The sequence below is a fragment of the Nuphar pumila genome, chromosome 12 (genome assembly GCF_984573655.1).
Source record: "Nuphar pumila chromosome 12, dmNupPumi1.hap1.1, whole genome shotgun sequence".
NCBI classification, from domain to species: domain Eukaryota; kingdom Viridiplantae; phylum Streptophyta; class Magnoliopsida; order Nymphaeales; family Nymphaeaceae; genus Nuphar; species Nuphar pumila.
In genome coordinates, this window is record NC_143260.1 from 105,241,776 (window position 1) to 105,385,954 (window position 144,179).

The 144,179-nt window shown below is 37.5% G+C and overlaps 9 protein-coding genes and 1 pseudogene across 9 annotated transcripts in view; 4 read left to right on the plus strand and 6 right to left on the minus strand.

Moving 5' to 3' along the window:
- Positions 1-33,805: 33,805 nt before the first annotated feature.
- LOC149821455 (fructokinase-like 1, chloroplastic) lies at positions 33,806-35,870 on the plus strand. Its single transcript, XM_089982261.1, has one exon. It carries the CDS (start codon positions 33,854-33,856, stop codon positions 34,970-34,972), a length of 1,119 nt encoding a protein of 372 aa, XP_089838387.1. The 5' UTR covers positions 33,806-33,853; the 3' UTR covers positions 34,973-35,870.
- LOC149821456 (fructokinase-like 1, chloroplastic) lies at positions 35,077-35,745 on the plus strand (annotated as a pseudogene).
- Positions 35,871-36,455: 585 nt separating the features above from the next.
- Positions 36,456-42,195, minus strand: LOC149821457 (O-fucosyltransferase 28-like). Its single transcript, XM_089983083.1, has 8 exons — positions 41,791-42,195; positions 39,410-39,482; positions 39,235-39,305; positions 39,060-39,148; positions 38,487-38,619; positions 38,180-38,412; positions 37,622-38,098; positions 36,456-37,498 (listed from the first exon to the last, which is right to left on the minus strand). The coding sequence occupies exons 1-8, from the start codon at positions 42,178-42,180 to the stop codon at positions 37,309-37,311; spliced, it is 1,656 nt and encodes a 551-aa protein (XP_089839209.1). The 5' UTR covers positions 42,181-42,195; the 3' UTR covers positions 36,456-37,308.
- Positions 42,196-50,498: 8,303 nt separating this feature from the next.
- On the minus strand, positions 50,499-51,723 carry LOC149821458 (large ribosomal subunit protein eL33w-like). Its single transcript, XM_089982899.1, has 5 exons — positions 51,608-51,723; positions 51,454-51,489; positions 51,086-51,314; positions 50,893-50,935; positions 50,499-50,702 (listed from the first exon to the last, which is right to left on the minus strand). The coding sequence occupies exons 1-4, from the start codon at positions 51,637-51,639 to the stop codon at positions 50,894-50,896; spliced, it is 339 nt and encodes a 112-aa protein (XP_089839025.1). The 5' UTR covers positions 51,640-51,723; the 3' UTR covers positions 50,499-50,702; position 50,893.
- A 4,766-nt stretch (positions 51,724-56,489) lies between these two features.
- Positions 56,490-93,787, minus strand: LOC149821459 (mitochondrial uncoupling protein 1-like). The gene is made up of 9 exons (XM_089982528.1): positions 93,611-93,787; positions 92,324-92,542; positions 75,014-75,092; positions 65,944-66,077; positions 65,770-65,868; positions 65,573-65,677; positions 63,075-63,149; positions 57,065-57,151; positions 56,490-56,910 (listed from the first exon to the last, which is right to left on the minus strand). The coding sequence occupies exons 1-9, from the start codon at positions 93,689-93,691 to the stop codon at positions 56,875-56,877; spliced, it is 915 nt and encodes a 304-aa protein (XP_089838654.1). The 5' UTR covers positions 93,692-93,787; the 3' UTR covers positions 56,490-56,874.
- On the plus strand, positions 84,639-85,575 carry LOC149821460 (uncharacterized). Its single transcript, XM_089983005.1, has 3 exons — positions 84,639-84,680; positions 84,766-85,090; positions 85,182-85,575. Exons 2-3 carry the CDS (start codon positions 84,805-84,807, stop codon positions 85,349-85,351), a joined length of 456 nt encoding a protein of 151 aa, XP_089839131.1. The 5' UTR covers positions 84,639-84,680; positions 84,766-84,804; the 3' UTR covers positions 85,352-85,575.
- Positions 93,788-101,665: 7,878 nt separating the features above from the next.
- On the plus strand, positions 101,666-103,772 carry LOC149821461 (DNA sliding clamp PCNA-like). Its single transcript, XM_089983156.1, has 4 exons — positions 101,666-101,984; positions 102,089-102,241; positions 102,340-102,437; positions 103,232-103,772. Exons 1-4 carry the CDS (start codon positions 101,666-101,668, stop codon positions 103,448-103,450), a joined length of 789 nt encoding a protein of 262 aa, XP_089839282.1. The 3' UTR covers positions 103,451-103,772.
- Positions 103,773-105,980: 2,208 nt separating this feature from the next.
- On the minus strand, positions 105,981-107,464 carry LOC149821462 (pentatricopeptide repeat-containing protein At2g39620-like). Its single transcript, XM_089981955.1, has 5 exons — positions 107,129-107,464; positions 106,987-107,069; positions 106,397-106,882; positions 106,251-106,333; positions 105,981-106,117 (listed from the first exon to the last, which is right to left on the minus strand). Exons 1-5 carry the CDS (start codon positions 107,462-107,464, stop codon positions 105,981-105,983), a joined length of 1,125 nt encoding a protein of 374 aa, XP_089838081.1.
- A 25,411-nt stretch (positions 107,465-132,875) lies between these two features.
- On the minus strand, positions 132,876-137,496 carry LOC149821463 (ataxin-3 homolog). The gene is made up of 2 exons (XM_089982220.1): positions 137,105-137,496; positions 132,876-134,324 (listed from the first exon to the last, which is right to left on the minus strand). Exons 1-2 carry the CDS (start codon positions 137,357-137,359, stop codon positions 133,170-133,172), a joined length of 1,410 nt encoding a protein of 469 aa, XP_089838346.1. The 5' UTR covers positions 137,360-137,496; the 3' UTR covers positions 132,876-133,169.
- A 2,993-nt stretch (positions 137,497-140,489) lies between these two features.
- The window catches only part of LOC149821464 (Cysteine proteinases superfamily protein), a 7,802-nt gene continuing 4,112 nt past the window's right edge, over positions 140,490-144,179 (minus strand). Inside the window, exons 7-8 of the mRNA XM_089983839.1 lie at positions 142,027-142,080; positions 140,490-140,925 (exon numbers count right to left, since the gene is read on the minus strand). Of these exons, the coding sequence (XP_089839965.1) occupies positions 140,782-140,925; positions 142,027-142,080 (198 nt within the window). The 3' untranslated portion in view covers positions 140,490-140,781. The remainder of the gene's footprint in view (positions 140,926-142,026; positions 142,081-144,179) is intronic.

A 144,179-nucleotide genomic window follows, 5' to 3' on the forward strand; every position in this document is an offset into this window, starting at 1 on the left:
TAATGCATTACTTGCAAAATATTTATGCCTATGACAATATGACCATTGCACATGAAATGTTTATGTTATGCTCATGCTTATGCTTATGCTTATGCTTATGCTTACGCCAAATGCAACATGTCGAAAATACATATGAAATGTTTGTGCTTATGCCAAATACAATGTGACATGAAATATTTATGTTTATGCTAAATGCAATACATCAAATTTGCATATGAAATGTCTATGGCTGTACGAAAATGCAATAAAGTGCATATGACATGAAGGTTATACTTGCTTTGAAAAAATTTGCATAAGCTTACATAAATAGCATATGATGCATAAAAACATGTGATAATGATGTTCTTGGTTTCTGACATGAATTATTCATGTAATATGTCACCTCATGAATTGGCCATGAAGCCACATGTGAATGAAGTGCATAGCACGTTGTAGAGATACTTCTATAAGCATTTGAAAGTTATGTTTCGTTATAGTATGATATGAAATATTAAGGTATGAGCTAAAATTATTGGACTTGTATGTGGATATTATTTGAGATATGAACTAACTGTTGAAATACATTGTTGGATAATGCTCTTGTGAGCTTGGGTGGGTTGTGACCCCACAATTGTGAGAGAAAGTCTCACTTCATCTGTATACATCCACACATTAAAGATCCTTGTTATTGCCTTCACCATCGAGGTGCTCATATGGGCTAAAGGCGCCAAAGTACGTAAATTGGGTTGGACAAAAATTTTATGTCATGACATGTATACTTCCCTAAGAGGAGTATGAAGGTTGTTGAGCCTATTTGCCTCGTGAAATGAAGGCTTAAAGTACTAACTACCCTAATAAAGATTATACCGCCCCTGTAACCCATTCACATTATGGTCCACCTTAGAGAGGGTGAAACAATATAACCCTGAGTGATGATGTCACATGTAGGTTTGAGCTACATGTCATACCAACTTGAATTAAGGAGCAAAGAAGTCCTTAGACCTCCAGTCACTCGAAGTTAGGGAGGTCGAGGTTATCAAAAAGTGGTATACCTCAACTACTGCAGTAGTAGGGGATTGCAATCCAGTTTGCCTTTTTATAGAAAATCTCTCGGTTATGGACCACTCACTTGGGTGTGTTTATCCAGACTGTAGGTACTACGATAAAAATACAATTGGAATAATGAACACCATAATATACTCTATCTGGCACGGTGACAATTACCTCAGTGTACACGAAGGTGTAATAATAAAGAAACAAAAGTTACTAACATTGCTAATTGAATAACTTGGTTATTTCTTCTTCATGTTATCCATTATGCTTGTTAACTTGAGATTTCATATTATGGTGTGTTGAATTATCTGCATTTATATGACTGTTAGAAAGCATGTTATGATATCCATGATAGATGCTTGATATTGATCATTCTGCATATTATGTGAATTTGTTTACGGCTTGCAATAATTTTGACCCTATTTCATGGGGCACAAGTGATGATTGAGGAAGCGGTGCGAAAGCATGATGTGGTGGCGAGGTTGAGAACACTCATTTTCTAATAGTCTTGACGATTCTAGGATACCTCTTGGGTGTCTCATTTCAATTGAGATATTTTAATTTTATTTTTAAACTTGTATTTAAATATTTAAAGGCTTGTCAAACATCGACAATCACATTGTAATTATCACCAGTTTTAAGTTCATTACTTTATTCTATGTTAAATTATTGTGATTTACTTATGATGATCTCAGTAGATTATCTTGCATTTAGATGTCTTGGAAAGATCAATGCAATATTATGCTAGGGACATTGCAAGACCTAGCTCAAGCTGTTGAACATTTAAACCAGGTCATCCAAACGGTCTCGTACAACATACAAATGCTTCTACAGGAGGCACAATCCTATAGAAGGTGCCATATGGACCACGCAGGACAAATCTGTCTACATGAATTAAGTGATTGTATCTATTGTGGTATAAGGAGACATATAATAGATGAATGTCAACTGAAGACTGAACATAAAAGGTGGCAAGGTAATGCAAGAATGCAGAAGGATGTACTATCCCAAGTTAGTCTAGTATCAATACCTCTAGTTGTAGAGGATCCAAATCCCAAAGTTTGGAAAGCGGGACCGAACTCACCCATTTAAACACTGGCATCCCCTGATTACTCCCTAGCAGCATTCACTACTCTCCCTGGATCTCCACAATACATACCAGCATTGCCACCACACTCTCCAATGCCTAAGCGAAGGCATACCATGAACAGGCTGGACTACCGCAGACACTACACCAGCTGCCCGTAGGATGTAGAGACATCCAGTTTTTGTAGGAGTTAGAAACTTCTAAGCTTTGTGATGAAATAGGCTCAAAGTTTTGCCAGCATTGCTAGGTATTTTCTGACTTTTTGTGAACCTATCAAGGCATAGTAATACATATAACATATTTTGCTTATTACTAGTGTGAGTAATTGTCTGTTTATAAGAACAACTTTAGCAAATGTGCAACACCAAGATCAAACCCACTTAACTCCTAAAATTGCTTTCTTGAATGATCATTAGATGGCATGGCAAGGAAGGTACAACACCATTGTGGACACCCTCAACAACCTAGCAGGGGTTGTACGACAACAAGTAGTACATTATCGCAAGGGCACTTGTGCCACTTGCGATTGGCGGAGCTTTGTGCAAGAGGTTCATGGATATGAATCCTCCCTCTTTCACTGGAAAGTCCGACCCCGAAGCGACAAAAAACTGGATTCGAGAGATCGAAAGGATCTTTAGAGTTCTCCAAGTTCTTGAGGATAGCAAAGTGGACTTTGAAACTTACCCACTCAAATAAAATGAGGAAAGATGGTGGGCTACAACCTTAAAAGCCAAATTCCTCAATAGACCAGTGCTATGGGAACAATTTGTCAAAGTATTAGATGCAGCTTACTTCTTGATGCACGAGAAAAGCAGAAAAATGTAAGAATTCTTAGATCTACATCAAGGAGGAGCAACACTAGAGGACTATATCACTAGATTTCAGAGTTTAGAGTGATACAACCCTAATGTTTACACCACAGGGGTGGAGCATGCAATGAAGTTTGCACATGGGCTTAAACCAGTCCTGAGAACTAAGCTTTGGATCAAAGACATTGGATGAGGCCATCAAGGTAGCTAGTTTCCTAGATAACGATTGGACAAAATCTCAGAAAGCTACTCTTCTAGATAACGATATGGTATTTGTGAAAGTGTCTCTTACTAAGAGCGTGTTCAGATTCAGGAAGAAGGGTAAGTTAAGTCTAAGCATCGTTGAACCGTTTAAAATTCTCAAACGGATCGACAAAGCAACATATCATGTGGAGTTACTGATCACACATAATTTTTATGCATAATTTCATATATTTTCATGCATGATCATGTGCGATAAATGTTTAAAAATTCTTGTTTGTGATGGTTTTACGTTTTTATCAAAATTGGAATTTGAGCAAATTTGAGCTTTTTTGGAGTAATTTATGAAAAATAATTAAGTTTTTAGAAATTACTTTTTGAAAAATAGGTCTTTTGAAGATATGGAAAATTCATCAGACACTTTTTAAAATAATCTCTAAAAACCTAATTAGCAATTTTAAAAAGGAAGTTTTGAGAAAGAAGGGGCATTTTTCTCTCTTGGAATATGTGCCCCCTTCTCTCTCCTCTCTACCTCTTCTATTTTCCTTTTATCTTCTCAAGCCGGTATTCTTCCCCGTTCTTCTTTGCTTATCACCCTCGTCATCGCTGGTTCTTCGTATCCCTATCATCAGCGAGATTGGAGCTTTGTTTGATCATAATGGAAAAAGCCACTTCTTCTTCTCAACCCTTCCGTCGGAGGTAAGCCGAAAGGTAAATCTCTTCTCCCCCATCTTCGTAATATTTAGGATCATTGTATACATAATATTTTATTTTATGCATTTGCAAAGAATCTAGGATAGTTTGTTTGTTTTTATGTTTGTTTCTACATTTAGGTCAAATATATATTGAAGTCGTGCATCATTTATTTAGTTTCTTGAAACTAGATTTTGTTTTAGTTAATTTTTTAATACGCGTCCTATAGATTGTTTGTTGATACTTGTTTTTTCTTTTTTTTTTTGTAGTTGTCATTTCTTTTGTTTTGTGTGCGTTGTTTTGTCTGAGGACAGCACAATCGCTGATCGATTCTGCATGACAAACACACTCGACATGTCATTACTGGCAGTCGGGATTGGATCGCTCTTGAAAGACATCGTTTTGGCTTGGTCGAGTCCGATCAGACCATAATAGCTCTAACATTAGCAGATCGATTAGGTGTATTTGTGCTGGCAGGTTCACATCGAGGTATTTGAGCTGAACAGGTCCGCAAAGCTCAGCTCACGTATCGATTCTTGAGAACCGAACTGCAATAAATTTTTCTTGGGTCGGGGTTCTACGGTCCGGGGTTGAATTTGATCACCATGATTGTACGTTGCATATAGAAGATCATGCTTCAACGTGATCTGGAGTTGCAGTTGATTACATAAGATACAGGTTCAGCAAACCACACGATTCACGTGGACTGACATGAATGAGCTATTCAGATGAAAAAGTTTTTTTAGAACCAGTGTGCCCAGTAGCCTTGATTTGTTATGTGTTAATTAGTTTAGAAGGTTGTAGTTTAAATATTTTTTTTATTGCCATGTATAATTAGTTTGTTAAAGATTGAGTTAACATGTTCGGCAGTGCAGTTTGTTTGATTTTTTTTTAATAAGCTGTTAGCATAGTTCTCATTTTTAGTATAGTTAAATGTTATATCGTAATGATTAAAATTGTTTCACGTTTAGTTATCTCCAACTGGTAGCATAAATTAAAACTTTTGTTATCTGGTTTCATTTCATGAATTAGGTAGATTGACTTATGTTAGTAGTTGGTTAAGATATCATTGCATAGTTAATGATTTAGAGTAGTTTTGAATTTGGTTTGCAATTAGTTAGTGGAATCATAGTTTGTTCCAATTAGCATACAGTGACTTTGTTTACTTGTAATTAATTTTTTTAACTTTTGCTTTGTCATCATTTGAGTAATTTAGCCTTAGTTTAGTAGCTTCGTTTAATTGAATTTCAAAGTTAATTAGTTAGCCCAAATTTATATATCTTCATACCGTTCATTTAGTTAGGCATAAATTCATGTGTTTTTTAACATTTGTCTTAGTTTGTTGAAAAGTAATTAAAACCAAGTAGTGATTAGTTATGATTCAACATCCTATATAAAGTAGTTAGTTTGTTTTGTTATTTTGTCTTCTAGTGATTTAGTTGCAACATGTTAGATTAATTGGTTAAATTCTTGTTTTGCTGAATTTTAATTCAATTAACCGTGAGTTTTTATCTAGTTCTTCATGGTTTTTGTTTTGTTTTGTGTTTTGTGTTTTGTTTTTGCAGAAAGCATTTAGACGTGCGAAGAGCCCTCTGAGGTCCCAAAAAGGTCGCCTCAAAAGCCCCTTTAGGCCACTCAAATTCCCTCAAGGAGCCCTTCAAGAAATAGAAAAGAGATTGCTGAAGAAAAAGAAGAGAGATCATAACCACTGAAGGACAACGAAGGGACATAAAACTCAAGCATAGAAGAACATTTTTTCTCTTTATTTTAGATTAGGATTTTTATGTTTTTTTATTAATTTGGGTATGTAATAAAATCATTAATTAATTTTTTTGTAAGCCCTTCGCAGAGGGCAACACTCTTTTATTTACTTAGTTAATTAATTAATTTTCATTTTCAAGGTAACAAGGTTAGTTCTGTGTGGGGTATAAAAGTACTTATCTCGTTCCCTAAGTTTGACCCGAACTTTACCACTAGTGTAAACCGATTTTTATTATTTGATGCATGGTTTGCACAAACGTTTTTATTGAAAAAATATTTTTAAAGGCTTTATTGAAAAAGTTGCATCAAATTTTTGGTGTCGTTGCTGGGAAACCACAAATTAAGAACTGAGTACCCAAATTGTTGCTTATTTCATGATATTTAGGGTTGTTAGTTTTTTTTTCTGCAACTTACTTAGAATTGTTAGTTTCCTTTTCTGTTAATTATTTAGGATTGCTAGTCTGCTTTATATATTTAGGATTTTAGAACCACGTTGCATGCAAGCCTTAGATACCAACTTACTTTTCTTGCACGACCCACCTATTAGGATACCCATAGGAGGTGACTACACACAATTGGTACCATGCACATAGTTTGCTTTTGCAAATATATTTGTGGTTGCAAGTGTGTGGTTGTTTATTTCATAATGTTTTTCCTGCTTTCGTGGTGTAGTTTGATCACGTTAGTACGCTAGGTAATTTGAAAACCGACCTTTTAGGATGTTTGCTACACTGGTATACTCGGAGGTGTATTCAAGGGCGACGCTCGTTTGACCCCAAGCTTGCTGAAACGTTAGAGGATCCTGAGTCCCTTTGCAGAAGAGCCCATCGATCCGACCCCATGGATGAGGATCAACAATTGACTTGTCCCTCTTAGGGTCTACTTCATTCTCAATGCTTACACTCTCGCTTTCTGCATCATGAGACCTGTTGTACGAGCAAACCAATTCAAAGTCAAGGCTAGTGTCATTCGAATTTTATCATCCTTTTATGGCCTTAGCAACAAAGACCCCTACCGTCATATCAATGAGTTTCTCGAGATCTGATCTATGGTGCAGATCAACAATTTTGGAGATGACGTATTGAGGTAGATGTTGTTCTCGTTCTCCCTCAAGAACAAAGCCAATCACTGACTAAATGCCTTAGATACAGTTTAAATTACCACTTGGAAACACATGCAGCGAGAATTTCTCAAAAAATACTTTTTAATTGGTAAGAAAAACCAATATCAAAAAGTCATCACCAACTTTTCACAGATTGAAGGGGAATAGTTTCATGAGACTAGGGAGAGGATGAAAGATTTTCTCCGAAAGTGTCCCCACCACTATGTGCCCCATTGGCAATTGGTGTAGTACTTTTACGATGGCCTGATCGAGGAGGACATGCAGATAGTTGATTCTTCGTATGGAGACATGTTCTTGCTCAAGAGTGAGGATGAGGCATGGGCCCTGTTCGAAATATTGAGTAAAAATGCTATACACCATGCCCTGTCCTCGAGACTTGATAGGACCACATTTGTTCCTAGTGGTCCTCAAAAGGGAGGGATTTATGAAGTTGGGTCTGAGCATGAATTGCAAATCAAAGTGAATCAGTTGACCAAGAAAGTTGATCAATTACTGGCCAACCCAGCTTCATTGAATCACGTAGGAAAAGTGTGTGAGCTATGCGCTAGCTCTACACACTATATTTCAGGATGTTTGGTAGTGTCACTCTATCCTGAATTCGTTCAAGAGCAACTGAATGTTGCCTAAAGTTTCGTCAGACCGATGCATGATCCGTATACACCCACCTATAGCTGAGGATGACGAAACCACCCCAACTTTGCATGGAGCAATTCACAAGCCCTATCTTATCTACTTTTTCAGACGCAAGCCAGACCGAGTAACCTCCCACAAGGTTACCCTTGCCGCGGTCTACATTCTCACAGGCCCATCCACAGCTTAGCTTGCCTTCTCCCCAAGAGCCCACATCAAGTCAATCTTTTTAGGAGAAGTTTCTCTAGGCCTTCTCTGATATCAAGGCCAATCTCAGTTCTCATACGCAGTGGATAGCCAAGCTAGAGACCCAGATGGGATAGTTGGTTGAGGCCTTGAGCAGGCTAAGCGAGTGAAGCCTTCCTAGTTAGCTTGTTGTCAAACCAAGGGGTAAAGAACCCATGCACCATGGCCTGCATCTCACAGAGTTTCATCAAGAGCAGACCAACTCTGTTATGACCCTTTAAGTGGGAAAGAACTCTACCCTACTTAGGAGAAGACTGAAAAACTCAGTGACAAACCTAATAACCAGTCGATCTCTCCTACCAGGCCCAAGAAAAGTGGGCAGGGCCCACGGCCTATGCCTTTTCCTTTGTATATTTCTAAGCACTTGATGCCATCCTACAAGTGCTCGACTATGCAAAGTTTCTTAAGGAACTTTTCACCCAAAAAAGAAAAGCAAGGTTGTTACCTAAGAAGATCTTCTTGACTGAACAGGTGAGCTTAGTGCTTCAACACCAAGCCCCACCTAAACTGAAGGATCTTGGGGTACTGATCATCTCTTGTGTTATAGGGGACATAACCATTGAGCATACATTGCTATATCTTGGAGCAAGTGTGAATATATTGTCTGAGTTCCCTATACGACACTTTTGGGATTCAGAATTTAAAATCCATGACGACTATCTTACAATTGGCTGATAGGTCTACCAAGCTCCCTTAAGAAATCTTAGAAGATGTGTTAGTCAAGGTTAAGAACTTTTATTTTCTTATTGATTTTCTCATTTTGGACATGGAGGGCACTGATGTTGCTCACCAGACCTTCATCATTCTTGGCAGACCATTCTCGGCCACTGCCAATGTTCGTATTGATTGTCGTACTGGGGAGATGGATGTTTCTTTTGGCAACAAGCATTTGTAAATAAATATTTTTTATGTTGCCACGAGAGCGATAGAAAGTGACAAATACTTTCATGTGACAGACATTCAATGGAAGCAATCCGATCCGCAGTTGAATGATTGTATATGTAGATATTCAGTTTATGACTCACCTTCTTGTGAAAATAGTCTTCATGTGGAAACTAAGCTCGTTCTTAGCATGCTAGAGAACCATTGCAGGGTCCAGAGGGGTAGAGTTGGAGGAAATGTTGTGGGCAGGGTCATAAATGAAACCATTTTTTTTAGACCTCCCGATTGAGCATGACTTCACGTCCATTGATCTCATGGACGATGAAGGGTCACCAAAGATCCGTCTGGCTGAAGACATAAAATTTAGCGCTCTATGAGAGGCATCCCATATTAGTGTTATGATATTAGTAGTTTTGCTATTTTTCTGTCATTTTCTTTGTTCATGAGCATGAATGTTAGATCATGTATGCATTGTATTTGGTGCATTTTTATGAGTTATAAGCATTGAGACATGTGAAATCTCTACAGAGCCAATACAGAGTAGCATCAGGTAAGATTCCATAGTGTGGATCAGGTGTCTTCTACTACTTTTCTCTTATTGTTTTCTGTTACTCATGTGCATTCATATAGTTTTATGCAAGTATAGGGGAGTGCCATTGAGGTCAGTGTCATTCAAGCATGGGGGAGGGTGTAGTTTGCACACCCGATTTTTTGCACCCATTTTTTTCTGTCTATGTGCACACTGATAAAAACTCATAAAAAATGGGCTTTTAAGGAATGAGTTTGACCTTATATGAATGCTTTATATAATCTAATATTTTTAGAGAATTTTTAAGCATAATTTTTTTCTAACACTGATATAGAAAAACATAGTTTTTTATGTGGATTTCAAGAAAATGACGATAGATGCATGCTAGAGTTTATTTTGAATCACAAGTATAAATATGTACATTTTTATTTTTTTAAACTAAGCAAATGAACAACATTTAAAATAAGAGCTCAAAAGTGAACAAGTGCATACATTTATTTGTTTGATCTCTTTATATTCCCTAGTAGCTGGGCTCAGACACAAGTTGAAGTTTTTGAGTTTCATGTCGAAAAGGATAATGAAAGAAGTCACTTCTCCGTCTAAGTTAATATCAGTGGCCTATTTGGTTTGAGCAAGTAGAGCCTGAGGGGTGTTTTCATCTAGTGCCCTAAAGCCATTTGGTTTGTAAGCCACCGGCCTGAAAGCTCATTACATGAACTTTATAGAGAGCCTAATAGATGTTGATATTGCAGATGACAAAAAACAATCTATACGTAAACTATGAAAATAGAAAGTCTAGTAACTCAAACAATTAAGTCTGAGGGATACTTTGTATTTGGTGCCTTAAGGTCATCTAGCTTGAGAGTCACTGACCCAAAGCTCGTTACATGGGTTACAAAAATTAGAAATTTGAAATAGTGCTCAACAAAAAGAAAGTAAAAGTGTAGAAAAATTAAAAATCTGGAAAAAAGAAAAAGAAATAAAATCAAGAGCAAGAAAGAAAAAACTCACTGCTTAGAAATAAGTATTGAGAAAACTTGTGCAAAAAATATATGAGTGAGGATAAGTAAATGAAGATATGTATATATTTGATTTTCTGAGAATAAAGCATAAATGACTATAATTTTTCTTAGAAAAGTAAAAGAAATAGTTTTACTCTGTGATTGCATGTAAAAGACTCTAATTATGTTTTGAAAGTGTAATGACATGAAATATTTGCGAAAATAAACTCTTTAGTTAACTAATGCTTTTTGGAATTTAAATTTTTATGTATATATAACAGAGATATTTGTGGGTAGCATCACTACAAACCCTCACGAGACCTTACTCATCCACTGGGGTAACCCAGGGGTTTAAAGGGCTTGTTGCATACACTAAATGCAATTATGATTTCTATGAAAGTGAGTTAGGTTTTTATTTTCTTTAGTTTGTTTTTGTTAGGCCAGTTTGCTCGAGGACTAGCAAACGATAAGCATGGGGGAATTTGATCATGCATACTTTTTATGCATAAATTCATACATTTTCATGCATGATCATGTGCGATAAATGTTTAAAAATGCTTGTTTGTGAAGGTTTTCATGTTTTTATCAAAAATGGAATTTAAGCAAATTTGAGCCTTTTTGGAGTAATTTGAGAAAACTAATTAAGTTTTTAGAAATTACTTTTTGAAAGAGAGGTCTTTTGAAAATATAAAAAAATCATCAAATTCTTTTTGAAATAATCTCTAAAAACCTAATTAGCAATTATAAAAAAAGAAATTTTGAGAAAGAAGGGGTGTTCTTCTCTCTTAGAATTTGTGCCCCTCCTTTCTCTCTCCTCTATACCGCTTTTTCTTCCCTTTTCTCTTCTCAAGCTAATTTTCTTTCTCGTTCTTATTTTTTTTCCTTCTCGTTCTTTCTTCTCACCCTCGTCATCGTTGGTTCTTTGTATCCCTATCATCGAAGAGATTGGAGCTTCGTTTGATCACAATAAAAAAGCCATTTCTTCTTCTCAACCCTTCTGTTGGAGGTAAGCCGAAAGGTAAATCTCTTCTCCTTCATCTCTGTAGTATTTAGGATCATTGCATACATAATATTTTATTTTCTGCATTTGCATATCATCTAGGATAGTTTGTTTGTTTTTTAAATTATGTTTTTGCATTTAGGTTAAATATATATTGAAGTCATGCATCATTTAGTTAGTTTCTTGAAACTAGATTTCGTTTTAGTTAATTTCTGAATACACAACCTATATATAGTTTGTTGATACTTGTTTTTCTTTTTGTATTCATAGTTGTCTTTTCTTTTATTTTGTGTGTGTTGTTTTGTTCGAGGATAACACGATCGCTGATCGATTCTGCGTGACATACACACTTGACATGTCGTTACTCGCAGCCGGGATTGGATCTCTCTTGAAAGATGTCATTTTGGCTTAGTCGAGTCCGATCAGACCAGAATAGCTCTAACATTAGCATATCGATTAGGTGTATTTCGCTAACGGGTTCATATCGAGGTATTTGAGCCGAGTAGGTCCTCAAAGCTCAGTTCATTTATCGATTCTTGAGAACCAAACTACAATAAATTTTTCTTGGGTCTGGGTTCTGCAGCCCAGAGTTGAATTTGCTCACAGTGATTGAACGTTGCATATAGCGGATCAGGGTTCAACGTGATCTGGAGTTGTAGTTGATTACATAAGATACAGGTTCAGCAAACCACACGATTCACGTGAACTGGCATGAATGAGCTATGCAGATGAAAAAGGTGTTTTTAGAACCAATGTGCCAAGTAGCCTTGATTTGTTATGTGTTAATTAGTTTAGAAGGCTGGAGTTTAAATCTTTTTTTTTTATTATCGTGTGTAATTAGTTTATTAAAGATTGAGTTAACATATTCAGTAGTGTAGTTTGTTTGATTTTTTTTTTTAAATAAGCAGTTAGCATAGTTCTCATTTTTAGTACAGTTAAATGTTATACCGTAATGATTAAAATTGTTTCACGTTTAGTTATCTCTAGCTGGTAGCATAAATTAAAACTTTTGTGATCTGGTTTCATGTCATGAGTTAGGTAGATTGACTTATGTTAGTAGTTGGTTAAGATAGCATTGCATAGTTAATGATTTAGAGTAGTTTTGAATTTGGTTTGCAATTAGTTAGTGGAATCATAGTTTGTTACAATTAGCGTACAATGTCTTTGTTTACTTGTAATTAGCATACAATGTTTTTGTTTACTTGTAATTAGGGTAGTGGTTAGTTATGATTCAACGTCCTACATAAAGTAGTTAGTCAGTTAGTTTGTTTTGTTATTTTGTCTTCTAGTGATTTAGTTGCTACATATTAGATTAATTGGTTAAATTCTTATTTTGCTGAATTTTAATTCAATTAACCATGAGTTTTTGTCTAGTTCTTTATGGTTTTTGTTTTATTTTTACAAGAAGCATTTAGACGTGCGAAGAGCCCTCTCAGGTACCCTCAAAAGGCCCTTTAGGCCCCTCGGAGCCCTTCAAAAAATAGAAAAGAGATTGGTGAAGAAAAAAAAGAGAGATCATAAACAATGAAGGACAATGAAAGGACATAAAACTCAAGCATAGAAGGACATTTTTACTCTTTATTTTAGAATAGGATTTTTATTAATTTTTTATTAATTTGGGTCTGTAATAAAATCATTAATTATTTTTTTTTGCAAGCCCGCCGTAGAGGGCAACACTCTTTTATTTACTTAGTTAATTAATTAACTTTCATTTTAAGGCAACAAAAGTAGTTTTATGTGGCGGTACAAAAGTACTTATCATGTTCCCTGAGTTTGACCCGGACTTCACCACTAGTGTGAACCAGTTTTTATTATTTGATGCACGGTTTGCACAAACATTTTTATTAAAAATATATTTTTAAATATTTTATTAAAAAAATTGCATCAGTTACTGCTACAATATGACTAGATTCATAATGTTTTCCATGTATCTATGCTGTGAAAATACATTCACGACCCTTCCCACATTATGAGATATAAGGATGTGGACGTGCAAGAAGATTTAACCGTGTCAGAACAATCAGTAAAAATCATTAATCATCGAGATCAAGTTTTGCAATTAAAGAGGATCTCACTAGTCAAAGTACATTGGCAACACCATGGTATCAAGGAATGTACATGGGAACCTCAAGCTAGTACGAGAGAAAAATACCCTAACCTTTTTACTTAGCTATATACTAAGATTTTGTGGCCGAAGTCATTTTTAAGAGGGGTAGGATGTAAGACCCACAATTTTTTTGAAATTTTAATCTAAATAAAGAAAATTTTTTGTATGAAAATTTTAAGTTGTGAAAATATTGACTTAATATTTATCCTGACTAATTCAGATTTATTAGTATTTATAGAACTAGAAATTAAGGCATTAATTAGTCAGAGTAATTAAATTAGCATTTATTTATTAATTAATCACAGTTAATCATAAATTATGTTTAATGAACATTAAGTGAACAACTACACTCAAATTATTCATTAAACTATGAATTTAAATTAAGAAAAAATCGTTAAGGTGTTCTTGTAGAATTTGGAAATAATTTAGATTTGGACCAGATCCAATTGGGTTAGATGCAACTAGAAGATCCAAAGTAGAAATTTTGTGATTTAGAATTTCTAAAAATAAAATAAGGACCAAAATGAAAATTTCATAATTTGAAGTTCCTAAAAGTGATATCAAGAAAAAGTTAATGTAGCAAATAATAAAATATACCAAAAAGGTAACTAGTAGTTAGAACTAGTTGGAATGAAACCAATTAGAAGATAATCGGGGCGAGGGGTGGATTTTGGCCTAGTCTTTACCTTGGTAAGTGTAGCCATGGGATTCCACATGGATCCAAAGATGGAATCCATATAAATTTTAGAAAAATTAAAAATAAAAAATACTAAAAATAATAGCATTCTTGTAGCTTACCAAATTTGTAAAAGTCTTCACATGACTAGATGAAGTCAAGGGTCATACTTAAGAACCTTCATTGGGAAGTGGATTAGACCAATCTCAACCATTCGTCTTCTTACATGTAATTTAAACCACACATCTCACCTACTGATGGATTTTTGCCTATAAATACCTCCTAAAAAGTAGAAGAGAGGTATTCTAGAGCATTTTCTCTCTCTTCTCTCTCTCCCATGATTTTAGAGTTCTCACTTTTCCTTCTCAAGTGTAGTGCAGGGTGCCATAGAAGAATTCTATGCTACACAATTTATGATTGAAAAACAAGGTTGAAGTCAGATTCAAAGATTCCCTTTCAACAAAAAAATTGTAAGTTAGTCTTCATCTTAGCATTTTGAGTTTTATTTAAGCTCTTTTTCTTCTCTCCCTCAACCGTATAAACATACATTTTCATAGTGCATGTGGGTATGGAGAAAGAATCCTCATGGATTGAACCATGTTTCTTCACCTATATGCGTACTCTCTTGACCCACTTACGATTTTGACAAAAACCTATGATCGAAAACGATGTTCACCAATTCTAATGGTGCTTCATCATTTTGAATCATGCTTAATATTAAAGAAAAGTGATTTGCATTTTATTTTAGTTGCTTTATCATTCTTAAAAAGAATTATTTTGTATTTCACGAATCAAATTTATTCCTCTAACACATTCATGATTGGAAATGTGATTCTCATTATTTATGACATTTTCGCAACTCTTTCATAAATAAATATGGGATTTTTCCATATGTCAAGCATTCTAGTAGATTCGTGTGATTATAATATGGTTCCTACTTAGGGTTTGTGTTTCTCTAAAAAAGAAAAGTGATTTTATATCTATTTCATGGATATAAATGTTAATACCTCAAGATTATGCAATTTTAAATTTATTCATGGATAAAATATGAATACCTCAAGTGTTAGGCATTTTTTGCAAACTCATTCATGATCGAGAAGGTGATTTATAACTAATATCAAATTTTTGAAAATAGGAGTGATATTGAAACATAGGCATAAATTTGACTCACATATGAGTAGTAGATTCAAGCTAACTCATGGTTAAAAGGATACCTCATTTTTGAAATACCAACCATAAACATCATATGATTTGTTTGAATCTTTTCACTACATGGTAGTTTTGTTCAAAACTTATCTATAACACCTAAATCTCTTAAAACACGTGATATCTAATATTTTCTAGATTTAAAAGTCATATATGTATACCAACCATATATGAGACATTTTTAGAAAGAATGAATTAAAAAAAAACAGGTTTCATATTTTTTGGTAGGGCATTCACCCTTGCTAGACAGACCCACCCTGAACCGTGCTCACGGTTCATACTCGGTTGTGGTTCAAACCTGGACCAGGTTGGTCCAACAGACCTGCCTGAACTGAGCCAATCGGTTTAGGCACAATCTGAGACTTACTGGGTCAGACCGACCGAACCAAGTGGCTCGATCCAGCTCAGGTCTGAACCCAGGTCCGCCTGACTTGCCTGACCCAAACATAGTCGACGCTGACTGGGTAGACCACCCGACAACCCAGACCTGCAGAAAAAAAAGATAGCAATCAGTTCAAAAAAAGAAAAGAAAAGAGAGAAGATAAAACCTGTTTATAAAAATTCATAACACATAGGATAAATCTCTATGTCAGCAAACTGGTACAACAAAGCATACGTAGTATGCCTGCGTGCTTAATGATCTATGCATAGGACATGTGAGCATATATGTGATATGCTCAAGTGGCTTAGGAAAACAGATTTATGCACATACTTGAAAATCAATACAAACTTATGATGCATATGTGAGTCATTGAACCTGACCTATGTGAACCACGTTGATCCTAGATACATTCTCGTATATAGCGTGTAGTGAGCCATGCTAAGGAACGCTCATGCACATGAATGTTTGCTTATGAAAATTTTGTTAACTGTATATGCATTGTTTTATGCCAAATGTAATTATGACAAATCGCTCATGCAATGTTTATGTCAAATGCATAGAAAATGTCTATGCTTATGCCAAATGCAATGTGATAATTGCACAAAAAATGTTTATGTTATGATCATCCTTATGCTTATGCCAAATGATATATGTCAAAAATACATATGATTTATCTATGCTTATGCCCAATGTAATGTGACGTGAAATGTTTATGTTTGTGCTTAATGCAATATGTCAAATTTACATATCAAATGTCTAAGGCTATACAAAAATGCAATAAAGTGTGTATGACATGAAGGCTATATTTGCTTTGAAAAAATTTGCATAAGCTTACATATATAGCATCCGATGCATAAAAGCATGTGATAATGATGTTCTTGGTTTCTGACATAAATTGTTCATGCAAAATGTCGCCTCACGAATTGGCCATGAAGCCACATGTGAATGAAGTACATAGCACATTATAGAGATACTTCTATAAGCATTTGAAAGTTATGTTTCATTATGCTATGATATGAAATATTGAGGCATGAGTTAACATTATTGGATTTGTGTGTGGATATTATCTGAGATATGAACTAACTGTTGAAATACATGGCTGGATAATGTTCTCTTGTGAGCTTGGGTGAGTTGTGACCCCACAATTGTGAGAGAAAGTCTCACTTCGCCTGTATACATCCGCACATTAAAGATCCTTGTTATTGCCTTCATCAATGAGGTGCTCATATGAGCTAAAGGTGCCAAAGCACGTAAATTGGGTTGGGAAAAAAACCATGTCATGACATGTGTACTGCCCTAAGGGGAGTATGAAGGCTATTGAGCCTATTTGCCTCGTGAAGCAAAGACCTAAAGTACTAACTACCCTAATAAAGATTATACCGCCCATGTAACCCATTCACACTATGGTCCACCTTAGAGAGGGTGAAACAGTATAACCCTTAGTGATGATGTCGCATGTAGGTTTGAGCTACATGTCATACCAACTTGAATTAAGGAGCAAAGAAGTCCTTAGACCTCCAGTCACTCGGAGTTAGGGAGGTCGAGGTTGTCAAAAAGTGGTATACCTCAGCTACTGCAGTGGTAAGGGATTGCAATCCGGTTTGCCTTTTTATAGAAAATCTATCGGTTATGGACCACTCACTTGGGTGTGTTTATCCAGACTGTAGGTACTACGATAAAAATACAATTGGAACAATGAACACCATAGTATACTCTATCTGGCACGGTGACAATTACCTCTGCATACCCAAAGGTGTAATCATAGAAAAACAAAAGCTACTAACACTGCTAACTGACTAACTTGGTTATTGCTTCTTCATGTTATCCATAATGCTTATTTATTTGAGATTTCATGTTATGATGTGTTGAATTATCTGTATTTATATGACTATGAGAAAGCATGTTATAATATCCATGATATATGCTTGATATTTATTATTATGCATATTATGTGGATTTGCTTATAGGCTCTTAAGAGTTTTGACTTTGTTTCTTAGGGCACAGGTGATGAATGAGTAAGTGATGCGAAAGCACAGTGTGACGGTGAGGGCAAGAATTGTCATTTTCTAATGGTCTTGGCGATCCTAGAATAGCTCTTGGGTGTCTCATTCCAATTGAGATATTTTAATTTTATTTTAAAACTTGTATTTAATTATTCTGAACTATGTGATGTAGATGGAATGAAAATTGGTTTCTTTCATTTTGTGAGTTAGAGATGGATCAAATTCTAATAGAAATCGGGTCCCATCTCATTCAACTATTTCATTTTTGTAACCCACCTGAATTGTCTGGCTTTTTAAACCCAATTATATCTGTTTTGCTATCTCTAATTCAAAAAAAAAATGGTCAAAAATTTATATTTTCAAAGTTGGAGATTTTAGGGCGTTACAGGTATTGTACCACCACAACTTACTATGGATGACACTTGATTTACATAGATATAAGCTTCAAAAGCAAAATCTAACATTTTGATCATGTTTTGCAAGTTTTGTTACTATTTTTATATGTTAAAGTTGATTCAAATCTGATGCTTGATACCATTTATAAGCCACCCTTATTTTCATGTAGTGTGCACCATCTCAATAATAGAATATTTTGGTGTATTAAACATGACAAAACCTTATTAACATAGTAAAAAAATCATGCTAATAATATTTGTATGTTTAGATCTACAATTTGGTGACAAGGCCACTAACAAGAATATTTATCTTTATATGGTATAATTGTACAAAACCACCGTGCACACTTATACATACATATATATATATATATATATATATGATGACCGAATGACTCTTCAATGTTTAAGTGTTTCACCAATCAAACCTTATATATTAGTTATTTACAATTTATTTAGTAATCATTATGCTTTATAAGAAGACTTACGACATAGGCATGTTTTTTGAAACGTGAACAATTGACAACTCATAATGTATTTAAAACTTTACAATCCAAAGTATTATGGGCCATTTGTTTTTAGAGATTTCAAAAATGTATCTAAATATTGAAAATCCATAATCTAAAACATGTTTCTTACTAAATAAATGATAAAAATCCAATATGTAATGTTTGATCGATGAAAAACTCGATTGTTAGAAAAGGAACAACATCGGTTATAGATTTTGGTTCATTCTTTAGTTAGACAGTTCCCCTTCCATATATATATATATATATATATATATATATATATAGGAAGAGAGATCAATTAATATTTGGTGCTATTAAAAGCATAAAACTATTGAGTTGAAAGATATAGGTTTATGCTTCATTGACTCAATCTGACCAAATAGATGTGTTAAACATGATTTGTTTGTTAAGGATCAAACCTTGGATCTTGCTATTTTTATCTAAAAGTATGATTTTTTTAGTCATAAAATTTTAGTATGTAGACACCAAAAATTTCAAGATGCTTAAATGCTAACATCTTTTAAAGATAAGTGTTTGCAGGTGCCAAATTGGCTCCGCCACGGATGGTAGAATGGACCGCGTCCATTAACGTCATCCGTTGATAGATGGTAGAATACATACTGTCATCTGCTAGGGGACGACACAATTAGAATGTCGTCCACTGTACCAAACATGCAGATAAGCCCCAAGGCTTATCCTTATCCGGTTCCAACCATCCTACACATCTTCTAGGATGGGATGACTCTTTTTGGGATGAGTTTTTGTACAAGAAAACTCTTCTAGATGAATGTGTTGAACTCTATAAATAGGGGCTCACTGCTATACCTAAGAGCATCTAAAAATTATTGGAGAAATCTGGAAATCCCATACCTACGTGCTACCTCTAAAGATCAAGCCTACCTAAACCTTGCTTACATGCTATCCAAACACCATTAAAGAACACCCACATCTACTTGCTAATGGATAAAAGAACGAGATTGAACGATAAAACAGACCCTCGAGTCTAGAAAAGGCATTTTTTCAGATCCTTAATCCGCTTATTTCTATTTCATATATTCTTTGAATTAAGTGCTTATACACGCTTTTATTTTTATTTGCATATTGGAATCCATGACAATGTGATTCGAGCTACAATGATTGAGAAAACCTGCTCTCTCTTTACCTTTTTGTCAGGCAAAGGATGGTTAAAGCTTGTAATGACGTGCCCTATGATTTTAAAAGCAGATTCTGCATAATCTAGGTAAGTCTTATATTTTCAAACCTAAAAAATAATTATCAACGATTTCTTGGCAACCATGATGGGACATCATACTTTTTCTTAATCTTTCGTAGGTAGAATTGCATTATGATTTTTTTTGGAAAACTTTATTTTTTTTTTTTGGGGGGGGGGGGGGGGGTTATCCCTGCCAGACAACAATCGCAATTTTTTTTGGAAAACTTCCATTTAGCTTTGGTCATTCACTGGCTACCATTCATCACGTTTGGTTGTCCATTGACTATCGTTTGTCATGTTTGGTCATCCGTTGACTGCCTTTAACCGTCAAGATTTCATCGTTCGATAACATTTATTGAAAAGTTCTATCATTTATCATCGTCCACTAACAGACTGGGTTATCTACAAATCCTCGCATCTGCAAGCTCTGCCATTTACTGACAAACAATATTGTCTCTTGACAGACAATGTCGTATGTAGATTCTCGCATCTGCAAGGTCTGTCATTTTTTTAAACTGATAGTGTCATCCACAAACCCTTGCATTTGCAGGTTCTGCTATCCACTAACAAGTAGCGCCATTCACAAACCCTTATATCTGTAACTTATTTTGTTTCTTTTTGGTAGATTTTATGTTTAATTTGTTTATCCCACATATATGTTGCTTTTGTATTAGATTTATGCATTAAATATTAGGCTTAGTTTTTTCTCACATTTTAGAAACACTTCCTAGAGAAATTTCATTCACTTAGAAATTAAGAAAAACATAACCTCTAGTAAGTTAGGGTTTTGTTTTAAATATTGTGTGATCCCATTATGTGCTCTTATTTTTTTATCTTCCTCTCTTTTAGGAAAAAAACCATTTTCTTTTATTCCATTTTTTTAAAAATTCTCCTGTCCTATCATTTTGATCGTCGAATCCCTCAACTATTACCTTTCAGTTGTTAGCTAAGATATACCGATGGCAGTACCATTGGAGTCAGATTCTCTACACTAGGACCCTTCAATTATTTGCTAAGGTATATTGATGTAGACTCTGAAGGAAGCCTTAAAACTCTAGAATTCACAAATCCAAGTAGACCTGTCATGTCCAAAGCATGTCATCGAAAGGAGACAAAAAAATCAAATCACTGAAATACATAGTCTAGAGCCTAACATTAAGAATGAGATATATGGACATGCACCGAAGAGAATATTCCATATATGACTTCTTGCCTAAAGGATGTGATGACGATGATGATACACCCTCAAGTTCTTAAAATTCAGTGAAAAAGGGGACCAAAGGACTCATTTGTTCTTGTTTATGGAAAGTATGGTCAAATAACAAAATAATGATAGGAGGCTAATTAATTGGTTCCCCAGAAGCCTGAAAGGCGAGACATTAGGATGATTTACAATCGCAAACCTCCAAAATAACATAGAATTCAATCAGATCATAAATCTGTTCATGGAGAGGTTCAGATTCAATCTAGAGGCCCTTCTTACCATAAGCCAATTGTACGATGTGAAGCAGAAAAAAAGGAAGGTGCTATGAGTTCATAAATCAATGGCGGTCTATGGCAAGTAGGATGAAGAAGTCAATCTCAGACTCCCATGCACTGGCCATCCTGATGGACAACTTCTCTCAACCTCTACAGAGCCTCATTAGCATGGCTTAGGCTGAAACCTATGTCGAACTCATTAAAAAGGCTATAACCTTCGAGATAGGCATCAAGAAAGAAGTGTACAATGGGTCTCTGAAGAATAACAAAGAGAACAACATATATAGAAAGTCAAACCTATTTAAAAGTCAAGTCAACACAATATGTACCACAGGGCAAAAGGCCAAGAAAAATGGTAGTCAGGGATAGAAGGCCGAAAACTAGGTCTCAAAGAAGCAGAATGAGAACAAATACAAGGGTAATCCTAAGTGGACCAGAGATTGAACATTCAGCAAGTTTGAGCAGCCTCTATCATAGGTCATGGATTTGCTATTACGAGACAACCTACTCAGGTTACCCGAGGTGTCTAACCTACTACAAATAAAGGGAAATGATCTATCTAAGTACTACTAATATCACAGAGTTGTAGGACACAACACCGAAGAATGTTTTATCTCGAGACACATTATCCAAGACCACATAGATAATGGAAAACTGCTTCTGAACGAAGAACAGTTAGAACCGAGAAACAATGATCACATCATAGAAAAAGTGGTTCAGGCTTGTGAAGCGAGTGAAAACTGGTTCTCAGGTAATAGTATGGAACAAGGGTCCTCCGTCAACACAGTGATTTGCATTTCACGATCCCTCATCTGTAGTAATTATTTCTGCTTGATACCTTTGTTATCCCAAATCTGTTATAAAGGAGGGCAAAGGGTATAAGGAAGAGAAATTCTATGAAAGAATCAAGAAACCAGTCGGATAAACGTGATGTATTTAGATAGAGCTCCTTCCCTAAGGTCCATCACGAAAAAAAATGACCTCCTTGTATAGTTTTCACTGTCCAAACCTGAGGGTCAAGCTGACACACCAACGGTTCAAGAAGAAATGACTCTATCGACAAGCTCAATCATGAATGTGGCACCATCAAATCCGGGCAAAATGTCAGTCAGAGATCTCTCTAAAAGGCCCAAGGTTATAGAAAAGCCTCTTCCAAGTGCAGCAAAAAGAAAAACTCAGGGTCTAGTCCTCAAAGGACCCAAACAAAAAGGGGCAAAAGAAAAAAGCTCTTGTCGGTCCCGAAGGAGCATTATGGAAAGGGATCAACCAACATCTACTTAGTAGAGAAGTCTATCATGGGAGACGACACATGACTGACTCTCTCCCTACAAGGACACAACCTGGATTTCGTTGTCACTCCTTCTACAAAAGGAAGACACCCTGCTCATAACAAGGTTTCCACAGGTCATGCTAGAACCACCATGGTATGGAGAAGAAAAGACATCCCGCATGGGTCATCATCCCACGACTCCAGGTAAGCCTCCAAAACCTATAACTTGTAAAATAGTTTTTTTGAAAAACCAAAAACAAAATAAAAAAACCAAAAATTTAAATCTAAAAAATAGGAAAAATATAAAAATTAATTTAAAATAATTTTTATGGTCCAAGCTATCCCCTTCGTTATAGGAGCATACTATTCCTGTTGATGAAACCAATGAAGCTTTTGTCAAGTTTTTAGACCATTATCAATGATACATTTCTATCCAAAATCATGTAAGAGCATGTCAAAGGAGTCTGAATCTACCTAAAACCCAATGATAGGTCATTATAAAGTCATTTCAAAGTTTAAATCTCTTAGACAAGAAAAAACCTTTAGCAGCCAAGCATACATCCCAAACTGCCCTGACCTCGTTTGGTAACACCACAAACGGTCATGATGCCATATTTATCCTTGAACTGATCCAAACTCATTCAGCAAGACCCACAATAGTATTGGTAGTCCAGTTCACCTTGACTCCCATAAGTCATAGAAAGATGATAGAACTTTATCATGATGCAAAGCATGTCATTGACAAATCATTAAAGGTCAGGGATTTCTCTAAAAACAAATCCAATACTCATCAAAATGGTTGTTTCCTTACATAGATCCCAACACCATGTAAGACATCCAAGTCTTGGGGAAAGATAAGACAACGATACAGTGAGAACAAAGGATTTTAATCCAATAATTTCAGTTCATGAGTCTATAAGAATGAATTATAGGGGCACAAGATTATTATCAATGCATAAATATAGATCTAGTGAAAACCCACCTAGGCAATAAACTCTCTAGGAAAAGAGGTTAGGCGAATACCTTCAATGATAATCAGCTTCATAGGCAGGTCTTCTAAGAAGCTTTTTCTTTTATTACAAGGTAAAACATAAAAAAAAGGAAAAAAATAATACTCACCTCTAGATCTATGGCATGGTGGAGGGCTCTGGTCATACGATTGCCATAGGAGCAGAGGTTAGAATGGAAAAAATGCGAGCTAGGAGAAAATTAATACTTCTAGACCAATGGCAAGGTGGCAGGCTCCGATCATATGATCTTTGAAGGTAGAGGTTGGATAGCTAGGGGCGTCCCTCTTAGACCAAGAAGCCATGAGACCCATTATCAGACCTTTGGTCAAAGAATGCCAAAAGGAATAAAGCCCTTCGAGCTAAAAATAAAGACTCTAGAAAACTTACCTAAAGACAAAATATGTACTTGAATGCATTCTCTTCAAGTCCTAGTCCTTCAGATTTCAAGGCTTAGTGGGAACCATCATACCTAACATGAATGCCTTGAGACCTAATCTCATATCCTTATAACTAGTCATTTAAAAAAGAAAAAACCAAAGCAGAATTAGAGGAGAATTTTTTTAATAAAGTTGAGTGTTGTTGTCTTAGACTAACTTGAGAAGAGGAAAGTCTAAAGTATAGGAATCTCAAGTGAAAAAATCAACTTGTTAGAAAGATTCCATTTTTTAAAGAAAGAACAAAAATCTGCAACCTTATATGATCAATCATTCATGGCTACTTTAAGCTACCCACTTCATTACAAATGCATGAGTTCCATTGCATATCATAAAATATCTTTGCATGCATCAAAGAGTCTACATATAGATCTTGAGTCTAAGAAGTACACAAAAAGATTTGTCCTCTATTTGATGCTATCTGACTAAAATATGCCTAACTCTCCTCATTGGAGCAAAAATCTTATATCTAAATTGATCATCTTAAGAAAGGTATCTCCACCCTAAGAACTTACTGGGACAACTCTACCATATCCATAAACCCACAAGAGGTGTAGGATTCTAGATGTTTTCCCTCACAAAATTCTAAAAAAAAAAATCAATGAAAAGACATTTAAAATCAAAACGGGCCTAAAAGGCATTAAAGGGAGCAACATTTCTCTTATGCTATCCTTGCCTGACACCCAATATTTTTTTGTCTAAATAAAGTGTTTCTCAAACCAACCCGGCCTCGCTCGGCGAGACAATAGACGATCTTAAAAATCTGGTTCACATGCCGAAACTGGCACTGATCTCGCTCGACAAGACCACCAAAATTGTTTTGGAAATTTAGTTGTCTTTGAACTAATTTGACCTCGCTCGGTGAGACCCATAATGGTTTTAACAGTCCAACTTTCTCCTTCAAATGCTGACACAGACCTTGTTTGGTTGGTCTCAAGAATCCAGTTTTCCTTCATACACTAACCCGACGTCGTTCGACATGATGAATTCAGTCTCGATGACCTAATATTTCAAGCTTTGAGTGTCTACTTCTTTGTCATAAATTGAATCATATCGATTAATGACAAAGAGGGGCATCTGTTGACACACAAAAATTTAAAATGCCTAAACACTAATATCTTTTGAAGATAAGTGTTTGCAGGTACCAAATTGAACCCATGCCACGGATGACAGAATGAACCATGTCCATTAACACTGTTCGTTGCTGGATGGTAGAACACGTAGTGTCTTCCACTAATTGTGACCAAACTTGAAGAGATAAAAAGATGATGAAAATTTGGAACAAAACTGATTTTGGTTTGATTTAGGAAAAGATCAGTGAAGTTAGATTGAGATCAGAGGATGTTCAAAGGAAGGTAGATTATGGGCAAATCTCTTTGATTGAGCAGGGTTTAAATAAAAAAAAACCATTTGCATGATTTATTGCTTCTTGAGGAGACTTTCTGGAGGCAGAAAGCGATAAGTTCATGGCTCAAAGAAGGAGGCCAAAACACAACCTATTTTCACAGTCGATTTAAGAGAAACATGTTTAATAATTCCATTACGATGATTGAAGATGATGTAAGTAATAAATGATATGAGCAAGTTGATATTGCTTATCTAGCCAAAGAATTTTTTATTGATCTTTTTCAAGAGAGGAGGTGGATGAATAAGAGTTGGGGGTAAAGCTAACCCATAAGTAACTCTATGAAAGAATGATGATCGTTTAAGATTTCATTAGAGAAGATAAAGCAATAATTTTTTATATGAAAGGTGAAAGCTCCCCCGGGCCCGATGGCTTCTCAAACTTCTTTTTTTAGCATTATTGGGGGATCATTGGAGATGAAGTTTGCTTAGTAGTTATACATTTTTTTCATTTGGGCAAAATATTGTGAAAGATAAATGTAGTGAATATTGTTTTGATTCCCAAGGTTGCAGGAGTAAAGAAACTCACACAATGTAGACCCACCAGTTTGTGCAATTTCTTATATAAGATCATATAAAAATTATGGTTTTGCGCATGAGAAGTATTCTTGAATACATAAATTTAGATAATCAAAGGGATTTCTTGAAGGACAAAAGCATTTAAGAGAGCATTGTTATAGCTCATGAGATGGTTGATTCTTTAAAGTACAACAAGGATCCAAACTTCATATTCAAAACTAACTTGGTGAAGGCTTATGACAGGGTAAGTTGGAATTTCTTGGAAAAAAAATTGTGTTTCTTCAGACTTAATGAGTGGGTTCAGAGCATCATGCTTTATGTGACTACTACAAAGTTCTCCATTATGATAAACAACCAACTTGGAGATTGTTTTTTAGTACTTGGGAAATCAGACAAGGGGACCCGTTATCGCCATATCTTTTTTGTGGGTCATGGAGAGGCTTCATAAAAAGTTACAAGTAGAAGAAGAGAGGGTGAATATTATTCCTAATGCAATGAGATCCTTTAAATGGAGCCATAGCCTATATACAAATGATGTTTTATTTTTTATCAGAGATCAAGATAATTCAATTGAGCGGTTTGTGGTAGTTATGTTGGAATTTGAAAGAAAATTTAGTCTAAAAAATGAGCAAAAAAAATCTATGTTGATTACTTTCAATATCCCTCGAAACAAAATGCATGGAGTTAAATCCCTTACCTTGTGGAGTATTGAAAGCTTTCCCATAAAATATTTGGGGGTTCCAATTTTTATTGGTAAATTAAAACCGAGCATGTACAACTCCATAATTTTATTTATTCTATCTCAAAAAAATAAAAATAAAAACAAAAACACAAGAGACTTCTTGTGGACTGAGACTTCAGGAAATAAAAAATCATATTTGATTGGGTGGGAAAAATTTGTCATCCTAGGAAAGAGGGTGGTCTTGGCATTAAGAGAGTGAGAGACGTTAACATGAGCCTCTTTTCGAATCTTTCTTGGAACCTAGTGTTGGGAGAGTTGAACCCATGGTCTAACCAAGTGAGGATCAAGTACTTGAGTAGAGAGTCCCTTTGGTTAAGATGGTTGTATAGGTTGGTCTCTTGCAGATTAAAAGGTATTCTAGCGAGTATGAACATTTTAGATATAAGAGCCAAGTAGTACATAGGAGATGGTATAAAGGTGAGTTTTTGGATGGATCATTGGGTTGATCACTTTTCTCTTGTGTCTTTTAGAGGGCCATAGAAATTTTAGGGAGTACCAATATTTGAGTCATATTACAATCCATGATGTCATTGTAGAGTTTTTTAGGGATAGGTGTTTTATTTCTAACCTGTCAATGCATATACTTGATATAACAAAGGAGTTGGTGGAGGAGGTGCCAAGGAATGCATTGGAGGCAAACAAACTGTTGTGGCTGGATGAAAAAGATTTCTCTTCAAAGGAAGGTTGGGAGTCAATTAGAGATAAGGGTGAGCCATTCAGTTTAGCTAAGATGGTTTGCTGCAAAAATCATAGCCCAAGGGTGGAGTTAACCCTTCAGTTCTCAATTGAGGGGGTGTCAGTGGATCAAGAGATGTTGAAAAGAATGATTCCAATTAGCCAACATCTGTGTTTTAAGCAGAAACCTGGAAGACAATGAAGATCACATTTTTATTAAGTATAATATGACCAAGATGGTGTGGGAGCAGGTCACACAATACTCCAACACCTAGCATTAGGTTCAAGGAAGTGTTTGGGAGGCTTTAAAGAGATGGAGAGAAATGAAGTGGAAGAATAAAGCCATTAGGTCAGCATGGCTTGTGTCATTCTAGATGGTGGCGAGAAGAATATGATAAGTTAAAAATAAGATGCTTGAGGATTTGAATGTGGGAAACTTTTATCACATATTCTCAATTCAATTCGTGAAAAGGTGTTTTCGATCTTGAAATAAGTTAATCATAGCATATCATCTAGATGCAGTAAGATGGAACCTCCGAATGAGGGATGGATTAAGGTATGAATCACTAATAGTGAGACTTATGTCTCCAAGATTGGGTTCACTGTAAGAGATCACAAAGGTCAGTTTTTGAAGCTAGGCTGGTTAGTAAGGCAAATCAATGATGAAGAGTAGGAACATAAATGGTGGTATGATATTGTGAATGATTTAGATGAGAACCTCTGTATTACAATTGAGCCTTCTAAGAGAAGTGCAGTGGAAGAAGTAAGAGCCATGATGGAGGGAAGACACATGAGAGGATCAAATTTGTTGTAAAAAAATTTTGTTATCCTTTAATAGAATCCATTGTCAGTGGTGGCTGATCTCTTAAAACTACATTGTAAAGAATCTAGTGACAATAGGGACCCTCCAAGTTTAGACAATATGAAAAGACAAACCATCTGAGTGGTTTCTGTCTTTGGAATTTTTGTAATTGATATATTCTTCTATATGATGTACTGGTCGGGGTCTTGCCTAATCCCGGTTTGATTATCTAAAAAAAACAAATATTATACAAAGAGAGAGAGATCACACGGTGTTCCCAACTTTTGGTGTGGAGTCAAGAACACCTCTTTAATGCAATCTAGCCCTATGAATGCATTCAGAATAGTTTGTTTGCTAAATATCATACTATGGATTTCATTTTTTAGAAATAAGGTATTTTTAAGCTATCAAAATTTGACACATCGTAAGCTATTGATTTTTTATGCCTTAAAAAATCCTTCTTACCCATTGTGACGAGTAGAAATAACAATAATCGTGTGATTTTTGACACAAAACTATTGAGTATAAATCACCTTTTTTCTATATTTTTGTTTTTAGGTTGAACCTTATGGATGCAACCTCCAAGGTTCCTTTAGTAGAAAATGAGTTTGGAATCATGATGTTTTTTAAGAACTTTAAAAACCAACAATCCATAATGCACTAAGATTTCACAACCCCAAAAGTCATGTCTTTATATCAAAATATCATCATCTAAAACTATGAGTACAAATCACCTTTTTTTATATCTTTTAGACTTTTGGGGTAGATTGGATCATATGGATGCGATCTACAAGATTTGTTTAGTATGAAATGAGTTTTGAATTATGTGATTATGACATCTAAGTAGGTTTTTTAAAAGCTTTAAAAATCAATGGTCTATAATGCACTAAGATTTCATGACCCAGAAAATTATACTTTTATATCAAAATGACACGATCCAATGTTTCATTATTAGCAAACATACCATGTCAAACACACACATACATGTGTGTGTCTCTCTCTATATAACAAATATTAAAAAAACTTAAAAATATACTTTTTAGGGTAGACTAGATATTATGTAATGCCCCAAAATTTTAACTCGAAAATATGAGTTTTTTTAAATATTGATTCTATTGTGTAATGTTGCAATAGACTTACCAATGACTACACTCCAATTGTACCAAGTACTAGATGATATTTCTGAGCGCAAGTACGAGCGTGTCTTAAACTCCTAGTGCAAGATCCAGTTTCATAAAATTTGCTAAATTAAATTAATTTAGTCCTTAAACCAATAATCAATTAATCAGAGTAGATCAAGTCTAAATAAATTATAAATGGTTTTAATATAATCCTAAAAACACAATCCCAAGAATGAAAATATCTAGCTCTCGACACTGCCACAATACCCCATCATCACCTCGACTTTTTAATTTGTACATACATGTTTCATAATTGGGGTCAGACTCATCGAGTCTGTGTAGAAAAATACAATAACTCAATGTATATATAATCAGATATGCATAGAAACATATAACCAATTTGCATACACACATTGGGTAAGCAGTTATCTCAATAGAAACATAGTATCAAATACAAGTAACATGTTAAAAATCAACCCAGGTGCAGGTGCAGATATCACATTTATGCATGAATATTTATTTGATGCATATACTTACCAGTATGCGTAGAATATCTCTTTCATGCATTGGTAGCTTTAACTTCTTTTATTTAGGTTTTATTACTTAAATGATGCATAAAATGTTTAAACTATATGCATAATCTATAATTATTTTGATATTCAACATTTTTTTGTACTAACACAGATTAATCCCGGATCAGAGACAACAATTCAGGGGTATGTTCAATAAATTTATGGCTTATTAACCTAACCTTATACCCATCACCAGTATTGGGTGAGGGATAAACTTTATCAAAAAAGAACTTCCAACATCTCTAACCTGATATATCAGACTTCGCTCAGCTGAAGTACATGCACACCACATCGTAGTTGCAATGGTAGTCAATTTTCCTATCTTCATGGTGAAGGAGAAGAAACCCTTTGTGTTTTAAATAAACTTTCTATGGAGAGAGAAGTAACACTTACCCTCTCATTATAAGCTCCAATAAAATAAATGTGAATGTCAATCTTTATTTCATTAATTTTATTGTCATATATGTATAAACACAATTAACCATTTTCAAGGTTATAAATCTCAGGTTATAAATCTCCAATTTAAGCACAAACATGCATTGTTTCAAACATTATCATGTTATATATCAAGCTATCATGCACAAGCATGTCACAATATCATGCATATCACCATGTCATTAATTCATGATACATTAATCATTCATTATAAGTCATATAGGTATAATAGTATGTCATACATTACCATGCTTGTTTACAACTTATTGCAACTCATTAATCTATCATGCATGCATATAACCTTAATATAATGCATAAAATATTATAACACAAGCATATCAACATGTTGCATGCATACACATCCTATCATATCACATTATATAGTTTCATATCAGCATTTTGAGATATCACGACATATAATTTGATAGCATATAATACGCAACACCTCATACATATAAACCAGCCAGCTCCCTAACATGGGACTGACTATGCAAAAGTTTCTCTATTGTTACAACACCTAGCCACGTTCATATAACATGAATATGGCTCCCAAATTTTTATGAGAGATACTCAAATGTGTTAACTTTAAAACATAAAACATCTCGTCTTCAAATTCATTATAAATCATGAAATAAAAATTGAGAACCAAAATCTATTTTTCAGACAACATATAACAAATATAGAATTTGGTTCTAGTTTGTTCTTCAAAGCATCAACCTACATTAAGTCTACAGACAAAGATAAAATAGCATATTTTTACTAAGGTTTCTCACATGTCTTGGCTTTTAGATATTGAAAACCTTGTATTCAAATTCATTACCACTAAATAATTAAAAATATGGGATCAGATACTACTTCTAGAACATGACATAACCTATTTTTACATAACCCAGATTTTTATAACACGTGTGTAATTTTCTGATGCTTACTGATAATGAGTTAAATTTCAAGATTTTTCTCATATTCTACCATATGAGTCTAACATGTATAAAAATCTTGTCCTTAAATCATGAATATTCTTTGGGATATAAATCCTACAACATAATATGTCTAAGCATCCTTGAAATTTTATGTCTCATTTTGCAAAAGGTGTCTCTCTCAAACCATGCCGCCCTTGGGTTCGATTTTTTTTCTTCTGAAACTTCTTTTGTGTATAGAAGATCCCTAGACACTTTTATGACCATAGGGTTCTTGATTTGGGAGTTCTACGCTATTCTTTAAGACTGACTAGGACCAAAATGTAGGATTATGTATAGCCTTTTAATGAAGCATATACATATTCACTTCCACTTGTAAAAGAACAACATAAAACACTCATACATAATATTACAGACCTAATCATAGTGCATACATGATTTAAAAACATCTAACATCAATAATAAACACGCTGATATAAAGAAAGTCTAGCTTCTATCTTATCTTCATGTTCTTCACATAAATGATTTTTTAAAAGCATCATGACTTACAATATACATCCAAAAGCTTTCGATGATTTTTTATACCACTTAAATGATTTCAAAATCATCAATATAAATACTAAACATGCTACAACAAATAAAATCTAAATTCTAACATGAATCATCAATACACTCTCTACGTTTTTCACAAAGAGGCCTTTTTAAAATCATCAAGACCTTTAAAAAATAAGAACATCTAAGTATCTAAAATCATTTAACATTATGAAACTCAAATCTATCATTACCTTAAACTAACGTAGGTGTTGATCCACACCAATGGATCAGTCCATGGCATGTTCTTGCACTCAAATCACTTGGTTGTCTAGTAATTCGAATGCGGTGATAAGCCATTTGGCTTATCCCTATCCTCTTGGATTCGCCCAATGCATTTTCCAAGATGAGAAGACTCCTCTTGAATGAACTCGCATTCCAAGAAGACTATTTTGAATTGGTCTTATCTTTATTTGGAATAGACTTGGATCCATTTGGGTTGGATCCAAACCTGAAGATTTCATGACCTGAATAATTCTTATAAATAGGGGCTCACTTCTGTAGTCTGGTCATTTAGAAATCCCTTGTTTGAATGTTGGCATTATAGAGAACGTTTACCCTAGTCTTGCCCTCACTCTATCTCACGAGTCCTAAACTATCATACTTACGAGAAGGTGCTGCAAAAGTCATTTTAACAACCTTCATACATATGCGGAGGTATTGTTGGACCAAAAGGAACTTAAAAAGCTAAATGAACCCTCGAGTTTGAAAAAGGTATTTTCTAGATCCGACTCATTTATCTTGATTTTTGTTAATTTGTGAATCAGTGCTCATACACGTTTAATCTTTATTCACATTCTTGAATTCGCGATGGCGTGATTTGAGCTACAAAAATCGAGAACCTACCCTGAATTTACCTTTTTTTTCAGGCAAAAGACGGTCAGAGTTTGCAAATGGCATTCCCACATCTTTTAAAGGTTTTTCAAAAGATTTTAGCAAAATTTGAGTAAGTCAATCTTTCCCTCACAAATTTTTATGAACTAATCATAGCCAAAATCACAATTAGGTTTGAAAAAATCACCTCATTGTCCTTGTTCTCTCCCTCTCTCTTTATGAATATTCCCCATCTTTTTTCAAAAAAGGATGGTCAAAACAGAGGACCTCTCTCTTTCTTCTTGCAATTAATCACCCAAACTGTTCACGGAAGAAACTAAAGCCTCTCTCTCTCTATATCTCATAAGGGTTTTAGTCAATGTTGTCACTATCATTATAGGCCCTATATCATTTGGCCAATGATTCAGGTCAATCAGCCGATACCGATACTCAAGTGAATCATTTTGAATCGGCCAAAAAATAATTAAAAATATTACATGTCAATCCGAACATGACACATGTTAAAGCTATTAAAAAATAATTTTAAGTATTTCTTTACATTTATTAAAAATAGCCTATTCAGGGGTGAAGCACATCAATTCTCTGCCGATACGATACAAGCCGATGCACACCGACACTGACAACATTGGTTTTAGTGGTCACTGTAATGGTTAATAACATTGTGGGGGTGTCGGCGGTTATTCAAATCAAGAAAGAAGGTTGCCTTTCAAACTACATAACATCTAAATATTGTGGATGCTTGCAATGGCAAGTGCTGGTGTCAGATGTGCCCAACATTAAACTTTGGGAGAAAGTAGGTATATCTCAAGTGTGGATTCCAGTTTTTGAAGAATAACTCTCATTTTGATTCATAGCAGGAGGGGTAACGACTCTTGTTATGTGAGCATGCCTAAGGGGGCATAAATCCATTTCCTTTTAAGAGTGGAATGGAGAGGGGTTGTAGCGGTGCAGGCTGTTGGGCTATGTGACTTTCATACTGAAGGATGTGATTTCAGTATAAGATATCTTTTGAGTTGAGCAAATATGGGTGAGAATCTCTTGTGAGAAGATGAGGCATGGGATTTGGAATTGTTGCAACATGTCCAAAATCACATCATTGAACGGGTGGAGATGGTGTTTTTTTGACTTGTATGGAGTTTGAGCTGAATGACCTATAGGTAGTTCTATGCATATTTTCATATGAAAATAAATTCTGATAACCAAGGTGGCAAGTGAAAAAGGTCTAACAATTGCTTTGACAACCAAACATCCTTCTACCCCCTAGCTTGTTCTTTATTGGATTCTGTCTCGCTGTTTAAGCTCTTGTAGCGGACTGTATGCAAATAGATTAAAGTTAGGCGTGCATTTTATAAAATTTTCATTGTTTAAATAATCTGATAATGGATGGCATGAGAGTGAAATATGGATGGATCTTATTGGATAAAACGGGCTAAATTTGGCGTCTTAACAACCCGAACCATATCCGACCCATCTTCATCCATGCTAAACAGTGTCGGGGTAAGTGATGTCACTCCTCTGTGTGAGAGAGAGAGAGGGGTATGGCGGAGGGTGCTTGAGTCTATCATGGCGTCTGCAGCTCTTCTTCCCCCCTCTTCCGCTCAGGTACTCCTTCTACCCTCCCCTTCGCCTTTGAAGCCTCCTTCTCGTGCATACTCCTTGGATGCATTGCCTGCTTCCAGCCTTCTTCGCTCGCGAAAAACAGTAGCGGTTAGGTCACAAAATGCTCTCAATTATTCGAAAACGATGCTTATTGGAACACCAACATCACAAAATTTGAACAAGACAGCAAAGAGCCCATTGTCTAGTGTTCTTCGATCAAACGGACCCCAGAAAATCCTGGCGTCTCATGTTGGTCGTTTGGCGAACACTGAGGGAATTCTCAGGGCACCCAATTTGGGAAAATTTGGAGCTTTGTGTGCCGATAAGACGATTAGGGCTTCGAGAACGACTTCCAATTTGGTGGAATCGCTGGAAGCCATGGCGGACAGCTCTGCAGAAGCTCCGAAATCGAAAAGGACGCCCAAAAAATCTCGAGGAGTGGAGTTGGTTGGGCCCTCAGCGGATGCAGGAGATGATAATTGGAGTTCGGCGAAACCCGCAGGCAGAGGCCGGAAGAAAGGTTCTACCAACAAGACGAAGAGTTTGAAGAAGGTGGAAGAGATTGATGTGGAAAAGAAGGAAAATGTACTAAGTAAAGGTGAGGTAGAAGATGATTATGACGATATGATGGACTTCCCTTACGAATCGCCGGGTTTGGTTTGCTGTTTTGGCGCTGCTCAGAGAGAGTTTGTGCCTACTGTAAGGGTGTCTGAGCGCCAAATGCATCCAGATATCTATTCAACTTGGAAAGGCCTCCAATGGAGCCCTCCAGAGTTCGTGAGGGCACCCGGAGGCCCGCCCTCAAATGTGGCCATTGCCCATGTTCGTTTAGGAGGGCGGGCGGCTTTCATGGGTAAGGTTGGAGACGATGAATTCGGGAACGATTTGGTTTATAAGATGAACACAGAGAAGGTCCAGACTCGGGCAGTGAAGATCGATCCTTCTGTAAAGACAGCTTTTTCGTATATGAAGATCATCTGTGAGGATGGCAAGCTGAGTATGAAGACTGTGAAAGAATGTGCAGAGGATTCACTTCAGAGCTCAGAATTGAATCTTGCCGTTTTGAAAGAGGTACTTGGGTAGCTACCGCGTGTTTTTCTATGGCTTGTTGATTGTTTTCTACCCTTTTGTTGGGGCTAATTCTGATCTTTATAAGTTTGAACCAGGCTAAAATCTTCCATTTCAATTCGGAAGTACTGACATCGCCATCCATGCATACTGCACTTTTTAGAGCAATAAGGTTGTCAAAAAAATTTAGTGGTCTTATATTTTTTGATCTGAACTTGCCGTTGCCTCTCTGGAGGTCCCGAGAGGAGACGAGGGAAGCAATCAAGGAGGCTTGAAACCAGGCAAACATCATTGAACTAACCAAGCAAGAGTTGGAATTCTTGCTCGATGAGGAATACTATGAGAAAAAGATGTACAGGCCTCAGTATTATGCGGAAAGCTATGATCAGACAAAGAGGCGGCGAGACTATTATCATTACACCCGTGAAGAGATATCTCCATTATGGCATGCTAACATAAAAATCCTTTTCATTACAGATGGATTATTTCGGATTCATTACTATACACCACATTTTGAGGGGTCAGTGATTGGTACAGAAGTTGTTCTAATCACTCCGTTTACATGTGATAGAACTGGTTCAGGAGATGTTCTTGTGGCAGGTATCATGAGAAAGTTAGTTGAGCACCCAGAGGTCTATGAGGATCAAGACAAACTGGAGAGAGATCTTCGATTTGCAATTGCTGCAGGAATTATATCTCAGTGGACAATCGGTGCAATGAGAGGGTTTCCAACTGAAAGTGCCACACAGAATTTGAAAGAGCAGGTATATGTACCCTCCATGTGGTAAGACTTTTATTCTCTAGAAAGATGGATCTTCCCCATTGAAAAGGATGTGGTTCATGACCTTTTTGTATACTGAGAATAGACTCTTCTTCTGACCTTTTAAAAGTAAAGGTTGAAATTTTTGCTGTTTATGAGGATTTGTGCCCTTTATCCATGCTGCAGCTCCTTCTCTTTCCCCCCCTTTTTTTTTAAATACTTGCATGGATGTTATTGCTTTTATGACATTGAAGATATCTCAAGTGAACCATAAATTTTGCACCATGGTTGCCAGTCGAGGAAGCGGGAGCCGGAAGCGTTACAGGAAGCGGGAGCGGGAAGCGTGGCACTTTCAAAATTTTAGGAAGCGGGAAGCGTGGGACAATTTAAAAGAGAATCAAGAATTGTCTCGGAAGCGAGGTGGAAGCGAAAAAAAAAGTAAAATAAAAATAAAAATACCAAAAAAAAAAATGAAAAAGGGGGAAGCATGGGGGAAGTGTGCTTCCCAGCGTGTTTTCGGAAGCGCGACATTTCGCACTTTCGAAACGCGCTTCGGAGAAGCGCACTTCCCCACTAGGCTAGGCATTTTCGATAACTCTGTTTTGCACACACACACACATATATAGTTGTATACAAGGATTGCTCTTTTCCTTCTCATACACGCACCACATAGAGAGAGAGAGAGAGAGAGAGAGAGAGAGAGAGAGAGAGAGAGAGAGAGAGAGAGAGAGGTTTTTCCTTGATATTCATTATTTGATGCTGTATAACAAAGTGCAGGTTAATGACTTGCACTGAGATTCCATATTGCCTGTTTTATTGAAGAATGCCTCTATTTTAATTGGCATTTAATGTAAAAAGGAAAAAAAAATTTAAAGAATGAGTAATTTACTGAAATCCGCCTAACTTATCTGCTATTCACAGAAAACCACCTAACATTTCACTTATTATATTTAGCTGCCTAGTTTTGTAATGTATGTTTCAAAGACACACTTCTCTTAAAATCATTCGGTTGACCCTTGTTTAGACAAGGTGTCTGAAATGCCATCATTGTTGTTTTGTTTAACAAAAGACTATGATCTAAGATGAGCTTATCTATAAGAAAAGGATAGAAATGTTATTTTATACTTTAGATAGGTATTTGAAAGCCATTCAAATAAAATAGGCAGTTAAATGTAATAATCGAATGTCAGGCAGCTTCTTATAAATAGCTGATAAGTTAGGCATTTTTTTTAAATTACTCTTAAAGAATTGATGATCACAAGAGTATATCTCATGCCTATCTATGTATACATGTATCTTCTATGGACTACCACTTGTGGGATAAACAGACCTGTCTGCAGGCTCGCTCTTCTCTCGTACAAAAGTTCCCAACTTGCAGAGCTACCTGTGCTGATGGTAGGCCTCGAGTTTTGATGTACCAATACTTCAAGCTTTCATCTGGTAACCTCTTTTGAGCAGCGAAGACCCCCTTCCTGCTTTGATCCTTTTTACAGACACAGCTCCACATAACTCGTACTCTAAAAACTCCAAAATTTTTTTGCAGAACTACCCGCATATTCATCCTAAACCCGTTCCTTGGCTACTCTGAGACTTACTTATCACATATGCAACCAGGATATGGATTAGCATAAAAGCTTTCCTCCAACCTTGGGAGTGGTCCCCGTTCTCTTGGATAAGGAGCTCCAAGCCTGTTTGACTGTATTTGCTTCACTCTTGATGAAAAGTTCTCCCACACTATCTCACCCCGGTCATAGCGATCTATTAATTTCACAAAGCTTTGCCTGATGCAAAATAATAGAATTTGTTACTATTCATTCATATATGGCCTATTAAACAGTTCTAAAGCATGTTCCTGGTTGGTATCATTCAGGTTGGGTATCTAAACTATGAATATCTAGTCTTACCTGTCTGGGTTGATAGTCTTGCGGAAGCCTTCGAACATCCGATGTCCCTGTACGGCTTTGGCCATGTTCCCATCATATGTGTAGACAAAGACATCACTTTCCAGGGCTATGATGTAGTCAAGTGCTGCAAGCCTGTTCTGGTACCGTTTAAAAGGCTGCAGTTCGTCTTCTGTTGCTAGTGTCATGTGTGTATAAACATTAGGGTATTCGCTTTGAAGTGCAGCCATGCTTTGTTTACCATAGATTTCCCCAGCAACAACATAGATGGTTGTTGTGGAAGGGTAACCCAGTGCCTTCAGGAAAAGTGTGGTTTCCCTTGGCGCCATCGGGCACCCTCCTTGAATTCGTTTCTCCTTGCTGTCAATCTCTTTTTCCTTCCAATGCTTTACACTGTATCTCATATCCTGTAGCTCCTTTGCCTCTTCTTCTGTTAGGTTGTGACTACAGCCAGTGAAGGCTAACATGTCCTTCTCGTATCTGCCAGAGATGTAAAACGCCTTCTTAAATTTTTGCCTTAACCTGTTGTGTGCAATTTCATATATATGCAGCTGGGTTTACCTTAGATGGAGAGCAATATAGGGACTGCCATCATTTCTCAGCCTAGCAACGAGTTTCTTTCCCAGCTCTTCTATTTCTGGCTTATATCGAAGTGCTTTAAAATTGGCGCGGCATCTCAGCCTTTGGATTGTACTAGCAAGGCCATTGTTTGCCAACCTAGAGTCTGAGTGTGTGAACTTTATAACCTTGTGCCGCTTCAATATCTTTGCCATTTCGACTCTGTAATAGCTAGCCTGCCAGCAGAAGTAAGCCATAGGGGCTTAGATGAAGTCTATTCATCCATTTAAGGATTATGGCAAGAACTCACCTTTGACCATGAAATGGGTGCTTTTGGATATGGCTTCACATTCTTATACTCTGGTGGTAGAGTTTCCACTATCTGGATATCGTCCTTTAGGGCATTTATGAAGTGCTCCGAATCAAAAATGTCTGAGAACTCACTGCAAGAGAATATAATGTTTAGTGCATTCATGCTCTAGGTACCATATGCTTTATCATGTTCGGAATCACAGAACAAAGATCAACAGTCGGGAACAATCTCATGATCTTACAATCTCAAAATTGATCCCCAAGTGACTTGTCACTCTTGATTACAGGCTTTGCACTTCCATTCTATGTCAAGTCCATTTAGGGTCTGTCTGGAAGGTGGTATTTGGGAAGAATAGAAGGAAATGACTTGGAAGGAATGGAGAACCAAATGGATATGGAAAGAAATGAGAGGAATTCTCTTGTTTTTTCGAGTGGTTTCCAAAAGGAACTGGAATCCAAAACAAGAATATCAAAGAAATCTGTGGAATCACCCTTAAGTTGCCAGAATCGCATGTTGGGTCCTGGAGCCCGTGTGATTAGGATGGCAAAAAGAGTTGCTAGCAATATTTACCTTGGATCTGTCCAGAAGGATTGATGATCCAAATATGGGAGAACTAGTGTTGCATTCATGAGTTTAGCAATCGCAACCATGTCGCAGATCTGAAAATAAATTAATCCAAAAGGTAAGACATTCTTTGATATATTTTCCTAGCAAAGTTCTAACAGAAAAGAAACTGGTAGCATACTCCTGTTCTCATTTGATTCAATCCACCATTTGCATGGACCAAAATGTATCCGTTCGTGCCTGATCCTGTTCCTGCAAGATTACAAGAGCGACAAGAGAACACTCTGAAATCATTCTTCTAACAGATATTGATAATTTTTTTCTGTGAACCGAAAAAGGGATAAAAAATTGCATACTTATGCGATTTTTCGGCTGCGTGATACATTGATAATAGTTATAACTATTCGGCTTCAACCAGATATCTGTAACCTGCTCATATTTATCAAAGCTAGAAAAGTCAGGTTTATCTGGAAGCTAAAGCTGGTAAAAACAGGGCACCTTCTACAGCATTACTGATCACTATCACTAGAGAGATTCATCTTTGAGATAAAATGGTTGTCAGTATGGCTGGTACTGCTCAAGTTGTTGCTGAAACGGCTTGGTATGTTTCAGCTGTGGCACCAACCTAATTATGTTGGTCCAGCTTATTCATATAACTGAGGAACCAGCAGCCCCGTTGGCAGATGACCTACAACTTCCACATATATTGATTGGGGAGTGTACAATTCAAAGGCGTAGGATCATGTCTACAGCATTCAGTATATGAATAAGCCTTCCAAAATTCAATACAGCCTAGAGTTAGGCATTATAATAAGTGAAAAGCTCGCTGCTTCTTGAATATGCAAAGGTGTGCTTGGTGGGAAGCTATGACTGGTGATGGTGTTGATAGAGTCATGGGCCTGGGCTGTGCCATAGAGTGTGGATCAGGTCCAAGGAAGCTTGGATGTCATTCATCTTGATGGTGACCACCACCAAAGAAATGGTCCTCACCTGGATGAGCCCCACATGACTTTGAGAAGCCGCTGTACACTTTTCGTATGAATCGATGGCTGCAAAATGAGCAGCTATGATTTGTTTAAAACATGAAGTCTTTGGTGGGTTTCTGGGTATTGTTCATCTTGGCGATGAATGACATCCAAGGTTCTTTGCACCTGATCTGCACTTTGTGCTATACTGAAAAGTGTCTCTACATGCTTATGGTGCACCCAAAATTTCGTATACCAGTGGGAGTTGTGTTTGCCTGTACAGTAGCAAGGCATCCAACTCTTTGGGAGTTCTGCATTGGTGGTTCATTGTGGTATTCTCAACATCCTCTGCTTGTTTGGGAGCAGTGGTGTTGCCAAAACACTGACAGTTGGCATAGACTGAAGACCACATTTCAACACCATAAAAAAAATGAACACCATTCACAAAAAAGTTTAGGCAAATTTTATCCCCCAACACATTTTGGCAACACCATCCCACATTTCAGAAACACATGAAAACAGTGTGTCCATTCCAACGCAAGGCTCCCAAACATAGCTAATAGGGAATGCTGCATAAGCCTTGCACTTTTTTTCAGGCAGCTGATGCTTTTAGCTGCATCAATAACTTTTTTTTTATATTTACACAGAGAAACCATCCCCAAGATCAGAAACCTAGCCGCGCTGCTGACTTTGCCTGCCATACTTATGGTTGCTATCCTGACAGTGTAAAACTCCGTGGGCTTACTTCTTGCCCTCAGAAAGTCGCCACGCTTCAGCTTGCACAAGGGGTGACACCTATGCCATTTGAACCTAGACCACCCGTTTAGTGACTTAGGTCCCATCCCACTACGCCAAACCCTTTTGGGGCTAGGTGCATCAATAACATTAAAAAAGGAAAATGTTGAAATTAGTAGAGTAACGATGGATGTTCAGCATCCTGTTCTAGTGATTGACCAACTACTAAATTAGAAGGCTCAAGAAGATCCAAATCAGAGTCACCATGCAGTTGAGTTTGAGTAGACTGTTAGAACAAGTACACAACCGGACCAACCCACCGCATGCTGGGGCCAGGCAACTATGAATAAGAGACTAGGTCCAAGCCATTCACACTAATCAACATGGAACCCTTGGACCATTTCTCCAATAAAAGATGGTCCTTTTAGGCCCACCAAGGAGATGACTATATGATGGCAGGGTTTATGGTCAAGTTTGGAGGCTACCAAAATCCAGATTTTCTTATGATATATATAGAGAAGAATTTGTGAGACCTAAAAAACATAATAAACTACAAGATCCCTACAGTGAAGATATAAATTTATAATCCTTCTAGGACTCCTGCATCATCCATCCAAGTCCACTCTCATCACAAGAGACCGGAAAACGACCGACCCGATTCGTGTCACCCTGAAACTCCTACACGAAAGCACCAACAAACCAGAAATGGAAAAACAAATAGAAAATCGAATGAAAACTCGATCAACCAACATCTAAAAGACATATTTTGAAAACCAATCACACAAAAATACAAATCGATCCTCCCAATAACCGCAGATTCCTAACATTCAAAAAAGTGAAAAAAAGTTCACGAAATCCCGATACATCACGACCAACACCACTAAGAAAACACAGAAAATCATGACAAACACAGAAAAAATCTAGAGAGAGAGAGAGATTCCCACATACACGGCATGACGAACACAGAGAAAATCATGACAATTGTCATTTTTTCCACATAAAATTGAAAAATTCGACAGAGAGAGAGAGAGAGAGACCGTTAACTCTTCGCTCCTGGCCCGGCGCCTCGATAACGGCCGCTCGTCGTCGGCGAGTGCGTTCTGCGCGTTCATGGCATCGCCGCCGGCAACCGCCTGCACCACGACGCGGGCGGCGGCCGCCTCCTTCCCCTTCCCGCTCCCCCCTGGCCCGACGTCGAGGTCGCCGGGGATCACCGCTGGCAGATTGAAGAAGCACCAGACTGCCAGCAGCAGCGTGAGGGCGCCGATGGCCTTCCTCCCGGCGTGCTTCGTCGCGAGCGCCCGCCGGACGGCACCAGCGATGGCCCGCGACCGCTGCAGTAACGGGTGGCGCCCGCCATCCACGTCGTCGCCCAGAAACGGGAACTGGTCCGACTCCACTGCATCGGAGTGCCTCCTCCTTGCCATCGCTCAGGCGACAGACTCGTTACGGAACCTCTCCTCCGCCCGTTACCGTTCCTGAGCTGGCCGAAATAACAGATGGATACACTATGGAGGACAAGAAAATTGTTGGTTAATGACTGTTTCTTAATTTCCTAGAGAGAGAATAAAAAAGTCTAGAGAAGGGGAGGTTATTAACCAGAAAGATCCCTAGGATTCGGAGCATCTATAATAAGACCATTTGAATATTTTTTTTTTAATCTCTCTTTTATAATATGGATGGTTGGGTTAGTATTAAGTCTCGCTTATCCATCACTGGAAGATGGATGGTTGGGAGTGGCCTAGTTGAGAAAGAAGTCCCTTGGGGGCATTCGAGATCGTAGTGTACGGTTTGTGAATGGGCGCTAGCTCTTTTTGGCGGTTTCTGTTTAGTTCATGTTATATATATATTGTTTATTTAATTTTATTTATCGTACTTTTAATCTTACTTAATGCTTAAGTTCTTGGCGCATGCTCCTTTGGCTTACCTTTTGTCCTCTACGGGTATCTTTGATGGCTTTTTAAGTATCGGAAGTTGTGTTTCTAGTATTGTTCAACATTTGTTTGGATCGTACTAGAATGTTGTATTGCAAATATTTGTTGTTTGATGACGATCTGCATATAACTTGGACAGTCATGGATAATGAGTTGGATTACTTTGTTTTGAATAGTATGACCCGATCCTGATCTGCCTAATCATATAAGTGTTTTAACACGTTTAGTATAGATTTTAACTTCAAATATAGATTTTTTATTTAACTTAAAAACTAAAAAATGTTTAAAATTTGGATAATTTGAAGAAAAAAAAAGAATTGATATTTTTATATAAGAATGTGGTGCAGATTATGATTTGCAACATGACTGATTACATTGATCTCAAACTGAATTCTTGTATACTCTTTATGTACATATCGACTATCTTGATTATTCTGGCTCAAGGTTTATATTGATCATAGATTACTGTGCCATAACAAAATACTCATAAACCATGCATTCATTCTCATTAGCAACCTGCAGGTCTGAAAATTTCATCTTACTGTAATCACTTGAAACAAAATTGTTGGTTCTGTGGTAGTCACCATGACATCCGGTGAATGCCTACTGTAAGCAAGGCTTGCCAGCGATAACTGGACAAAACCTGCTGGAGAATGGAAGAGGTCTGTTGAAGAGAACGAGAACTCCTGACCTAGTCCACCATTTGCAGCAACAAGAAATTGAAACCAATGCAAACCCAAGCAACTGATCTTTCAAAAAAAATTTGCTCTTCTTAGCATCCAAATTTTGCATTTTTAATGTCTTTGGAACATATAAATGTGTTTTTCATGGGCTCTAAAAATCAATGGCCTACAATGTGCCAACATTTTTATGACTAAAAAGAATCATTCTTTTATTTAAAAAAATATAAATCAAAGTGTCGTTTCTAGCAAAAAAAAGCATGTTGAACACATCTATGAGGTAAAATTGAGTGGATAAGATGATTTTTCAACTAGATTATATATATATATATATATATATATATATACACAGAGAGAGAGAGAGAGTAGCAAATACCTTTTAGTTATTGATGCCATTGCAATTGGGAGAAGGCTTGATGTTAACCAACGTACATACTTAGCAAGAATAAAAAGGCACTTTTTATGTCGATAACAAACTCATCAGTCATTTTGTTATCTACTTTCATTTTCATGTATGTTTTGGTCTATGACCTTGATCAAGATTCTGATTTTGCCTCTTGGGTTTTTGGCAAATATTAGCAACCCTAGTGAAAAGGCCCCCCTTGGAGGGCAGAAGGGAATGGAAACTTGGTCATGATTTATGCATAAGGCCACACAAGTTGATTCGAATTTGATGGGTTATTTTTCTTTAGGCAACTACCTAAAGATTGCAGGCCAGATTGCTCATATGTGATATGTCGTTTGGATCAAGTCCAAACATGGCCAAGTCAGTAGAGACTGACAAAGTGAGGGGGTTGTAGTAAATAACTAAGCACTCTTTTTTTTTAATTGAAGAAACTGCTTCAGGATAAGAGACCTAACCGTTCTGGCTCTGCCTACCATACGGTCGCTGTACCGGTCTTATATAAAAAACTAAGTGTAAAACTTCACTTGGTACTTTTTTTTTCGAGTTTTACTCCGAGAAACCACTGCAGAAGCAGACCGAGCCATGTTGGCTCAGCCTACCATACTTAGGTCTCTGTTCATTTCGGCGTAAAACTCTGAGGGCTTACCCCTCGACCAGGGACTCACCAAGCTTCGGCTTACGCAAGGGGTGACGACCATGGGATTTGAACCTAGACCGCCCACCTATCAAACGGTCTAGGCCCATCCCATTATGCCAAACCCCTTGGGTCTTGACTTCACTTGGTACTTGGTAGCTTGTAATGTGGTCAAACAAGGACTCTCATTTGAGTGGGCTCAGTAAGGTCTCAGCAAAGCCTCATATATCACTTTATCAGAAATATGGATGTAAACTGGTCGGACTCAGATCAGGTATAATCCCATGTGTCCTAATCAGGTTCAGATTCATATGAATGTATAGGGGCTCTACCAAATCTGAATCTAATCAGGGCATACACCCTAACCAGATCATGTAATCAAGCCCGAACTAGGATTCGGATTCAGGCTCATGTATAATGGCTCAAACCAAATCCGAGTCCGATTATGATTCAGCATCTGGTTTTGCCCAAATACTCGGGTCCATTCAGCTATCTGTCCCGAAGCTGAGCCATTGGCATCCCTACCTAATCAAACAGCTAAGGTTTGGAAAATTTCCAAATCTCCAAAGACAATCCGAGTGGGTTTCCTTCAAGGAAGGTGCCTAGGATTCTTTGAACTTTTCCTTGTCTCATTTGTTTCATGAAACTTACATGAAAAAGTGTTGAGCTAGCAACCCTAACATAATCTTTTCCTGTCATGAATGAAACAAAAATCAAATCATCAGTGTGTCAAAGTGTCATGCGGGTGCAAGTGGACTCCCGCTTTTCTCACCACCAATCACCTTCTATACAAAAATCCGCTCGTACCTCCCCTTATATAAATGAAAACCTTCACATGGGTTGGTAGCCGTTTTTAGAAATCAATGTTCATGCCCATTTCCCATGTAAAGCCTATACCTTGCATGAGACTGAAACAAACAAGGCCTTAGTGTGGGTTTTTGTTGTGAAAGTTGGATCATTAAAATGGTAGGGGGACGATAATTCTTGGGTGGCACTTGGTGGCTTCCAAGTCAAATCTTGCCATATTCAAACTGGAGCGTTCACAAAGGACTTTAAAGTCTTGATGGTTCTACAGTCGACCCATTTGCAGAAAATTAGAGTCGTGATGGACCTTCGTTTACTCGGAGAATTTTGTGATGGACAGTTGCGTGTTTGTCGCTTGTGCTCAAGCCAAGTCTTCTGTAAGCACTGATGGTAGTGTGCTTGCTCTGATGACTTTCATCTATGCGATTAACGGCATCCCAAATACCATGGACGAATTCTACGCCTTTTATATTGGTCTCATTTTTTTTCAACAGCTGAAAAAATACTTCCTCCATGATATTTGGGATGCCGTAGGCGATGAACGGCCTCAGAGCAAGATACGCACTCAATGACACGTTGTGTCACATTGTACACTAAAATAACTCATGACATGACTCTTGATTGAGTCAAACCACTACAAATTAAATAGTTTACACAAACTGATTGGATCGTGAACCTGTAACCAACCCGATTATGCCAACTACTTGTTGGTTATATATAGAGAAAAACAACCTACAAAATGGGTATTGTGTTAAATTAAACATGCTAATGGATTTACTGTGTTTTTTCAGAATTTACAGAATGAATCACTTCTTGGCGCATTTGTCGAGGATGCATTAATAAGTTTTTATAAGGTTTCAAAAATCAAAAGCCTACAATTTTCATGAAATTTTAAGCTCTAAATATCACTTTTTCATCCAAAATACATGATACGAGTGTCATTTCTAGTAAATCAATCATGTTAGAACACATCTATAGACTCAGAATTTAAAAGAAATAAAAATAAAAATCCAATAACATGTTTGATTTAGCACTGTGCCCATTTTGTAGTTTCCATTTTCATATATATATATATATATATATATATATATATATATATATGTGTGTGTGTGTGTGTGTGTGTGTGTGTGTGTGTGTGTGTGACAATCATCCAAGAACACCATAAATGAATAAAAAAACGAGAAAAGGAGAACAAAGAAATGAGAGAATATGTGAAAGAGGAAGGATCCAGTCCCTTGACATAGGATGGGTTCAATCCAATGTTGATCCTCACCGTCCAGCTTAGATCCTAGCCATCTAGGATTAGTCCACATCCAGGTGAAAGTGTGGACCAATCCTAACAGTCAATTGGATGGTTAGGATTGAATGTAGGATGGAACCCATCCTACATCAAACGACTGGATCCCTGCGCTGAAAGAGAAGCCAAAATATAAATAATAAGGAAAATGAAGAAACTAAGATGAAATATTGAGAAGGGAAAATGCTTATATTTGATAAGGACTTAATGCAAATGGAGCACCTGAGTCTGTAGAGCGGGACCTCTACATTTATGACCCAGTATTTGTTGGAACCTTTGTCCTCCTGTTGCAAATCATCATCAGCATCAACCTGAATGACCAACTACAGGAGAAAGATGATGCGGTGAGATCCACACCAACTTTTAACGATCTCAATGCTTCCATAAGGAGTCCCTTGTTAGAACATACATATTGGATCCAAATCAATATCTTGATCCTAAGTCACCAAAATGCAGAGAAGATTCTAGAAGCCATTTCAAACAAAGAAGACACTAGCAGATAGAAGCAGAAAATTGTGTCCAGCTTAAGGATGCTCTCCTTAAGATCAGTGTCCTATCTCTTGCCTAAATTTTTGCCACTAATTTTGGCATGGTTATCTTGTAATCTTGAGCCTCGCATAGCCACCTCATCTTGTATACTCTTTCTACAAACCGAACCATGTTTCTTTGCCTTGTGATATTCATCTTCCTGCTGTGTGTGATGTGATCTTATGGCATCATAGCTACAACTTGGGAGAGATGGATCAATCTTTGGCATCATTTCAGCCCAATGTTCAAGCTAGCTTAACCATCCTCAGCTACCAACTGATTCACTCTATAAAAATTCAAAGACCAGCAGAAAATTTATATGGATCAGATCCCCTTCAAAACCAGATTTCACAGAAACCAAGAGATGCAAATTTTCAAAGAATAAAACTTAAATGGCTCTAAGTTGCACACCATCACTGGCAATGTTCATCCATTCTTAAGCATTAAAAGAAGATGCAGCCATTATGTTCTTCCATAGCAACTGCCAAACTACATGTAGTCATGATTTTATGCATCAAGTGACTTTACACTTGGACATAACAGGCTATACTCTCTTTTTGTAACCTAAAGCCTCCCAAGGGCCAAACAACTTTCCTGATGGCTGGATGGTGTTAGGTAAGCACACATATTTCTAATTCAATTAACCGCTGAGGACATTGCCACCTCATATTATATAAATTCCCCGCTCTACCATTTCTCATCATCCCCTCCAACCACTACTGACCTTGTACATGCAAAAGAAATCATGCTAAGGATTATCAGGTAAATGCAGTCAGACCATGAATCTGCAGTGTGCTACTTGCAGGTTGCAGTTGCAGCAACCGGCCTCCTATGTTTACAAAGTAACAAACTAAAATTCCAATTCCCAAGCTATAAAGAAGCTATAATTTTGTTGTTCATGTCACATTCTGCAACTAAGAGCACGTAATCTTTACAATCCATTTAAAAATGCACTAAGGGCACATAATCTTCAAAATACACTGGCACAAGACGAGCTCATCGTATCACAATAACAATGATGCTAGAGATCCGTTTTTGTCATAATTAGGATGTCAATCTATGGCATGAAGGTCATTCCATTCCCTGCTCAAAAGCTTGTTAGCAGAGTTCATCTTAGGAAAAAAAAATACGCTATTGCATATCCACTTTTGCCAAAGAAAACCATCCAAAGCTTAAGACTGAAGTAAGAACTAATACTTTTATAGTTGCAGGAAAATAAGAAAAAGTAGATGAAGGCCAATCAATTCTCTATCTTTGGATGTATTTATAAACGGCTCCTTGCTAACAACTTTTCATGATTGGAAGTTTTATTTTTTTTACTTTTTATAGACAAGTTTTGATAAGTAAAAAAAACTTTTTTCAGAACGAGGGACCTACTTTATTTTCCATTTCTACATATCTTCCCTTATTCCACCACCACCACCACTGCCACCAATACCCTTCTTCACCACCCTGTCTTCGCTGCCGCTTCACTTTCTCCAACATCAAGACCACTATCAATCACCACTACCTCTGCCTATGCTGTCACAACCACTTTCCCTTCTTCAACACCAAGGCCAGCATCACCACCACTGTCGCACCATATTCCACACCAGAAATCACCATCACTACCCCTACCACCACCGTACACAAACTCCATCCTCCCACACCTCTTTTCTCTTTATCGCCCCCACCAACCACTGAAATGTGGTTTTATTTGTTGTAAACAATAACTAAATATGCATCCAAACAAGGCCTAAATGTTCTGAATAGTAACACTAGATACTCTGCTAATACCAACAGTAGAGCCTGCAGCAAGAACAACACAAAGCAAACTTCACATAGAGCACCCAGAAGGCCCAACAAACGCCTAAAAATTGATTCATAACCCATCCGAGGAACCCATTACATCAAGGAAAATCAAAGGGTAAAAATCCAAGATCACCCTAGCTTATCTTCAACTTTTGATGATCCAATAAGTCCCTTAATGGTTAAATATAGTTTCATATCAATATTCAAAGTTCAATTTCAAAAAGAAAATTCTAAGTAAAAATACTATAATCTCATAAAGAAAATACAAACAAAAAATTACATCATTGACTGATAATCCATTAAATTGTATTGTAACTGTAACACAGCACTAGTGGCCACTCATCATCCGAGGAACCCATTACATCAAGGAAAATCAAAGGGTAAAAATCCAAGATCACCCTAGCTTATCTTCAACTTTTGATGATCCAATAAGTCCCTTAATGGTTAAATATAGTTTCATATCAATATTCAAAGTTCAATTTCAAAAAAAAATCTAAGTAAAAATATTATAATTTCATAAAGAAAATACAAACAAAAAATTACATCATTGACTGATAATCCATTAAATTGTATTGTAACTGTAACACAACACTAGTGGCCACTCATCATAACCATGTACCAGTGCAATCAAACCCCTCCAAAATGCAAAGATGCACTAAACTATAAAGTCCCATATCTGAAGTATTGCATCACAAAGAATGACCCCTCCCCAACCAATAGTTAGGTGCACAAGTTCAAAATCATATAAAATGAATGAAAAGGATCATGTTTGGAGAATATGATTATGAATAACACCAGAAGCAGAACATTTAGAAAGTTGCAAGATATTTAGCTACAATGATAAGCATAATAAGAAAAAGGTGGTTATTCAAGTGGGTAGCAGAGTAACTATAAGAAGATACTTGTATTAACAAATTTCTCTGTAATAATGTTTTATAAAGGACTCACAAGTCAAGGACCATTCAACTAAACTAAAATGCCAAAAGGACAAACTCGATCAAAATCAGAGAAACTTTAGTGGGTCTTGTGATTGAATAGCATGAGGATACAAATTATAAGCACTCAGGCAGGTAGAGGATGATAATTATTATGGGGAGTAAGAGGATGAATTAATATGGGAAGTGAAAGTACAAAAGACAGGAAGCATTTTCCAGGAAATGAATAGCACACATAGAAAGTTCATGATGAAGGGATTACAAACGGATGTTGATGATTTTGATTTTTTAATACCGAATCAGACAAATATCCAAATTTGATGGATATCTGAATCTGTTTACATGTAAAAACAGATATTGTATGAGATTTTCACCATCCAAATCCAAATTTTGATCCATTTAGATAAAATCCAATTAGTTGAATATGGAACTTTGACTAAATCTGATATGAATTTGAACCATTTACATCCCTATTTAGGATTATATATATATATATATATATATGCAATCAATTTTTGTGATACAATCATAAAAGAGCATAACAAACAAAGAGTATGAAAACAGAATACAACCGCATCATTAACAGATTGCACGAATGCTGGGGTTCATAGCGCCCTACATAAAATTCTAAAAAAACTTTGTAGTTCCAAACAAAAAAACAATGCAGCTGTTGCCAAAGTATCCATATGCTGGGAAATAAAGATGACTAATCAAAACATACATAAGAACCATGAACTTAGAGAAAAGAGGGGGAACTCATTGAAACATCCATATCCGTGTCCAATTTCTAATTTACCAAATAAGAAAACTGCATTCTGCAAAATACGCAGATGAGTCCAAAATTTCATAGGAAATGTGAAACATATCACAATAAGCACAAAATCATCGATTCAAAACCCGACCAAATCCTGGTAAGACAAATTCTTCATTATCATTTACTCTGCATGAAGGAAAAAAGAAGCGCATAAGAATACCCGAACAATCAGAAAAAACAAATAAATAGAGTACAAAAACCGAAATTAAAAGATCTCGAGCACAAGTATAAGAATTAAGTAATAAGTTCAGAATTTATACATGAAAAGAAAAAAATAGCAGCATATAAAGTAAAATGAATAAGAATGCCAACAAACCTCAAATGTTGCTGGGGTACATGAAAACCCTAACCTTATTACCCTGCAAATATAAAACAAAACAACATCAAACCCAGCATCATAATTCTTCAAATGAGGCAATTCCCAAAGACCAGCAAAAAAATCGACAACAGCAAAAGATTCTGAAATCAATCGATTATTCGACGCTGAGACACGGTACAAGCCAACTCACCATGGCTCGGGGCGGCAAGTTCGACTTGAACTGGGCGCGGACGACGCCGCTGTTCCCGTGAGGCCGGGTAACCTTCCCCCAGATGCACCGGTAATGCGACTCGTCCTTCTTCACCTTGGCCTTGTAGATGTACGCCAGCCGTTTCCCGCAGTACCAGGCAACCTCCTCCTTCGTGTTAACCCCTTCAATCTGGATCAACGACGTATTCTCGTACTGGTTCGACTTCGACCTACTCAATCAAACACAAAATATTAACAAAAATCCTCAAATGAAGGAAAAGTAATCCGCCCTTCCTCAAGCAAAAACTCTAAAAAACGAAATACACGATTTCTACTACAATAATACAATTTCCGAGAAGGGAATCTCACCTTTTGAACCCGAGGACAGTTCCCCTCACGTACAATCTGCAAAAAACGGGAGAAGAAACGAAATCAATGAAAAACCCGAGAACATGAAATAAAACCCTAGATCCACGAAGAGAAGGAGAAAATGGGTCGGAAGAGGAAGGGGAGAGGGGAAAACCTGACGCGTTCTCCTTGCCTACCCTTCACCATTTTCTAGCCGGCGATCGAAAACCAGAGACTAACGCAGGGTAACTAACGAAAAGCGAAACCCTAACCCTAAAAAACAGAAAAGGTAAAACCCAAACGGGGAGAAGGCCCTTTTACGCTTTGTCAATTTCTAATTTGACCTAATGTTTTAAATTATTTTCGGTAACACCACTACCGTCTAAGGGCTATTGTGAGGGACCCATCACGGTGCTGGATCGCGGCTATGACAGAACGTTATACGTATGTTACGGTTTGGGATGTCAATGGATCGGATTTTATCCGATATTCGACCGAATCTGGCTTTGTTTCGTCAGACCGAAACCGTAGCGGATTATAATCGAGTGCGGATATAGCTTTGGTTGTCTCCCTACATTAGACGGATATGTGGATTTGATGGATATCCAAATTCACTTACACGTAAAAAAGCGAGTTTGGTATGAGCTTTTCACCATCGGAATCCAAATCCATTTAGGAAACATCCAAATAGTAATTTGGTATCGACAACATCTGATCCAAATCCAAACCATTTGCATCCCTAATCGCAGCGGGAGATGGATTTGTCTTCGTATTTGGACGTGAACTGTCCAAATGGAAACCATATCCGTTTTTGTAAAGTGAACAAGGGATACAAATGGATAGGGTTTTTTTCCATGTCAGAACTGAATCCAACGCTTATACTCAGGATACATATCCTTAAAATAATGTTGGAAGATGTACTTGTATCATATTTGGTTTTAATCGTTGGGATGATATTCCCAAAGGATGGATAAGAATTAGTGTTTACGTTGGGTCCATGTTCGGATCCGGATCAAATTCAAACATGACCAAATAATACTTTTAAGCATTTTTATGATTTATTTGAAAATAAAAACAAATCAGGTCATTTTGTATCGATTTACTGCTGAGACGATGCAGGCCGATACTCACAACACTGCTTCAGCCAGAGATGAGAAGGAGGAGTGGTGAAGATGGGAGTAGGGCTGTTAAACGAGTTGAGCTTGGGCTGTTCGGGTTCGGCTCGTTTAAAAAATACTTTTTTTTATATATTTTGAAAGCTTGATAATATAAATAATATATGTAATGCATATAGAAAGCACATATAATATGCATATATCTAATCTATGTATAATCTATACATATATAATATGCAAGACCAGCTGCCTATTCAAGCTGAGCCTAGCCGAGCTTGCCTTGTTTGTGCTCTGCTCCATTTACAGGGAAGTAGCTAGGATTCATGTGAAGGTAGGGACGGCAGTGGACCGGGGGAAAGCGGGGCCCCACCCCGCCTCGCCCCGTTTGGACCGGGGATGAAGGGTATGAAACGGGGATAGTGGCGGGGACGAAGGTTAAAATCCATCCCCGTCCGGGGGTGGAGACGGGGATGGACTGGCACGTTCCCCCTCCCCGCCCCTCCCCGCCCCTCCCCGCCCCATCCCCGCCCCGGCCCCGGCCCATCCCCGGCCCATCCCCGTCCCGGCCCCGCCCCGCCCCATCCCCGCCCCCAACCCTTTATATTTTTACTGTTTACTAACCCTAACTCCCTTCCCTAATTTCCTAACCCTGGAGCCGCCGAGCCGGGCCGTCGCCTCTTCCCCTTCCCCATCCGCATTATCATTGTAGCCGGGCCGTCGCCGACCACCGTTGGTCGTCGCAGGGGGAGGCCTCCACCCTCATACTCAGCCTCCTCTGCAAGCTCGACGGGAGGGCGGAGCTCTACTGAGACGTACCCCTCTCCTACCTCTTCCTTACGAACAATCTTCAGTACATCATCGTTAAGGTGCAGAGCTCCGATCTCCGACAAAAATTTTTTTTTGAGATAAAATAAAAAATGGCTACAATTATTAATAAAAATCTATTTCATATGGACAAATCAAACTATTTGCTGCAGTCAGGGCTGGGCTAGGACTGGACTGGGCTACAAAAATGGATAAAAATATATTTCATATGGAATCAGGGCTGGGATAGGACTGGGCTTTTAAAAAAAAAAAATAACTGTTTCGGGAGGCAGGACTGGGCAACAGCCCAGTCCTGCCCCCCCCCCTAGCTACGCCCTTGCATTTACCTAAAAGAGCTGGCTTGTAGCTCGGCTCGGCGACTTCAACTTCTGAGCCGAGCCGAACAAAGAGATGCTTGTCTCGTTTCCCAGCCTTAGATGGGAGTGAAGGTAGAAATGGGAGATGATTTCTCCCTCTTGACATGATCTTGGCTTATATCGGTGGTTTCCGAACCCATGAGTTAGAAACTCTCTTATTAGGATGTAAACAGTACGGATTCTGTTGGGATCTAGGCATTACCAAGTCCGACTTAATCGGGTTTGGCTTAATCGGATTTGGATTCTGATTCATATTCGAATGACCTGGATTCAACTAACTTAAAAACCACTATTTACACTTTGGATCAGGTTTTTAGTCAGGCTGGGGGTCCTAACCTTGGAGTTTTATGCCGCCAGCATGATAACCTTAGGTATGGCAGTCTAAGCCAGCATGATCAGATCTTCATGTGAGGTGTGGTTTCTTCAGGTTATGAATTGAAAAACAAACAAACAAGAAAGCAAGTCCTATGAAGTTTGGAGTTTGGATCTCATGGCAAGAGGTAACAAGATTGATCCAAACGGTTTAAAAGAAGTTTTTATTTTCTTTTCAATAGTTCAAGCCTAGCCAAGCCTGAGTCGAGCTTGAACCTAGTTAAGTTTGAACAAAGGTTGTCCAAGCTCGGGTTGAGAGATTGAACACTCTTTTATGAGCCATGCTCGAACAGCCAAAATTTATGAAAACTATCAATAGAAATGCAAAGGTAGAAATTTATGGCACTTCTTTTCCTTCAGATATTATTTTGTGCCGTTTATGAGAAGGGACTTTTGCCTTGCCATTGTATACTCCCTAGTGATCTAAGGGGGGTTTGGGGTTTTACGCTAATGAACTCAGTGAGCAAGATGGTTTTCCCCAGTTATCTCAAAAAAAAAAAAGGATCATTACATGAATTCAATGCAGCAGAGATGCAAAAACATTTTGGTAAATCGGCTTCATTTGTTTTTCATAGGAACCCTCACCAAGAACCGGGTCACTTAATGGGCCTGCCTCCCTGCGAGTTAAAACTCCAGGTTGAGGATACAACCACCCAGCCTTATGTGGCTCAACCATGATAAAGCAACGGCATCCCCCGTGCAACATCAGCTTCATTTTTATTTGGATAATCCAAAGGGACCCCCCTGCACATTGGCTAGCCTTAGGTAGGTAAAAACCGTTGAGGTCCCCCTTGCCCACTGGAGAGTATATACCCAACTTCAACCTTGCGGAAAGGGATGCCACCCGTGGGTTTCAAACTTGTGATGTCTCATCAATTTGGTGGCATTCACAAGTCTCCCCTACCAGATGAGTAGAGCCCTTGTGGGCATAGGCTATAATCGCTGTATTCTCAATGACCATCCAATACATTGGACATGCCAAGGCTTGCATCATATGCATTATATTGTTTAATGCATTTGCTTCGACAGAAAGATATAAACGATGTACATGTGGATAGGGCTGGGAATCAGACGAGTGACTTGTTCTGCTCGGCTCATAAAGAATATTTGAACCTGTAAAATAAGTTTGGCAAGCGAAACACAAGCTATAGATGATCAACTCGGCTCATATATATTTAAATTACATTTTACATCATACAGTAAAATGATGAACTAATGGCTGAAGTATTTGGCTTCCAAGAATAATAGGTTTAAGTTCAAAATCCTACTGCTTCTAGCTTTGACAGAAACTTTTTTTTTTGGTGTAAACAAAACAGCTCAAGCTTGATTCATTTATCTAGAGCTCGGCTTGGCATGAATAAGCACAAGGCAAGCTTGGCTCGTTACTAGCCCTACATATGAGTAAAATGATGACAGAAAAGCGGCATTGGACTTGTTTTTTTGGTAGGCAAGCTGGGTTAGGCAGACCCCTACCAGTTATACAACTATATCATTGGGTTTTGAACCAGCAATGTCCCAACACAGGGTGACGTGCACCAGCTGCTCCTACCAGATAAGTGGAGCCCCGTTGGTGGCATTGGACTTTAATGAAATGGAAAACTAAAAAGCCAACCCAAGACAGCAGAAAGCATGAACGGCTGTGATAGTTGTTTGTGGGGTGTCAATGGGTCGGGTTTGGTTCGGACTCAGGTGAAACCAGACTTGGACCAGATTTTTGGGTATGGTATTGAGTCCAGACCCAAGTCTAATAGGGTCCACTATAAGAAAAACCATACCTGGACCCAATAAGAACAAAATGAACCAAACCCAGACAATGCCTAGTAAAACCATATTTTTTATCATTTTTACATTGAAAATTTGCAGGTCATAATCGCAACTCAGGTCTGGTATAAAATTTCACAAACTATACCCAGGTCCATGTATTAATCGGACCTTCGGGTCCAGACACGAGTCTTAATCGGGTCTTCTTATTTATCACCATACCCAGACCCTATAGGGTTTGGTTCAGGTCAGGTCCAGGTCCAGGTAAACCAGGCCCACTGACACCCTTAGTTGTTTGGCTAACATGCCAGAAGACAAATACAAGCTTCACATGAAATCATCATGTGGGGATTGGAACAATGAAGCCACTGTAATCTGATCAATCAATTGATGCACAGGACACATACCAGCAGCTTAGCGTGCTAGAGAAAGTGAAGAGACCAAATTCCTGAAGATCTGTCAGATGATAATGTGTGAATTACAACAAAAGGCCAATTTCCAGGCCTCAAAAGCAAAGTTCAATCATGTATTGCTGCTGCTATGATGTTCCCTTACACCAGGCACCTTATGTTGAAAAAAAAAAACGCTGAAAGTTTGTTGAAAAATAAAAAAGAAAAGATACAAACTACCCCAAATCTAAATGCTGTTATTTTGCACTTCGTTCATTATTTTCAAGTCTGCTAAAGATTTTGTCAGTATCTGCAAAATCCAAAGCCTTGGCATAGAAGTTCCTCCTTGGACATGGATGACTGTTAGAAGCTTAATGCTCGCTTGGAGCAAAAATGACATTTAGCACTCAAAGCACACAGCAGCTTGTGCAACTACAAGGCTAGGCAGGAAAGCGGATGAACTTGCCAAATTGAAGAAAGATATACTTTACTAAGTTTAAAGGCAATCCACAGCAAAGTCTTCATCAATGAAGAGAATTTTCCATATTAGAGAGTAACCTCTATAAGCGAAAGCAAAATTGATACCGTCCATCCAAATACCAGTAGACTAGTCATCCTAAGAAGTTAATTGGGCACTTCTCTTCTGAAGAACTTCTTAGCCTGTTAAATGTCATCAAAAGTTAATATACATGTATAAGTGAGAAAGAAAGAGAGATTCTCATTGCACTGGGATCTTTATTCATACTCCAGAAAAGAATAGAATGCAGCATGTAGGGAAAAAAAATCAGCTATGGCAAAGAGTCAAAAGTTTTACCTGCTCTAGTGTCAAAAACATAATCACATTCCATGAGCCAAGACGGCCAAAGTTGGGGATGAAACCTTTATAAAAGGCGAGGGGCCCCTGAAAAGGAAGCAGTGAGATGTAATAGAGATGATATCCTTTGTGTGTGTGTGTGTGTGCACATGTGTGTGAGAGAATTTTCGAAAATACCTACAACTCATAATTTCAAAATTATAGTAATCATCATAAACTAAACCGGAAAAGGACAATTACATATGATAGCGCACAAGATTAAAGAGAGAGACATGGAAAGCCTCTAACAGGGATAGTATGAAGGTGTTATACGCATGCTCTCTTACAAAACTTAAAAGGTGTCAAATTTATACATACATAAATATATATATATGGGTAAATATTGGCTACTAATGAAGGTAAAGAACTAATGAATAGAAATCACTCTTTTCATCAAAATTTTCCATTTTATGTAGATCAAATGTCACCGCTGTGATCTACATGGTGTGTTTAGCAGGAAACTTGTTTTGAATCATGTGATTATGACAAGTAATTAGGTTATTAAAAGGGTCCAAAAATTAACGGCCCACAATGTGCCAAAATTTTATAACTCAAAATATCACATATTTACATCAGATCAGAAAAACACAATCCAAGGCTTGATCCTTAGCAAACAAACAATGTTGAACATATCTATGTGATTAGATTGAGTCGATGCAACTTGCACCTATGATTTCCAGCTCATTAGTACCTTACCTTCATTAGTAGAAAATATTTTCCATATATATATGGGAAGTGTTACAATGCACAACCATTCGTGCAATGTAATATCCTGCAGAAGAAATTCTAAGACATAATATGCCCCAAAATGTGGCCATTTTGTAATTTTGAGATGAGGTTTTTATGTCATTTCACTAAAATTTACTATTTAATTGATGAACTCACAATGACCATTATACCCCTCTAAACCCCATGCACCTTTCCTAATCGGTTCTCTTTCATCTACCCACTGGTTGCCCACCTCTCCTACCCACAAAAAAAAATCGTCGAAACTGCCAGAACTTGCCAAAAATTATAAGCCCTTCGTGCGTGTTGAGAATGTACAAAGTCCTTGTTCTCTTCCATAATCCTAGTAATTGTTTTTGTCCTTGTTTCTTGAAATCTTCAAAATATATCCATGCACTTTCTTCTTGATGTTGTTATCCTTCATTTTCATCTGCCATTTGAGTTCAACCCAGAGTTACCGGAAGTGCCTAGCCTAGTGGGGAAGCACGCTTCCCCAAAGAGCGAAACATCGCGCTTCCAAAATGCACTGGGAAGCGCCAAATTTTTATGGGAAGCGCATTTCCCTTTTATGGGAAGTGTACTTCCCCTCTTTTTTCTTTTTTTTGTATTTTTATTTTTTATTTTTTTTTGCTTTTTTCGCTTTCCCTCTCTTTCTAGGTCACTTTTAAGACGGTTCTTGATTCACTTTTAAGTCGTCCCACGCTTCCTGCTTCGTAAAATCTTGAACGAGAGAGAGAGGAACATGTATAGTATCCGAACATGCATAGTATTGGATTTAGGTTAAATCCGAACATGCATGTATTGTAGATGCATTTATCATGGCTTGTTGCTAGAAAATATGCTTTGATATCGAATTAATTCAACCAAAACATTTGATTTTTTATGACAAAGTTTTGTTGCAATATAGACTGATAATTTTAATTGGATCTCTTTATAAACCAATTTAAACATAAAACTAAAGATACATAATTTAATGCATGTTAAGTGAAAAAATATGCCTACAGAGTGCAAACTCTACACTTATATATATTTTTTATAATCCCATGCTTAGGAGTGTTCACTTTGCATTGATAATTAATGTTATTGTTATATATTTTTCTCGTGCCTTTCGGTATTTATTTATACGTATTACTACTATATTTTTTAGAACTTATTGTATATGTTATTGACCTTGTATTCAATATTATAAATCTTGATTGTGTGCATAATTGATTTTAATATAATTTTTTTGTGTTTTAAGGACAAAAATGACGAATAAAGGGAAAGGACTTGCGTAATCTTCATCCCCATATGTGAGTTTTGCTGCTAGTGTTGTTGATAGTTGTAGTGGAAGTGATGATGGGGGGCCACTATGGGTACATGTAGATAAGTTTGCAAAAACTGAAGGAGGTAGTGAAAACAAGGGATTTCGATGCAAGATATGTGAAAGAGGTTTTGTTGGCTCTTACACAAGAGTTAAGGCTCATTTGTTGAAGATATCAGTACAAGGCATTTCAGGATACAGAAGAGTTGATGAGGCAATGCGAAGACAATACAAGAAGAATATGAGAAGAGGAAGACAGTGAGTGATTTTTGTGCAATTAGTGTATCATTTTTAAGTCACCAAGAAATGCTAAAAAAAATAAGTGAATGTAAGAGGTAGAGGAAGAGGAACGATACAAACATCATTCAATACATATGGAAGGGAGGAGATGATAGAAAAGTAGGGAGGTATTTTTATTCTAGTTTACTCATTTAATGCAGCTAAAAATCTTTATTGGAAGGATTTAGTTATTTCTTTGACAAATTGTAATTTGAGTAGATATGTACCTCCAAGCTCAGAAAAACTACGAACCACACTTGTAAAAGAAAAGACAAATGTTGAGAGATTGTTAGAGATTAAAAAATATTCATGAGAGCAAAATGGAATTTCCATTGTTTTTTATGGGTGGACAGATATTCAAAGGCGTCCACTAATCAATTTTATTGCTTCTTCGCTTAATGGCCCAGTATTCTTGAAAACAGTTGATGCATTTGGGGAATATAAAAATGATGAGTATTTGAAGGGGTTGTTTATAAAAATAATAAAAGAAGTGGGTGATCAGAAAATAGTACAAATCATCACAGACAACACTCCAGTTTGTAAAAGTGTAGCATTGAGTTTGGAGAGTGAGTATCCTCATATTTTTTTTTACTCTCTGTGTAGCACAGCTTGAATCTGACCCTCAAGAGCATCTACAATCCCAAAGAAGAAGAAAATTTACCATCATGTGCTCTATGTTCATGGATTGAAGAATTATAAAAAAATGTCAAAAAACATTAGGAATTTTGTTGTCAACCACCATCATGCTAATGTTATATTTAATAGGCATTCTGACCTAAAATTGTTGAAGTCGCTGAAACACATTTTGCGCCCATCATTGTGATGGTAAAGATGATTAAGAAAGTGAAGAATGCTTTGGTTAGCAGGATGACTGATGAGAATTGGACAGTCTATCGTGATGATGATGATGTCAAGGCTCAAGAAATTAAAAAATTCATTGTTGATGATGAGTTTTGGGACAGAGTCGTATATTTCCTTCAATTTACACAACCTATTTGGGAAATGTTGAGAGAAGTTGATAAGGATGAGGCCATGCTTCACAAAGTTTATGAAATGTGGGATAATATGATTGAAAAAATACAAGTTGTAGTTTTCAAGCATGAAGGAAAAAATCCTGCATTGGATGATTCATAATTTTTTAACCATATGCATTCAATTTTAGTAAGATAGGATAATAATAATACTCATTTGCATTGCATGACACATTCTCTTAATCCAAAATATTATACAAAAAAGTGGCAGGAAGGTGGTATTGGTCGAGTCCCTCCAAATTTAGACCCAGAACTATCAAAGCATAAAAATATGTGTATGACAAGACTTTATCCAAAATCACATATTCTAAATCAAGTCACACAAGAGTTTAAAAAAATTGTATCTTCGGAATTATATGGACAGACATTACTCACGAGAGAGGAGGATAATATAGATCCTATCACATGGTGGTCAACATTTGAATCAGAAACACCTCTTTTCCAACGTCTTGCATTGAGATTGTTAACCCAGTCTGCTAGTTCATCCTATTGTGAAATAAATTGGAGCACATATTCTCAAATTCATAACATGAAGAGAAACAAACTCGCCAGCAAGCGTGTAGATAATTTAGTATATTTCATTCAAATCTTCGATTACTTTCGCGAACCAATGATGAATATAGATACTAATTTATTCTCTTAGTTATTTGACTATTTTTTAGTTTTTTCATTTAAATATACTTGTATTTAACATTTTTAAATTGTTTTAAATTTTTAATAATGCAGACAAAGATCATCCAAATTTTGGGATATAAACCCGGAAGAGTGTGACTTAGAGGAAGAGCATGATTTCAACATTACAAACATGGATTTATCTAAGCTCAATCTTCCTTCTTATGATGCATTTGATGATGAAGCAGAAAATTATTAAGATTCATTACCTCATCGTCATATATATTGTGTAGGATATACTTTTGGTATGTAATTATGCATTTTTTGCTTCTTTTGTTAGCATATTATATAATTTACTTCTTTTCTGTTTTACTTATTTGATTATTTTTATAATATATTTACGTTGATTTAATTATGGTGTTAGTTTTTATGATGTAGAATAGAATTGTAGATTGTTAATTTGATTTATTGCATGCATGATGATGAATTGATTTGATGATATTATGATAATTGTTTTTTATTTCATTAGTGTTATTGTTGTTAACTGTTAAAACTTAAAATATTATATATTTTTATTTTTTTTTTGCTGCACCCAAGTTTTTTGAAAGTGACGCACCCCCACACCCGCACCCATGTGACATAGATTTTCGAGGTCAAAAAGGTAACTTTAATAGATTCATAAAGATACTTCTTTAAAAAAGGTATTTGACTTTTCATTTCCTTCAAATTCAAAAGACCTATAATGCCCAAAAAAAGTAATCATGCATTTTCAAAAAGGTGATTCTTTTAAGGGTATTTTAGTCATTTTAATATGGTTGAATGTAGCTAATGTTAAACACAACTAGTTTAATGTTAGATATGTTAAGGATAGACGTGATGTCCTGGCCGAAGGCATTTTGGTCAATTGTGCTATATCAGGCCTATTGCAATTCAGTTTCTTTGTAACGGTATTTTTGTATATGTTACTATTATATATTAATGGATTCATAGGGTGTCCTCTAAGATTCAGAAAAGTCCTATTGCAATTCAGTCTCTCTCTCTCTCTCAGTATATCGATGGCACATTACCCGAGGGACTATGCATGCTTCCCAAGAACTGTAAGATAAACCCATATATGTGTGTCTATATATACAAAGAGTCATACACACAAACACATTGACATGAGTGTGCATGTCAGACATTCATGACCATTTTTAATGTTTAGAATATCATGATATTATAACAAGATCTTTCTAAATTGACATCAAAGGTAACATTGTGATTTAAAATACACAAACATGTACACACACAAATACATATGTGCATACATGTATAGATACAAAATATATGGGTCAATGATGCCACGATTGAAACTTTCTAGGGTGGTTTTGCTTTAAATATAGTGATATCATGGTAAGTTATTTTTTGGTAATTCTGTATGTGTTTCTATCCAAGAAGCGTTTAACAGCCCAATCAAACAACATCTTGGGGCTCTTAAATGTTTGGAGTCTGGACCAGTTGGATCCACCCCACCAATGGATATAGCAATTAAAAGATTGATAGAGCTATCACATGTTTATCATTCATGACTCAGTTTAATAGTTTAACACAACAGAGAGATGATTTCAACACCACGGTAGCTTTTATAAAATGACAAACTAATGTACAGAATGCACTGATTTAAAGACGTTGAGAAAGGATGATTTACTCTAGTAACTTAATGTCATATAGAAATGTTTCAAATTACTACCTATAGAAGTGACTTATTCCAGGTTTAGTTTTGCAATCTAGAAAAGGTAACCGTGGTGGAGTGCACCATATACTCAGTTGAATATTCATCCATTAGTTTCAATCTGTGCAACAAAGGGGTTGCAATAAGCATTCAGGAATTCGACACTCTTCTAGTTAAAATTGTAGCACACACTTCACTGTAAGAAACAGAAAAAGAGTATAATGCATTACAAAACAGAAATCATGTTTCCTTTTCTACACACGGGATCTCAATATGAAGTTAACAAAAGGAATTCCAAAACCAACATACATCATTTTTCAAGGTCTTAACGAAACAATCAAATGTGCTTTTGTATGTTGAATCCCCCATCATTCTGGATTTCACCTGTAGATACATACCAATATCAATTAGAATTTGTATAAGAACAATGGAATAGTGCATGATATTTAAATAAAAGCCTGGAAAGGATTAAACCGCATAATCTTGAAAACTTTAAAGACGTTTCAATTAATTACCAGCTAGCAAAAGCATATTGAAAAACTCAACTAGCAAGACTTTCAAATGAAAAAGACAATCATAACCACTTCAATTGACACATTACAAAGGATCGTGAATATGTTGCACGTAACATGGCTATCTAGAACATAAACCCAAATGATTAAGAAACAAAAAAACTCATTAACAGGTTAAGCTTTTCCCATCACATGTTACATGCAACATTTCCAGGGTGAAGACCCTATGTCAATTCCTCTTATCGATGGGCCCTTATTTTAATAAACTTACTCCATACCAGCATCTATGAAACAAGTAGGAAGGATATGGATGTATAATGCAATACCTGACTGGATAACTAAATGTGAATTGAATCTAGATCAGACTATATCCAATTATTTATAATTCATGTACGTCTAGAAAATATAAATTGGCTGCATATGGATTGATCTACTTGGATATGGAAAAGATATAGGCTGATCTAGATGTACACCCCTTCCAACAGAATTGTATCCATATCCATCCATCTTTTATAGATGTGGATAAGACTATCCAAACTAACCCATATCCAACCTGCTTTCAACCCTACTGAAGGTTGACATCTCATAAGATTTATCTTTTTTCTATTTGGTCTTACTCTTTTTAACAATTAACAGTCCAAATTTGTTTTTTATAATTGTTATTTTGAGTGTTTGTACATGGTTTGAATTACCTTAGTTTGTGATTTCGGGGGACTCAAAAAGAATCTACAAATTTCTGTCCTTTCATCTATACTTTTGCAGATTTTCAAAGAATATTTAGTCTATGACCAAAATCCATGATTTTGAAAATTATCAAAAGAATTTGCAGCATATGCATTTTAAAAACCAACATAGTCTGCGTCATAATGCATGTAGAGAGATTCAGTTCTATTAAGACTACCTTGACCCTAGTCTCCGTCGTGATGCTCACAACTTCTCTTTCCTAGAATTTCATGTTCAAAGCCATGGTCTCTGACTTTTGGACATGACAACTTACCCAATCCTGTTCATCCAAGAACCAAACTAACACTTCCAAGATTGATTTGCCAAATACAATTATAGACCACTATTTCATGCAAGTCATTGACCATCCAAATAGTTATATGTGATAAGACCAGTCAATATCTTGCTCTCTTCCAATTCACAAACAATGACAGAAGTCCCATAGAACTCTTTAGTGAAAACACCTGCTGCATGGGATTTGTGGAACATCTCAACAATTTCATTTTTCATCAGATCCCAAAGATTTTGAAAAAAGATTGCAAGGAATTTACACTAATTTCAGTATATTTACAAAAGGATGAAGCATATACTGTTTCCTCTTTCTTAAAAATATAAAATCTCACCCTTTCCAGATAGGTAATAGAAGGACAGTCGATCCATAAAAAAGCAGCAGATTGGGGTTAGATGCATTTTTTGGAAGATAGATTTAGCATGCAAATAGAGAGGGAAAAAATGATGTGCTTTGATATCTAGGAATTTAGTTTAATCCACATAAGGATGAGGCGTACTGTTTCCTCTTTTTCAAAATTATCAAGTCTCCTCTTTCGCAGATAGGTAGAAGACAACAAAAAAGCTGTGGATTGGGGAGATTGTTGGAAGATAGAGTCGCAACATCTTAGCTGAGACCCTCAAGCTTGAATCTCACCAGGAGAGTATCCCCAGCTTGTGCATGGAAGATGCAAAAAATGATGTGCTGTGGTTGGCCATAAAACAGAAAGTTAAATGACTTGCAGGCCTTCATATTGATCTCTACTCCCACTCAGATACTCTGGCTCCAGAACCTGAATATTTAACAAATATGCTTTAACTGTTTATATTTGAACTTGAGGAAGTTATGATATCCTAAAGCAACCATTTAATCAGAAACCGTTCTCCCCATGTAGTTTCTTCTGTAATCTACCATCCATTTGTGGACTATTAAGCTAATTTACTACTCCATGCATATGCCAACTAGCCAGAGCTAAACGAAAATAATCCACTCATTATTAGTACATGTTAAGAGTTTTGTCCAAGTCCATAGAGTTGCACAACTTTATATTTCCAATCATGAAAAGATAAAGTTTAAAGTCCAACTTCTAAATATGTACATAGAAATGCCCAAATAGAAATTCAGAAACAGATATTCGCTTCTGGAACACCATAAGAAGGAAATTCACTGACTCAAATTGTCTGATTAACAAAATGATATGCCAAGTAATATTAAGATCGCAGCTTGTGTGGCTAACAATGCTGTCATGTGCAAAAAATGAACATTTAACCAAAAGAACAACAAAAGCACTAAGCAGTTCTTACCACATCAACTGGTGAACCAATACAAACTGCAAAAAAACCAGCACCCAACCCAGACAAGAGATGAGTGAAAACATTGTCTGAAAAACCTGGGATCTTCAAAATTGTCTGCATGTTGAAAAGAAAAGTCAGCATCCTCTAGGATAAGGTAACCAAAACCTTAAGAATTTTTAAAAAATCAATGTATTTGATTACTTAACTTGTTTTACTTGATCATAACTTGCTAGTTCAGCTGCATTAATAATAGCATTCCGTGCAATGTTTGGTCCAAGTCCAGTCCATAAAGCCCCAAAACCTTCCTGCAGTTTTGGAAGATATTTAATATTTAACAGACCATAAGAACACTAAAAATGAGTAAGAAACAAAAACACGACCTGTCTGATAATTGTTGCATATGCATTCATTGCTCCAGAATAACGCCGTGGCACCCCCGGGGGTAGCTTTCCCTCAGCTTGAAGTCGAACTTTTACAAGATCTGTTGGATTGGCGATTGTGATTGCCAGAGCCCCTGTTTTACAGATTGCAAGGAAATCATCTTAGTTTGGTTAATGATATTAAGAAATTGTGGGTTCAGGAAATTATCCAATTTGAACACAATTCAACATCAACAGAATAGCAACATAACAAGACAATGAAACAAGAGGACTGGGCCTCCTCATCAATTTATGACAAAATCTATCAGTTAAATAAGAAAGTTAAAAATAAAGAAAATATTTTTTTTCTTCGAATTGCAAATGGCACATAAATAAGATGTGTTTCTTCTTAAACTCTCCAAAAGCACAGGCATTTCTGTCACTACCAGCAATTATTCAAGTACTAAACTAGCCCACATGGCCACCAATAACACAGAAACCACATTGGTTGCATGTTTCTATTTTTGCAGATACCATTTCATTAAATGATAGAAATGATCTATGTTACCCATACATATCTGTAGATCTAACGCATGAGTGTCAGACACACTAGGACACCAACACCAAAAACGACACTGAAGGACACAACCAAGACACAATTTTCACTCCAAGGTGCTCAGAACTCTTCTTTGAGCCATGTCCATCACGTCATGGTGTATGGAAACTTCCTTTCAAAGTTAGAGAAGTGTAGATACATTATAAAACTTTTCTTTTCTCATCCTGTCATTGCCAATAGTGCCAACCTCAAACACCAATCGACACCCCAAGCACCAGACATGCTACCTTCATCAGAAACTCACCAGAATAACCAGGTAGGATTTTCTTTTTTCTCTTAATCTACTAATAACTTAAATATAGTTGTGTTAATACTTCATATAAGTCATCATTGACCATTGAAAAAGATTAGAGAACAAAAATGAAATTCTTGCCTATTGTACATTATAAATTTTTTAACTAGTTTCGGACACACACACACACACACACACACACACACACACACACACACACACACACACACACACACATATATATATATATATATGTGTGTGTGTGTGTGTGTGTGTGTGCGCATGTGTGTGTTTGCTTGTATGACTAATTTTTTTAAAGACTTGTCGCCACCGACATTTTTAACCAGGGTTAACGGAAACACTATAAGATTCAGGGAAGCAACCCTTTTAATTGGGAAGCGGGTTTTCTTTTTTGAGGGGCTTGGACAGTTTTAGCCTTTAGTAAAAAAATTTACCCAAAAAATAAAATAAACTCTTTTTTTTAAAGGGTAACCTAGTTATTTTTAAAATTTCATGGAATATGAAAAGCCAAAATCAGTAGGGTTTGGGGCCTTCGATTCCCAAACCCTACCCTCTCTCATTCTAGAGTCCTAGACCACCAGTGAGCTCCTATGAACTCCATGGGTGTCCTCAAGTACGCTCTCTCTCTCCCTCTCTTTGTCTCTCTCTTTGATTCCCTCTCCCCTCCCCCCCCTTCCATCTATCGCTCTCCCTCGCTCTGACTCTTTCTCCTCCTCTCTCGCCGTCTCTCTCTCTCTCTCTCTCTCTCTCTCTCTCTCTCTCTCTCTCTCTCTCTCTCTCTCTCTCTCTCTCTCTCTCTCTCTCTCTCTCTTCCCATCTCTATGTGTGTCTCTTTGGGTTACTCTTTATAGTTTACACAACAAATTATGAATTTTTCACACATGCTAACTTAGGACGAAATGTGATAGTGACACCATGCTAGGAAACATTGGATTAAGAAACTGCACCATTTGATTGTCATTCTGTTTTAGCTTGCGCATTGTCGAACTTGCTGGAGCACTGAGATTATTAGCATTTTGATTTTCAGTGATAGCTGAAGCAGTGAGATTTGAATTTTAAGTTAAATTACCTGGAACAAAGCAACAAGCAACGAGATGTGAATTTCAGTAGTTATAAAAGTGGTGTGATAATGTTTTTATTATTTTAGTAGTTCTTAAATTCTTGTTGTATGAATTATGGAATATAAATTATAAATTTTTCTTGATGTATTAATTATTAAATGCCTACAACAGGATGCATTTGTTAAATTGTTGCACTTGCATATATGATTGAATTTTGAGATTAATAGATCAGCTTTAATGTTATCTACTCATGTTTTATTTTGTCAATGATAACATAAATTTTATATTTTGGTAAATTAGGAAAAATATAATTACATTTTTTCTTCTTGTTCAATTCTTACTAGCTTCAAATTCGCCTCTCACTCGAATTCCTTTTGATTCCGATTCAATTCTTATGTTGCTTCATATTCGCTTCTCACTCGAATTCCTTTTGATTCCGATTCAATTCTTATGTTGCTTCTTGTTCGCTTCTCGCTTCCGAGATGATTTCTGGTTTGCTTACAAGTTATTATGTGCTTCTTGCTTTCTAAAATTTTAGAAGTGCTTTGCTTTCCGTTTTCGCTTCCGCTTCCAGAATCGCTTACTGCTCTCGCTTCCTCGCAACTTTGTTTTTAACCATGTTTGATGTTGATGCTCATGTCATTATCCAAGCAATAAAGAACTATGACATAAAGGATCTAAACTTAAAAGTGCATAGAGATAGCATTCATATGCTATGCAATTTTTATTTGAAAATACACCAAATTTTTAGTCGTGGAACATACACCCCAAGTCCAACCAGAATTACTATTTCTACTTTCCTCCAAGCTTATGAAGTGATCAAAGTCAACAGGCAATTTGCAGTATATAGAGCATACTAATAACCACAAAAATGCATGTGCGTCCAAGGCAACCGCATGATTTCTTATCAGTTACAGATCAAGAAACAATAAACTGATCACAGAACACTGCAACCATGGATAAGAAAGCTGGAGAAGGGGAAGATATATGCAGAGAAGAAGACACAGAAGTTTGTGAAAGAGAATTTTGATTGGCTTCAAGGTTTCCAAAGTTAGATGAATACAAGTTGGGGAAAGTCGTATTTAAATGTAACGATTTAGCTTTGAAAGATATTGACATCCAGCACCACAACATTCTATCAGGATTTATGCACAAGATTCTAGATGTAGACTATTCCTTTCCAACGCAACTTGTGCTTCTATTTCCACAATGAGAATGCTACACCACCAGAAGATGGTTAGGAGATGGCAGTGTAATTCAAAATGGGTTGTATAGATGTTCAAATGGTAAAACGAGCCATTAGGTAGGGGTGGACATCTGGCTGGGCCGGCCTAGCCCGAATAGGGCTCAACAGGCCTGACCTGAATACTATCAGGCTGGGCTGGGTGTTAAAACATATGTAATAATACCATAATACCCGATAGGGGTATTATGGTCATTTCACAAAGTACCCCATAGGGGTACTTATTTTGTTTCTTTTATTTCAACATTTTTTATTTTTATTTTTATTTTTATTTTTGTATTTTTTGGATACCGAAAAGGGGCCCCACAATGGAGTCGTTGGGGCCACCAACGGTCACATATGTGACCGTTGGGGGCTCCCAACGACTCTATTGGGAGCCCCTTTGGTCTCCTTTTCTTATAAATAGGGGGAACCCCCCATGTATGATGCATTGCTCTTGAGAGCTCCTCTTCAATAATAGTGATATTATTTTTTATGTGTGTAGCCTTTTTATAAGACCCTTTGTATATCCCTTAGTGGATTTTCTCTCTTGTGCTTGTTGCACTTGTCCATGTGGGACATAGTGAATGCTTTAGCATTCTTGGTTTCTTCCGCTTATTTCATTACATGGTATCAGAGCCATAAGATCTACTAAAGGTAAAATCTTGTCTCTCTCTACTTCTTTTCTTTCTCACATCTTCATTGTGTAGCAATGGAAGTCAAGATCAATCTATCATTCAAACTCAATGGAAAAAATTACATGATGTGGGCATCCGCAATGGAGAATAATCTCAAAGGCAAGAAGCTTTGGGGTTATGTAATGGGAACCGTTCCGGAACCCCAACTTAAGCTCACAAAGATGGAAGGAGATCAAGAGAAAGCACTTGAAGGCGATGCTCGTCTCAAGGCCATTGAAGATTATAATCATCAAATGGAAGATTGGGAGAGCAACCATGCAAAAATCCTAGCATGGTTTATGAATAATGTCGAACTTAAGGTATGTGCAAATATTGCAAAATTCCGCCGGGCAAATGAAGCTTGGTTTTTTATGAAGGGTATGTTTACCCAAAAGGATCTTGCAAGAGCTTATTTCTTGCAAGAAAAAGTAAGAACCACAAAACAAGGAGACATGAGCATACAAGATTACTATAGTGCTCTAAATCCTTTGTGGGATGAATTGGCTCTTTTAGAGCTTAAATGGGTATCTATGGAGGATGTGGTTCTAAGACAAAAACAAATGGAACAAGATAGATTGTTTCAATTTTTATTTGGGCTTCATCCCGAATTTGAACAAGTGAGATCCTCACTTCTTCATAGATCCACGTTTCCTCCCTTAAAAGAAGCTATTGCCGAGATTACTCAAGAAGAGACTAGGCATAGCATGGGTAAAAGCATAGAGGAAGTTCTTGCCGTATCTAAACCCGGCAATCATGTTAAAACATACAAACCACCTCATTTTGGTAAGCAAGGGAGTGGTGGAAGAAAAATGATTATATGTCACCATTGTTATGAGCCGGGACATATTAAACCCGTTTGCCCAAAGCTAAATGGAGCATTCAAGCCAAAGGTGGCTTCCGTTGAAGAATCCATCACCAAAGAAGATGACGGCAAGAACGGGGATCTCAAATATACTCTTGGACAAATCTCCTTGGCTCTTCAACAAATTTTAAAGGTCACTTCTTCCACCTCCGGTGCCGCCATTGCCTCATCCTCACCTCCCGGTACGTACTCTTGGATTTTAGATTCCGGAGCTTCTTTTCACATGACCCCTCATGAAAATGCATTAACCAATGTGCACACCAATTCAAAAATGTCTTGTGTCTCTACGGCCGATGGAACTTTTCTCAAAATAAATGGTGTTGGAACTCTTGATTCTAAAAATGTTCAAAATTTCCTTGTTCAAAAAGTTAGAATAGTTCCAAAATTAAATCTTAACCTCTTTTCCGTTTCTCAAATAGCCGACCATGGATGTGAAATATCTTTCTCATCCCAAGGGTGCTTTGTGCAGGATCTCCGGTCCGGGAAGCGGATTGGGCAAGGCCATAGGAAGGGAGACCTTTATTTTATGGATAATTTAATGCTTCCAAATACCTCATTTTGTACTTATGTCCAAGACAAAAATATTGAAACTTGGCATAAAAGGCTTGGACATCCAAGTTACTCTAAAATGTATCTTTTTCCTTTTGGACACAAGTTTTGTAAAGAAAAAGATATCAATTGCAAAGATTGCATTTTTGGCAAAATGAAGTCTACCCCTTTTCCTATTAGATCCTTTGTGACAACAAGACCTTTTGAATTGGTGCATTCCGATGTTTGGGGGCCATCTCCGGTTCTATCTAAAGGTGGTTATTCATATTATGTCACTTTTATTGATGATTATACAAGATATGTATGGATTTATTTTCTTAACTTTAAATCGGAAGTTTTTAACTTCTTTAAAGAATTCCATGCAAAAATTCAAAATCAATTTCAAAGTCAAATATCCATTCTTAGATCCGATTCGGGTGGAGAGTACTTATCAAATGATTTTCAATCATATCTAAAAAAACATGGCATTGGTCATCAAAAATCTTGCCCAAGAACTCCTCAACAAAACGGTCTAGCGGAAAGAAAACATAGGCATATTTTGGAAACCACTAGATCCTTACTCATTTCTAAAAATATTCCTAAAAATTTTTGGGCCGAAGCCGTGTTAACCTCCATCTATTTAATCAATAGGATGCCATCTTCAAAATTGAATAATATCTCTCCTTATGAAAAACTTTTTAATATGACACCCGACTACAATCGTCTTCGGATTTTTGGGTGTAAATGCTTTGTTCTTTTACATAAAAGAGATAAATTGTCACCTAAAGCAATAGAATGTGTATTTTTAGGATATGGTGAAAATCAAAAAGGCTATAGATGCTTTGATCATAAAAACAATAAGTTATTTGTCTCCAAAGATGTAACCTTTTTAGAAGATGAAAATGGATTTGACATATTGGAAAAATCAAATGAAATTGATTATATGTTTATCAATGATCTTTTAGAAGATTCAAATGATGACTCTTTGAGTCATCCGGAAATTTTAGAAAATACTCATGATTCTCATGATAATGATGTATCACCAACTAATGGTGACAATCTCCAAGTATACACTCGGCGTGAGGAAGCCCAACCTATTAGTGCTTTAGAAAAATTCTTGCGGCTTAATGAACCCCTAGAAGAAACCTCCCTTAGGCGTTCTTCTAGAGAATCAATTCCACCTAATAGGTTTGTCTCATATGAAACTCTTTCACCTAAATATAGAGCTTGTCTAATAGCCTTACATTCTTACTATGAACCCTCCCATTATAATCAAGCAAAAAGTATACCTCATTGGGTTGAAGCAATGAAAGTTGAACTAGATGCTTTAAATAAAGCTAAAACTTGGGAAATAGTTCACCTTCCTCCAAATAAGAAAGTTATAGGATGTCGATGGGTCTACAAAGTCAAAACAAAAAGTGATGGTTCCCTAGAGCGTTATAAAGCTAGATTAGTTGCTAAGGGATACTCACAAGAATATGGCATCGATTATGAGGAAACTTTTGCTCCCGTGGCTCGCATGACAAGCGTTAGAACTTTAATTGCGGTAGCATCATCTAAGAAATGACCTATATTCCAATTAGATGTTAAAAATGCCTTTCTTAATGGTCAGTTGAATGAAGAAGTATATATGGACCCTCCGCCGGGAATCAGTGTTAACCAAGGTCAAACCCTTCGGTTATTAAAAGCTTTATATGGTCTTAAACAAGCCCCTAAGGCTTGGTATGATAGATTTAGTGCTATCATGTTACAATTGGGATTTCGCTCCTGTTATACTGACACTGCTCTTTTTGTTAAACATGCAGGTAATAATATCATCATCCTTCTGCTTTATGTTGATGATATGATCATCACTGGCAATGATGAAAGCGGTATTCTTAAAGTTAAAAATATGTTAAAACATAATTTTGATATGTCTGATCTGGGTTTTCTCAGGTACTTTCTTGGTATAGAAGTTGCATACTCTCCCTGAGGGTATATATTGTCACAGATGAAGCTTGCTGCAGACATATGTTCCAAATCTGGGATTTCAGATGATAAAAAGGTGGAAACTCCCGAGGTTATCAATGCTAAACTACGACTGGAGGATGGAGTTCTGCTGGATGATCCTATGCCCTAAAGGCAACTCATAGGCTCCCTCACCTATCTGACTATCACCAGGCCCGATATTGCTCATGTTGTGCACTCTGCAAGCCAATTTCAGCATGCTCCTACATCTGTGCATATGAATGCTGTGCTCCGGATCATTCGATATATTAAAAATACTTTGACTAAAGGGCTATTCCTATCCTCACTCTCTTCCTTAGATTTACTAGCTTATACTGATGCTGACTGGGGAGGAAACCCAAATGATCGAATCTCAACTACTGGCTTTTGTGTGTTCCTAGGAGATTCGCTAATTGCTTGGAGGTGCAAGAAACAGCAGAAAGTCTCATTGTCTTCTACTGAAGCAGAATACAGGGCTATGGCAACTACTACAATGGAGCTGGTGTGGCTTCGAAGTCTTCTTCAAGATATGGGAGTCGAAATTACCGGGGCTTCGAAGCTTTGTTGCGATAACAAAAGTGCCATCTACATTGCCAGCAACCACACTTTCCATGAGAGGACGAAACATATTGAAATGGACTGTCATTATGTACGTGATGAATATCTTCGTGGGACAGTAACACTGCCATATGTCACTTCAGAATATCAACTTGCCGATTTCTTCACCAAAGCCCTGCCTGCTCCTCGCTTCTTGTTCCTCCTTGGCAAACTTTCGGTCATTCCCCCGTAAAGTTTGAGGGGGGGTGTTAAAACATATGTAATAATACCATAATACCCGATAGGGGTATTATGGTCATTTCACAAAGTACCCCATAGGGGTACTTATTTTGTTTCTTTTATTTCAACATTTTTTATTTTTATTTTTATTTTTGTATTTTTTGGATACCGAAAAGGGGCCCCACAATGGAGTCGTTGGGGCTCCCAACGGTCACATATGTGACCGTTGGGGGCTCCCAACGACTCTATTGGGAGCCCCTTTGGTCTCCTTTTCTTATAAATAAGGGGAACCCCCCATGTATGATGCATTGCTCTTGAGAGCTCCTCTTCAATAATAGTGATATTATTTTTTATGTGTGTAGCCTTTTTATAAGGCCCTTTGTATATCCCTTAGTGGATTTTCTCTCTTGTGCTTGTTGCACTTGTCCGTGTGGGACATAGTGAATGCTTTAGCATTCTTGGTTTCTTCCGCTTATTTCATTACACTGGGCTGGGCTGAGACTGACTATCAGGCCGAATACCCAATGTTCACCCTTACCATTAGGGCAAGCTTCTTGTTAGGTGAATAACCTCCTCTAACAACCCACAGAGAGAGAGAGAGAGAGAGAGTTCACGTGTTCTTGCCCTTCAGGAATTGGCCTCTTTCCTTGTAAAGGACCTTATCCCATGAATAAGTAAAGAGATGACATTTCCAAGTTAAATTTCCTTAAGATAGTATTGTCATCCAGCTCATCTTCAAATGCAAGGTGCACTTGAAATGAAGATGTAACCATTTCCTGAAAACTTCAATCTACTTTTAGAAGTTATTTGTTCATTCTACTGTGCAACATTAAAGATGGTATAGGCTCAAGACTTCACATGCACTTTTCATTGCTACAATCACCTAAGAAGGCATTGATGATATGATCCTTCCGCCATTGAAAAGCTCTAATATTTTAGGCGGTTCTTGAACAACTCAACCCTAATTAGTCAAAGAAATGACACTTGGAAGCCACTGGAAACACTTGGAACCAACTAACATGTGCCGATTCACAATCTAAAAATCCATCACAACCACTATTCTAAAATTGACCACTTTGAATAATGAATCAGTCAAATTTGTCTCTCACCAGTGGTAAGTGCAGCAAGTACTTTCTTAGACAGAGGGACATCCCCAACAAAATCCTTCCCAACATAAAAGCTTTTGACCTGCACAATATATCAACATAGCACGTCATATTTTCAAGGCACCAATATGTAGTACAGCAAAAACAAATACATATATACATGAATATTGGAAAATTTGATCTTAGCCCTACAAAAATATGATTGTTGAACAAAGAATCCTCCACAACACAAACGATTTGCATGGCCAAAAAAAAAATCAAATATAAAAAAATATCCAAGTTCTCAAAATAGGAATGGAAGTGGTTAACTTCATGGTGGGATTCCTTTAGAAGGAATCCAAAACAGGATGGAATTCAAATGCTAAACTATTTTTTAAATAAAAAAGGCTTCAACCAAAAAGGACCAGATCGGGTTATGAGGCGAAAACAAACATCCACCAAGTAGGAAAAACAAAATTGACAAACTAATACATAAAAATAGCAAAAAGTGATCTATCAACTATGTCACAAAGATACATGGACACAGACATGTATCACGAGTTTGACTCGCAAGTTTGAAATGTTTTAGAAAAACAGGACAGGACATGATTTTTTAAAACTTTAAGCAATAAATAACTATTTTTTGATGTTTTAATAATAAAAATGTATTTTTATTGAAATATTAACAATTATTAAAATATTAAAATAAAGGTCATACATGTCAATGTCCATTCAACGTGTCTACTCATGTCACCAGGGACACACACCCAAAATGGTGTATCCATGTGACGTAGTCAATCAATGATGTGAGAAACCCATTGGCACACGACAAGAGCGAAGAGTCCAATCCAACAGATGCCCGACAAAGTCCAGTTAAGGTTAACCGTTAACCCAATTTTATTCATATGTTGGATCAAGTCATGAAAAGAAAAGTAGGAACAGGATGATCCATCCACCAAACCTTAAGGCCCCATATGGATGACAAGAGCCAAAATCAACTATAACCAGGTTTTTGGTGGGAACCACAATTTTAGGCCAAAGCTTGGTTTTGTGTCATTTTGGGTGACACAAAATCAGGTGTGTGAAAAACTAGCTCATCCCATTTTTTCATATAACCAAGTTTCCAAAAACTTGGTTTATCAAGGTGGGGGGTCTCCATCCCACCAACACCCCCTCTCTCTATGGTTGTCCCACCCTCAACTTCTTCTTTCTGGTCCGGCCATTTCTAGCTAGTGACTGGCCGGAAGATAGTCAAACTGTCACCGTTCCGACCATCGTCCGGCCAGTCATCGATTGGAAATGGTCCAATTCTGGCATAATTTATTTTTAATATCTTGATGTCCGGCCATTGTTTGGCCAGCGTCCAGCCAAAAACTCGTCCGGATCATTCCGTCTAGCATGGGCAAAGCCATCCTGGACTTTTCTGGCTGCATGGTGACCGGAAAATGGCCCAAAAGGGTTGCAATTTTTTTTTAGAAACCCTAAAAAATAGCCATTTTCCGGCCACCCACTGACCAGGAAATGGCTGTGAGGGTTCCGTTTGTCAAGGACGAAACCATTCCAGCCATTTTTTGGCCAGTGGTGGCTGGAAAAAAGGTGCGACCAAGTTTTTATAATTTTTTTATAAAAAATGCATTTTATAGCCATTTTTTGGCCATGCACCAGCCGAAAATGGCCAGGGGGCAGATCCCAACCATTTTCCGACCGATGGGTGGCTGGAATATGGTTTGTTATTCAATTTTTTTATTATTGCAAACAAAAAAACTTCAAAACCACGTATTTTGTTCGCAAAACACCTCTATAGTCCAGGTTTTCGGCAAACCAAATTTGCCAAAAACCTATGTCACAGGGACTCGGCCAACTGGGTGTCGCACCCGCGTCGACGCGAGTGAGCGTGCGGGTGCGACACTCGGTGCGGTCAACCTGACCCTGGGTGCGGTAAACGCACCCATGGTCATTTATGTCCAACTTTTGGACTTTATATATATATATATATATATATATATATATATATATATATATATATATATATATATATATATATATATATATATATATATATTCCGCACCCCCGCACCCAAGCTTTTTTAAAGTGCCACACCCCCGCAGCCACACCCATGTGATGTTAAAATACATATAATTCATATATATATATATATATATATATATATATATATATATATATATATATATGTAATACCCGATAGGGGTATTTTAGTCATTTCACAAGTACCCGATAGGGGTACTTGTTTTTCTTCTTTTATTTTCCTGTTTATTTTTTGTAAATTATATTTTTAATTTTTATGTTTTTTGCTCACACAAAAAGGGCCCCACCATATAGTCGATGGGGCCCCCAACGGTCACATTTGTGACCGTTGGGGGCTCCCAACGACTACATGGGGAGCCCCTAGGTGGCTCTCCTTTTAAGGCCTCTTGGTCATCCCCCCTCTCCTTCTCTTGTGTATAAATAGGGGTGAACCCCTCTTGTATTTTTCACTTAAGAGAGCTCTCTCTCTTTTCAATAAGAGACTTTTATATTTTTATGTTGTGTTGTCTCTTGTGGGTTTGGGTGTTAGCCCTTTTGTTTGTTCCTTAGTGGATGTTGTAAGTGCTTAATGCACTCTTTGCTTTTCCGCATATTTCATTACATGGTATCATAGCCTTGTTTATGCTCTTCTTCTTAATATAGCTAGTCGTATAGCTATATTTTTTTCTTGTTGTTTCTCTCTCCATTTACCCTCTTGTGAGTGTTTGAAATGGAAGGAGAACAAAAGATTGATCTCTCCTTCAAGCTCAATGGCTCCAACTACATGATGTGGGCCGCCGCTATGGAGAACAACCTCAAAGGTAAGAAACTTTGGGGATACGTTAGGGGCACCATTCCGGAACCTCAACTCCAACTAACTAAGATGGATGGTGATCAAGAAAAAGCTCTTGAAGGCATTGCCCGCATGAAGGCCATTGAAGATCACCAATCTAAAGTGGAAGATTGGGAAAGCAAGCATGCCAAGATTCTTGCTTGGTTCATGAACAATGTGGAGCTCAAAATTTGCGCCAACATTGCCAAGTTTCGGATGGCGAATGAAGCATGGTTCTTTATGAAATGTATGTTTACTCAAAAAGACCTTGCTCGTCAATTCTTTCTTCAAGAAAAAATCCGGACTATCAAGCAAGGAGAAATGAGTGTAAGGGACTACTTTAGCACTCTTGGACCCTTATGGGATGAACTATCTTTACTAGAACCAAAATGGGTTTCTAGTGTGGATGTGGAATTAAGGAGAGAACAAATGGAAAAAGAGCACTTTTTCCATTTTTTACATGGGCTTAGGCCCGAATATGAACAAGTTAGATCTTCCCTCCTACATAGATCTAAGCCTCTTCCCTTGGAAGATGTCATTGCCGAAATATGTCAAGAAGAAACTCGTCTTGGCATGATTAAAGGAAGAGATGATGTCTTGGCCGTATCAAAACCCGGCAACCATATGAAAGCTTACAAACCTCCACATTTTGGGAAGCAAAATAGTTATAATGGCAACTATAGAAAAGCCATTTGCCATCATTGTCAAGAGCCGGGTGATATAAGACCTAATTGCCCTAAGTTGAATGAAGCACCAAAAAATAAGGTTGCTTCCGTTGAAGAAGCTACTCAAAAGAAAGAGGAAGCCATCAAAGGAAAGGAATCTTTTTCTCTTGCTCAACTATCGGAAGCACTACAAACTCTACTCAAGATACCATCAACCTCGGGTGCCGCCATAGCTTCTTCCTCTCCTCCAGGTATGTCGTCTTGGATCCTTGACTCTGGAGCTTCCTTTCATATGACCCCACTTGAAAATGAGCTTTCTGATTTATGTAATAATTATAAAAACTCTTATGTTTCAACTGCCGATGGTACATCCTTACAAGTAAAAAGTTTTGGAACTTTAAACTTTTCAAAAGATTTCTTTGTGCCAAACGTGAGAGTTGTACCTCAACTTAATTTAAATCTCCTATCTGTTGCTCAAATATGTGATCATGGATGTGAAATCTCCTTCTCAACTAAGGATTGCTCTATACAGGATCTTCGGACCGGGAAGCAGATTGGGCAAGGCCATAGGACGGGGGGAGATCTCTATTACATGAGCAACTTGAAACTCCCCACTAACTCTTTTTGTAACCATGTCCAAGATAAAAATATTGATATTTGGCATCAAAGACTTGGACATCCAAGTTTCTCAAAAATGTACTCCTTTCCATTTGGAAAGAAATTTTGTAATGAAAAACATTTTGTTTGCAAGAATTGTATTTTTGGCAAAATGAAATCTACTCATTTTCTAAACCGAACTTTTGTATCCAAAAGACCTTTTGAGTTAGTCCATTCGGACGTTTGGGGTCCTTCCCCCGTCATGTCTAAAGGAGGGTACTCCTATTACGTCACTTTTATCGATGACTACACTAGGTATGTATGGATCTACTTTCTCAATTTAAAATCCGAAGTCTTTGACTTCTTCAAAAAGTTTAATATGATAGTTAAAAATCAATTTTCAAGTAATATCTCTACTCTTAGATCCGATTCGGGTGGAGAATATTTATCAAATGAATTTCAAAACTATTTAGAAGTACATGGAATTTGTCATCAAAGATCGTGTCCTAGGACTCCCCAACAAAACGGCTTGGCCGAAAGAAAGCATAGACACATCATGGAAACCACTAGGACACTCCTTATTTCCAAAGAAATTCCAAAGAGTTTTTGGGCCGAAGCGGCCTTAACCTCAACTTACTTAATAAATAGAATGATATCTTCATCCTTACAAAATACATCTCCATATGAAAAACTATTTGAAAGAACACCCGATTTCAATAGATTAAGAATTTTTGAATGTAAATGTTTTGTTCTTACTCATAAACGGGACAAATTATCTCCTAAAGCTATTGAATGTGTTTTCTTGGGATAGGGAGAAAATCAAAAGGGTTTTAGATGTTTTGACTTGAAAAATAACAAACTCTATGTATCCAAAGATGTACCATTTTTGGAAAATGAAAATGGTTTTGTGAAAACTAAAGATATTGACGAAAGTGAATATGCTTTTTTATTCGATCTTCTATCTCAAGAAGATGAGACTCCTCAAGAAGAGGAAATCTCTAATGAGTCTTTGAATGACCTAGAGGAAATTCCTCTTGAGAATGTTATAGATAGACCAATCCAAACTTATGTTAGGCGTGGTCAACAAACTCAGATGAGTGCTTTAGAAAAATACTCTCAAGGATCCAACCTAGAAGAAACCTCTTTAAGGAGATCCGGTCGGATCTCCAATCCTCCTAATAGGTTTGTTTCCTATGAGTCCCTAACTCCAAGATATAGAGCGTGTCTAATTGCGTTGCATTCATTTCATGAACCCTCACACTATAATGAGGCCAAAGATATTCTCCAATGGGTTGAAGCCATGAACTTAGAGCTTAGTGCCCTTGAAAAGGCAAAAACTTGGGAAATAACTTCGTTACCCTCTGGAAAGAAATCAATTGGATGTAGATGGGTCTTCAAAATTAAAACTAAGAGTGATGGTTCATTAGAACGTTATAAAGCACGGTTAGTAGCTAAAGGATATGCTCAGGAATATGGTATAGATTATGAAGAAACCTTCGCACCTGTTGCTAGAATGACTAGTGTTAGGACTCTTATTGTTATTGCGTCAGTGAAAAAATGGCCTATCTATCAACTCGATGTTAAGAATGAATTTTTAAATGGTGAATTAAATGAAGAAGTTTACATGGATCCCCCACCAGGAGTATGTATTGGTAAAAATAAAATTCTCAAACTTAAAAAGACATTATATGGTTTAAAACAAGCCCCAAAGGCAGTGTTGTTAAAAGCGCGCCTCAAGGCGCAAAAAGCGCGCCTCGCCTCGAGGCGAGACCCTTTTCGCCTTGAGGCGCACGTAAAAAGCGCAACAACCTCAAGGCGTACGCCTCATGCGCCTTGAGGCGTACGCCTTGAGGCGAGGCGCGCCTCAAAGTGAGGCGCGCATTAAACATCGGATGGCCCGGACCCGAGTTCGACCCGGATCCGGGCCCGTATTCTCGAAAGATCGAGAACCTGTGTCTTTAAAAAAGACACAGGTGCTTCGGGGCGAGGGAAAGCCCTCGCCCCTTCTCTCTCCACTCCGTCCCCTTTCGTCCACCGCCACTGCTCGCCGCCGGCCACCACTCGCCGCCGGCCACCACTCGCCGTCGGCCACCACTCGCCGCCGGCCACCACTCGCCGATCACCGCCTCTGCTGAGAAGGGATCACTCGCAGTGCGACCACTCGCCGTGCGACCACTCGCCGTGCGACCACTCGCCGCCGCCACTGCTGTCGCCGACCACCACTCGCCGCCTCTGCTGTCGCCGACCACCACTCGCCGCCGCCACTGCTGTCGCCGACCACCACTCGCCGATCACCGCCTCTGCTGAGAAGGGACCACTCGCAGTGCAACCACTCCCCGTGCGACCACTCGCCGCCGGCACTGCTGTCGCCGGCCACCACTCGTCGCCGATCATCGTTTTCCTTCAGGTATGGCTTTTTCGTTTTTTTTTTATTAACCAGGGGCGTATCTAGGGGGGGGGCAGGACTGGGCTGTAGCCCAGTCCTGCCTCCCGAAACAGTTAAATTTTTTTTTTTTTAAAAGCCCAGTCTTACCCCAACCCTGATTCCATATGAAATAGATTTTTATCCATTTTTGTAGCTCAGCCCAGTCCTAGCCCAGCCCTGACTGCAGCAAATAGTTTGATTTGTCCATATGAAATAGATTTTTATTAATAATTGTAGTCATTTTTTATCCATATGACTGCGGTCCCTTGGTTTCCTTTTTTGTCCATATAACTGTAGCGATGATGATTTCTTGGTGTACAATCAAATATGCGATGTCCTGAATTGTTTAAGCATGCATTGAATTGGTTTTTCGTCAATAATGCTCTTATGGAACTGAAAAGGCTCTTATGGAACTTGTATCCCTTGTCATGTTGGTGGTCACTTCAGCGCAACTTCTCTTGAAGATAAAAGTTGGACATAAAGGAGCAGTTGTATGGTTATTTCAATCAGTTTCTGATGTATAGGAGCCCACCCGACCTACATTTTGGAAATAAATTTGTTGAATGAAACAATAAAAAGCAACTTTTTCTTCAAACTGACTATTTAAGGATCTCTCAAGATGCTATTAGGTCTATCTAGATGTTGATCCATAGGATATTTTACACTATAACCCATTTTAATTGAATTAATTTGTGATTTTTATTGGCTCACATCTTTGAGTATGAAAACAGTCTCAGTTTTGAGTGCTTTTACAATAGGATAATGAAGCAAACTAAAACAGATTGTGGGGTTGTAGGTTTCTTTTCACTACTGTGTAAACTGAGATAGAACACACAATTGAAATATTCAAACATAATGGTGACCTCTGTTTAGCATATTCAATATATGTTTTTTTTTTCCGGCATTTTCACAATTTCTTGGGGTTGATCTCCGCAGTTGGTTGGTGTTTTCTTTTTGTTTTTGAGAAGAAATCTGGGATCCAAACCACCTCCACTCTATCTCTACTATGTGTGTGTGTGGCTATAAGTGTGCATTATTGAATGAACTTTGAGACCCAATTAAAAAACTGACCTAATTATATTTATTATTTTTTTCTCGTCAATTATGTTTTTTTCTAGGATTCGTATATAGCTTATACACCAAGATTGTTTATTTTGCATTTGTTTTCATGTAATGTGGTCAGCATAATGCATGATGTTAATATATATTTTGTGTTATGTATTTTTGCAGTTGAAAAATGGCAAAAGATGTAGGATGAGATCATGGAGTTAAAGTTCCAAATCCTACTAAAGATCCTAAACTTGTAGGACATGTAATTTGCAATTACTGTCATAAACAGACTACAGGAGGCATCTATAGGCTAAAACATCACTTAGCTGGCACAAAGCATGGTGTAAGCATGTGCGAAGCGGTTCCACATGACGTGAAAAGATTTTTTCAGAATCATCTAAAGGATCAGAGGCTAAAGAAAGAAGAGTTAGAGCAAACCAAGTTGGATATCGGGAGAAGTGTTTATTTTGGATCATCAACCGGCGATAATGTGAATAAAGAAGCTAGTAGATCAGGTAGTGATGCAAAAACAAGTGCAGCTGGTCCTATGGACCTTTTTGTGAACAAAGAAGCACGGCAAACCACAATAAACACTGCTTTCAAAAGGGATGAAAGAAAAAATGCATGTCGTGCCATTGGTAGATTTTTTTATGCAAATGCCTTATCATTTAATCTTTGCAACAGTCCATATTTTGGTGCAATGGTAGAAGCTATTGCAAATTATGGGCGAGGGTTCAAACCACCTTCTTATCATGAGATCAGAACGTGGATTTTGAAGGACGAGGTAGATTGTACTCATGAAATTTTGAAAGAGTTCAAAAAAGAGTGGCCAAAGGTTGGTTGCAGTATTATGGCAGATGGTTGGACAGATGGGAAAGGAAGAAACTTAATTAATTTTCTTGTGAACAGCTCATCTGGGACAGTATTTTTGAAGTCTGTTGACATCAGCGACATGGAAAAAACTGGTGCAAATTTGTGTCAGTTGTTTGAAGAAGTTGTTAAAGAAGTTGGTGAAAGTAATGTGGTGCAATTCATTACAGATAATGCACCAAATTATGTGGCAGCTGGAAATATGTTAACAGCAGGAAAAACATGTTTTTGGACACCATGTGCAGCCCACTGCTTGGATCTTATGTTAGAAGATATTGGAAAGATATCAATTTTTAAAGATACAGTGGAAAAAGCAAAAAAAATTACAAGATACATTTATAGTCATGCATGGGTATTAAATTTAATGAGAAAATTCACAAAGAAGAAAGAACTTCTGCGTCCAGCCGTCACTCGTTTTGCCACAACATATCTTACACTTCATAGTATTGGATGTTATAAGAAAGAGTTAAAGTCGATGTTCTTATCTTCAAATTTTAGAACATCTAATTACTATAAGAAATCTGATGCTAAGAACATTTCTTGTATTGTTCTTAATGATCATAAGTTTTGGGCTGCCATATCATATGCAATTAAAGCTACACTACCTCTCGTCAAAGTGTTGCGACTCGTTGATGCAGATGAACCTGCTATGGGATTTTTGTATGAGGCAATGGATAGAGCGAAGGAGGAAATTGCTTCAAACCTTGACAATGTCCAAAGAAAATATAAACCTATTTGGGATATCATTGATAGACGATGGGACTTGCAACTTCATAAGCCTTTGCATGCAGCTGCCTATTATTTAAATCCACATTTTCATTATGCTGACAACTTCAACCCTGATGGAGAAGTTATGGGTGGCTTTTATGATTGTGTTGAAAAATTAGTTTCTGATGCAAATATTCGGTTGAAAATTACAACACAAATCGATGCATTTAAAAAGGCAAATGGCTTGTTTGGCAGAGAGGCAGCTGTTACAACAAGAAAATTAAAAAGTCCTGGTAAGTTTGCAATTATGTTGTTATTTGTCAATATTTTTTTATGTTTTTGTTAATTATGACATTCTTAATGTTTTTATCAATTTTTTATTATTTTATTTGAATGCAGCTGATTGGTGGAGTTCATTTGGGCACGAAAATCCTGAGTTGATGAATTTTGCAATTCGAATTTTAAGTTTGTTATGCAGTGCATCGGGCTGTGAGAGGAATTGGAGTACTTTCTCATTGGTTTGTGACTTTGTATTTTATTTTTGAAATACATTTTTATATTTTAATTATCTTATATTTGATTATCAATGATTTGAAATTATAGGTGCATACAAAACGAAGGAATAGACTTGAACAAGAGAAGATGAATGCATTGGTTTTTGTAATGTACAATATGAAATTAAGAGAGAGAAATATGAAGAGGAGGGCTACCAAAGACCCTATATGTCTAGATCATATAGACTCAGACGATGAGTGGATTGTGGAGAAGGAAGATCCAGTGTTGCCAAGTGATCCCAATTGGTTGGAGGATTCATGGTTGGATCCGAACTTCGACATAAATGCCATTGAGCATGTTCCTATTGAAAAAGTCACTTCACCTCATGTTTCACAAAGTGGTTTTAGGCAAGACATGTCTTCAAGAGATCGAGGTAAAGTTATATTCCTTTTACCTAGCTATGAATATAAATGTATTTTTTTAATTACATAACCTAAATATTTAATACATTTTTTTTATTGAAGGAAAAAGAAAAGCAAAAGAAGTAATTGAGGACGTGGATGAAGAAAGTGTAGATGATGAAGAGTCAGAGAATGAAGATGAAGAAGAACCTATTTATATGGATTCTTCAGATGATGATATTGAAGACTTAAATATTGATGATGACGAGACACAACAAGAGCCTAGGCCCTAATTCATATCATAGAGCTATTGGCCATTTATATGTTTTTTGGGACTTTCAGTTGTAATTGTGAATGTTAACACTCTTATTTTAAAGAATTCTGGACAAATACATTAACATTTGGTTGTTAATGTTAACATGCATTTTTTAATTATGACATGATGTTGTTAGTGCTAATATGCATTTTGTTGTTAATGTTAGTTTTTTATTGAATGAATGCTCATATTTATGCAATTAGATACTTATATAGATCAAGTTGTTGCATTAATGCTACTTTTACATGTTAATCTCATATTTTTTTCGTATTTATTTGAGATTTTTTATTTCGTGTTGGTTGGCGCTTCATCAATAAAGCATTTCTTATTTATTTATAATTTTAGATCATTTTTATAGTTTTTTTTAAGTTTAAAAATATTTTTTTTTTTGAGGCTTACGCTTTGCGCCTCGAGGCTTACGCCTCGCCTCAGATTTTGGTGGAGCGCCTCGCTACGCCTCAACGCTTTTAACAACACTGCCCAAAGGCTTGGCATGACAGATTTAGTAATGTAATGACAAGTTTGAATTTTCGTTCATGTTATACTGACACTGCGTTGTTTGTGAAAAGTGCAGGGTCTTCAATAGTTATTTTACTACTTTATGTTGATGATATGATCATCACAGGAAGTGATGAGCAAGGCATTAATGATATTAAGAAGGTTTTGAAAGATAATTTTGATATGTCTGACATTGGTTTCTTAAGATATTTTTTAGGAATTGAAGTAACGTACTCTCCTCGAGGGTACATTCTCTCTCAGATGAAACTTGTTGCTGACATCTGTTCCAAATCTGGTATCTTCGATGATAAGAAGACAGAAACCCCAGAAGTCATCAATGCAAAATTAAGGTTGGAAGATGGAACACCTCTCGAGGATCCTACTCCCTACCGGCAACTTGTTCGGTCTCTAACCTACTTATCCATCACTCGGCCAGACATTGCTCATGCTGTCCACTCTGTCAGTCAGTTTCAACATGCACCTACAACCGTGCACATGAGTGCAGTCTTAAGAATCGTCAGATATATCAAAAATACCATAACTAAGGGAGTTTTTCTTTCCTCTGCCTCGTCACTTGATTTAATTGCTTATACTGATGCAGATTGGGGAGGAAATCCCAATGACCGAGTCTCAACTACCGGATTTTGTGTTTTCTTAGGTGACTCTATGATTTCTTGGAGATGCAAGAAGCAACACAAAGTATCCTTGTCCTCGACGGAAGCGGAATATCGTGCTATGGCCACTACAACCATGGAACTTGTGTAGCTAAGAAGCCTCCTCAGTGATATGGGCATTGTCATCTCTACTCCTTCGAAGATGTGTTGCGACAACAAAAGCGCAATCTATATTGCAAGCAATCGCACCTTCCATGAGCGCACTAAGCATATTGAGATAGACTGCCATTATGTACGTAATGAATACCTAAGAGGAACCATAGCACTACCTTATGTCACATCAGAGTACCAGTTGGCGGACTTCTTCACTAAGGCTCTTGCTGCTCCTCGTTTTTTGTTTCTCCTTAACAAGCTTTCGGTTATATCCCCGTAAAGCTTGAGGGAGGGTGTTAAAATACATATAATTCATATATATATATAAATATATATATATATATATATATTTATATATATATATATGTAATACCCGATAGGGGTATTTTAGTCATTTCACAAGTACCTGATAGGGGTACTTGTTTTTCTTCTTTTATTTTCCTGTTTATTTTTTGTAAATTATATTTTTAATTTTTATGTTTTTTGCTCACACAAAAGGGGCCCCACCATGTAGTCGATGGGGCCCCCAACGGTCACATTTGTGACCGTTGGGGGCTCCCAACGACTACATGGGGAGCCCCTAGGTGGCTCTCCTTTTAAGGCCTCTTGGCCATCCCCCCTCTCCTTCTATAAATAGGGGTGAACCCCTCTTGTATTTTTCACTTAGTGGATGTTGTAAGTGCTTAATGCACTCTTTGCTTTTCCGCATATTTCATTACATGTGACGTAGCCAAAAAACCTAAGGCATGTTTGGATGATACTTTTGCAAAAAATGATTATCACAATCCTTTTTTGAAAAACAAATTTTAGAGAAAAATAATGTTTTGGAAAGAAACTTTGCCCTTTGAAATTTTAAAGTTGTTTGTGTTAAGTTGTACATGTATATATATATATATATGAATTATTGTCATACATATATATTTGTTTCATATTGTACATATATATATATATATATATATATATATATATATATATATATATATATATATATATATATATATATTCATACATGTGTATATATATATATATATATTATTTATAATGATGTAATAGGCAATACCCTCTAGGGGTATTTTCATCTTTTTGTAATAGATGTTGTCCACTAGGGACTGTTTTGCTTTTTTGTTTTTCTTATTTTATTTTTTATTTCTCTTTTATTTCATTATAGGGGCTATATGGTCATTGGGACCATAGAGTGGTTGGGAGCCCCAATGGTCACATTTATGACCGTTGGGAGCCCCCAATGGCTTTAGGCCTTGAGTCTTTTTGTATATAATGGGACTACTCCCAATTTTTCTCAATGCTTCTCTTAAGCATTTATGCTCAATAAATATTAATATTTTTTATGTTTTGTGTTTTTCTATTTAGTTCTTTGATGTCTTATATGCACTTAGTGCTTGTGTTGTTGCCCTTTGTTGGCTATTATATTGTCCCATAGTCGTTTGTGCTTGTGCACGTTTGTGTTTGTGATGTTGTAAGCCCTTAGTGGCATTGTTCTTGCATTTTTTGCTATTTTATTACAGTTTGGATGACAACTTTGTAAGTTTATTGGAAAAACACCAATATTTAAATCCCCTTTTGCATTAGCTACACAAACCACAACCACCATCACAACTGTATTCCACCACCAACGCCTCTGTAATTTCTACCATCAATGGAGACTCCAAAGGCCACCCGTGAACCACACTCTAGTCTCCTTAGTGGGAGATGGCTATAAGCTATGTCACATGGGTGCGGGTGCGGGTGCGGGCGCGGGTGCGGGGATTCGGCACTTCCAAAAAAACCGGGTGCGGGGGTGCGGCAGGGGCAAAAATGTATATATATATCATGTATAGTGTATATGTATGGTAGTTGTTAAGGTCCATGACATTTATGCCCAACTTACTTTTTACCATTCTTTTATCTTATATGGTTGTCCCCAAAGATGAAAGTGATGAGTTGTGGAGCCTGATTCATTGTTTTTGCCCCTGCAGGAAGGGGGGTCCGGGGGCTCCCCCCGGTGCGGGGGTCCAGAGGGGCCGCCCCCGGCGGGGGGTTATAGGGGGGCAGCGACCCCCCCAAAGTTTTTTTTTAAAATTTCGCAGCCCATTTCATAGGGCAAAAAAAAATTTAAAAAAAAAATCCAAAAAAAATGGACAAAAATGACCCTAGGTGCGGTCAACGCACCCAGGGGCGGGTTGACCGCACCCGCGTCGAGTCGCGTCGACACGGGTGCGGCACCCTGCTAGCCGAATCCCTGTGACATAGGCTATAAGCTATGTCACAGAGATTCGGCCAACCAGGTGTCGCACCCGCATTGATGCGATGTGATGTGGGTGCACGTGCAGGTGCGGCACCTGGTGCGGTCAACCCGACCCTGGGTGCGATGAACGCACCCAGGGTCATATATGTCCAACTTTTGGACATTAAAAAAAATCGCCCAATGAAATTGGCTGAGGAGAGGAGGATTAGGGCAAAAAAAAATTGCCCTAATCCTCCCGACCCTGACGCTGCGACCCATCTCCCAAACCCGATGTTGGCGACGACCGCGAGCTACCATCGAAGTCTGGTACGCATTCTCTCTCTCTCTCTCTCTCTCTCTCTCTCTCTCTCTCTCTCTCTCTCTCCTCTCTCTCTCTCTCTCTCTCTCTCTCTTTGTAATACGCTGGTTCTGCCCACTTTCTTGTTCTCAACTCAAAATCACAGTTTTTTGGGGGGGTTTTCTAACATTCAACACCATAGATGTGATATATGGGTTTTGTTTAGTGGGAACCGGCTTTTGGATCACCGGAACCTGACCTTTATACAGGTTTTTCCGGTGATTCAAGAATCAAAATCAATGGCTATGAAGTATGAAGGTATCCATTTTTTTCTCATAAAAACATATTTTTTCATCAAAAAATCATGACCCAAGAGTCGATTCTCACTAAAATATATATATATATATATATAATTTTTTATATTTTTGCCCTCCCACACCCCCGCACCCAAGTTTTCTGAAAGTGCCGCATCGCCGCACCCGCACCCATGTGACATAGGCTATAAGCCATCAAGAAGGCAACCCTAGTGATGGTATGACCCTGAACCTCTTATGGGTGCACCGAAGGCCTCATCGAGCCATCTCAGAAGCATTGTTTTAAGCAAGGCATAGCCACCCTCTTCAAGTACACTACAAGGGTCACCTTCCACTCCCATGCCCACCGCCCCCTCCATTTTCTTTGCCATCAAAGTCACCAGAAAGATCATCATCAGCAGATGGATGTCAGAGGATCAAAGAAGGGTTGATGGGGGTGAGCACAGTGGCGAACTGGTGGTATGGGAGCACATGGAGACAAGGATGAAGTCTTATGTAGAGGAGAAGGGCGAGTGAAAGAACGTGGGTGGTGGTAGGTTGCCATGGGAGGTGAGAAGGTCACGGCAGAGCGGAAGGCATACATGGTGGGGAGGGGACAAGAAGAAAGGAAGGGAAAAAGAGGGTGGCCTGACAGAATAAGGTCATTTTTTAAAATGATATGTTGAAAAACAACTCTGAGTTGTTTTTCAAAAGTTCATTTTTGGATCCCAATATAACATTTTGATAATGTCATTTTGGAAAATTTGGCAGCCAAGCATCTTCAAAATGGTGTTATGGGAAAAACGGTTCTGATAACACCATTTTGAGCATCAACCAAATTCTCACTGGTTTCGCCCTCCTGTCATCCAAACAGGGCATAAAAGGAAAACAATCACCACTTCTATATTATTTATTTTCTTTACCCTAATACACATTAATCTCTCTGAACATTAGCTCCCTCCAGTCCACTTTAGTTTGAGACATTTTATATTCTTCTAACCATACAATTAAAAAGTAATGGTGCTGGGGGAATAAGTGTATAGTCAATGTAATGTTCATGCAGAGAAGGCATTGTTGCACAAGACATCCTCTAGAAGCTAGATTCGTGAGGTCAAGTTTTACATATTGGCCAATAGACATCTTGTTTAGTAGAAAATTTGTGGCTTGCCCGAGCCAACCCAGGTTGGACCTAAAACTAGTCAACCTGGTTGACAGCCTCTTTATGATTGACTATGCCTAATCATAGTCAATTGAACAAGAGGCTATACATCACTATCAGGCCCTACATAACTGGCAAGGATAACAGACCTCTAGTGTCTCCATCAAATTAACAGATTTGCAATTGTTAATATTAGTTAAGCCCATCTAAAATGTGTATATGAGGGAGCACACATAAAAGAAGCTCAATCATGTAAAATCTGAAGACATAAAGGCTGATAGCAGGTGAAAGAGTTAAAACTTAAGCTTTAACCAAGATGTTTTTTTAACTCAGGAGAGAATTTTATTTCTTCAAATAACCAATGACTATAAGATACTTATTCTACGCAATTTATGCCATTGACTAAAAGTTTGTGGATTTTCATAAGGATTAATTGGTTCGTTTTGAAAAAATTGCAACTCTAGACACTTGCTATGCTTATGATTACTTTACCATAGATAATGGACTCCAGCTAACAAGAACAACTTCCAAGGTTGCATTTGTCAAACTAAATTACATGTGTGTGCATTCACGTTTGTATGTGTATGTATGCTTGCATGTATGAATGCATGTTTACATACATATTGCACATGTAGATATGTGTGTTCATACATACTGCAAAGATCTTAGGACTTGTTCTTAACATTTCTGTTAAATTTATTATCAATAACATAAAAAGATGTGCACCAACTTAGCCTAACAAATCTTAAGATTTCCCAAAATTGCTTATAAAACTTCGATCACCTTATGACCAAATTCCATTTCCTATTGCCCCTATAGATCATCATCATCAAAGATGCAAATCTGGCATTAATAATTCCATTTTCCATAAAATGGATTCCATTGTTTTGTCTACTGTAAACAACTTCATTGATTCCAATAGATGATCAAATCAGTTCACTGCACTTATGTACAATTTATATAATTACACTATTTCAACCTTATGTTTATTTCACATTGATTGCAACCTTTTTCCCATCACTTTTGCACTTAAGACTGCAAGAACAATTTCTTCGATAATACATGACTTTTTATTCAATGTGTTATCCTTTTACATGAGGACAATAACCTTCAGATATCCAGCACAAAATCTAGCTACGAGCACTCCTCCAAAAGATATGAATCTTATTTTATTTTATTCAAACATTTGCATAGTACACCTATGAGAAACAAAACATCCATGTCATATCATCCTTGAAAACAAGGCTATAACTTCTTATCTGTGTTATATATGGTTTTTGTCATTTACTTGATTTATTTTGTACCTATAAGAGACAAAACATCCATATCATATCATCCTTGAAAACAAGGCTATAACTTCTTATATGTGTTATCTATGTTTTTTGTCATTTATTGGATTTATTTTGTACCAACAACTTTATTGCAAGCAGTTGTTATTTTCCTCAGCAGCATTTTACCATTTTAAACTGTTTTATACTGATCAGGCATAAAACTTGGCAATTTTCGTTCATCAGTTTGTTAGGCATTTATCCACCCAAGGACTCATGTGACAACCACAAGCTTTGTCTTTTTCCAATATAAGTAAACAATCCTTAAGCAGATGAAGACAGGCTTTCATATATCGCTAGCTATTTATCATCATCAGACAAGTATAGTGACAAAACTTTCTTTTTCTTGCATGAAAACCAAATGTGAAACAATTGATATACTTGCCGGCTCGTAAAGCCCAATACGCAGCCCTCCAAACACGCACTGACGATGCAGTCCTGGCACGATTCCTTTCCACAGTGCAGTTAAACCTTCCTCTCTTGCAATTGTGGCCACAGTACCCAACAAGCCCCTGTACTTGGGTACAGCCACCACATCCCCTGAAGTCACATTCTTCTGAAGCTGAAGCCTAACCTTAGCAGTATCTAAAGGGATAGTGCAAATCTGCATAAAAACACACCACAGAGGTTATCCATCAAACCATGTAATATTGGAGCACTCAATTCACATGGTTTCCTAGGGAATTTGCTTTTGCAAGTAAATATGTGTGTGCTATTGGACCTCAATTTCTGAATGTCCAGGTTACTCGTTCCCAAAGAGAAAAAGGAAGTATTGGAAAAAGATTCTCGTTTGATATACATAAGAACAAACTGTATCAACCGCTCTAGCTAAGAAACAGAAATGAATTTCACGGAAACACTTCACATTAAAAAAAATCACAGAAACACTATGGAAAATGGAGAAATGGATCAATTAACTAACTAATCATCCAAACAACAACATGCTTGCATCATTTCGTCGTGCAGTTTTTCCAAACCAAACTAATGAATAGGCAAGGAACAAAAACATTTCCTCAATTACACAGCAAATGACAGATCCTATGAAACCGAAACGATCTCCGATTCATCCAACCAAAAAAATAACAAAAAGAAAACACGATGCACAACACGATCATAATGTATCAACGATTCATCACAAATACACTCTGCAAAAAGGGGGAAACCCAAACCGAAACTCCAAAAAGACAAATGTCAAGCAAAGTAAATCATCAAGACCTAATCCAAATGATCGAGAAACAGAAAACACACGATAGGTCCAATCAAAACCCCCGTGATTAAAAGGTTTATATTTAATACAATCGATTGTAGGTACAGTCTAGTTGGAATCTGACGATGCAAGTTGTTTTGTCTCAATCTAACCCCGTAGACATATTCAGGATAATCGATTGAGTAGGAAACGACCATTGGAACACGTTTTTTTCATGAAAATCATATTTTTTTGAATCGAGGAAAAAAATCGGTGCATTTACAACCATCCATTTTTTCTTGGCCGGAAAAAAACTATAAACATGTCAGATTCCGGCGATTCAAAAGCCGATTCCCACTAAAAACAACATGTAGATCACATCCATGAGATCATTTCGACCAAATAAACGACGTAGCAAACTCAAACCCGCGAAACAAAACGATCAAACGCCACGATCAGAACGAGAGACGTGAATAACACTAATACCTCCGCGAAGCACGCGGCGAAAGCGCTGCTGGCGAAAGTCCCCGCAAACGAGATCTCGGTTTTCGTGCCTCCGTGCGCCATGAGAGAGAGAGACGCTTCTTCTCTCTCTTAAAAATGAGGGAATCGGCAAAAAAGAGACAATTTCTGCAAATTGGAGTCTGACGCTACTCACCCAACTTCGCTCCGGTTTTCAAATTTTAAGTTCCCGGAAATGCCACTGTAAGCTTATTTTATTCGGATCGTAGTTTGGTTGCCGACGGAACCGACGTGGATTCGGATCGTGTGTGGGCATTACTGGATCCTATTTAATCGGGTATTTCCCATACAGGATCAGATTTAAGACATGGTCTCCTTTTCGGATATGGATCGATCATCTTTGTGCTACAATCAGGTAAGGATTGTATAGGTAGTCTGGTTTGGATGTTTCTCGGATTTGGATTTTACCTGAATGTCGATTCGAAGAATCCTAAGCTTATTATCCGATGTCGTATCTTAAAAATAAGATCCGAGTGTAATCAGATCTGATTTGGATTCATCAAGTCAGACGTTTCCATATCCGAATTCAGTTCACAGATTTCTGCTGGATACATGTTCAGATCTGAACAAATCCAACCCATTTGTACTCTTTGCATGTGGAAAAACTTATCTCCAGCCATTTTTTAAACTGGATTCAGTATTACCATATAAAATTCAGGTCCAGATTTAACTTTACTTCAGAGGATTATATTTGAATCTTAATCCAAAGTAAATTCAGGTTCGGATCAACCATGAGCCAGCCTGAATGCGATCCATTCTCACCGTCTACAGACAGACCAACGGGTCTATGTTGGGTTAACTGTGCCCACCTAGACCGGGTTGAGTTATTTGAGCCCTCGGTGCCCATGTCGGCATTTTGATGGTGGATCAGAAAACGAGTTAGATCCAGGTCAGAAGCAACCCCACTAGCCCTCGGCTTCAATTTTAGGGATGCAAATGGATCGGATTAAGTTGGATGTCCAGCTTGAATGCAGCACCAATTTTTGGCTATGGACGTTAAAATAAGATCCAAATGCATATTAGAATTGGATCTTAATTACATGCACTGTTTGGATCCGATTTAAACCCTTGTAAGGGGATGCAAGTCCTGATTTAACTGCAGAACTGCATTGACCCATTGAAAGAGTGAACAAATATTTGAACTTGAAAATCAAAATCCCGATCTAATCAGTGAACGGATTCACTCAAAATTGGATATGTGGATTTGAACCTCTACCACTCTCTCTGTACGGCTAGTGCGGCAAATATTTTGGATCACATCAATGGGTCACAGCCTGAAAAAGCCAATGGCCTACAACTTACCCTAGTCAGGGAAAGCCGCCTATGGCATGCATATGTCACATGGACACGATAAAAGAGAACACTGGACACGCTGTTCTTGTCACTATAAAATGTTTACTGAAGTATAAACTGATATTTTAGTGTGTGTTATTTTTGTTTATTTCTTAAATCTCAACGTACGGATATTATCTATGGTTGTATAGGAACCAACATTTAAATCTATGATTCATAGTTCTCATAAATATTACAGCATCAAAAAAATTTATTTTTTTTATAAAAAATACATGATCCAACAGTCGATTCCTAACAAACATACGGTGCCGGTGCCGGTGCCGGTGCCGAATGCCTCGGCTGCTCCTTTCAAAAAACATGATTCAGAATCACTTTCTAATTTGCTTAATCACATGGGGTCTCATGTGATTTTGAATCTCAAGCAATTTATAAAGAGACTCATTTGCAAAGGTAAATGAGATTCACTTTCTCACAGCTTAACTTTTTATGTTCAGCTGCTTATACAAATCAGATTCAGTCAAATGATAAAGTGATTCAGGTTTGGGAAGGCTGGCCCAGCCCAAGTGTATTTTGACATTTTTTTTTTTGGGGGGGGGGAGGGGGGGGGGGCTATTTTCCCGGAGGGCTAGATTGGCACTAAGATGAGTAGTGTGGTGCTCAAAGCCCACCCAACTTTCCACCAACCTAGACTACGCCGAGTCAGTATGGCAAACAACCGGAACTTGACGGGTTCAAACTCAGCTCGTTTAAGGTGAACCCTGGCTCGAGCTTCCGGCGAGACAACTTGAGCCCGAGCTTATGAGTAGAGACAAGCCAGCTTCAAATAACAGCTCTAGAATGACCTGCGCTAAATGAAACATCTCCAAGCCATATTAGAGTTCCATGCAAATATTGTTTGCTTCGACATTTGATAAAATTGCTTTCTGGCTGCTTTAAACAGGCACACACACACACACACACATATATATATATATATATATATAGAGAGAGAGAGAGAGAGAGAGAGAGAAAGAGAGAGAGAGAGAGAGATGAGCACAGTGCTAAATGACACATAATATGGGATTTTCAGTGTTTTTTTAGAATTTTCAACCCCACAAATGTGTTCAGCATGGTTAATTTACTGAAAATTAACACTTGGATCATCCATTTTTCCATGAAAAAATTGATATTTGAAGTCTCAAAAAATTATTAAAATTGTAGGCCTTTGATTTGTTTAAACCTTATAAAAAACTATCTATGCATTGGAATCAAATGCTCTAAGAAGTGATTCCCGTAAAAACAAGCATATAGATCTCATATGTAAGGTCAGAATATTTCAAAAAATACCAAAAAATCCAATGGCATGTTTCATTTAGCATCCTGCCCATGTAGTAGGTTCTCTTTATCTCTCTACCTATATATATATATATATATAATTGGTTTACTACAAATATGTTTACCGGCTAGGTATTTTTGATTTTTTTATTTTTTTTTCACAAATCTGACCCACCAGCTGCGTTCAGGACAATCTATTTACTAGGAACTGGCTGTCGGTTTGTGTATTTTTTACAAGTAAATAAGATTTTTTTTTAAGGCAAGCTGAGTTTAGGCAGACCCCTACCAGTTATACAACTGTACCATTGGGTTTTGAACCTGCAACATCCCAACACAAGCTGACGTGCCCTGACTTCTCCTATCAGACAAGCAGAGCTCCTGTTGGTGAGTAAATATGATTATGGATGTTCCAATATTTACCAAATTTTTGAACGGTCCATTTTAAAGCCTTAAAAAGATTATCCTTATGAGTTATAATTGGCCAATCTGAGAGTCGGTACTTGTAAAACAGAGCATAAAGATTGCATTTGTAACGTGAAATTTAAGAAAAAATGAAAACCCCACAAGCACAACCCTACCAAGATCTTTGTTCATACTTAGATAAAAGATATTTTCAGTAAACATATTCACACACATATATATATATATATATATATATATATATATATATATATATATATATATATATATATATATATATAAAGAGAGAGAGAGAAAGTGGTAGTTGTGTAACCCTTAGGTGCATAGCTATCAGCGGGACTCTGCTGGCCATCCATCACGGGCCTTGATGGACGGCCAATGCCAAAATGAGTAAATCGCACCTCTTTTACTTTTAGCAGCGGTTCTTGCTCTACTTGATACTTTAGTGACAGATCTTTGACCGTGGTTAAAGCCCCAAAGAAAAAGAATATTTTTGCATGTCTTTTTTTTTACGGTCCACCACGCAGCTACCATGCACTCTCTCTATATATAATTTAATTATTTGTTTGATAATAAATTGTCGTTGCATTTTTAGTCACCATACAACACGCTGCAATAGTTTTTTTTTACTTTTAAAAAACTATTAAAGGGAGCAATGGCATCACCAAGTGACAAGGTTGTCCAAAGTAGTGGAATTCCTATCCATTTGGCAACTTACACCGTCTACTTTAGGCCCACCTTGAATGATTCGGCTCGCAACTGAATTTGGTGCAATTGGCCAACAAAAGGAGCACTTGTTCCATGTTGTGGCGGAATATGTGCTTGCAAGTGGCGGGTTCGCATGTGGGAAAGATGCTTATGAGTAGGGATGGCTGTGGGGTGGGGCGGGGGACAAGGTCTCCATCCCCGCCCCGCCTCAATATTTTATCCTCCATCCCCGACGGGGATGGATTTTATCCTCCACCCCCCGCCTTCATCCCCATTTCATGTCCTCCATCCCTGGTTCAAACGGGGATGAGGCGGGGCGGGGCGGAGATATTGCGGGGAAAAGTGGTCGGGTGGGGTTGGGGCGGGGATCATGGCGGGGCGGGGAAAAGTGCACGTCCATTCCCGCCTCCATCCCCGGACGGGGATGGATTTTAACCTTCATCCCCGCCTCCATCCCCAGTCCAAACGGGGCGAGGCGGGGTGGGGCATGCAGGGCCCCACTTTCCCCCGGTCCACTGCCATCACTACTTATGAGTAGGGGTGTGAACGGGTCTGGTTTACCCCGACGTGACCCGAACCAAACCCTATAAGGTCCGGGTATGGTGATAAATAAGAAGACCTGATTAAGACTCAAGTTTAGACCCGAAAGTCGGGTTAATACATGGATCACGGTATAGTTTTTTTTATTTTTATAGTAGACTCGGACCCGACCTGAGTTCCGATTAAGACACATAAATTTTCAATGTAAAAATGATAAAAAAAAACATGGTTTTACTGGGTATGGTCTGAGTTTGTTTCATGTAGTTCTTATCGGGTTCGGGTATGTTTTTTCTTATAGTAGACTCGATTAGACTTGGGACCGGACCCGATACCATACCTGAAAACCTGGTCCAAGTCTGGTTCCAGACTGGTTCTGAACCAAACCCGACCTGTTGTCACCCCTACTTAATAGCGCTCGCTTGCATGCTTGCTAGCTTATCTCCTAAGCAAGATGATGTAAAATCACATTGCACAATTTTAATATGCTGCTGCACGTGATCACCCTTCATCTTTCCGGTAGAGCTTATGAGTTTTGGAGCCCAATAACAGTATATTTAAAGAGGAATGCTACGGTGCACCCGAGCACCTACTCCCACCTACAAGAAATCATAGTTGTATGTTGCATCTTCTCAATCAGACCTTATAGATGTAGTTAACACAGTTTATTTGATAGGAATCACGTTTTGATCATATGTTTTTCGACATCAAAATATTTTTTTTAAGTTATGAAATTTTGGTACATTGTGAGCCGTTGATTTTTAAAGATCTCAAAAAAACTACATGTATGGCATAATCACATGATCCAAAACTTGTTTTCCACTAATTAATGCTTGTAGATTATATCTATAGGTTCTGGTTAAAGAGAAAATACTAAAAATTTAAAGTTTTGAAGCTTCAATTAGGTGAGAGTAAGTGATCCGGGAGCACCACATCATGACTACTATTTAAAATGTACCATATTTTTTATCTCTTCTATATCACATGAACAAAGGTTAAAAGGGTGTGTTTCTTTACTAACATGAAACAAGGCCTGGTAAAATGAGCCAAATAAGATGAGCTTGAAGTATTCAATATTGGCTCATTCTTGTGATGAGCCAAGATGCCTCCAGAGTCCAGAAGGTGTTAAAGCCTAGGGGTGGCAATCGGGTCGGGTTGGTGGGTCAGCATACCTCGACACGAACCCGACTCATTCATTAAATAGGTAACCCGTCACGACACGGTTAACCCGTTTAATAAACGGGTTGGGTCGGGTTGGCGGGTTAGCGGGCGGGTCGGTTTCGGGTAAACGGGTTGGCGGGTCGGATTGGGGTAAATGGGTTGGCGAGCGGGTCGAGGTCAGGTAAACGGGTTGGCGGGCGGGTTGACGGGTTGGGTTTGGGTAAACGGGTTGACCCGCCCGCCTAACCCGTTTATTAAACAGGTCAGCAGGGTTGGCATACCCCTAACACGAACCCGACCCGTTTAATAAACAGGTTAGGCGGGTCAACCCGTTTAAGCCAAACCCGAACCCGTTTAAGAAGCGGGTTGGCCGGGATTTTGCCACCCCTAGTTCAAGCTCAGTTTTTTGTTTTTATAACCGAGCTAAACTCAAGTTCATCGCGAGTTTGAGTTAATCAAGCCGGATCTTTGTTTTTTTTTTTCTAAAAGGCAAGCTGGGGTTAGGCGGACCTCTCGGTGGTAATAAAAATAGAACTTTGATTCTAAACATATTGAGTAAAGATAAAATTGTCCCATTTACAAAATAAATGCATTGCCTCAAAAGCTGTGATATGTGGGATTTGAACTCCAAACTTATTGCTTGCAAGCCAAACACTTCAACCATCATCGTACTGTTTTCTTTTTCCTTTTTTGTTTTGTTTTTTAAAATCCAAAAATTAAAAAAAAGGCCAATTTAGAATTATTAGATTTGATACGGAGCACATATATTTCGTCAATTTCAAATATCATCAAGCTACCGTTGCAACTTTATTGTGACATTTTAGGAATCTTTATGATCGTGTTTGCGTCTGTTGGCATCGCAGGACAAACACTGTGCTGGTAGAATGCCTGGTGTTTGTCCTGGACTTTGCCAGTCACACACCCATTGTTGTCAAAACCTTATCGAATCGTTTGGCCAACAATTTAGGTGAGTCGGCCCGGCCTGATACCGATTCTCAAGTGAATCGTTCTGAAATGGCTAAAAGTTATTTAAAAAATATATTGTGTCGGTCAGAACTTAACATGTGTTAAAACCATTAAAATAATAGTAACAAATAATTTTAAGTATTTATATATTTATTAAAAAATAGCCGATTCAGGTTAGTATCATATCTATTTTCTGTGGAAATGATACGAATCAGCCAATTCACACCGACACTGACAACATTGGTCACACCCCAAGGATGCCACGGGCACGTCCACATGACGAGTTTTTGTGCTATCTTGAACACTACGCCCTGCATATCAAACGCCGGACAGCACCAGGTCAGGGACTGGTCCATCTGCACTCAGGTGCGTCCCGCTTGTCAAACACACCCTATATTTTTCAAAATGTTAAGTACTTTATATACCTTTTCTTATTTTTCTATGTTTTTAGCCATATTTCGGTAACTGTATCAAAATTTTCTAGATATTGCCTCCAAAATAAACCTATGATAGTGACTTTATTGTGACATTTTGGCGATTTTTATAGTTTTCAAAATTTATATTCTTGTATAGTTTCTGTATTTTTTTTTAGTTTGTTACACTTTTAACTACAAATATGCAGATATTTGTAGTAACTATTTCTTCAAAAAATTTATTTGTCATGAGAATTTCGCCAAGAAGATCCAGCTCTCATCATTCTCTATACCATATTTCCATCAACTTATTGGATCTGCATTACCTTATGAAACTCTGATCCAGACTCAACTTGGTTCTTTCAAATCTAACTTGGATTTGGATCAACCATAAAGGGGACCATATTCACAAATTTGCACCTGTCTTAGGCCTACGAGTGTCAAGGGGAAGATGGGTAGTGCCCGAGGTCATAAATGGGCCGGACTCAGGTGATCCAGGCATTACTGAATCTGTCTAGCCTCATTGGTTTTGGATTTGGAGTTGAATGGGGAAAAGGCAAAAGTGAATTTGAATCCAATTACCTAACCCGCGATATACGTAATTGGGTCAGGTTATCTATCAGATTTCAGATTTGGAAGAAATTTCCTGAAAGTTTAAAACGGCAATTTCTCGCAAGAATTTCAAAATATAGTAAAATTTATGAAAAAAGCATAAATACCGTGATTTAAACGTTATATTTATTTTTTAGATGACTATTTATCATGAAAAAATCATTTATTTTTGTTTTTAAATATTTGTATTAATATTTTTCTAATAAAAATATTTTTTATATATTAAATTTATTTTTATATTGCCAAGATTTTAGTGAAAAAAACGTGAGATTTATGAAAAATTTTCAAATTCTCGCGAGATTTTGAAAAACTAGATTTTGCCGTTTTTAACGTTTGTCACTATGCCTTGCTCGCATGGACCATACCATGGCGGGAAACTCCCAAAATTTCCCGCCCCCGAGAAAGCCTCAACACTACATTTTAAAACCCTAGCTGTATAAATAGACACCCCCAAGCCCCCAACCGTCCCCAATTTTTGCCGATCATTTCATTCCCCCCTTTTCCCCTTCCTCCCTCCCTCTCCCTCTTGCTCACTGCTTCCTCTCTCCCTCTTGCTTCGCAGAGAAGAAGGAACGAAGAAGAAGGATAAGAAACGATGTTGGAACTCAGGTTGGTGCAGGGGAGCCTGCTGAAGAAGGTGCTGGAGGCTGTCAAGGACCTCGTGACGGACGCCAACTTCGACTGCTCGGCGACCGGCTTCTCCCTGCAGGCCATGGACTCCAGCCACGTTGCTCTCGTCGCCCTCCTCCTCCGCTCCGAGGGCTTCGAGCACTACCGCTGCGACCGCAACCTCTCCATGGGCATGAACCTCAACAACATGTCCAAGATGCTCAAGTGCGCCGGCAACGACGACATCATCACCATCAAGGCCGACGATGGCACCGACACCGTCACCTTCATGTTCGAGAGCCCCAGTACGCCCACTCCACTCCTTTCCTCCTTTTCTTCCCTTTTTTCTATGGATTGTTCTTTCATTTTATCTGATGAGTGGAATTGGGTTGCGATCGTTTCTCTTCAGACCAGGATAAGATCTCCGACTTCGAGATGAAGCTCATGGACATCGACAGTGAGCATCTGGGGATTCCCGAGGCCGAGTACCACGCCATCGTGAGGATGCCGTCTTCGGAATTTGCAAGGATTTGCAAGGATCTCAGCTCCATCGGCGATACTGGTGAGAGCAGATTGGACCAATCGGATGGTTATCCATTTGTTTTGGTTCTGTTGGTGTTTTGTTTTTTGATGTGCTGATGCCGTCTGCTGCCGTTGTAGTGGTGATCTCTGTGACGAAGGAAGGGGTGAAGTTCTCGACGAGTGGGGATATCGGCACTGCAAATATCGTCTGTCGCCAGAATACCTCTGTCGATAAGGTATGGGTCTAAGTCATTTTCTTGCTTATCTTTGGTTCCTTTTTTACGTTTCCGTAGCTCTGGGGACTTGTCCTTCTCGTTGAGTGCGCGCGCGCACACACACACACACACACCCTGTTTTCTGGTTCCCCCTTTGATTATCTGGTTTTGGGGTGTTCCCGTTAGAGTACTAGAGTGCGTTGAACCGAGCTGTTACTCAGCTCTGCAATGTACTTATCCTGGTAAATGGGATAAATCGGGATGCCAGTGTGCTCCAAAATGCAATATCCCAGATGAGTGCAGGGTAGCTGCTGTTTTGTGCCGACTGCAGCCTATTGCGAGCAAACGAGGGGTTTCAAGGTTTTCTGACCATGCAGATGCGTTCTACATGGGAAAAAACCTGGATATTGTCTGTTTTTCTTCTTTTATATAAAAACTGTGATTTTTTAGTCTTAGATCTTTACTATATTTGTAAAAAATTTATACCTTTGATTTTCAAACCTCATGAAAACTTAGCCTCAAGCGGAAGTAGGTGATACAAGATTCGAAGTCTGATTCCTATAAAATCTATCACTTAGAATACATCTATCTATACAGTCAGATTCTAGACAAACATGGAAAAGAACCCTTTGAAATCACCCTAGGCTGCAGCAGGAACTAATGTGTAGGAAGTTACCCTCTGGAGATTATCCCAAGTTTTGGATAAGTGGGGTTGTCCAAAAACACCATAATGGGATTGGATTTGCAAAGCTTATGGACTAGATAGATAGGTTCTTGTTATTTGAATCACTTGCTCATACTGTGCTCACTGATAGCCTGAGGAAGCCACGGTAATAGAGATGAACGAGCCGGTGTCTCTAACGTTTGCGCTGAGGTACATGAACTCCTTCACGAAGGCGACGTCACTGTCTAACACCGTCACCATAAGCCTTTCTTCGGAGCTGCCTGTGGTTGTGGAGTACAAGATTGCGGACATGGGCTACATTAGGTTTTACTTGGCTCCAAAGATTGAAGATGATGAGATGCAGTCTTAGAGAGAAACGACATTTCAAGATTTTTCTTCACCTTTATGATATCACTTACCATGCTTTGATGTACCACTGTTACATCTTCAGTGTTTCTTCCTTTTCCCCTGTTATCTTTTGGAATGGATGGTATATGATCTTGTTGCTATAAAATGGTGCACCTCAATTCTTGGTACCCAAAAAGAAAAAAATCTTGTATGGAAAAAGGAAGCATAGTTAACCAATGTTGTCAGATAGAATCCTGAATCTGCCAAGTTTATTCAAATCGGCCCCAAATCGATCTCCACGTCAGAGTTGAATCGGGCCATTATTAAAAAAACCAGCTGATTCAACCTTGGTTCGAGCTGAATCTGGGTTGAAACAATCCTTTTTTAATTTTTGTATTTTTTTTTCAATTTTATGATTTTAAATGTAAAAACAATAGATCAATTCAAGCCTGAAATTGCATATTCTCTGAATCTTTTTGAAATTCGATTTGGGTCTAAAACTGATTTGAACAATATTGTGCTTAACTATGCTGATTATAAAAGATCATAATAACTTGAATTACAATTTTTCACTTGAGACAATCTTATTATGCACTTCAGTGATATACCCACATTTGGAAATTAATTTGGAGATCAATCCCACAATTGCATTTGTTGAAGTGACATTACAAGAGATGGTGTTCTCTTAAGCCAAACAAAACTGGCTCAAAAATGTAAAAAAGGAAAAGGTAAACAAAACTTTTTATTTTTGAGAATGAAAAGCTGGGGGATTAGGTCCCCCCTCCCTTGAATTGATAGATAAAAATTCAATTACAGATAATCAGGCTCTGGCTCTGGAAAGTCGCTCCACCAGAATCGACTCTCCCCTCTATTGTATTGTCAATGGCCCGGTCCATTAGCGTGCCAGGCCTGTTGCCCACCTCTATCTGCAGATCTACATCAACAACAATAACAGGACGAGGAATAATGTTAAACTGCAACCAGACCACCAATTGTATTCCAGTGCAGTTTTAAAATATTATTTTTGCAAGTTGCCTACACTACAGCACACATACTGGCCCCAAGTAAGATCAAATATTTACCCCTCGCCCCTAGTAAGATCAAATAGGGAATGAACTTTAGTGTTGGAACCCACATTACTTTCAGCAAAATGGTTGAGGTAAATCAGCCAAACTATTTACAACATAAGAGTTTCTTTCACAATCTGTATGCATCCAGTTTCTATTCCATGGAGATGCCCATTACCCTTCACCACTAGTAAGATCAAACAGGGAAGGAACTTTGGTGTTGGAACCCACATTACTTTCAGAAAAATGGTCGATGGAAATCAACTATTTACAACATAAGAATTTCTCTCACAATCTGTATGCATCTAGTTTCTATTCCACGGAGATGCCCATTACCCTTCACCACTAGCAAGATCAAATAAGGAAAGATCTGCTATACCTTAACCAAAGATTATGGGAGAAGAAAAAGTGAAAAACATAGTTGAAAGATCACCAATAATCCTTGCATGAGCACAGGCCATTGCCAAAGTGATGAAAGCGACCCGCATCACGAACAATTATCATAGGGTTGGTGATCTTTGATACAAGCTTAGTAGCTGTGTGACAATCATTGCAGACACGCAAGTTCTTGACTATCTGGATGGTCACCCCTGGTTCTGTATTCAAAAGCCCAAATGCGATGGATAGTCTCTCACTGCGGCTACACAAGAACAACTCCTCTTCCTCTATGTTTCGAAGCACCCAACCTGTGTCTGGCACATAACCTGCCTTCACCATTCTTCTCTGCAAGCTTTCCCACATTGCACATATGTGTGCAAATTGTGGATGAGATCGGTCGCCAACTCTAAAGACATGAAGTCCATCCTTGACCTCAATCCAACTGCATCCTGGTGTCTTCCTCGAAGAGTTATTATTCATGAACCTCCTCATCCTCTCAGCATAGTCCCACCTACCGACTGTGTCACAAATATTTGAAAGAACCACATAGTGTGCAGGATTGCTCTGTTCCAACTCAACAAGCATGTTCAGCGCTTTTTCTGCCATATCTACATTGGAATGCATTCTACAAGCACCCAACAGTGCACCTCACACACCGGCATCAGGCTGTTTTGGCATGCTCTGCACTAGGCCCCAAGCTTCATCAAATCGACCTGCATGCCCCAAGAGATCGACCACGCATGCATAATGCTCCAAACATGGTTCAAAATCATCTCTTTTCCTCATCAAATTGAAAATCTTTTTCCCTTCATCCACCAATCCTCCATGTCTGCAGGCAGACAACGCTGATATAAAGGATACCCCATCAGTGTCCGCATGCTGCATTTTCATCTGCTAAAAAAGTTCAATTGCATCTTCTCCACACCCATGTATTGTGTATCCTGCAAGCATTACATTCCATGATACTATATCTTTATAAATCATTCTATTGAAAAACTCATTTGCAAAATCCAAATGGCCACATTTTGCATACATATCCATAAGACTGTTTCCTACAAGCACTTCTGTTTCAAAACCAATTTTAATTGTGTAGGAATGAAGTGTCATTCATTCTTTCAAGGTTGCCAAGTATGCTGCTGCTGGAAGAATGCTGATTAATGTCACCAGGTTTGGCTGGATGTTCTCAGCCTTCATATGGCGGAAAATAGACGATGCTTCCCTTGCATATCCATTCTGTGTGTACCCTGCAATCATAGTATTCCATGAGATTTCAAACTTTGCAGAGTTTGGATCAAATAGAGCTTCAACAGAACTGAGGCTCCCACATTTAGCATACATATAAATAAGTGCATTTTAATGTGCAGATCTGCATCAAACCCCATTTTGTAAATGTATCCATGAAAACAGCATCCTTGCTCAAGGTCCCCCAGTTGCACAGGCTGGTAGAACACCCATGGTGCCTGGATCAGGTTCAAACCCCAAATACTGTAACTTGTAAAACAGTTGCAATGCATTGTGCATACCCATTTATCATAGCATTCCATGTCGTGATATCTTTTTCAGGCAACCTATCAAACAGAGCATGAACAAGATCAATGGATCCACACTTTGCGTACATTGCTACCAGTGCCGTCCCTACTGAACTATCCAAATTAATATCAGACCTCAAAAGAAAACAATGGATGCATTTTCTTAATTTCAGATATGACGCATCTCCACATGCAGGAAGAATGCTTATAATGGTCACCCTGTTTGGCTCAAGGTTTTTGAGTTGAATGCTTCTGAATAGGGCTAAAGCTTCTCTAGGATGCCCACTCTGATCGAAAAGTGCCGTCATTGCAGACCAAGCAACTATGCCTTTATTATGAATACCATCAAACAATTGCTGTGACATATCTATGAATCCACATTTAGCATACATGGTCATAAGAGCCGTTGCAACTGTAATATCAGAATGAGTTCCTTTCTTGATCACAAAAACATGACGATGCAGCCTCTGTCTAGAAACCCTACATCAGCAGCGGCTACAAGAGCACCGACAATCGACGCCTGGTTTACTTCCGAATCCTATGCTACCAACTCATCAAAAATCCCCAGTGCCTCCATGGGATACCCATTCTGTGCATAACCAGCAACCATCGAACCCCAGGTAACACCATCCCTGTCAGGCATGTGGTCAAAGACCCTACGAGCAACCTGCACAACTGCAGCGATGAGAGAAGGCAAATGGCCGGAAACAAGTTTAACAAGCTCACAGAATTAGGCTCCACATTTGCAAACTGCATCCTCCTAAACAAAGCCAAAGACACTCTAGGATCACCACCCTGAGCAAAACCTGCGATCATCGCATTCCAAGCCACAACATCTCTCTCAGTCATCCTATCAAACACTTGGCGTGCAACCACAACCATACCAAATCTGAAATACATGTCCACCAATGCAGTCGCTATGAACACATCCGAATCCAACCCTCTCCTTAGAACCTCGTGATCAAGCAACCTGCCCATCTTTCTATCGCCAATCGCAGCACACGCCTTCAAAACAAACGTAAACGTGTACTTATCAGGCTCCACGATGCCACCCAACACCATTTCTCGGTACAATTCCAATGCTTCCTTGTTTTGATTCATTCTTGTGCATGCTCTAATCATTGAATTGCACAAAATCGCACTTGGGTTCGGCGAAGAGTCGAAGACCCAACGCGCTGAACGCAAATCGTGGCGCGAGGAGTACAGGTCGATGAGTTTTCTGACGAGGGAATAATCTGGGCAGATTCCCAGCAACAAAAGATGGGCTTGGAGTTTTGTAACTAGCTGTAGCGGGAACAGATCTCCTGGAGAAGAAGATGATAACGATGGTGACGAATTCTATGGAAATAAGAAATCCGTCGAAGAATTTTGAAAATAAGGTTAGAATTTTGAAAAAACACAGAAAATCTGATAAATATTTTTTATTGGATAAGTTTGGGAGGTTTTTTATTGGGTAGGTTTTCATGTTCGTATTTTCATGTATATTATATAATTTAATACAAAGAAAATAATGCATAAAATATATATAAAAAGTGAAGGATGAATGAAAAATATGTAGCTAAGTTTGGTCGCTTGTGGGTTGCTGTGCAAATGATATTCACTTTCTAAATTTCATGAGAACTCAAATATTATCATGATGTCTCATCAGATTAGAGTTCTCACACAAATGAGATTCACTTTCTAAAACAACTCTCATTTACAAAGGCAAATGAGATGCACTTTCTCATGAGGTTTTTTATTTTTTTTAGGTTTAGTTGTTAAAAAAAAAAATGCAAATGAGATTCACTTTCTAAAGTGTATGAGGAAGTGAATCTCATGTGATCGAACCAAAAGTACCCAAAAATATAAACTATTAAAAACAATATATAAATTATATATACTTTGTGTAATATATAAAATATATATCTCATAAATAAATAACATAAAAAGTTTTTACACGAGCCCTCTCATGTTTATCTTGTCTCATTGGGGTATGTTTGATGGCTTGTCCAGGGTTGGACGAAATGAACAAAAGAGATAGAACTGAACATTGGTTATGTTCGTTCCGTAACAACTGTTCCAAGTCCAACGTTTGTTTGGACTGTACTCAGATGTCATGTTCCAAATGTCCATTGTTTGATGATGATGTACTCAGATGCTATGTTACAAATTGCAACAGAAATTGCAAAAAGTTACCGGCTCTGAGCAGGTTCATGATCTAGCAATGTTTTGACAGGAATGAGCACAAGTTTAGACGCAAAAGAGTAAACTTTCACCTTTAATTGATGAATATTTTTTATACAGAAAGCATATATAAAAAACTAATACAAAAATAAGTTCATAAAAACCACAAATCCCTGTATAAGTTCATAAAAATCATAAAAATAATACATTTATCAATGCAAGTCATCGAAAACTAACACAAAGTATTTGGCAAATGCCTCTATTAGAAATCATGTTATCAAACAACCAACAGAAGACAAACTGCAACTTTTGTGGTTGCTGATAAACTCTGATTCTGAATGCCTCGTAAAAAATCATGACCAAGAAATGATTAACAAACAATTTAGATGGGATAATTCCAAAAGCCCACCTGAAAATGAAGCCACAAACAATTGGCATGACCAGACTTAAAATAAAAACACAATGAACATGAATAATATCCACAAAATTCCTGACACAAGAACCAGTCTTGTGAAATTCTTCTTCGAAACAGGCATCAATGAAGATTCTTGAAGGCACTAATCAAGAAGAAAATACAAAAAGAAAGAAGAATAATGAAGAAGAAGATCATCATCAAAGAAATTAGAAAAAAAACTCTAATTAAGCAAAACTCAAAAGAAGAAAAAGAACGAACAAGAGAAGAAGAATAAGAGGAATAATAATAAGAAGAAGAGGGAGGGGGGCAAGCAGCCTCGCCTCCGCCGGCGCCAGTTTACTGGCCGTTGGCGCTCCTTCGCTGAGAGAGAGTGCTCCGCCCCTTCGGCTGCTGCACAGAACAGAGAGAGACAGTTTTAAGAGAGAGGGTCAGCCATGAGAGAGAGGGTCGGTGGCTCCCACTGCCGAAGGGACTGATCATGCATATATTTTAGGGTTAATTAACATTAAAATATGCATGATTTCATGAGAAAATATTTTAAAAAACCAAATTTATGTTAGTTTCGAGTAACTATGCTAAAATGATTTAAAAATAAAAAATGCTTGAAAATTAGTGTTATTTTGCAATTTAATGAATATTTTAATGTTTGTCATTAATGTAGTATTGTGAGTTTCTAAAAATAAAATAAAAATTAGAGTTAAAATAGAGTTAGTTTAGATTTTTTAAAACATAAGTCAAAATGAGGCATTTTGTAAATAATTTTTTAGAAAGTAGTTTTCTTTAAAATTTTCAAAATTTCAAAACAAACCCCAAATGTGCTTTTAAAAACTCGCGAAGGGGGAAAAATTCCCATATCTTCCCCCTTGCGCCTTCTCCCTCTCTTCTTCCCCTTCCTCTCCACCTCTTCCTTCTCTTCTTCTCCTTCTCCCTCTTTCTCTCATCTATCCTCTTCCTTCTTTTCGGTGGAGATATTCAATCTGGCGCTGGCGTACGGGACGAATCCACCTCTCTTCTAACCCCTCCAGTCTACGGTAAGTCTTCTTTTCTGTGATCTTCTTCTTTTTCTTCTTCTCTTCTTCATCTTCTTCTATCCTCTCTTCTTTTCTCAAATCCAGTGTGTGTTGGTGTTGATTTTCTATAGCATTGCATGGCATAATATTCATAGTGTTATTTGCATCTCTGTAGCTTAATCAAAGATTCATTAGTCATTGCATTAGATTGCATCATAAGTCTTATTTTACAATAGTTTTAATTTGGTTTTTGCAAAGTATCAGCAGTATCTGAAGATTAATCGATCATTTGATCGATTATTGATCCTTTTTGTCAAGTGATTCTGAATTTTCCAAGCAACAAGGTTTGATTTTCATCTGATCGATTATTGGATTGCAGTTGAAGGAGTATGACAGAATTCGATCAATTGAATGTCTGATTTCAATTGATCGGATATTTGTATCATTCCTCATCTTATTTTTTTTTTCTGATTATCTGTTCATCTGATTTCCGGAATGATGATTGATTCTCGGAGAAGGTCTGCCTGATTTCTTGATTGATTGACTGTATTTGAACTCTGGTGACTAATTTTCTAAAAGTCGATCAAAGGTTTGATATCCACGGTATGGATCGGCTGGGGACTTTTTGCATTTATCGTGAAAATAACCGGCTGAAGCATCCAACTATTCATTGTCGTGAAATCATATTCTGGTGTGTTCTGTAATAGAAGTCGGACGATCATCTGATCGATTCTCATTTTTTTATTCTCCGATGATTACTGTATTCAAATGAAAGTCTGAGTGATATTGTTGTTTGAGCTCCAGATTGTGATTGAAACTCTAGCATTGATCAGAGAACTAGATTTATTCCAGTCGGTCATGAATCGTGAAGTCTTGTAGTAGGTCGGAATCCCCTAAGTAAGCCGGATTACGGTGAATCTCTGTCATGATTTACCTTTGATCAATGTTGTTGTTGCTTCTGGTGAAGGATGTCTTTTGTTTGAAATTCAAATTGAGGATTGCTGTTGAAATCAGGTTGATCTGAATTGTAAAATCTGAACGAGGAACATCTAGGCATTGTTGTGTTTGAATCGTCTGATGTCTTGAATGTTGCTCAATCATCTGATATTTGAGCATTTGTATGATTTCCGAAAATTAAGTGCATGAGTGTCTAACTCCAGCATGTTGTTTGTAATCCTTTGATGTTTGAAGTTCTGGTTATCGGCTGCTATTTGAAATTTCGGTTGGATATCGGATTGTCATTTAAAATTTTGGTGGATGCTTGCAATTTGAGAATCCGATTTTCATTGTGATTTAGATGCTTGAAATCCAGAGTATGCTTGTTGAGTTAATGTGATTTTTCACTGTTGAAATTGTTGTTGCTAACTGTTTTACTTAGATTAGTTTAGTGATTAGTTAAGTAATTAGTTAGTTGTTAATTGCTTTGTAATTAGATTACTTAGCTAATTAGTAGTTAGTTTTACTTAGTTTAAAAAAAATGTTATTAGTTAGTTTGATATTAGATGTATTGTTTAGGTTTACTTAATGATTTTGCTATTAGGTTTAAAATAGTTAGTCTTCAGTGTTTACTTAGTTTACTTTTACTTAGTTGTGCATTTAGCAGATTAATGCAAATTAAAATAGTTAACAAATTTTTTTTATTTAGCATTTAGTTTAGCACTACACTAGTGTTAAGCAGCTTTTTGATTTAGCATTTTGTAATTAGATTACTTAACTGATTTGAAATAATTAACATTCAATATAGTTTTATTTGTCATGTAGTTTTCTTTCATGTTATCTTTCATTTTTTTTAGCAATTAGTTAATTGGTATATTTTGTTTAGTATAGTTTCTATTTCTCTTTTGTTATGCTCGTGTTCTCTTCATTTTTGCAGGATAGCACGGCATGGAGCGGAAGTGCTCAAGTGACACAGAAGCACAAGAATATAAGACTTTTGCTTTTAGTTAAGAATTTAGGAATTTAATTCTGGGTTTGTAAATAAAGTCTTTTAAGCTCTCTGCGTAGGGTATTCATTCAGTGTAATAGCCAAGTAGTTTACTTTTCTTCGTACTTTTTCATTTTTGTCAATAAAGAATAGTTTAATTGTTTGTTTGAATACGAAATATTCTCGTTCCTTGAGTTCGACCCAGTCTCAACCACTTGTGAGAACCGATTTTTATTATTTGATGTCTTGTTTTTACATGTTCTTCATTTAAAAATCTTTTCAAAACTACAATAATTTCAAAAAAGACATCAAATTTTTGGCACCGTTGCCGGGGAACGGCGAAATACGAGTATTCACTTTATTGCCTAGTGTTTGCTTTTTGCATCTAGGTTTAGAACTACATGTATGCATACCGTTGAGACGAGCTTACTTTTCTGCACAGCCCACCCACTAGGATTCCCTTAGAGGTGACTGTGTACGATTGGTACCATGCATATAGATTTCATTTTTTTGCATAATCCCTATTGTGTGCAACTGGGTGGTGTTTGTATATTTCTCATTTTTTTGTTTACTCGCTTTGTAGTTTGCGTGATTTGGTTGCTAGCGCGTTAGTTAGGTAGAAAAACCCAAATTTAGGACGTGTGTTGCACCGGTCTACGTCGAGGTGAATGCAAGGGCAATGCTTGCTTGACCCTGAGCTGGTAGAGTTGATTGAGGACCCAGAGTCCCTTATTAGGAGATCCCAGAGATCTGCAACTATGGTTGAGGATCAACAGATGATTCGTCCCCTTATGGAGTACTTCATGCCCAACACCTATACTCCCGCCTCCTGCATCACGAGACTTGATGTAGGAGCGAACCACTTTGAGATTAAGGCCAGTGTGATCCAGATGCAACCTTCATTTTATGGCCTTAACAATGAAGACCCATATCGTTATCTCGACGAATTCTTTGAGATTTGCTCGACAGTGCGAATCAACAATTTTGGAGACGATGCTATGAGGTTGACCTTATTCCCCTTCTCTCTGAAGGATAAAGCCAAGCATTGGCTGAAGGCGTTAGATACAGTTCAAATTACCACTTGGGAACATATGCAAAGGGAGTTCTTAAAGAAATATTTCTCAATTGGTAAGATGAATCAGTATCGAAAGACCATCACCAGCTTTTCACAAATAGAGGGAGAAATGTTTCATGAGACTTGGGAGAGGATGAAGGATTTTCTCCGCAAGTGTCCCCACCACCAGGTGCCTCGCTGGAAACTGGTGCAATATTTCTATGAGGGTCTTACTGAGAAGAACCGTCAAATGGTTGATTCATTGTGTGGGGGCACTTTCATGCTCAAGAGTGAGGATGAGGCTTGGTCTTTATTTAAGACCTTGAGTGAGAACGATATGCATCATGCCTTGTCTTCACGGCTCGATAGGACCACATTTGTGCCTAGTGGTCCTAAGAAAATAGAGATTTCCGAAGTGGGGTCCGAGTTAGATTTGCGTACCAAAGTTGACCAATTGACTAGGAAGTTAGATCAATTCCTAGAGAATTCTTTGCAAAGTCCAGTGGGAAGAGTGTGTGAGCTATGCGCTAGCCCTGCACACTGTGTTTATGAGTGCCTGGCAGCACTGCTATATCCTGAATTCATTCAGGAGCAGGCGAATGCTGCCCAAGGTTTCGCTAGGCCTGTGCACGATTCATTTGCACCTACTTATAACCCGGGATGGCGAAACCACCCCATCATCGCATCCCATCAGCCCTCTCAGACACAACATAGACATAGTAACCCTTTACAAGGTTACTCACGTTCCTTATTCCCACAGGTCCACCCCCGTATAGTCTGCCTTCTCCTCATGAGCCCACTTCGAGCATATCATTTTAGGAGAAGATGTTAGAAGCCTTTTCTGATAACAAGGCTACTCTTTATTTCCACACGCAGTCAATAGCCAAGTTAGAGACTCAAATGGGACAGTTGGCTAAAGTCTTCATCTGGCAAAGCGAGGAAAACCTATCTAGTCAGCCCGTTGCCATCCTCAAGGGAGAGGATTCCATGTCATTTGACATGCACCCCACAGATCCATACCCTTCGCAGGTCAAATATGTTACATCCCTTCAGAATGGGAAGGTGTATCACTCCGTTCAGGAATCGACTCAGGAACCCAATGTCATACCCACTGACGAGTCGATCTCCTCCCTTAGGCCTCAGGAGAAGGGACAAGGCCCGCAACATGCATTATCATCATATATTCACCGAGCCCCAGTCCCCCAGGCATTCGGATCGCCGATTGCTTTTAGCAAGCAAGAGGTGCAGATGCAAAAGATGCTTAACTTAGTCAAGAAGGATAATGACCACCCCTTGTTTGATGTTTCATATATCGATAGTCGATCGATCCTAAACTCTTCTTTTGAGAGTAGTCTCCCAGAGGATATTAATCTTCATCATTCCTGTAGCGAGAGTCATGATATCACTTTTAGGGGTAGAGTGGGCGGGAACACAGTGTGTAGTGTCACAGATGACACTCTTTTTCTCAGAGAGCCCGATTGATCCTGACTTCATGTCCATTGATCTCATGGATGATAAAGGGTTTTTCCAGAGATCCGTCTTACTGAGGACGTAAAACTTAGCGCTTTATGGGAGACAACCCATATCTTGTACAATATTATATTTTTCCCTTCGCATTTGTAGATTTTATTAGGTTTTATTTTTCCTTTTTCGTTTCATTCATGAGTTTTCATGTCATGTCATGTATCCATTGCATTCATTACAGTCAAGGAACGTGCATTCATAATTCATATGAGGTGTTTCTACTATTTTCCCTCATTTATTGTCTCATGTGCAATCACTTAGTTTTATATAAGCATGGGGGAGTGCCACTGAGGACAATGTCATTCAAGCATGGGGGAGGGTGTAATTTGCACACCCAAACTTTTCATGTCTTTGTACTTGCATTTTTGAGGTCAACCTATAAAAATTAGGCTTTTAGAGAATGGGTTTTAACTTATACGACTGCTTTGGAACATCTAATATTTTTAGAGAATTTTTAAGTCTCACGAAAAAAATTTTCTGACACGAATCTAGAAAACCGTGGTTGTTTATGTGGATTTTAAAGAAATGATTATAGATACATGTTAGAGTCTATTTTGAATCACAAGTATGAATATGCATAGTTTTATTTTTGAAAACTAAGCAAATGCACAACATTGTAAAAGAGCTCAAAATGTGAAGCGAGCATACATTTAATTGTTTGATATCTTCGTAATCCCCAGTAGTTGGACTCAGACACAAGTTGAAGTGTTTGAGTTCTATGTCAAAAAGGTTAACGAAGGAAGTCAATTCTTTGTCTACGTTGATATCTGTGGCCTATTTTTTTCGAGCAAGTAGAGCCTGATGGGTGTTTACACCTGGTGCCCTAAAGCTATCTGGTTTGGAAGCCACCCACCCGAAAGCCCGATACATGGACTTTATAGAGAGCCTAATAGATATTGACATTGCACATGACAGAGAAGTAGACTATACGTAAACTATAAAAAATTAAAGGTCTAGTGACTCGAGCAATTAAGTACGAGGGATACTTTGTATCTGGTGCCCTAAGGTTGTCTGGCCTGGGAGTTACTGACCCAAAGCTTGTTACACGGGTCACGAAAACTGGAAATTTGATATAGTGCTCAATAAAAGAAAGAAAGAAAAAAAATTATGAAAAAATAAAAATCAAGAAAAATAAAAAGAAAAGAACGTAAAAGAGAAAAGTTCACTGCTTAGAAAAAAATATTGAGAAAACCTGTGCAGAACACATATGAGTGAGGATAAGTAAATAAGAACATGTATTTATTTGAATTTCTGAGAATGAAACATAAATGATTATGCTATTTAGAAAAGTGAAAGAAAATGTTTTATTCCTTGGTGGCCGGTAGAAGACTCTAATCATGTTTTAATAATGCAATGACATGAAATATTTGTGAAAACAAACTCCTTAACTGCCTAATGATTTGTGTTCTAAAATTTTTATACATACATGACAAAGATGTTTGTGGGTAGCATCATTGTAAACTCTCATGAGACCTTACTCGTCCACTGGGGTAACCCAGGGGTTGAAAGGGCTTATTGCATGTGCTAAATGCAACCGTGATTCCTACGGAAGTGAGTTAGTGATAGTTTGAATTCTTGCATTTTTCTATTTTGCTCGAGGACTAGCAAAACATAAGCATGGGGGTATTTGATCATACATATATTTTAGGGTTAATTGACATTAAAATGTGCATGATTTCATGAGAAAATATTTTAAAAACCCAATTTTATGTTAGTTTCGAGTAACTGTGCTAAAATGATTTAAAAATAGAAAATGCTTGAAAATTAATGTTATTTTGCAATTTAATGAATATTTTAATGTTTGTCATTAATGTAGTATTGTGAGTTTCTAAAAATAAAATAAAAATTAGAGTTAAAATAGAGTTAGTTTAGATTTTTAAAATATAAGTCAAAATGAGGCATTTTGTAAATAATTTTTTAGAAAGTAGTTTTCTTTAAAATTTTCAAAATTTCAAAACAAACCCCAAATGTGCTTTTAAAAACTCACGAAGGGGAAAAATTCCCATATCTTCCCCCTTGCGCCTTCTCCCTCTCTTCTTCCCCTTCCTCTCCACCTCTTCCTTCTCTTCTTCTCCTTCTCCCTCTTTCTCTCATCTATCCTCTTCCTTCTTTTCGGTGGAGATATTCAATCCAGCGATGGCGTACGGGACAAATCCACCTCTCTTCTAACCCCTCCAGTCTACGGTAAGTCTTCTTTTCTGTGATCTTCTTCTTTTTCTTCTTCTAACCTCCCTTCTTTTCTCAAATCCAGCGTGTGTTGGTGTTGATTTTCTGTAGCATTGCATGACATAATATTCATAGTGTTATTTGCATCTTTGTAGCTTAATTAAAGATTCATTAGTCATTGCATTAGATTGCATCATAAGTCTTATTTTACAATAGTTTTAATTTGGTTTTTGCAAAGTATCAGCAATATCTAAAGATTAATCGATCATTTGATCGATTATTGATCCTTTTTGTCAAGTGATTCTGAATTTTCCAAGCAACAGGGTTTGATTTTCATCTGATCGATTATTGGATTGCAGTTGAAGGAGTATGACAGAATCCGATCAATTGAATGTCTGATTTCAATTGATCGGATATTTATATCATTCCTCATCTTGTTTTTTTTCTGATTATCTGTTCATCTGATTTTCGGAATGATGATTGATTCCTGGAGAAGGTCTGCCTGATTTCTGGATTCATCGACTGTATTTGAACTCTGATGCCTGATTTTCTAAAAGCCGATCAAAGGTTTGATATCCACGTTTTGGATCGGCTGGGGACTTTTTGCATTTATCGTGAAAATAACAGGCTGAAGCATCTGACTATTCATTGTCGTGAAATCATATGCTGATGTTCTGTAATATAAGCTGGGCGATCATCTGATCGATTCTCTTTTTTTTATTCTCCGGTGATTACTGTATTCAAATGAAAGTCTGAGTGGTATTGTTGTTTAAAAAGAAATCCCGATCAATATTGTTGTTTGAGCTCCAGATTGTGATTGAAACTCCAACATTGATCGAAGAACTGGATTTATTCCAGCCGGTCATGAATCGTGAAGTCCTGTAGCAGACCGGAATCCCTTAAGTAAGCCGGATTACGGTGAATCTCTGTCATGATTTACCTTTGATCAATGTTATTGCTGCTTCTGGTGGAGGATGTCTTCTGTTTGAAATTCAAATTGAGGATTGTTGTTGAAATCAAGTTGATCTGAATTTTAAAATCTGAATCAGGAACATCTGGGCATTGTTGTGTCTGAATCGTCTGATGTCTTGAATGTTGCTCTATCATCTGATATTTGAGCATTTGTATGATTTTCGAAAATTAAGTGCATGAGTGTCTAACTCGAGCATGTTGTTTGTAATCCTTTGATGTTTGAAGTTCTGGCTATCAGCTACTATTTGAAATTTCGGTTGGATATCAGATTGTTGTTTAAAATTTCGGTGGATGCTTGCAATTTGAGAATCCAATTTTCATTGTGATTTGGATGCTTGAAATCCAGAGTATGCTTGCTGAGTTAACTGTGATTTTTCACTGTTGAAATTGTTGTTGCTAACTATTTTACTTAGATTAGTTAAGTAATTAGTTAGTTGTTAATTGCTTTGTAATTAGATTACTTAGCTAATTAGTAGTTAGTTTTACTTAGTTTAAAAAAAATGTTATTAGTTAGTTTGATATTAGATGTATTGTTTAGGTTTGCTTAATGATTTTGCTTTTAGGTTTAAAATAGTTAGTCTTCAGTGTTTACTTAATTTACTTTTACTTAGTTGTGCATTTAGCAGATTAATGCAAATTAAAATAGTTAACAAATTTTTTTATTTAGCATTTAGTTTAGCACTACACTAGTGTTTAGCATCTGTTTGATTTAGCATTTTGTAATTAGATTACTTAACTGATTCGAAATAATTAGCATTCAATATAGTTTTATTTGTCATGTAGTTTTCTTTCATGTTATCTTTCATTTTTTTAGCAATTAGTTAATTAGTATATTCTGTTTAGTATAGTTTCTATTTCTCTTTTGTGTTGCTCATGTTCTTTTGATTTGTGCAGGATAGCATAGCGTAGAGCGGAAGTGCTCAAGTGACACGGAAGCACAACAATAGAAGACTTTTGCTTTTAGTTAAGAATTTAGGAATTTAATTCTGGGTTTGTAAATAAAGTCATTTAAGCTCTCTGCGTAGGGTATTCATTCAATGTAATAGCCAAGTAGTTTACTTTTCTTTGTACTTTTTCATTTTTGGCAATAAAGAATAGTTTAATTATTTATTTGAATACGGAATATTCCCGTTCCCTGAGTTCAACCCGGTCTCAACCACTTGTGAGAACCGGTTTTTGTTATTTGATGTCTGGTTTTCACATGTTCTTCATTTAAAAATCTTTTCAAAACTACAACAATTTCAAAAAAGACATCAAGGATGCCCTCTCTTGGTGCCGGAGGCGGTGGTGCCGCCACTCGCCTCTCCAGCAAAGCCCTTGCACACAAAGAGAGAGAGAGACGTATCAATGGGCGCGGTGCGCCCATCGATGCATTTTTTTCGTCCCGTCCGTTCCTGTTCTTTTTATAATAGGGGGGAGGTGGATAAAAAATTGCATACATTTATGGATGCGGCGGACGCGCGGAACGCCGCCGACCGTGTCCAACATTTGTTGAATTTGGTTGTTCCCAACGGGATTTTCGTCTGAATCTCGCTGGGAACGACGTATGAAACGTACCCTTAAGGGATGAGCGAAACTCAAGCTCAGGTCACCTAAACACGAGCCAAGCCACAAGCTCCTCATACCTTCTCTACCTAACAAATATGCATCATATGAGAAAGATACAGAAAGAGACAAAAACACCCTTACATGTGTAAAAGATTGAAGCTAAGAAAAAATGGATAGAAATAACCTTGTGTATACAATGGACGAATTGGTTAAGATGTATTGACTATCTATCTATCTATCTATATATATATGAGTTTATATATATTATATTTATTTTTAACTGTTTTTCATTGTAATAGGTTTTGCTCGAGGCATTTTTTGTCAAATAGGTACTGCTCATTAAAGGCAGTTTTGTATTTGTAATATTTTTTTTTTATAGTTTTGCTTTTTTCCTTTTAATTTTATATCTTTGGCAAACAAAACTGCTTCTATTGTCTGTAGATTAGTTTTCATTCTTAACGTACATATGCGTCCACACCCCCACACGTAATAGACAAAAAATGGTTGCTTAGGAAGTCATTAGGTCTTGAAACAACGTAATTTGCTATTCTCAGGGGTCCAATGTATTCTATGAGTGCTTATCTTTATGCAATGTATATATGTGATCCTTATTTGTATGATAATTTTATTCCTAAAATTGTCAAAGCTTATAATTCGAACCCTACTATTGATGTTCTCTTGCTCATTACACATGGTACGTAGAATTACATTTATGTAAGTTTTTTTCTTTTATTTTTTTGTGATTGTTTGCAATATATATATATATATATATATATATATATATATAACTATAATAATCACTAAATAAATAAATAATTTAAATACATGTGCAAGTGCATCAAAATTATCAAATATACATTCTTTTATATATGATAAGATAAACACATAGGTTATGGTAAACGTCTTTTACTTTACTTGTTGGTTACGGTAAAATAAGGTAACTTGTATTGGTTGCATTAAATTAGTCACGTATGACCCTAACTTTCAGGCATCTACTCATATCGTGGCTGGTATCTATAAAGTAGGAAGGCAATGCGCATGAAGGTAGTTACAAATAAAGATAGCATTCATCCAGCAAAAACAATATCCATGACGAAGGAATAAGTTCCATCATGATATGCTAAACTTAAGGGAACAACCCTATAAAAGAGAGAAGTTACGTAAATTCAAGGAGGATAAAAAGAGGAAGATAGAGAAAAGGAAAAAGCAAATTGCCAAAACGACTGAGTATTAAAGAAAGCCCAAGAAGACAGGAGGATCTGATCGACTCACAAGCCCTCATCTTCTTCTTTCTTTATCTTTTTTCTTTTCTGTTTCTCACTTGTAATCTAAGCTCTAGGAATCAAAGGCTACTATAAAAGTGAAGAAATCTCGAAATAAAGTTTAAAGTTTTTATATTTCAATTTGAGCATTAAAAAAAATCAACGCTCGAGTTTGACACAACCGATGGGACCTTTGCTTGCTTCTCATCTCCCTCTAAGAACTGCAACAATGGTGAGAAGAAACAAGAGTCCAAAAATAAAGTTAATGCTCGCAATTCAATTAAATGGCACCAACACTTTGCCTACTTCTGCAATCAAGGGCCCTTTTACAAGAAGTAAAGCCAGAGCCATATCGACACCCTTTGATAGCTTGGAAGGCTCAATCGTGAAATTTGATGCATCTTCAAAAAGAAAAATGCTGAAAAGTATTTCCCTGCAACGAAAAATGAGATATCGAAAGGCTCTTTTATGCAAAGGAAGCCGAAAGACTCATCTTTTTCACCAAAGAACAAGATGCTGAAAGACTCTTTTATGCAAAGGATGCCGAAAGGCTCCTATTTTTCAATAAAGAATAAGATGCCGAAAGGCTCTTCTATGCAAAGGATGTCGAAAGACTATTTTTTTTTATCTAAAAATGAGATATCGAAAGACACTCCTACAAAGTGGATGCCAAAGGGATCCTACATATTTTCAATGAAAGAAATATCAAAAGGTTTCCCTTACGTTCAAGAAAAGATATATAAAAAACATTTCCTTAACATGAAAGAAAAAGATGATTGGACTTTGGAGGTTCCCAAAAAATTATGCTCCTTAAGAAAGAGATTTCTGAAAAATGCATCTGGTATTATGTCTCTTATGGTGATGCAAGAAGGGAAAACAAAATTCATACTGGTAAATGTGACATTACCAACCAGTCAAACCCCTTTAACACTTGTGCCAACACAAAGAGCATTAGTGGTTGGAAAAATGATATCACCAACCAGCCAGAGCATACTCGTATAAAAAAAGGTAATATCATGGGCTGAAAATGTGACATCACCAACCAGTTAAAACTCTTTTCCAACAAAGGTGACATCACCGACCTGCCAAGGCTTCCGAGAAGGAAGAGTGACATCACCCAAAGCAAAGGTGACATTACCAACTAGCCAAAACTTAGAAGTGACATCACCCAAAGCAAATGTGACATTACCAAACAACCATGGCTTTTCAATAGAAAAAATGACATCACTCAAAGCAAATGTGACATTACCAACCAAAAAGGCTTTTCGGCAGAAAAAGTGACATCACCTACAACAAAGGTGACATCACCAACCACTCTCCTGCTAGAAAAAGTGACATCAGCTAAAGCAAATATGACATCACCAACCAGACAAGACTATGCAATATTTGTGCTAGAAAAAATGACATCACCTAAAGCAAATGTTACATCACCTACCATCCAAAGTTTATTATCATATGTACCAAAAAAGGTAATGTCATGGGTTGAAAAGATGACATCATCAACTAGCCGAAACTTACTAGTACTAGCAAATGTGATATCATAAGCAATAAAAGTGATATCACCAATCAACCAAATTTATCGGCACCTTTGTCAACATAGATGACATCATCAGTTGAAAATATGTTGTCATCTACCAGCCAAAGGTAAGTAACTCCTGTTGGAGAATGGTGACATCATCAACCAGCCAAACTGTAACAACACTTATGTATAAAGCGATAACATCACCTACTTGCCAAAGTCTCTCAACGCCTGCACAATTGGAGGTACCTTGCAATGTTGCATTAACTAGCAAAAGTTACCATCCCATGCCTTATTTTACTCCTAGCTAGCCATGTAAAAAAGGATTTTAGAAAAATACTCCTACATTTAAATATTCAAACTCACTATTTGAAGAAGATCCAATCTTACATCTAAATAGTCCAGTGGCAGTGTCTGTTATGATGGCTGGAGCAAAACAAGTATTGACCCCAGAAGAGCAATTGGCATTACTCAGAAAAAAAATAAAAGACAAAGAACTTCAAATAAATGCCTTGCTTAGTAAAGTGATGGAAAAGAAGAAACATCAATCCTCCTCATGCATCATCATCAGTATCACAATCCAGAGGAGGATCCTTCCTTACAGAGAAAAGGTTCTTAGAAGAGCTTAATAGAAAATTTGAGCAATTTAAGGTAACAATGACTTCTAGACCTTCTCAAAGTTATTCTAAATCATATCCGGAACATGTGGATAAGGTCTCTTATCCCTCAAATTATCAACCCTCAGTCTTTAAGAGATTTAATGGGTTGGGGTATCCAAGAGAACACTTGGCCCATTTCATAGCCTAATGAGAGGACACAAAAAATAACAAAGATTATTGTTTAAGACAAATTGTCTTGTCATTGGAAGGACTTGCATTTACTTGGTATAACCATTTCAGTCCACACTCGGTAATGAGTTGGAAAAAAATATAGGACAAAATCTTGGTTAGGTTTTATAGTCAACAAATAATCATCACTACCTCTGATTTAGTGGAAACTAAGCAAAGACCAGATGCACCAGTCATGAACTTTATATCCAGATGAAGGGATATGGTTGTCTTATGCGAAGAGCAATTGATGGAAGCACAAGCCGTAAAGATATGTATGAAAAACTTGCAATCATCTATCTCACGTTACATGATGTCAATAAAATCAAAGACATTTAATTAGCTCTCAGATATTGCTCAAAACATCAGAAGGACCTATGATAGGTCTAAGATAAATACTGATAAAAAGAGAAAAAATACCCACAATAAGGGTAATGCATATTGCAATGTGGCTAAAATAGTGTCGAATATCAAACCAAAGGTTAATGAACCTAAGAGTTTAAAGAGTAAAGACACCAAAGATGATGGTAACAAGAAAGGTAGTAAAGAGGGTAAGGTCAAGACTTCTTTGGAAGAAAAGTTAAAGAAGTACTCTTTTAATGATGACAATGTAGAAGAGATTTTAGAGTACATATTAGAAATGAAAATAGTTGAGCTTTCAAAGTGCAAGAGACCAAGGAAAGCAAAACAGATAAACAGTCCTAAGTACTGCAAATATCATCATCTTACTAGTTACAAGATAGAAGATTGCTTTGTTCTAAAGGACTTTATTCAAGACAAGATCATTAAAAATGAGCTAAGCTTGGAAAGATAGGCACCATCCAAAGAGGAAGTATTCACAAATATGACCCCTATACAATTTGGTTCACTTCCTCTAATAGACTTGCCACAAGCTGTACTAGCTCAATCAATTCCTCCTCGTGATGCCTAAACGGCTCCCCTCTCTGAACCTCAAATAATAATAAAACCAGATTCTTTAGTAATACAACAAGCTTAAATAAATAGAGATTGTTGTTGGGATTTAAACTCATGCTATAAGAGTTCTGGTACTTTTTCATATACAGAGGATGAGTTGGCTGATGGGTATGGCGACAATCCAAGGTATATAACATGTCCCAAAAGTTGCAAGACCAATAGCATGTCCATGCCTGGATTGAAGAAAGTCAAAAACAAAATTCTAAACCCATTGTACCTATAGGGTGGGGAGAAGAATTTAAAGTTGAAATGGTACCTCACAATGTAAAGATTGAAGAAATTCAAGCAAAAGATTAAGGATCAAAATCCATCGCACTATGTAATTATATCGATGTGATTAAAGTAGGAGTTATGGAACTGAGGTCAGGCAAGCAATTGCTAGAAAGAGAAACACCTACTCATCAACCAGTTTAATAAGGCAAAATCGAAGGGGGCGTCTGCTTATAGTTCATGAAAATATTGAAGCATTTGTCAAGTATAATGTAATCACTTATCTCAAAAAGATACTAGCATTATTGAGTATATATGATGCCCTCATGTTATTTCCTGAGGTACATCAATTGTTAATACAAGCACTTAGTCAACGAGAGGGTTATATGACAGAAATTAAGGAAAATGGTGATGAATTTGTTGGAGTGATATTTAGTTGTTTTGCCTGCATATCATTTTCTGAAAAAAGATTTCCAAAATGTTAAGAAACCCCACAATCGACCTTTGTTTGTCACATGAATAGTTGAATTACAAAGGATTTCCTGAATCACGATTTATTCTGGATCCAAAGTAAACCAAATCTCATTAAAATCCTTATCGGATCTTGGATTTTCTAAGGAGTAGCTAATGAGATCTAAACTCATGATACAAAGGTTTAATCAAGATGGTTAAAAATCTCTTAGGGCTATTAAACTTAAATTAACCATTGGAGAGCTCTCGTCAATGGTTACACATGATAATTGAGTGGTGGTATCTTTGCTACATCAATGTTTCAAAATCCTTAAAAATGGAGTCATGAAAACAAAGAAGGCTGATCCTAATTCATTTTTTGGAATTGAAGCAAACTTCGCTGATGCAAAGTTCTATGAAATTGCCTCCTCATTGATAAAAGAAACATCATTATCTAAAAATGCAAGCAGTATAGTTTGTCCATTGACTGATATGGATTAAAAAATGGTTCAGTGTCCAGGCATAATGATCCTTGCAAGAAAAAAAAAAGATACGGCAATTTGCTTCCTAAAAGAAAAAAATACTGCAATAAGAGATATACAATGCCTCCAAAAGGAAGAAGAGACTCAACCAGTCAAAATTCCTACTAAAAAATATAGTCAAAATGCTAGAAAGATAATGCAGATGAGATATGACTTTGATAACCCTAAAGGCATAAAGGTTGGAGGAATAATTGAGTCTGTAGAGCCCTATCTTAGACCTAGAGAAAAAGAGATCCTAGCCAAAGATGGGATCTTAAATCAAAATGGTAAAGTGGGAATATAATACCAAGATACCATCATATTGAAAAAAATATATGGAGTACATCATATCTATTTAGATGATACAAAGAAGGATGAAGAGTTTATTCAAGAACAACTAGCACCTCCTAGCATCGAAGATGAAACACAAGCAACAATTGATAAATTACAAGAAGTAAACCTTGGTACAAAAGAAGATCCAAAGATTACTTTTATAAGTGCATCTCTAAGAGAAACAAAACTGGAGCAATATGTTGCATTGCTAAAGGAATTTCAAGATGCGTTTGCGTGGTCTTATCAAGATATGACAGGATTAGATACAAATATCGCAATGCATCGATTATCGATTTTATCAGGTAAAAAGCCGATCAAACAAACCCAACGAAAAATGCAACCAGAACTCGCTGAGCAAGTCGAAATTGAAATTAGAAAGTTGATTACAATAGGTTTTATTCGTGAAGTCAAATATCCTATTTGGTTGGCAAATATTGTGCCTATAGGAAAGAAAAATGACCAAATGAGGATTTGTGCTGACTTCAGGGATCTAAATGATGCATGCCCAAAAGATAACTTTATGCTTCCAATTATTGAATTACTTGTGGACGATTTAACAAAATACCAAATCTTATCCTTTATAGATGGGTTTTCAGGGTATAACAATCAAGATACATCCAGGCGATGAAGAGTTGACAGCGTTTCAAACACCAATAAGTATATTCTGTTATGCAGTTATGTTTTTTTGGATTAAAAAATGCATGTGCAATTTATCAATATGCAATGCAAGTAATATTTGATGACAAGCTTCATCAAATTATTGAGTGCTATGTTGATGACTTGGTTTTTAAATCTCCAGATAAAGATGATCATATTGCTCATCTGTGTAGAGTTTTCTGCAGACTTTGTGGGATGAAGGTTCAAATGAACCCATCAAAATATGCTTTCGAAGTTAATTCAAGTAAATTTCTTGGCTTTATTGTTCAGCATAGGGATATTGAAATTGATCCAATTAAAATAAAAGTTATTGTGGACATGCCTCTACCAAGAATCATAAAAGAATTGAGAAGTTTGCAAGGACAATTAGCCTATATCAAAAGATTTATATCAAATCATGTTGATAGGTGTCAACCCTTCTCGCATTTAACAAAAAAGGGGGTCCTATTTGTATGGGACCAATTATGTCAAAATGCATTTGATGCTATAAAAAAATACTTTCTATCACCTCCAGTGTTGTCAGCTCCTATTAAAGGGCGACCTCTCATGCTATATATTGCAGCATTGGATAAATCACTGGGTGCACTTCTTGCCCAACAAAATGACAAGGGGCATGTGAATGCTCTATACTACCTTAGTTGAGTTCTGCTAGATGCAAAAACTCGATATTTAACAATTGAAAAGTATTGCTTAGCACTAGTATTTGCCACTCAAAAGCTTAGGCACTACTTACTCGCACATGAGATCCATCTAATCTTTAAAATAGACCTCTTTGAGCATCTGCTCAAAAAAACAATCTTGTCTAGTAGATTTGCAAAATGGGCAATAATGTTATCAGAATTTAGCATTTCCTTTGTCCACCAAAAAATAATCAAGGGGAAAGCGTTGGCGAATTTTCTTGATGACCATCCAATCTCAAATAATTCACCTTTGTGTGATCTACCAGATGAAGATGTGTTAATTGTAGAAAAAAAAACCTTCATGGAAATTGTACTTTGATGGGCATCACAAAACAAGAAAGTTGGAGTTGGCATAGTATTTATCATGCCCGAAACTGCTATGATACCCCATGCATATACAATTCCTACCTTTTGTTTTAATAATGAGGCCAAGTATAGTGCTCTCACTTTAGGATTATCAATTACAAGTACAATGAAAAAAATAACTTGAAGTTTATGGTGATTCACAGTTTGTAATCAATCAATTGAAAGACATATATGAGGTTCGAAAACCCACTCTTGTGCCTTATTACTTAAAGTAAAAGGTTTACTGAATAATTTTGATGAATTCAGTACTTCTTATATACCAAAAAGTTTTAATTCTCAGGCAATTGCACCTGCAAAGTTAGCAACATCATTTGACATCAGCAAGTAAATACAAGAAAAAGTCTCGATGGCATTGTATTGCACACTACCAAAAGATCAAGAAATGCAAATTTTAGAACCAAGTGAGCAACATGTTCCTAATGCATCTGTGAACATCATCACTTATGTGGATGACACAAACCTGAGTGATGTTTCTAGATAACAATTTATTTAGAAATTATATTGCAAAGCGATATACGTGCAAGGAGGATACGTTGTCATCATCCTATTTGGAGCAAAAAGGTATTTATAAGCCTTCACTCTCACAAGTATAATAGATTTGCCTTCAGCAAGGATTATAAATGATTGCAAAAAAAAGAATTTGGTGTCTCATTATCCATGGAGATTATCAAGTTAAAATGGCACATATTGATGCTTTAAATGGCATTGAATGACCTCAATTTATCATATATCATAGGATACTCAAAGAACTAGCAGATTCATTTGATATCCTAACTTTTGGTATAAATAACCCAGTTTCACTTGATGATGCTTCACAATTAGCTCGATATGCCAAAAAAGCATTGATTCCAGAAAAAAGAGAATTCCAGATAAGTCTAGGGACTCAAATAGTCCTACCCAAGATGCATAATCATATGCCAATACCATATATGTCTCATTTCATGCCAAGACATATTGAGAATGAAGGCAATATAATGAAGGCAAGCAGGACCTTCTCGAAGAGCTGGCATAGTTAGCCGAGCAGAATACAGAGTGGCCTATCATTCACGGTCAAGTGAAATCGCCTCTCAAAGCATTCAAGATAATGTACAATATTCTAATATTGTAAAAGTTCAAAGTTCTCAAAGTAGTTGTTTTCCAATCTCTAACGAGAATAAGGTAGCCACAATTAATATGTCAATAATACAATTCATTGAAGTGGATTGTCAACAACCTATTTATAACTACCTACAAAAGGGGCAATTACCTCAAAAGCGAGAAAAACATATAAGAATAAGATGGATGGCCTCCTAGTTCGTGGTGTTAAATGACACCCTCTATCGAAGATCTTATGATAGAATTTTTTTGAGATGTATCACAAGAAGAGAAGCTATTATAGCATTACATGAAGTACATCAAGGATCTTATGGTGCTCATCAACCTGGTCCAAAATTAGGTAATCAATTATGAAGAATCGATTACTATTAGCCCACCATGATGTCAGATGCAATTAAGTTTGCACGGAGTTGTAAGGTTTGCCAAATTTATGGTGACCTTATACACCAACTACATGACTACCTACATGCCACAACCTCATCTTCTTGGCCCTTTGCATCTTGGGGCCTAGATGTTATTAGTCCTATTGCTTTCAAATCATCAACAAATTATCAATATATTTTGGTAGCTATTGATTATTTTTCTAAATGGGCTAAAATTATACCTGTCATAATGGCAATTGGAGCAATAGTGGCAACTTTTCTACAGACCAACTTCATTTATCGATTTGAAATCTCAGAGTCAATAACTTCTGATAATGGGACTCCATTTAAAAATTAAGTGGTAGAAAATTTTTACGTAAAGTTCAAAATCAAGTAGAAATTCTCTTTGCCTTATCATCCCCCAGTAAATAAATTGGCTGAGGCATTTAATAAAACTTTGTGTAAGTTTTTGTAAAAGATAGTCGGTGACAACAAAAGAAATTGGCATGAAAAGTTGGGTAAAACTCTTTGGGCATATCAAACAACATACAGAATGGCCACCAAATGTACCTCATATTCCGGTTATGAAGCAATATTACCCTTGGAAGTCCAACTCAAATCCTTAAGGGTAGTACTTAGCAACTTGTTGACTTAAGAAGAAAGATCTTGAATTTGTTATACTGAACTCGATTCTTTAGATGAAAGAAAGTTGCAAGCTCAACAATCTTTACAAGTTTATCAAGCACAAATGACTAATGCCTATGATTGGAATGTAAAGTATAGGTCATTCAAAAAGGGAGATTTAGTGCTGATGATGCAGCACCCTTTTATTTCATCTCGATGTCGTCATGGTAAATTCGAGCTCAAATGGGAGAGACCGTATGTTGTCGAGAAGGTATTTGCAAATGGGGCTTATAAGGTGACATCTCCAGATGGTGAATATGTTGTTCCTATTGTAAATGATCGCTTTCTAAAAAAATATTTTGCATGAAAGAAAACATTCCTAGCCGGAAGAGCCTAAATTGCACGGAAAGTGCTCCTAGCAGCAAGAGCCTAAACTGCAAGGAGAGTGCTCTTAACCGCAAGAGCCAAAACTGCATGGAGACCACTCTTGCTGCACAAATATAAATTGTATGGATAGTAACTCTAAGAAAAGCCTTACATAAGTATAAACTGCCTAGGGGCATCAAATAGTTTTGCTTTTTCTTTTAAATGTCGTAACTCTATGCACGAGTATAAATTTCTAATAAAAATGTGCCTAATAAATTACCTTGTAGTTTAAGTTAAATAAATTTTCTTCCTTTCTGCATGAGGTTAAATTGCATGGTAATTATTAGGTCATTCTTAAATATAGCGTAATAACAATTACAGTTTGTTGATGAACATGAAAAATGCCAAAGAGTTGTTAAAGAAACGTCAAAGGTTTGAAATGAAGAATGTCATTAAAGGCAATAATACAAAATTAAAGCACTTTAAAATTTATGTAAATATCAATTCTCCATACAAAAAAAAAAGAAAGAAAAGAAAAAAATATTCATAGCTTGAATAATTTGGCTTCAGTATTGCTGACAACATTAGCTATAAGCTAAACACCTCATAAAAATGTTAATGCGCTCTTTGGGAAGCTTCTCTTCTTGGTGGATAATACAAATTCAATAGATGCTAATAAAGTTAAAGTTCTCATATGTTAAAGTTGGATTTACTTGTTTGATATTGTTCATGGACCTAACTAAAGTATGCAACACTTATGAGCTATGGGCCCAAATCCATGTTCACACACGTTCAGATTCGAATCCAGCTTGAGCCCTTTTGAGGAATGAGTCTAGATCCATGATTTGTCAACATTGAATTCAAAGAAAAAAAGGGATTCAAATCTCACGCCCTTTCAAGAAGTGAGCAAAGATCTAACCTAGTCCCTTTTGGGTCCAATAAGCAAAATAAATCTAAACCTCATGTCCGTTCGGAAAGTAAGTGAAGATTTGATTTAAGCCCTTTTGGGTCCAAGAAGTAAATTGATCTAAATCTCACGCCCTTTTAAGAAGTGAGTGAAGATCCAGTCTAGGATTTTTTGAGTCCTAGAAAAGAAAATGATCTCAACCTCACACCCTTTAGGGAAGTGAGTTAAGATCAAACTTAGGTCTTTTTAGGTCCAATAAGTAAAAATATATCCAAAGCTCACGCCCTTTCAAGAAGTGAGTGAAGATCCAACTCAGGCCCTTTTAGGTCAAATAAGAAAAATAAAATGGATACAAAGCTTACACTCTTTCGAGAAGTGAGTGAGGATCCAATCTAAGCTATTTTTGGGTCTAATAAGAAAATGGATCCAAACCTCACACCCTTTTAAGAAGTGAGTTAATATTCAACTCAGGCCCTTTTGAATCCAAAAAAAACAACGGATTCAAACCTCACGCCCTTTCGAGAAGTGAGTTAAGATCCAACTCAAACCCTTTTGGGTCCAATAAAAAAAGAAATGAATCCAAATCTCATACCTTTTTGAGAAGTGAGCTAAGATCAAACTCAAACCCTTTCGGGTCCAATAAGAAAAGTAAAGTAGATCCAAACCTCACACCCTTTCAAGAAGTGAGTGAGGATCCAATCCAAGCCTTTTTCGATTTTAATAAGAAAATGGATTTAAACCTCACGCCCTTTCAAAAAGTGAATTAAGATCCAACTCTATCCCTTTTAGGTCCAATAAGAAAATAAACAGATTCAAACTTTATGCTCTTTCGAGAAGTGAGTTAAGATTCAACTCAGAACCTTTCGGGTCCAATAAGAAAAAAAATGAATCAAAACCACACGCCCTTTAGAGAGGTGAGTTAAGATCCAACTCAGGCCCTTTTAGGTCCAATAAGAAAAAAGACAGATCCAAACCTCATGCCCTTTCAAGAAGTGAGTTAAGATCCAACTCAAGTTGTTTCGGGTCTAATAAGAAAAAAAATAGATCCAAACTCGGCTTGGCTCGCTACAAGAATGAGCCAAGCTTGAACACTTCAAGCTCAGCTCGTTCAACTTGTTTACGAGCCCTGGATATAGATATTGAACCAAACTGATTCCGTTAAATTTGGATCTGAGAACTCCAGTAGGATCCAATTAGATAATGTGGCCTGATGTGGTATGAAACTTTGAAATCCTAAACTAAGAACCTTATTAAGCTACATCACGTGCAAATTTTGATCCCATGAATCTGGATCTGGTATAGCACAACCTTGGTCCAAGTCAGAGTTTCAGATCCAGTTATTACCTACATTTGGAGGATTGGTGGAATCCACCACCACGGAAATGATACTGCAGAAATGCACTCATGTGTGCAATAGAGAGATGTTGAAAATGAGGCTTGTTTATTTTAAGTCGGAGAAACTGCCCCAGGCGCAGAGACCTAGCCGTGCTGGCTCAGCCTGCCTAATTATGGTCTTTGTTCATGTCAGCGTAAAACTCCAAGAGCTTACTCCTCGATCTCAGGAAGTCGCCAAGCTTTAGCTTACGTAGGGGGGTGATGCCCATGGGATTGGAACCTAGACTGCCCGTCAAACGGTCTAGGCCCCATCCCACTACGCCAAACCTCTTGGGTCTGTTTTCCTCACAAAAAATGAGCCCCGTGTTTATGTTGCCACATAGGGGCGGTAGAAACACACCATTTTTCATGCATATCAGCAGCAGGCAAAGAGGTGCCCTTAAGCTCCAGCGCCTTTAGTCATACACTCCCAAATAGGCCTAAAGGCACAAAAAACCTAACCATTGTTTGAACTTGCAAATCAAAGGTACAAATGAGCTAATTCAAATGTGGAATCCTTGGGTCAGAAGTGCAACAACTAGGCCCAGCTACTTTATTTAAGGTCATGAGATTGTTGAGGTAGAGTTGCACTAGCAGAAGGACCCTCTCTCAGCTGGCCTATCATACATGAGAGAGAGAGAGAGAGAGATCTTGGGACATGTTTGCTTTGGTCGCATGTGAAGATGAACATTTACAGCTGAGATTGTTGGCCACAATGCCAATCTTTAATCTTGTGACCGACTTTAATTACAGCTGGCAATCTCAATCATAACTTGTACTTTTCTCATGTTTCACTAACCTTGAGAAAGTGTTATTGTGATTGGATCTTGAGAAAATTTCAAGATTCACAGGGCATTGCAAACATACCTATCAAGTATCATATCAATGTCGGTCGGTCTATTTACTAACTGCCTATAGAAGAAAAACATGATGATGAAGATAAAAAAAGTAGCTTTTCACCGTAAAATGGATGCCTACCGCATTGGCCAAATTCTAGCAAAACCACAAGAAATACAGCGGCAGGACTGGTTGCAGGGTAGGCCAAGGCCCCATCCTGAAAGATGGGTGGTTGACGCCCAAGCTGGACCCAGTCCCCCATGGTGTCTGTCAGTACTTGGTCCACTCAAAATACTCAAATCGTTTCACCCACAGAGAACTTTGGATCCTTACAAACCAAGATCATGCTGTTTAATTTCCTGTACTAGTTTTGAGAAATTATACACATTTGCTAGCACCATTTCAAGCAGCACCAACTGTTAAATCGTGCTATTTTCAATCACAGCTTTTATTATATTCTTCCCAATGCATAAACAAATTGAAGTGTAAAAACGTAAGATTTTGAATCTCTCTTTCTGTATGTGACGCCCATCACACGCAAAACAATGACCGGCATAAAGCAGCCCCACTGAAGAACTCCGTAACAAGCAACTCTTTTCTCCAATTGTTTTCAATACTCGTTGACACTAATCCTGGGGGAAGCTCCTCTCTAGGCTCATAGAAGTGGCGTTGTTGTCCCTCAAGCTTAAGGCAATAGCAGCATTCAGATCCTGTTCTTCCTTATCTGAGCTTATAACTGCCAATTGCGATGGACCCGAGAACTGCAAAGACTCTGTATTATGCGGAGAAACCTGAGGGAGGTCTGCAGATCTTGTGAACCTCTGAGCATCCTCAGTGGTGCTTGTCTCTTTGTTCACTGAAGTGGCACTATTGTCCCTGAAGCTTGCGGCGATAGCAGCATTCAGATCATGTTCTTCCTTATCTGACAATGCACTTATAACCGCCATTTGTGAGGAACCTGAGAACTGCATTGACTCTACATTATGTGGAGAAACCTGAGAGACATGGGTGGATCCTGCGATCTTCTGATCATCGGAAGGGTTGCTCCACTCTTTGCTTGCTGATGTGGCACTGCTGTCCCTCAAGCTTGCGGCTATAGCAGCATTTAAATCCTGTTCTTCCTTATCCGATAATGAGCTTATAACTGCCATTTGTGAGGGTTCTGAGAACTGTGTTGGCTCTGCATTATGTGGAGAAATCTGAGAGACATCAGCAGATCCTGTGATCATCTCAGCATCCTGGGAGGTGCTGCATCCTTTGCTCCCCGAAGTGGCACTGCTGTCCCTCAAGCTTGCAGTAATAGCAGCATTCAAATCCTGTTCTTCCATATCTGATAATGGGCTTATAACTGACATTTGTGAGGGTTCTGAGAACTGCATTGGTTCTACATTATGTGGAGAAACCTGAGGGATGTTGGCAGATGTTGTGATCCGCTGAGCATCCTCTGGTGTGAACCACTGTCCGAACCCATTGGCTGATTCAGATGATGAAACTGGGCACTCTTTTGGAAATTTGCCTCGTACTAAGAAAATGCTCCAGCCATAGCCCTTGAGAGTATCCAGATAGGCAGAGAGAAAAAACTTAGAGAGATTTTGAGGGGCAGCATAGAGACTGTCGAAGTTGTACCATTCTCCATTCACCTTTCGGATGCAGAACCAGTGGTCCTGCAAGTGACAGATGAAAGCATTTTCCAGTTGGGGGTCAACCTGTGCAGCCTCAGCTAGAGGTGACTCCAAGGGAATGACTTTCAAATCCCAGACCTCCAAAGCCTTCTCCAGAACCTAACAAGAATGAATACACCATTAATTATCTAAATATGTAATGTCTTAATCGCGAATATCTTAACATGTAATATGGATACAGGTACGAGCATCATATCTAAACTATTCATACAGAGTGACCCAAAAAGACGGACAAGGATTGAACAATATTATGACAAGCTAACTGAAAGGATAACCTTCAGCAGTGTTTCTTACGTTTATAAGAAAATGATTCCTATTCTCAACATCTCATCTTATTTACAAAATGCTAAACATCAATGAAACAGAGTGACTTGAATGCAGGAAAGTACATTTTTAATCTTATCAAGAATGTAAACTAAGTAAAAGCATCACCAGCGACATTACACATACAGGTATAACTAGGACACTGTTGCGCGTGTCTGCATACAACAGTTCTCAGAAATAGGATGAATATGTGACAGGTAAAACAGTACAATGCTCGTAGGGAAGAAAAATGACTTCCCATACTGAAGTGCCAAACAACATTCTTTGCCAAAAAAATAGGCATGATTAAGGATCTTTTTCGCGTAATGGCAAAATTAGGATTTGAAGCATACTAACAACTCCACTTGTTTGAGAAAGAAGAGGACAACAAATAAAGAAAAAGAATATATGGAATACGAAGAAAGAAACAGCACATCTATGCTTTCGAGCAGTCAAAGAAAATAAAAAGAGCAATAACTTTATATCACAACCATAGTCACAGATATGGCCAATACTTTGCAACTAGTGTGCAATGATACTCACATGCCCATAACAATTACAGTAAAGAATAAGAGAAAAATAATGAAAATGAAGGCATGTTTGCAGGTAACAACTTGTTTCCACATGTTCGTCTAAGCTCAATATTCCCAAATTATTCTACCTCAAAATCCTATAATCTTGATACTAACACGATTGGATTCATCCATTACCTACATTCAAACAGAAAAACACAACTCCCTCAACAAGACCCCTTTTTCTTGAAGGGACGTTCAGCAGAATCATGATTAATCCCATAACAATAATAAATCTTGACTTTGTATTGTATAAGATTGCCTGTTTCTTTATACCATTATCTTTCCTGTAGGATTCCCAATCTCTTCTACTCCAAGATCCTATAACCGAATTATTAATATGGTCAATATCAGTGCCTATCCAAATTCAAATGGAATCATGATCAATCCAACGACAATCACAAATTTTGGAATACTAGCATACAACAATACCTATTTTCTTTCACCATCATCTAAACACTAGGGATACCAACAACATAATGTTGGATCATAAATCGGATCACACAGTTTCACAATCGTCATCATGATATAAAACACGAAATAAATCAAGGAATAGATCAGTGTAATTAACATGATTAACAGGCGACCGAAACAGTAACAGGGAGCAAGCATGGCATTTTCCGCATCAGACCAAAATCCAGACGTCAGCATATAAACAAACACAGGCACAAAACATAAAGAAAACAACATGCACATGTTTAGAATATGCAGCAGGCTAAGGCGTACGAAAGTACTCCCCTTAGAGAAGATTCGCCCCCACATACTGTGCAGATCAGGGTCCGGCGTCCTTCCCCCAGGATACAATAGCCACGACGAACCGAACGGTGCACTCCGGCGGATCGTCCTTCAAAAACAGCCTCTTCGAACCACAGTTGCAGAACAACCCCTTTCGGGATAACTCACAGGAAAAAAGAGAGAGAGAAGGGAAATCGCAGAATGCTTCTTCAGAAATCGTCAGTCTCAGTCTCTCCGTAACCCCACCCCTGACCACGCTTTTATAACCCACGAACGGTTATGAAACGTGGAAGGAGCCCGTTACGGAATCCGAGGGGACGTGATCCGTTAACGGTCTTCGAAAGATCGAGACCCGTTACGGAATCCGAAGTGTCATAACGGGCACGGAATACGAGGATTCGTGACCCGTTATCCATTCCCATAACCTGTTACCGAATCCAAATCCAAAGAAACTTTGGGTAAAAAGATACTTGTCTTGATTGGATATGGCCCTAACGAACCCGAACCCGAGCCCGGCCCGGCCCGGCTCGGCACGGCACGGCACGGCACGGCACGGCGGGCGCGCGCGTGTGTGTGTGGTGGTCATCCCACTCCCTTGTTCTCAGGAACAAGTGTATGAGTTCACTAATTGCTAATAAAGCTCTCAGAAAACTCATGCAAAAGCAATATGGACTATTCCACCTCATCAAGACCTCTATCTTAAACACCTCATTCTTTGAATTTCTCTCCATTCTTTCTTACACCTAACACATAATCAATACCAAATCAATCAAATTAACTACATTTGTCGCGAAAGACAACAAACAAGAAAAAGAACGGAGAAGAATAATTCAACCCTTACATCTCCGAATTTCATTATAATCCGTAGTACCAGAATCCTACAACCAATATGACTTATTTCCACACCCACCCAACAACATAACCAATTCCAAATCAATCAAATTAACTACATTTAGTTGTGAAAGATGACAGCAAACAGAAAAAAAAAACACGGAAAAGAAGAATACACCCAACCAAACTGAACAATTATTCAAAAAGAATTATGTACTACACTTCAAGAATCGCCCAAGCTAGATTCCCAACATGAAGGTGGTCATGCATGAAATGAAATCAATTCAAGAATCTACCCAAAACTTATGCAGATCTCAACCCACTTCAATTCTAACATCATTCAACATATTTTCTACTGCTTTTCAATATATCTTGGGGATACAGACAAATCAGGAGGTGGCAAAAAAAAGAGGGGCATAGCCGCAAAGGCCGCTCTACCTGAATACTGAAATCGCCGTCCATGGAGACGTTGTGGGAACCCTCGCCGTCGAAAGAGAGGAGCTCCTCCGACCCAGCCCCGCCTTCGAGCATCATCAGGCGCTCCCGGCGGTCGAGATCGGAGGCGAGGGCAGCGAGGTCGAGCTCGGAGAAGAAGGGGCCCTGCAGGACCGTGTTGACGCAGTGGACGGCGCAGAGCTTCGATTCTTGGACCTCATGGTAGAGCATCCCGCCGTTGCTCGGCCCTTCCTCCATCCCTCCTCCGGAGAAGAGAGAGAGAGAGAGAGAGAGAGAGACAGACCAAGAACCCTAGCAAATTTTGCCCATCATTATGTGACGCCTTAAGATTCCTTCCCTTCTGGAGACATGGGAAAATTCACAAAGCGGGATTCTTGGTGACTCCCCACCTCGGGGATAAATAGATAGGCTTTTTTTTTTCTCACCGAGCGGACAATTTTGGAAAGTCTTAAATGGTAAATATCTTCCCAATTACTCTCCGACTCCATCGTAACCATCAGGGTCACAAAGACACGTGGACACGTGACGCAAGTTCGTTCGATTTTTTTTTTAAAGAATAAATGGGAAGGCGCGATTTTTTTACTTGTTAATAAATAAAAACTTATTTTTGTGATATTTTAATTAAACAATGTATTTGTATAAAATAAAATATTAAAATATTATTGAAATATTATCCATACATGTCATTTACCTTATCCACGCGTCCACTCAGACACTCCATCAAAATGGCGTAAGTCACAAAAACAGACCATCTCTCATGCGTTGACACGGACACTGCCATAGTATGGTTCTTAATTTTAATATTTTGATATTATTTTAATAAAAATTCATTGTTATTAATAAAACATTAGAAATAACTTTTTTTACCGATTAAAAGATCAAAAAAATTCTGTCACCTCCCCTTATATTTTCCAAACAAAATTTGTAAGCCAAAGCCACATCACGTGTCTTTCGCGTCCACGTATCTTTTTGACATAGCTTCCAATCAAGTGAGTTCCATTTTACCTCCATTTTGGATCTAATATTTTTTGGATATGGATTTCAAGATCACATTTTCATAGAGTATTTGAACAAGATCCCAAGTAGGGGTGGCAATCGGGTCGGGTTGGCGGGTTGGCGTGTCAGCATACCTCAACCCGAACCCGACCCGTTTATTAAACGGGTCGGCTGTGGCAAACACGAACCCGACCCGTTTAATAAACGGGTAACCTGACACGACCCGCCAACCCATTTAATAAATGGGTTGGGTCGGGTAAACGGGTTTTCAGGTTCGTGGGTCAGGTTGGCGGGTCGGGTTGACGGATCGGGTTGGCAGGTAGGCAGGTTGGCGGGTCGGGTTGGCGGGTTGGCGGGTTGACCCACCCGCCTAACCCGTTTATTAAACGGGTCAGCCGGGTTGGCGGGTTGGCATACCCCCAACCCGAACCCGACCTGTTTAATAAACGGGTTACACGGGTCGACCCGTTTATTAAACGGGTTGGCTTAAGCCCAACCCGAACCCGCCTAAGAGGCGGGTTGGCGGGTCGTGTCAGAAATTGCCACCCCTAATCCCAAGATATCTATTTTCAGAATATTGAGAAGTAATTGAATTTTTAGTTTTAAAGTTACTAACTTCTTAAATATTTTAATCACTTGCCATATAATGACAACTAATTTGTTTGTTTGTTTGTTTTTTAATTTAGTTGTCATTCTGTATTTTCAATTTTCTTAACGTTTTAAATCACTCACCATAATAATGGCAAACCATTCAATATGGTGCGACTCTTTTGTCCCAAAAAAATTCAGACGCAAGGCATGTTTTGTTGTTTTGGCAGGACGCCTGCGTCACTTGTGCTGGGGTTGAAGGAGTTTTATTTTAGGCATGTTTATTGTTAGGGATGTCAATAAACCAGATTTTATCCGATATTCGACCAAATTAGTTTCCATTTAGTTGCATTTGGTAAGCCAAAACAAATTCTGATTTTAATCAGATGCCAATATGGTTTTGATTTTTGGCTACTAAATCCGAGAAATATTCGAATTTGACAGATATTCTGATCCATTTACTTCTAAAAAAATGGATCTGGTATAAGCATGTCGCCATCTGAATTTGAATCCGTTTAGCCAACATCCAATTAGTCCAACATGGTGTTGGCCACATCAGATCGAAACCCGAACCATTTACATTCTTATTGTTGAAGGAGATGCTAAACAGAGAAAGGAACCTCAATTGAATTTCATTTTGACCCTTGAGTTGGTCACTAATTCTCTCATGTTATTACCTTAGCAAACCCTTGAATAAGAGTCTTAGACATCTCAAGGTGTTAGATTCATCAGATCCAACTAAGAGAGTCTTAGATGTGTCCTAACTAATCGATCCTGTAAGTAATCACAGGACCTGAAGGACATCTTATGTATCATCACTTGGGACCCTTAAAAAGAAGATAGATTGATCTGGAGATCAAGTCTGTTCTTGGTGAAATCGTATGGCTCAATCAATCGATGAAGTCAGTTCATATGGTTCAAGCAACAAGTTCCTTGTGCAGCCCCATCTCTTCGATTTGCTAATTTGCAAATTTGAATCTTCTTATCGCCCATGAGAGGCTCAAAGAGATGGGAAATATTATTGCTAGAGCATGTGTAATTTGTAAAAGTTGGTCATCAAATCTTAAAGATTGCCTTTTTTTTCATTTATTACAAGGAGAAACCGCATCCGAGATCAGAGACCTAGTTATGCTGGTCTTAATTTGCCGTATCTACAATTGCCATTCCGGCGGTGAAAAACTCCGTGGGCATCTCCCTCAACTGCCAGGGAGCCTCCTGATTCATGCAGAACCGTGTGCCACATGAGGATTCGAACATTGGTATAGGGGAAAAGCTCTCTAAATTAGCTACATTAAGATATAGCAGATTTTGGAAAGACAAACGTTTGAAGTTGTAATCAGATACTCACTTTTAATCTACAGATCAGGGTTTGAATCAGAGTTACCAGAAACTTCTTAGATAGGTGAGAAGCTCGCTTCTCGAAAACTCACTTCGAAAGCCTGATACTTATCACTTCGGAAACTTGATGAGAATCTCAATTCTCTCACGCTTCTATGCTTTCCACACACTTCATCTTCTTATATGTTCTCACTCTATGTTTCATGTTTTTGTGTTTCCTCTCGTGCTTCTCACTCACTTTCATGCATTTTCTCTAATTTGTCGATCATCATTTTTAGATTTTGTTAAAAAATTAATTTGTATGCTAAAAAATAATGAAATTTAAGAATAGTCACTTTTATTTTAGTTTTTATTTGCATTTCATTTTGATTTCCATTCAATTTTTTATTGTTTTTTTATTCACCGCTTCTGCCTCTGAGCTGAATAATCTTAGTGACTAAGCAGATGCCTCAACATATTAATTGCAATTAAACCAAGTGTAGATATCAACTAAACGATCCACAATTAAGTCCAACAAGCTGGATGTTGAGCACACAGCAGATCTGCAGTGCAGCGAACACCAATTATATCATCATGCTTGATGAATTCAAGTGTACAAAAACAATGCAGCTGCATCTTTCAAGTCCATCAGCTTGGGAATGAGGCCTACCAAGATTAGGAGCCACAATGGACTGCTTGTTGGAACCATGTTTAACATGCTACTACATACAAACATAAAACAGAGGCATAAACAGATATCATATGAGCAGATCATAATGATTTCTGCCACTGTATAACAGCCTCACAGGCTTCCGAGCTTTGCCTGACTTAGACGATTTCGTAAACTCGGCTGCGTACTCGGCTATGGGAATAAATCCAGTGCTCCAGGTGCCCCTCGTGTGCTGTTAATTTACATAGCCAGTCAGAATCTAGATAATTAAAACAAAGTTGATCTATTAAAACTGAAAACAGAGAAATGATAAACTCAACCACATGAGACGTCTTCACAGACTCAGGGCAACGCTACAGTTGTTAGACATTGCTATTCGTAGTCTCGTAGACAACCAGAATGGTTTTAGATTCTTCAAACTTAAAATCAAGCAATGTCCGACAATGAAAGTACAGCACTACTCAGGTTTCTATATAATGCAAATGATAATTTCAGCGTTAGGTATAAGTACATCACCAAATGAGTTTGTACTAGTAAAACTATGCAGTCTCCCAAAAAAAGTAGAGGAAATGCCATATGCATCTAAAAGTTCACAACATTTGCATTATCACAGATCACCTGGGCAGTCGCTGGTCATGCGCCACCAAGTGCCCAAAGACCCCAGTAAACTAAGGTAGGATAATTTGAAATAGAAGGGCCTCACTCTGCTGGGAACACTAGGTAATGTGTTACAGGGCCCAGCAACCATAATTTATAATTTCCTTCTTGTAATTGTAGAGAGAATTTATACATTGATGTATATGTGTTATAACCTTGTACACTTTAATCATATGCATCTCCACAAATAAAAGCTGTCACCAGGTTTCTTTACTTAATAAATCATTAGGCCACTATATCTTCGATTGGTTCTCGTCAAATAACTAAATTTCAGAGGAAACACAGATGGAACAAGAGAGTACTAAATGATTACATTTACAAGAAAAGCTTGCAGTTTACTCCAAGATACATGAATTTGCAGAGTTGAGTTTCCAATTTGAACCAATGTGTCAATGTGTCTGTCCATTTCATTTTTCCCAGAATAGCACTCCAAGATATTTGAACATTTTGTAACATAAACAAGTTAAACAACGAGTCCAAAAAACAAAACACCAATAGCAAATATGAAGCCTCTAAATGAGCTGACAAAAACAAAACATTTGTCAGAATTAAATGTATAAGTTCAATTCAAAACATAAAATAGTCTTAATGTGAATTCTTTTCAACTTACAGAATTAAATATATAAATGTAATTAAGAACCTAAAATATTTTAAACATGAATTCTTTTCAACTTACCTCGTGTTCTGGTATGTAGACAATTACTGGCTGACAACACAACTTCGATAAGACCTATGGACATAATAAACAGTTAGAAAAAAACTAAAATGAAGCATTCCATATTAGGAATTTAGGAGCATATAAAGTACTGTTTCACATGCAAGTTATTACAAGGATTTGAAACTCTTCAAAGCAGAACAAAGAGAACAGATCAGCATAGCCTTGGGATAAAGAATAAATAACAAAGACATCCAAGATTTCCAAAAGAATTTTCTCCAAATAACAGAATGGAGATAGTAACTAGAGACAGAAAAGCCCTATTATAGGAAAAACAATTGACAAGATAACCAGATGTCAACCTTCTATTGCTTAAATGAATAAATAAAAGGCTAATCAAGCCAAAAGAGAAGTCAATGATATGGCAAATAGAGAAAAATCCGATAAACAGGGTGGTAAATAAACAGGGTATCTGCTACATCCCGAACAGGATGGATGCAAAAAAGGAGACTCCACTAAATAAAAAGCAAGTGTGGTCATCATCCAAAGGAAAGTACCCTAGATGATAGCAGGATAGACTTTATCACATCAAACAGAATACCATTAAAACAACAAGTAGCCTAATCATTAAGTTAAACAATTGCAGGAGTATGTCATGTATAAAGTTTACCACATCAACAAGGTAAATGGCAAAACAGGTAGCACATGAAGCCCAAGCAAACTGATATGTACAAGACTTTCTCCACGCTGATTTAAATGATTACAAAACTCTCCAAGGACTAATCATTTAACTTCAAGTGTGCAGGGACTTAATATTATCTAAAATGTTTTTAAGGAACATATTTCAGTTGTAAATATCTCCCTAAAAGTGCTAAAAGTTTACACAATTACAATAACGATATTTTTGAGATATTCACATGATCATAATGAAGAAGAGTCGACCCTTGAGCAGCAAGAGTCGACCCCTGAATATGTTCAGAATCAACTGCCGAAGCCTCATATAAAGGCACAGAAGCGGCGACACTTAAACCAAAGAGTCGATCCTTGAAGAAGTAGATATATCAAGTATCAAAGCAATGAAGAGTCGACCCTCCATCAAGGAAGAGTCTACCCTCAGACAACTGAATGCAGAGTCTCTAATTGTGCATCAAAGAGTCAACCCACAAGAATGAAGAGTTGACTCCCTATGAAGCATATAGAGATACTCTATTTTAAAGAGTCGACCCTTTGAATGAAGAGTCGACCCCTGAAGGTTCAGAGTCGACACTTGAGCGTAACAGGCGGATTTTAACGATAATATAGCCGTTGTAAAAGGTGTTTTTCATCCCCAATGGCTCTCCAACGGTCATAATTCATCCTATGCTATAAAATGAATCTCTTTGCAGGCAGAAAAATCACATACACCTTCAAGTACATCAAAGATTCAAAGATTCAAAGATTTCAAGCATTCAAGCTCTTCAAATATCTCCAACAATGAACTATCTTGAATCTCTTCAATTGTGTTGGATATATTTAGGCATTTTGCCTTGAGTTTACTTCACTCTTGAATATCATTGTTTGCATATCTTGTAATTGTAAAAGAGTGACTTGTTTTCAACCTATTGTTTTAGGTAGCTCTAAGGTTGAGCTACGGTGAGCTGGGAAAGCTCATGTTTGTTGTTTCACAAGTGGTGTGAACTGGTTGTATTGGTTACTAGCACTGTCAAGCTAGTGGATTAAGCATGAGGCTGAGAGGACGTAGGCCAGGATTGGCCGAACCTTTATATATTTGGTGTCATAAATTATCTTCTTCTCCCTATCTCTTGATATTTGTCTTGTGTTATTCGAAAAAGTTTTAAAACCCAATTAACCTCCCTCTTGGGTGTTTTGCCATACCGGGACTCAACACTTTTAAGGCACAGGGAACTTAACCATAAAAGGGTAGGAAAACAACAATTTCTGCTAAGGCAGATGACCTACTGGTGCATTCTCTTCCTTCAAGTGCCCCCAAGTTGCATCTTATCCTATCTGTTTACCTTACTATATCTTTAAATACTTTAGAAACAGAAATATAAACAATTTAAATTTGGAAAATTGAGAATCTCCAGATGGAGGATTCATGGCAGGTATTTTCTGGTTTAGAGAAAGAGCAATTCAGAAAGTTCTGTAAAATCTGCCTCTATCTTGCTGACTTT

What these genes read in the sequence shown, in the direction of transcription:
- LOC149821463 (XM_089982220.1), bottom strand. Translation starts at nt 137,359, where the DNA reads ATGGAGGAAGGGCCGAGCAACGGCGGGATGCTCTACCATGAGGTCCAA. An exon ending in ACGGCGATTTCAGTATTCAG is followed by an intron (nt 134,325 to 137,104) that starts GTAGAGCGGCCT and finishes CATTCTTGTTAG; the next exon opens with GTTCTGGAGAAGGCTTTGGA.
- LOC149821458 (XM_089982899.1), bottom strand. Translation starts at nt 51,639, where the DNA reads ATGGTGAAGGGTAGGCAAGGAGAACGCGTCAG. An exon ending in ACTGTCCTCGGGTTCAAAAG is followed by an intron (nt 51,315 to 51,453) that starts GTGAGATTCCCT and finishes TTGATTGAGTAG; the next exon opens with GTCGAAGTCGAACCAGTACG. An exon ending in ACTTGCCGCCCCGAGCCATG is followed by an intron (nt 50,936 to 51,085) that starts GTGAGTTGGCTT and finishes TTATATTTGCAG; the next exon opens with GGTAATAAGGTTAGGGTTTT.
- LOC149821460 (XM_089983005.1), top strand. Translation starts at nt 84,805, where the DNA reads ATGAATGCATTGGTTTTTGTAATGTACAATATGAAATTAAGAGAGAGA. An exon ending in CATGTCTTCAAGAGATCGAG is followed by an intron (nt 85,091 to 85,181) that starts GTAAAGTTATAT and finishes TTTTTATTGAAG; the next exon opens with GAAAAAGAAAAGCAAAAGAA.
- LOC149821455 (XM_089982261.1), top strand. Translation starts at nt 33,854, where the DNA reads ATGGCGTCTGCAGCTCTTCTTCCCCCCTCTTCCGCTCAGGTACTCCTT.
- LOC149821457 (XM_089983083.1), bottom strand. Translation starts at nt 42,180, where the DNA reads ATGGCAAGGAGGAGGCACTCCGATGCAGTGGAGTCGGACCAGTTCCCG. An exon ending in TCCTTCTGGACAGATCCAAG is followed by an intron (nt 38,620 to 39,059) that starts GTAAATATTGCT and finishes ATTCTCTTGCAG; the next exon opens with TGAGTTCTCAGACATTTTTG. An exon ending in CACCCATTTCATGGTCAAAG is followed by an intron (nt 38,413 to 38,486) that starts GTGAGTTCTTGC and finishes TTCTGCTGGCAG; the next exon opens with GCTAGCTATTACAGAGTCGA.
- LOC149821462 (XM_089981955.1), bottom strand. Translation starts at nt 107,464, where the DNA reads ATGGTGTTGGGTGGCATCGTGGAGCCTGATAAGTACACGTTTACGTTT. An exon ending in CAAATGTGGAGCCTAATTCT is followed by an intron (nt 107,070 to 107,128) that starts GTGAGCTTGTTA and finishes GCAGTTGTGCAG; the next exon opens with GTTGCTCGTAGGGTCTTTGA. An exon ending in GGATACATTTACAAAATGGG is followed by an intron (nt 106,118 to 106,250) that starts GTTTGATGCAGA and finishes CTATGATTGCAG; the next exon opens with GGTACACACAGAATGGATAT.
- LOC149821459 (XM_089982528.1), bottom strand. Translation starts at nt 93,691, where the DNA reads ATGGCGCACGGAGGCACGAAAACCGAGATCTCGTTTGCGGGGACTTTC. An exon ending in GTATTGGGCTTTACGAGCCG is followed by an intron (nt 75,093 to 92,323) that starts GCAAGTATATCA and finishes TATATTGTGCAG; the next exon opens with GTCAAAAGCTTTTATGTTGG. An exon ending in GTTATGATCAAGTAAAACAA is followed by an intron (nt 65,678 to 65,769) that starts GTTAAGTAATCA and finishes TTCAACATGCAG; the next exon opens with ACAATTTTGAAGATCCCAGG.
- LOC149821461 (XM_089983156.1), top strand. Translation starts at nt 101,666, where the DNA reads ATGTTGGAACTCAGGTTGGTGCAGGGGAGCCTGCTGAAGAAGGTGCTG. An exon ending in CTTCATGTTCGAGAGCCCCA is followed by an intron (nt 101,985 to 102,088) that starts GTACGCCCACTC and finishes GTTTCTCTTCAG; the next exon opens with ACCAGGATAAGATCTCCGAC. An exon ending in AGAATACCTCTGTCGATAAG is followed by an intron (nt 102,438 to 103,231) that starts GTATGGGTCTAA and finishes GCTCACTGATAG; the next exon opens with CCTGAGGAAGCCACGGTAAT.